The following is a 121307-nucleotide window of genomic DNA, read 5'->3' as shown; positions in this document are numbered from 1 at the left end:
GAAGTGAGGAAATATTAGAAGAATAGTAATTTTAGTGATACTGTGAGTCAAGAGAAACATCCATATAACAGACAATTGCAATGACCCAGTGTAACCATCACTTTCCTTTGCTCCCCTTTCAAGGGCATTTAAAAAAAAAGTTCACAAAATTCTGAAACTAGCTGTGTTTAATAACACTAACTTGCATTTCTTGATGGGTGGCTCAGAGCACAGCACTTCTACATTGAATTAAAATGCACAGTGTGCTGATTAAAAGTATATTACATCTAGTAATCACAATTAGAGATTATTGAAAAGTCAGCAGGGGAATGAGAATGGCATAGGTAGATGTATCCTCACTTTGTGATATTACTGGTGAGAGCTTCTGCAGGACAGAGTACTCTATAATGTCAGAAATTTTGGATATAAATACTAAGCCCTGGTCTACACTGGGTGGGGGGGATCGTTCTAAGTTGCGCAACTTTGGCTACGTGAATAACGTAGCTGAAGTCGATGTACTTAGATCTACTTACCGCGGTGTCTTCACTACGGTGAGTCGACTGCTGCTGCTCCCCCATCGACTCTTCCTGTGCCTCTTGCCAAGCTGGAGTGCAGGAGTCAATGGGAGAGTGCTTGGGGATCTATTTATTGTGTCTAGACTAGATGCGATAAATCGATCCCCACTGGATCGATCGCTGCCCGCTGATCTGGCCGGTTGTGAAGACATACCTTTAGATACTTTTGATTCTTTATTAACAGTGAAGTTGAGATTTTGAAACAGGCTAACGGATGTTCAGTAGGATTTGGGTGCCTTATTCACTTAGGCTCTCAAAATATCCGCACCTGAGTCTACTAAAGTGGTTATCTTCAACCATATGTCATGTTTTGGAATGGCACTGGAGAGTTGTTTAGTAGTCTTTTATATTATTAACAGTGCCAATATTACTCAGATATTTCTGTCTTCAGGCCCAATTCAGTACTCTGGTGGAAGGTTTTCTTCCCACTAAATTCAGTAGCACATGTGCAAGCTCTTTTGCTTACTATGGTCAAGAGGAATTGAATCTGGACTTGCATTCTTATCTCATGACCAGTGCACTTGAAGGTCAAAAAGTTTTAAAACAAGGGATGTTTTGCCAATGTCATACAAAGGAGCTTGGACCCAGAGTGAGCTTCCTGCAAGATATCTTCAGAGAAGCAGAATTACAAGGGAATTTTCCTTTCTTTGAGGGCTGGTCTCTTTAGGTATTCATTGTGTATGTGCAAGTGTTCTGTGTGTCTGGGACTGGAAATTCTTAAATAGCACTGTTCATTGGTCCATCCCTGCACCTTCTCGTGCTCTCAGCCAAGAATATAAAAGTGGCATGGACTGACCACCTCTTCAGTTTCCTTTCTGTCATTTGCAGCCTGGGATGGAGCCTCGTGTGTCCATTTCCACTCTTCAGTATTCTGCTACATCAAATCTGTAAATATTGTAAAAAGTACTTTGTTAGTTTAGCTTTTAGTGCTAGTTAGTTAGTTGGTGGGAGTGTTTGGGGGTGGAGAGAACCCCCCCCCATTTCAGGCAGTTGTTTTGCCAAAAGTCCAAGGTTTTAAGCCTTGCTTGGTCTGCCCCCGGTCTTCCTGGTGAGCAGCCCACATTAGACCTGCCTATATTGCCTCAGGGGAGTATATATTGCCTTGAAGTGCGGCATCTGCTGTGCTTTCCCTGCACATAACAGGCAATCTCACGAATTCAGGCTCCAGAGGTACTTCATAGAGCTCTCCATGAGCCCTGTTCACATCCTGAGTCCTGCTTCCCTTCCACCCATCCAGAGCCACTGGACGGCACCCCACCGGCATCCAGTACTGGAGATTCGGAGTTTTCCACGAAACACAGGGACTCTGTAAATTGGAAACACAAGGAAGACCAGGAGAAACACCCACGCAAGAAGAGTGACAAATCTCCATCTAAAAGAAACCCTCTTTGCACCTTCCTTTAGCACCGCCAAGACTTCACATCTTAGAATGGGTGCACTTAGAGCTTGCACGGAAAAGAGGGTGTCAATGGCACCAGGAGCTCCCAGTGTTGTGAAACCACACACTGAAAGGACAGTAACAATGCCTGTGTCACCTAAGGACAGAAGGGGTCTGCCCATGCACAGATCCTTCACATCCAAGATGGCATCAGTGGCCCAGGCCAAGCCTGAGACACCTGGCAATTCACCTCTAGTGGGACCTTGATACAGTCTCCTGGAGAACCTAGGTATCTTGCAGACCTGGAGTCCCCAATTTTCTTGTAGCCTGTCCTGCTGTGGGAAGTGTCCCCATGGCAGTACCAGAGCCCAGCCAGGAACTGGAGGCTCAGCCTCAATCTCTCTGTGCTGCCCATCTACTCCCACTCCCAGTTGCCCAGGATCAGATCCCACAGCACCTCGGGCCCTGCGATTGGAGCATGAGGAATCCCTTTTCACTAGACAAGAACTAGCTAGTACCGACAGTCCCTCCTGCTACCTGGTGAAGAATTGTCAGTCCAGAGGGGGCTTCCCGATCCATTATCTTGCTATCACGTCCTTGCCAACAGCAATTCTGGTCCAGGGACCAATGGTATCCACCATTGGGTCCACATATTTACTCCTAAAATCCATCTCATCAACCTTATTGGGATCCCTGGGACCCATATTTCTGGGCACCTGAGTATGAGGACCTGCATTCTGCACCCAAAAGCAGTCACCACCTGATGGTGAACCACAGTCTCTCTTCAGGAGCAATTGATGAAGGAGGAATAGCCAGCACTGCTGCTACTGCTGGATCTCCCTTCATCTTCTCTAGATGAGGCAGTATCACCAGTCTCTTCCTCATTTCAAGATGATTTTAAGCAGTATCAGTACCTTCTCAGAAGAACTGTGGAGACTCTTCAGATTCCACTAGATGAGGTGTAGAATCAGATCCACAGATTCCTGGGCATTCTCCAGGCTGTGACTCTCTGAAGTGGCACTCCTGATTAATGAGGCCATTGTGGAGCCTGCCAAAGTGGTTTGGCACATACCTGATACCTGTGCCCCAACCCAAAAGAGGGCTGAGATGTTTTTGGTTCTCCCCAAGCAAGTGGAATTTTTATTTTCCCACTTGAAACCCAATTCCCTGGTTATGTAGGAACCCACAGAAAGAAGCTGGCTGCACCACCCAAGTTGACTCCATCAAACAAAAATGCCCGAGCAACTAGAGTTCTGCAGAAGACTTTGGCTAGTTTAGCATTCCAGATAGTGAATTACCAAGCTTTGGTGTTGAAATCTGACGTCTTGAATTACAACAAGCCATAGGTGCCGACTTTGTGGGTGCTCTGGGCTGGAGCACCCATGGGGAAAAATTAGTGGGTGCTCTTCACCCACCAGAAGCCAAGCCTCTCCTCTCCCCTCACTCCACCTGCTCCTCCCCTCTTGAGCATGCCATGTCCCTCCTCCTCTGCCTACCTCCCAGCGTTTCCCGCCTGGCCACCACCAAACAGCTGTTTGGCAGCATTATCACGCTCCGGGAGGGGGGGAGGAGCAGGAACGTGGTGTGTTCGGGGGAGGAGGTGGGGCCAGGGTGGGGATTTGGGGAAGGAGTTGGAATATTGGCAGGCGGCAGAGTTGGGGTGGGGACTTTGGGGAAGGGGTGGGAAGAGGCGGGGCAGGGGTGGGGCCTCATGGAAGAAGTGGAGTGGGACCAACATGGTAGACAACCTGCACCACCATCCTCCACTCTGCAATCTCCACCACATCTCAGAAAGTCTTCTGGACATGATGCCCAGCAGTCAATAGCCAGTCTCCACATTGCCTGCTACCACCCATATTGGTGGCTGCCTGGCCTGTTTTCTGACAATGTGCTGAGCTATCACAATGGACAAAATGGATCCTGGACACTATATCAAATAAATACACACTAGAATTGCTTCTGCCCTCCCCATTCCCCTTCAGGGATCCGTCCCATGAGAGGATTCTCAAACAAGAGGCAAATTCTCCAGCTGGGGGCAGCGGAGTCTGTGCCATCCCTTACTTAGGGAAGGGCTTTTACTCAAGGTACTTCCTCACCCCTACAAAGGGGGGCTGGAGACGCATTCTGGACTTTGGAAAGCTGAATGTCTTCATATGGCACTCAAAGTTCAGAATGACTGCTCTGGCCACTGTAATACCTTCCCTCCACTCAGGTGACTGGTTTGTGGCCCTCAGTTTGAAAGATGCATATTTTCATTTGGACATTCATCCCCTTTCACAGCATTTTCTGCACTTCATAGTCGGCCCAGAGCACTTTCAACACAGTCCCCCTCGTGCCCCGGCTCCTCTAGTACTTGTGGTGGTGACTGCATACCTTCGCGGACAAGGAAGACTGATATCTCCTTACCTGGATGATTGGCTGCTTGTGGGTCAGTCATGCCAGGAGGTATGAGCAACAGCCACCACTGCGCTTCAACTCTTTCATTCCCAAGGACTCCAAGTCAATTTAGACAAGCCCACTCTGACACCTACACAATCATAGAATTCATTGGGACGGACCTGAACTAATTAACAGCAAGGACCTATGTACTTCAGGTCAGATTCCTTGCCTTGAGGGCTTTTATTAGCCAGCTTTGGTTCAGATTTCAGCCCAATCCTGCCTGGTCTTGTTGGGCCACATGGCAGTGTGTACTTATGTCATACCCTTTGCACTACTGTACCTATGATGCCTTCAGATCTGGTTATGGACAATCTATGCCTTGAACAGTGACTTCTTGGACAAAAATGATTTTCTTCCATGGGATGCGCAGACATTGCTCACATGGTGGGAGAACAAAGACACAGTATGTCTGTGGGTCCCCTTTGTTCATGCACCACCTACAAAGACACTCATCACTCGAATGGTGACCAGACAGCCAAAGGCTCCTGGTCCCTGCAGGAATCCAGACCACATATCAACCTACCTAAACTTCAAATAGTTCACAAGGCATGCAAGTTGTTTCTACCCATTGTTCAGTCCACCGATGTCTAGGTCAGGTCAGACCATATGACCACCATTTATTATGGAAACAAGCACGGCGGAACAAGATCCACCCCACACTACAGAAGAATGGTCTAGCTCTAAAACTGATACATCAAGGACAGAATCATCCTCTGAGCAGTTCACAACCCAGGGGTAGTGAATTCCCTGTCAGACAGTATCAGCAGGCATTTCCGCATGGACCACTGGTGGGAAGTACACTGTGGATAGCACTGTGATGTTATCTGATTAAAATATGACCATATAGATCAATCACTGTCATATATGTGCAACAAATTTTGTACAAAATGTGGCATGTAAGATTGTAGAACTGGAAGGGACCTCGAGAGATCATCTAGTCCAGTCCCTTGCACTCATTGCAGGGCTAATTATCTAGACCATTCTTCACAGGTGTTTAACCTGCTCTTAAAAATCTCCAATGATGGAGATTCCGCAACCTCCTTAGACAATTTATTCCAGTGCTTAACCACCCCAACAGTAAGTTTTTTCCTAATGTCCAACCTAAACCTCCCTTGCTGCAACTTAAGCCCAGGTCTTCTTGTCCTATCCTCAGAGGTTAAGAAAAACAATTTTTCTTCCTCCTTCTTGTAACAACCTTTTACATACTTGAAAACTGTTATGTCCCCTCTGTCTTCTCTTTTCCAGGCTAAACAAACCCAATTTTTCAATCTTCCCTCATTGGTCATGTTTTCTAGACCTTTAATCATTTTTATTTCTCTTCTCTGGACTCTCTCCAATTTGTCCACATCCTTCTTGAAATATGGTGCCCAGAACTGGACATAATACTCCAGTTGAGGCCTAATCAGAGCAGAATAGAGCAGCAGAATTACTTCTCTTGACTTGTTTACAGCACTCCTGCTAATATATCCCAGATGTTCGCTTTTTTTGCAACAGCGTTACACTGTTGACTCCTCTTTAGCTTGTGGTCCACTATAACCACCAGATCTCTTTACACAGTACTCCTTCCTAGGCAGTCATTTCCCATTTTGTATGTGTGCAACTGATTGTTCCTTCCAAAACGAGTACTTTGCATTTGTTCTTACTGAATTTCATCCTATTTACAGATGCTCTCCGACTTATGCAAGCGTTCCATTCCGGAACGCCTTGCGTAACTCAAATTTTGCGTAAGTCAGAAACGTGTACCTGACCATTACGCAAAAAAAACCCCAAAAACTATTTCTAGCTCACAGAACTTTTTCCGTAAGTGCGGATTTGCGTAAGTCAGGGTTTGTGTAACCCGGAGGGAGCTTGTACTTCATACCATTTCTCCAGTTTGTCCAGATCATTTTGAATTTTAATCCTATCCTCCAAATCACTTGCAACCCCTCCCAGCTTGGTATTGTCTGCAAACTTTATGTGTACTTTATATGCCATCAGAATCATTGATGAAGATATAGCAAGTTGTTGATGGAAAGGTCATAGTTTGCTGAATGATTTATTTGTATTGCATGTATCATTTTTATATTTAAAGTTGAGTATTGGCTCTAACTTGTATTTCAAATGTTTGCTTCTGGGGTAACACCCACAATATATTTAGCCTGCACATCTTAAAGGGACTATTCAAATTAAGTGGCTCATCAAGGAGCACTTAACTCACAATGGTCCATGGGGGACACCTATCTACAGATAATGGACTTTCCTGCCATAACTAAGTGAAATTATGCAGGGACACGTGACTCCAAACTCACAAATTTACCTGTAATTTTCCACTAATTGCGCTGAGGGCTTTGTTTGAAACAATGGGTTTCCCTCCACATGGCAGAAGCTATAAAAGGCCCTGGAAACACCTCAATTTTGTTTTTTTCCTGCTCAAACCTCTGGACTATAGACTTATACTGTGGAGCATTCTTACCAAGGGACTGAGGTCCTTCCAATAATTTGGAAGCAACCAGAGACTTATCAAGCCAGCAGTTTATTCCATCACTGCTACAAGCCTGAACCAAGATCTTTGCAATTACTGTATGTATTTGATTCCTTTAACCAATTTTAACTCTCACCTTTCTTTCTTTAGATTTTAGATGCCAAAGAATTGGCAGCAGCGTAATTTTTGGGTAAAATCTTAGTTGTATATTGACCGGGGTATGTGGTTGGTCCTTTGGGATCAGAAAAACCTGTTGTTTGATTTAAATTGGTTTAAAAAATCACTTATCTAGAAGTCTGATGTGTTTGGTGGTGATACAAGGACTGGAATGCTTAAGGAAACTGCTGTCCTGACTTCTTGTTAGCCAGTGTGGTGAAATAGAAGTTTACTTTTGTTCCTGGTGTGGTGTATCTCATGTGGGAGAATAACCTCCAGCTTTGGGGTGTATCCGCCCTATTTCTCAGCAGTTTGCCCTGAATTTGGTATTCTAAGTGGTGACCAATGAAGGCACGGTTACAAGCATAAAGCATATCTTTCAACAATGGCGAATCCCATCTTGAGACTCCTTTGCAACCCAATTAAAAAAGAAGTGCCTGGTACTCAGCTCTCGTGATGTCCAAAGCCTCAGCTCCGCAGGGAATGCCCTTCTGGTGCAGTGTTCAGAACCACTGACGTATTCCTTCCCTCCCATTCCATGTGTTCTCAGGAAGATCAAACTTGATAGAGTGACAGTGATCCTGATCGTGCCTTGCTGACCAAGGCAATTCTTGTTCACCACTGTATTACAGCTAGTCTTCGGCCGGCGCATCAGCTACAATTCCTGAGCCTGGTGTCCGAGAACAAGGGCAAAGTGAACACCCCAACCCACCGTCCCTACACCTGGCAGTGTGATTTTTGGGTGGATAACAAATAGAGAGCATGCTCTGAGTTTAGTCCATCCTGAATAACAGCAGGAGACACTCCGTGGAAACGTTACTCCACTAAGTGGAAATGTTTCTCCCTTTGGTTCCCAGCAGCATTGCTTACCTGCTAAGGGATTGGGAATCCCCCTCATGCTGGAGCAGCAAAGAATCCTGTGGCACCTTATAGACTAACAGACGTAAGGTGCCACAGGATTCTTTGCTGCTTTTACAGATCCAGACTAACACGGCTACCCCTCTGATACTTGATCTCATGCTGGAGTACAGTATATTCTCTCGCTGAAGATGTCTGGCTTATCTCTCAGATCTCTCTGGGTACATTTGGCAGCTGTCAATGCTTTCCATCCCCCAGGGGAGGTCTGCTCAGTCTTTATTCATCTCACTTCTGCAAAATTCCTGAAGGACATCATAAAGTTATTCTCTCCAATTTCAAAACCAGTCCTCTTGGGACCAGCATCATCCTTTCTACTGTTATGAGATCACTGTTTGAACTTTTAGCCTCCTTCCTGCACCTGTTTTTGAAAATTGCCTTCTTGATGGCAATTACTTCTGCTAGCCGGGTTGGGGAGCTTGGCGCTCTTACAGCAGATCCAACTTGTACAGTGTTCCACAAAGACAAGGCTTTGTTGCGACATTGTGCTAAGTTCAGACCTAACATACTTTGAGTTTCATCTTAACAAGACTGTTCACCTTCTGGTGTTTTACCCTAAGCCTCACCAAAGCATAGAGACAAGACTTCGTTCCCTGGATGCATGCAGAGCTCTAGCCTTCTACAGGCACAGAACGGCACCCTTCCAGAAATCTCCAGTGAATGTGCATAGAGACCAGCACTTGGAGAAGAAAAGAAGGTTACTTACCATACAGTAACTGGAGTTCTTCGAGGTGTGGTCCCTGTGTGTATTCACAACCTGCCCTGCTTCACCTCCACTAGGGTCATCTTGTGATTCACAATAGTCAGAACTGAAGAGGTGGTTAGTCTGTACTGCCCTTGATGCCCTCAGTTGGGAGCACAAGAAGGCACAGGGCGCTGGTGCAGACCAATGGATGTTGCTACTGTAGAATTTGGTCCCAGGCACATGGATTGTATGTGCATATGTGAATACCCATAGGGGACCACACATCTCAAAGAACTGCCTTTACTTACTATATTGCTTTAAAATAGTTGCTGTGCCAACCATATTTTACAAAATAGGATTTGTAGGAGAGAGAATAAGATCGGCGAGCATTCTCCAAAGGTCCATGGCTGGCATTAGTTTTATCCACAGAACAGAACTTTGTCCACAGGCAGTGACAGTCTTCCAGTGTTCTCACACAGCCCCTCTTATTGTGTCAAACCCCTGAGCTAGACAGACCAAAATGAGGGATGATCATTCAGTGCTTGGTCACTTACCTGATTCTTCCAACCAGGTGTCAGTACCAACTCTGGTGGTTTGGCGAAGTGGACATTTCCACTATACATTAATTTAAATAACCTTTTTGATGCCACTACCTTTTGCTGTTATTAGAAGGGCCTATGTTTCACCAAGATGCTCACATGACCCTGTGATATCTCAGCAAAGGGGCGGGGGTTCTAAATGACCCAGACCATAGTTTTATTGGGGAGATTTTCCTTAGTAAATATTTTCCTCTCTTGGCAACTGTAGTTCTGTGGTCACAGCACATGAGCAATCTGGGTGTCCAGTTTTTTTTTGTAGGCATCATGGAAAAGGAGAGTTTGAAGAATGATGATGAGTTAGCGTTTCAGATGTTTACAGGGAGCTCCTGCAAAGTGTGAAGGGCAGCGTAGTAGAAAGCATGAAGGTACTTGTTTGAAAGTTTAACAAGTGGGTGATGGGGGAAGTCATCATAGGCTGATCAAAGGGCAGGGATTGACCTTTTGATAGTGAATGAGATGATAGGGTGGGGATAGGTCATAAAGGGCCTTGAAAGTGAAGACATAATGTTTAATGAAACAAAGAAGGGGGAGCCAGTGGAGGAATGCAAAGGGAGGAGTTTCTTGGTCAAAGCAATGGGCTTTGATCATTGCAGCAGCAACCTGAGTGGTACAAGTGAGGCAAGGTTGCATTTGTCAAGGCCAAAGAAAAGGATGTGGTGGTAATCAAAACATGAGATGATGAGAGCCTTGATGAGAGTTTTATGATGAAAAGGAAAGGCTGTATCAGAGAGGTGATGCCGGGCTGCCAATGGAGGGGGGTGTGTGCAAAAGAGGCAGCGACATTAAAGCTCTGCTGCAGCGAAGGACCCTGCTTAAAGCGCTGCCACAGCAGCACTTTAACGTCGTTACCCCTCTTGCCCCCTCCCCCCTCAGCCGCTGATGTGGGTGGGAGGCAATTTAAAAGGGCAGTGGCCGGAGCCCCAGGCCCTTTAAATTGCTACTGGAGTCCCGGGCAGCGCGGGCCAGGCAGTGTGGAAGGGCTGGCTGGGAGATGCTGACCCCCAGCCCTGCCCCTTCCAGGGGCTGGGGCCGGCCCCCGTACTGGTAAGTCTTTGACTTTACTTTCATCACTGCCAAGGTGATGTGCTGGGGATATGACTGTACACCATAGGCTGTCAGCAAGATTCTATGATGGGGTAAGATGCTGACCCTAACCACCTCTTTTTAAGTGATTAAAAATGTAAGTGCTTAATGGACCCTGCTACAAGATGGCTTCTTTCTGCTCTGCCAACATTTTAGGCAGGTGAATAGGAAGAGTTCCTATACCCCTACCTGGAGACTTAAGTCTTCTAACATCTTCCCAGAAGAACTGACCTAACTCTCCTACATTGTCAAAAACATTTACACTGGTGTTATTTTAACGTTCATCTCTTCTCATGTCTTGGCTAAGTTGACATTTTGAAATGTAGGTAATTTTTAAATACATTTGTGAAGTTTGTAAATTGCAGAATGACAACAGACTCGAGTACACGTGAAAACAAGCACAATTTATATGTGATCAACTGAAAACAGTGAAAGGCAGCTCACTTTTTCTCTTGTAGTGCTTGAGCCATAGACATTAATAATGAGATTTAGGATATTTAATTTCCAGGATATGATGGGCTAAAAATAATTAAGAAGTTACATGAAAACTGAATGCCAAGGAAATACTAAGATAATGGGAGTTGATCCAGATTTCCATGAAAAAGATACCCAGAGGAAAGAGATGATATTTTGCTTCATTCTAGTTAAAAGGGGATTGAAGTTTTGGCTTGTCTTGGGAAACAAGATTCCACCCTAACTGTAGAGAAGCATATGTCCCCATAATTTAAATATTTTGCTCTTTATTATATTCACACCTCCACTTAACTGACACACTTTTTTCATGGGCATTATAATCAAAACTTGAATCCAACAGATAATCTACATTACTTACATTAGTGTTCTTTTTGAATGAATCTAAGCAAATGGAAAAATATGAAGGGATAGATACATAGAGTTTAAGGCCACAAGAGACTCACAAATCATCTAGTTTGACTTCTGGTACAGTATATGACAAGCTATTAAATTTCACCCAGTTACTTCTGCATTGCGCCCAATAATTTGTGTTCCAGTAATGCATATTTACCAGAAAGGCATCTCGTCTTGATCTGAAGATATCAACAGATGGAGAATCCATCCCTTCCCTTGGTAGATTGTTCCAATGGATAATCACCCTCACTGTTTTTTAAAAAAAAAATAATTAATTTCTCATTTGAATTTGTTTGGCTTCAGCTTCCAGCTGTGGGTTCTTGTTCTTTCTAGATTAAAGAGCCCTTTACTACCTTATATCGTCTCTCCGTGAAGGTACTTAAGCACTGTAATCAAGTCACTTCTCAATCTTCTTTTTGATAAAATAATCAGATTGAGCTCTCAAGTCTATCACTATAAGGCATTTTTCCAGACCTCACATCATTTTTATAGCTCTTTTGCACCCTCTCCAATTTTTCAAAAGCTTTTTAAAAATGTGAACACTAGAACTCGACATAGTATTCCATTATCATTGAAAGGACTTGTAATAATACTCCAACTGGATAGATAGTCTCATGTGGAAGGGCATTACAGTACAAGAAGTTTATGATCTGAAAAGATGCATGAAGGGTGCTGAAGGTAACTTGGCAAGTGGACACCACACGTAGTCATTCTAGAGTGGTGATATAATAGCTATGTGGTCATCAGTTGGCAAATGGAAATATACTCCTTCCCCATTAATTAAATTAATTGTCTTTTAATTTAAACAAACTCCTGTGGCCTTCATTAGGATTTTATTTTCTACATGATTGTAAGAAATATTTATTAAACCTGGCAAATTTTTACTATAAGAGTTCAAAGTTCACCAAGTAGAATTTATGCAAGTTGTTACTTATAAACCAGAAATATTCCTAACTATAAGAAATTAATTCATACTTATGAAGTGGTGTTGTTATGCAGCTGCACCCTATCCTCCACTAGTATTAAACACCATTCTATTGTTTTTCACCAACATCTCTTTAATCAGTAATCTTTCTAGTGGAAAATAGGGCTGGCTTTCTAAAATATTATTTTAGGAAATAATCGTAAAAAAAAAATATCAGGCGAGTGTAAATGGCATAAAAGGATGATTTGTAAGTAATCCTGCCTAAGGAAATTATGGCATTTTAACCAAATAGTGTTTTATGTACATCTTATTGAGGGAACTCATTTGGAGGTACTAAAATAAATAATAAATTACTATGCTAATCTTGGCATTGTCAAACTAATCCTTTCCCAGGAAAGTAATAGGGTGTAATAAGAGGGCTTTTTTCCAGTTATGCGCTCAGCACAGGGTGCACGCTTATTTATTTTGTGCAACCTTGCATTGGCAAAACATGTCCTGGTGACATGAGGTTTGATCATTCATGTCTTTAACATGGATTTTAGCAGAATTTCTCTCTTCCTTGTAACTGTACAGCATGCGGCAGCATATTTCTTCACAGATTTAAGCAACTATTATGTCTACCCTGTATTTTTTTATACGGTCTGAATTTAAGTTGGTGGTGCTGCTTTTAAAACTTGGAATGGTGTATGCCCTGCTTATATTTGAGACTTTCTGACTGATATCTGCACTCAGAAATCCCAGCACTTCCTTCCTTGGCTGCAGCCCTGGAAACCTGCCCTTCCACTTGTTAGCAACTGCGGAATAATGTCAACTTTTTGCTGGCAACCAAGGGATTGCTAATAAACAGAATCTACTGTATATGCAAAAGGAAAGGAAATACACATTTTTCATTGTGATTTTTGAAAGTCACATTTGAAAATTGTAGAAATAATTTTTACAATTTTATGTCTTTCATCTTAGGATCTCATAGTTTAGGAATCATGAATTTCATAGTGTCAATAAAACTTAATGCTGGCACAAATGTTTTTGCATTCTCTGTAGCTGCTTATCATTAGGGAGCCTAGAAACCCATTTGCCACAGAAAAATGCAAAATTTGCATTTTTGCAGAGAATCTTTAGTTTTTACATGGGGGGTGGTGGGGGGAATATATTAACTATTAACTAAATTTTACTGAAAGAACCAGTGTCACTTATTCAGTGTGTGCAACCCCTCCCTCTTGTGGTTGATTTTTGAATGTGCTTTAAATTACAAAGCTCAACACACTCCAATAAACTGCTTCTGGCATGTAGAGGCTACTCAACGGGGCATAGGGATTCATGTTTTAATGCACCTACAATTTCATTTCAGTGTAAGTTTGAAGACAGGCAGTTGTAGAACACATGGAAAGTGCTAAACATAAACCAAATGAATGGGTAATAAATGTGCCACCTTTTCTCCATGGAGAAACTCTTAAAGGATTTGGCTCTAGTGGATGTACCAATTAATGCGTCAATGTATCATTGTCTTTTTTTTTTAAATGTTGTATTTATGTAGGTTTCCCACTGCTGTTGGGTGCCCAAGGGCGAGGCTGATGTTTCAAATCGCTACTTGATTCATCTATCAATCAATATGCCTCGAAGCATAGTTATGTCATTTGTAATGGTCACCTTGCATTATTAACTTAACTGACACCACCAATTTATTTCAGATAAACTATTGAGCAACCAGCAGATGTTAATGATGTTTGATCATTGCTTTCAAGATGATGACCTTGAAGTGTATATCATCATCTTACTAGTCTCCTGAGCTATCCAGCCTCTTGCTGTCTTCAATACTGTGCTACTGTGTTATTTCTTTCCTTAGTAATCTAGCAAATTAACACCAAGATAAAAACCTGTTGTTAGTTGCTGGTTGTGTGTGTATGTGTGTGTTTTCTTTCTGTGTGCTGTCCCACCTCTGCACAGATAGGCAACACAGCAGATCTCGATTGAACTGCCCACAAAGATCTCAGACCTGTTTCAGTAGCAAAGGCCTCCGGCCAGGTTTATTGTCAACAAAGCACGGTCCTAGCATTCTGTAGATTCTACAGGACCACGAACACGTGTATACCCATTACAATGGACTAGGTCAGTGAATGGCAGGACGTTCAATTCCCACCTCAGCTGGACAAAAGACCCTCCACCACCCCCCCGAGACACCTGTTTAGATACATCTATGCAAACAAGTTAGGTATTGCTCTTCTGACCTGGTTACTTAGCATCCTATACCTTATCTGTTGCTTTTGTCTGCATACCAAATGGATTGCAGGTGTGCCCTTGATTGCTACAGTTAACTGTTTTTGGGTAACTCATGTTAATATATCAGTTTTAGGTGTTAAATTGCTCATTCTCGGTTTTTCACTTTGAAATTATTTTTTATTTGTATTGCCTACTTAATTGTCCATATATAGTAGACTGAGGTGTAGTTGATCAGTCTGTTGTTTATAAAGCACTTCATTTTTCGTTTCTTGACGCTTGGGGGGTTAGTCCCTGTGTAACTATTTTTTCTGAAGAAAAGGACCTGGGGATTAGAGTGGATGAGAAGCTGGATATGAGTCAACACTCTGCCAAGCACTTCTAAGATCTGGTCTACACTGGGGGTGGGGGTGGAGGGAGGGAGGATCGATCTAAGTTATGCAACTTACGTGAATAATGTAGCTGAAGTCCCCCATCGACTCTGCCTGCGCCTCTCGTGGCACTGGAGTGCAGGAGTCGACAGGAGAGTGCTCAGGGATCAATTTAACATGTCTAGACTAGACGTGATAAATCGATCCCTGCTGGATTGATCACTGCCTGCCTATTTGGCCAGCAGTGAAGACATACCCTTAGGGATGTTTGTGTTTTTGCAGTACCAGCCCTGTTCTTGCCAGGTTTTGTGAACTTACAAGTAGGCATGTTTTGTAACAGGGCTTGACTTCTGCCCACAGCCTGACTTTGCTTTGTATCACCAGGGCCTGACTGCTTTAATTAAGGCCATAGGCCTCTCATATCAGGCCTGGTGCCTCAGGCTCTCTCTTTCTGCTACATTCTCCCACTTTCTGACTTTTTATGGAAAGGATGGTTTACCCATCATCCTGGAAAAGCATAATGCCTGGACTGAAGATCACCTAGTGGGCTAAACACTGTTATATGGTCACCTTATTTTATTATCCACACATTCATGCCCCATCTCTCCCTTATTTTGCACATTCCTTCGTATGACTGGTGGACAGATTTTGTTTTCCAATTTATTTTTTTTATTCCTTATGGTGGGCCTGGGAATGTTAGGTCTGGGACTTTGAGGAATGTATTTTTATGACTGAGCCTTGAGGGCACTCCCAAATAATATATATGGATAATATGAATGTGGTATTTGTAGTGTATATGTGTACATATAACTCCACCTCATATCCAAGCATAACAATCCTTTTCCAATCTAGTGTTGCAGTCTGGCCCTTTTACTTTGCTACTTAGGAACACACTTCTATTAGGCAATTACAGTTACCACCTGTATCATCATTAGTAGTGGGATGAGTGTTTTGAAATACTGGGATAGGCATTATCACAGTGTGTCCCACAGTACTATGTATATGAGAAGTAAAACAGAAATTTGCAGTAGTGACATTACAAATGAGGCTTTTCATATATGTATCTATAGATATGGATAGATATATATTTCTTATAATTAGTACTGTCTATCCATGTTATAGGTTACTCTTACTGCTGGTTGTCACCCTCTGGAAAGCTTTGCTGGGCAGGAAACGGGAATGGCTAGCTTCTCTGTTCCATTTGTTGCTTTGTTCTGTGATATACCAGTAGTTGATATAGATCCAGTTGTTTCTTACAGATGCTATGTTTCAAATAACCTACTGAATGGACAGTAACCAATTTATCAAATATTGCTGTGTCGGGATTCAATATTGTTAACTAGACACTGAACAAGATTGTTTAGAATAACGTGCCTCGGTAAGAATTCAGTATCACTGACCCAGATTATGACTGGTACTAACAAGGAATTTGTTTACACAATTTGTAGTTACTAGGTACCTTAATAATTTCTTTACCAATTTGTTTTTTCCTTGCCTGCATGTTATTTGCTGCTATAATTTAATTTTTACTTCTGTGCTGATGAAACAGTTGAGCAATGTTATGCACATTGTGTATGATGCCCATTGTATGTGGTGTACACTTCTTAAGAGTATTAGCAACAGAGCCTGACTTTGCTTTATGTTAAAATCTTGACTTTTTTGTTCTCCTGACTTTTGACTGCATCTAAAACAATAAGAATCTAAATGCTCTTTTCTGCATTTTTGCATACATTTCCTCTAGTAGAAATTTCCTTGCTATTCCATTGTTGGACACTGACAGGAGTGTGAATTTACAGTTGGGTTCCACTCTGTAAAGTGGTTGCAAAAGTGACATTGCAGGATTGCATCTTAATATTATCTCAACAATTTCCACATCAGATTTGCTCAGTTTGCTAGTAAAAAAAATTCTTCCTAATTGCTAGCTTTGAAAAATCACCATAGGAGCTGAAAATTAAGCTAGGCTCTCAATTTATGCATCATCACTAGTTTAAAAAAAATTACTACTACACTAAGCAAATATTTCTTTGCGTATTTACAGGGATCAGGCATGTTGTTAAGGTGTCTTATTGACAGTCATGGTTCACAGCAGAGCCACCCATTAAATGCAGTTTCATTAGTTTAAAAAAATCCTCACTTATTTGCAGTGTAGTGTCCGGGAAGTGGATCTCTTGTGTGGACTGGTCCAGGCTAAGGTTGACGGTGGGGTGTAAATTGTTGAAATCCAAGTGGAATTCTTCAAGGGCCTTGTAGTGCAGCTTTGTCGTGGTTCAACCCTCAGCGGGGCTGCGGGGTATCCCACCGCCTCGCTCTAGTTCGCCGGCCGATGGCTCTGTGGTTGTGGGGAATAACACACGCTCAGGCCCTTGGAGCGGGGGCTGAGTCAATAGTCAGTTAGCAGCCCAGGTCCTAGGTCAGGGCAGGGCAGCAAGCAACCCGTCAGACTCAGGCCCTTAGGCAGGGGCTGAGTCAGCAGTTCAATAGCAGCCCGGGCCCTCGGTCAGGTTGGGGCAGCAAGCAAATAGTCAGAGACTGAGGCCTTTAAGCAGGGACTGAGTCAATAGTCAGCAGGAGGTCCTAGCCTCTCCAGGCCAGGGAAAAGGGGGAGTCTGCCACCCAAGGAGTGGGTGACGGGGAACGGAGGCCCTCCCACTCCACTGCGTCCCAGCTCGGGGCCTAGCAGCAGCAGAAATTCACTGCTGTCAGTGGGGATCCTGGCTGCAACACACTGACATAGGCTCTGGCAGTGTTGCAGCCAGACTGGGCTCGGCTGCCCCCAGGCCACTTCCACACTCCCCCTCGTAGGGTACCTGGGTCGTGCTAGCGTCCTCGGCTGTCTTGAACACCATTGACTCCTCTGGATACGCAGTGAAGGGCAGGCTCGGCTCCTCTTCGGGGTAGCTGGCACGGGGCAGGCTTGGCGAGTCCTCCTCGGGGTAGCTGGCACGGGCCAGGCTCAGCTGGCCGGGTGCGGGCTCAGGCTGGCTGCAGGCTGCTGCTGTTTCCCAAGAGGGAGCTCAGCTGCAGACGTCAGGTCTCTGCGGTGGCTGGTTCTCAACTGAGCTCTGCAGGGGAGCTTTTATATTTCTAGGTCTGCGCCGCGACCTCTGAGGGGCGGGCGCAGGACCCAGTGGCTCTGCCCACGTTGGTGTCGGGAGGTCCGTCCCTCAGCGGGGCTGTGGGGTATCCCACCGCCTCGCTACAGGCCTCCTTCCCCTCAGTCCAAGGACATCATCAATGTAGTGCAAGTAGAGGAGGGTGCTAGGGGACGAGAGCTGGGGAAGCGTTGTTCTAAATCAGCCATAAAAACATTGTCATACTGTGGGGCCATGTGGGTACCCATAGCAGTGCCGCTGATTTGAAGGTATAAGTTGTCCCCAAATTTGAAATTGTTATGAGTGAGGACAACGTTATAAAGCTCAGCCACCAGGTGTGCCATGGCCTCATCAGAGATACTGTTCCTGACAGCTTGTAGTCCATTCTCATGTGGAATATTAGTATAAAGAGCTTCTACATCCAGGGTGGCCAGGATGGTGTTTTCAGGAAGATCATCAATGCATTGTAGTTTTGTCAATAAGTCGGTGGTGTCTTGAAGATAGCTAGGAGTGCTGGGAGTGTAGGGTCTGAGAAGAGAGTCCAAATAGCCAGATAATCCTGCTGTAAGAGTGCCGATGCCTGAGATGATGGGGTGCCCAGGATTTCCAGGTTTATGGATCTTGGTTAGCAGATAGAATACTCCAGGTTGGGGCTCTAGGGCACTGTCTGTGTAGATTTGTTCCCGTGCTGTAGTAGGGAGTTTGTTTTTTCTGCTCCATAGCCAGGAGGCAGAAAGAGAAGGAATATGTGTCTACTGATAGTAGAGTATTGAGTCTAAGGAACATCTAGAAATTCTCTGGAGTTTTTCTGCGTCAGAGGATGCACTTTGTATCGTGAGCCCCAGTGTAACTATTCAGGTTTCTATTCAGAATATCAAAAGGCAGGAATTTGGGTCATCTGTCCTGAGGATACAGAGATCATTTATTTCCTTTACATTCTAACTCCTTAGCGTGAACATTTCATATAAATAAATAAGAACATAAGAACAACCTCCTGGCTTAGATCAATGGTCCATCTAGCCCAGTATCCTGTCTTCCAACAGTAGCCAATGCCAGGTGCTTCAGAGAGAATGAGCAGAACAGGACAATTATTGAGTGATCCATCACCTGTCATCCACTCCCAGCATCAAGCAGTCAGAGGCTTATTCATTTTGGCTAATAGCCATTGATGGACTGATCCTCCATGAACTTACCTAATTATTTTTTAACCTAGTTATACTTTGGCCTTCACAGCATCCCCTCGCAACTAGCTCCGCAGGTTGACTGTGCATTGTATGTAAAGAAATACTTCCTTTTGTTTGTTTTAAACCTGCTGCCTGTTAATTTCATTGGATGACTCCTGGTTCTTGTATTATGTGAAGGTGTAAATAATACTTACTACTTCACTTTCTCCACACCATTCCTGATTTTATAGACATCTATCATATCCCCCTTTACTCATCTCTTTTCCAAGCTCAAAAGTCAGTCTTTTTAATGTCTTCTCATATGGAAGCTGTTTCATACACTTAATCGTTTTTGTTGCCCTCTTCTGTACATTTTCCAATTCCAAGATATCTTTTTTGAAATGGGGTGACCAGAATTGCATGCAGTATTTGAGGTGTGAACACACCATGGGTTTATAGTGTAACCTTAATTTTATTTAATGTTAATTAAACTTTAGTGGGTTCAGCTGTGGTAGCTACAGTCTAAAGTTCAACAGAGTTATTGATGTTTGTTTTGGATGCAGAGTCTATAGGTACACATGAAACCATAGACAAACCACACACACAGTTACAAGAGCATCTATCTTTTAGTATCAGAGGGTAGCCGTGTTAGTCTGGATCTGTGAATACCCACTTCATGCATCTGAGGAAGTGGGTATTCACCCACGAAAGCTCATGCTCCAAAACGTCTGTTAGTCTATAAGGTGCCACAGGATTCTTTGCTGCTTTTATCTTTTAGTAGTTTTATTAAAGTTACCAACAAAGTTATAAATGTTACAATTCAATCTTTCCAGCTATACTTCTGCAATATTACCACTTGGTACCTCTTTTCCTATAATCTCTTTGGTTATTTCTCTGTTGTTGACTTATGCCATCATTTCTTGTTTCCAAGGTCTAAAATAGCTAAGCTAAAATTTTGCAGGCCTCAGCCCACAGGCTCTTGCATTTCAGCTTGTCTTACTCATGTCTACTACCTAGTTCCTCTAAATTAGGGTGACCAGACAGCATAGCAAGTGATTGGTCAAAGGTATAACGCACCCATGTGTCCTTAGAAAATTTACTCCCAATAAATTGCAGTTTTTGTTTTGTTTTTTCCAAATTTGCTAGTGCAAATACATGTGTTAAGTCCCCTATTTTTATCACCACTGGTTTTGATAACACCTCTGTGATCTGGTTACTTGCAAATGTTGCTAACACCCTGGGTTGTCCTGATGAGAGAGGGGATAATTCTGGATTTTTATCACTGATTATGCTGATTGAGGCTCCAGTATCAACAATAAATTGAAAATGGCGGCCCCTCATCCTTGCTGATACTGTGGGTCTCCCATTTACATCTCTTCCTAAAGAGGCTACAACTGCATGGAGTCTTTTGGCGTCACACATCGTGAAGTGATGATTAGATAATAAGAGCCCAGTCACATACATATGACAGTAATGATTAATACAATAGCACATAACAAATCTAATTGATATAATGTTTAAATCTTATTTGTAACTTAAATCTGCGTCTAAAGATTATATATAAACTTAACTCTATCTGCATGTCATTCTTTTATATTATCAGGGATTGGTTCTTTCTCTAGAGACTCTTAACTGGTGGAGCACTTACTTCTGTGCATTGTGGTGTGTAGTTATAATAATATGAAGCTTCTGGAACTTGATATGGATTTATACTCTGCATTTCTTCATCAGTATTAACATCCTCATACCCTTCTTTCATATTACTTCTGCCTGCTGCTGACAATAAGGGAAAAGAAACAGGCTGAATCATATGCCGCAGGGAGTTAACCCTTTTTGTACATATTGCTCTAAGTTTTTCTCCCATGTGACATAGGGCAAGGATGGTAAACATAGTAAGGATACTGTAGCCAATAATCCATCCTTTTAATCCAATTCCCATTTTTTTAGGTGTACTGTTTTGTGAACTGCCACTATCTAAAATTTTAACTATTGCTTGATTTGCTTTATCCGTGTTATTACTAATTTCAATTAAATGTGATTTTTTTCTAGTAATTGTTTTAGCTGTAAGGTTAGTGGTGGTATATATGCATGAAAAACTGGAGTACTTTTTTTTAGTCAAGTCCTGATCATCGGGGTTAACTCAGAATAATAGTTTCATTTAAAAAAATGGGTATTGGAGATATTGTTATATGACCAATTGTTGTAGGCACTTGTAGTTTAAAACAAAAATGTGGATTTTTTTTTGACCATACATCTATTTTTACCATGATAGAATTGTGATTGGTTACTACGAAATACTGTCCTTTTTCTGCATAGGCTATTTGCTCCATAGGATATTTCTATTTAGTTAGTTGTACTGGACATATTATTTGTGCTGCATTCAAATCTCATTGGTACCTGTCTGGCTGACCACATAGTGGAGTTATTACTTTAAATACGTTACACCTACAGATTCGTTCATGCCCCTTTTGAGAGCAACAAGCCATGTGCGGGCCTTTCCCTGTTTGGGTATCGTGATGATACACTATTAGCAGAGGTACTTGTATTCATTCCTTGTAAATATAATTTTTTAGGTGGCCTACGGACTGGACAGTAGCCAATTGGTCAAACACATCTTTATCTGGGTTGAACATGGGTAGCAAGGGAGTGAACGAAACACACAAAGTTTGTGACGTGTCACAAGCTTTTCTTAAATAACATGTATCATGATTTGGATGTGGTGTCACAGATTCCAAGTTTCAAATAGCCCCGAATGATATTTTCTTACATTTCATTTGGCATTCAGCTTTCTCTCCTTTACACTTTTGAATACACTGTGGGCAATACAAACTCAAAATTTGCTGGTCTCTAAGTCTGGTACCTTTTTCAGTTATAAAAAATGTGAGGTATTCTCAATGGTGTTGATTATATATGTCTCCATATGCTGAACAAATATTTTTTTTTCCCAAGGTGATTTCTGTTTTGATCATTATTATACTTTAGCAGTTGATTGGTTTTTCTCTTCAGTTTTATTAAACAATTTAGTCATTTCGTGCATATTATACACCATAAATGATTTATCCGTTGGTAAACCATAAATTCCTTTTAACTTAATCACTTGAATAGCTTCTTCCTGGATTACATAAATTTTGATTATTACAACATTCACCTTATTCCAAATTTCAGAGGGGGTAGTCGTGTTAGTCTGGATCTGTAAAAGCAGCAAAGAATCCTGTGGCACCTTATAGACTAACAGATGTTTTGGAGCATGAGCTTTCGTGGGTGAACACCCACTTCGTCGGATGCATGTAGTGGAAATTTCCAGGGGCAGGTATATATATGCAAGCAAGCTAGAGATAAAGAGTTTAGTTCAATCAGGGAGGATGAGGCCCTGTTCTAGCAGTTGAGGTGTGAAAACCAAGAGAGGAGAAACTGGTTTTGTAGTTGGCAAGCCATTCACAGTCTTTGTTTAATCCTGAGCTGATAGTGTCAAATTTGCAGATGAACTGAAGCTCAGCAGTTTCTCTTTGGAGTCTGGTCCTGAAGTTTTTTTGCTGCAGGATGGCCACCTGCTGGATGGGTTTTTTTGCTGCAGGATGGCCTTGGGTGGCAGGCCAGTCCTCGCCCACAGACAATCTGCCAACCTGAAACATATTCTCATCAGTAACTGCACACCGCATCATAGTAACTAGCTCAGGAACCAATCCATGCAACAAACCTCGATGCCAACTCTGCCCACATATATACACCAGCGACACCCTCACAGGACCTAACCAGATCAGCCACACCATCACCGGTTCATTCACCTGCACATCCACCAATGTAATATACGCCATCATATGCCAGCAATGCCCCTCTCCTATGTACGTCGGCCAAACTGGACAGTTTCTACGGAAAAGGATAAATGGACACAAATCAGATATTAGGAATGGCAATATACAAAAACCTGTAGGAGAACACTTCAACCTCCCCGGCCACACTATAGCAGACCTTAAGGTGGCCATCCTGTAGCAAAAAAACTTCAGTCTATAAGGTGCCACAGGATTCTTTGCTGCTTATTCCAAACTGCATTCCTGTACCAACCAATCCTGTAATACTATTTAGAATTAGCAAAAGCATCAACATGCTTAGTTACTAATGTCTGCACATCACCTTTCCCTTCTACAATGTTTTTTGGGTATGCATTCCTGGTATTGTTACAGTTGAAACAATGTCGCAAATGGAAATGACAACAGGTTGATTGTCTAATGCCGGTGCTGTAGTTATGCATAGCAAGTGATTGGTCAAAGGTATAATGCACCCATGTGTCCTTACAAAATTTGCTCCCAATAAATTGGAGTTTTTGTTTTGTTTTTTTCAAATTTGCTAGTGGAAATACATATGTTAAATCCCCTATTTTTATCACCACTGGTTTTGATAACACCTCTGTGATCTGGTTACTTGCAAATGTTGCTAACACCCTGGGTTGTCCTGATGAGAGAGGGGATAATTCTGGATTTTTATCACTGATTATGTTGATTGAGGCTCCAGTATCAATAATAAATTGAAAATGGCGGCTCCTCATCATTGCTGATATTGTGGGTCTCCCATTTACATCTCTTCCTAAAGAGGCTACAATTGCATGGAGTCTTTTGGCCTCACACATTCTATTCTTCTGAGTCTATATTTTCCTTCACTTCCTGGTTTTTATACTCCATGCATGGAGTTGAAATCCAGGATGCCAGTTCAGTTGCTATTACAATGGGTTGAGGTGGGGCATGTTGGCTGTCTAACATTATGGAATTCATTGGCCGCTGTATTTCTTGCCTTCCATGCTTTTGAGAATCTAGTGTTCCCTCTATTTGCTAAAGTTCTTTAATCATCATGTTCATTATAGGACTAGGAGGTCGATAGATCAGGCTTCTTGGACGAGAGTGGTAATGATTCATGTCAGGCATGAATTGTTTTCTACTTGTGGTTGGTGAAGATGGTAAGGAGCATGTCCCTATCCCTTCATTCATGTTTCTAGGGTTATAGAATCTGGGATTTTGAATTTGGGGAAGTCGTGGTATGGCCCCCCCTTGGGTCTGATCTGATTTTAATATTATTATCCTACCCTTTTGGACCAGGTGATTGTCCCTGTGTCACTGTTTGTGGGGCCATCTACTTTAATTACTGGTTTACCCGAGGCTCCTTGAACAGTTACTATAGGAGGGTGAGTTCTCTTGGAATCTTTCTGTTGGGTTTGAATATAACTATAGCTTTAGACAATATGTCCAACACTTCTGGAAGAGTGCTCCTGAGGTTGACATGCATCCTTACTTTACCCTGAACTGCTGGTAAAGAATTGTTAACAAGAAAATTAATATATTGTGGTTCTGTTTCCTTTCTAGGCATTTTATTAGATATCCAAGCTGCAGAAAGTTTATTATGAAATTCACGCGGTGACTTGCCTTCCCATTGTTTCATGTTAGCTACCAAATAACTCCTGCCTAACCTAGGTGCATATATCTTTCTAACAGCTGCAGTGTCCCTGAATGATTTTTCTCCTTCTCAAAATTCTGGTGGCAACATATTCCATAAGGCGAGTCTGTTTACAGTTAACTGTAAAATCTTAGCCAAATCCTCTTCATCTTACTGGAACAACTTCTCTACTGTTTTTAAATATACTGCGTGGTCAGCCACTGGATCTCCTTTTTTTCATTGGCCCTACCATTTTTGCAATGGCTTCTAAGGTTTTTACATTTGTCACCAGGGCTATTGGAGAGACATGACTACTGGATTTTACTGGTTCCACATTAGAAATACAGTCTTTCTCCTCTTTCATGGTTATACTGAGGAGTCTGGCTTCCTCTTTCTCTAGAGGGACTGGTATCTCCCAAGTTTGGTCAACTTTAGCAGTAGACAATTTAGGTGTAGAGTTTTGCCGTAATCCTTTATATTTTCTTTTGGCTGGGGTAGGTGCCTGTAATTTAGGAAGATTTGGCACTGGCATGGGTTTCTGTGGAGATTCTGATTTTGGCTCTAAAGTGGCTTGGAGTTAAGTGGATATATCAGATTCAAAATGAAATATGCATGCCACTTGTCCTTTTCATTATTTATTCTACCTTAATTGACTTAATCATCTTTGTCCCTCTTTTTCCTCACTCTCACAACAGCTACTAATTGCTGTTTGTTCCATTTCTTGCTTTAAAACTCTAATATTTAATTTCTTATCAAAACTTCCATTACAGTTGTTTACTTGACAATGAGATGCTGTTTCAGGAAGAAGCATTGCTAAGCAGAGATGGGGTCCACCTGTGGAGGAAGGGGAAGAGCATATTTGGATACAGACTGGCTAACCTAGTGAGGAAGGCTTTAAACTACATTCGAAAGGGGCAGGTGACCAAAGCCCACAGGTAAGTGAAAAACATGGAGACCTGGGAGACAGACCGGAATTTGGGGGGAGCATGAGCAGGGATAAGGGAGAGACAAGACAGAACGGGGGGAGGAGGAGGAATTCAAATCAGTATCTTAGATGTCTGTATACTAATACAAGAAATATGGGGAATAAGCAGGAAGAACTTGAAATACTAGTAAATAAACACAACTATGACAAGTTGGCAACACAGAGACTTGGTGAGATAATAGGCGTGACTGGAATATTGGTATAGAAGGGTACAGCTTGCTCAGGAAGGACAGGCAGGGAAAAAAGGAAGGAGGTGTTGCCTTATATATTAAAAACATATACACTTGGACTGAGGTTGAGATGGAAATAGGAGACAGGCTTGTTGGAACTAGAGTCTATAGGAACATATGAAACTATAGGCAAATAACACATACAAGTACAAAAGCATCTATCTTTTGGTAGTTTTATTAAAGTTACCAACAAAGTTATAAATGTTACAGCATATACAATTCCTAAAGATAAGTACAATGTACCAGTTATGCCTACAGACATACTCACAACCTCCTAGATGATGATAGTCTGTTGGCTCTCTCATGGATTGATAATCAATATGGGAGTGGCTCCTCCTGGAGTCTCCCATAGGAAGCTCAATTTTCCTGCTCTAGGCACCCTTTCTTATAATGTGAGTCTGTCTATACCTACGTTCTGCACATGTACACGAAAGTGTTAACACTTTCTTTCTTATTGGTCTGTGTCCCCTAAAAATATAAAGGATACTGAATTCTATAGGTTATGTAGGTTCTTGTTAATATTGACGTGCCACCTTTATCTTGTGGTTAAGGCATGTGTTAGAGACAATATTTGTTGTTACAGCACTTTATAATTTAAATTCAGTCTTCTCAGCCTTACTTTTGCAATATTACCAATTGGTACCTCTTTTCCTATAATCTTTTGGGTTATTTCTCTGTTGTTGACTTACGCCATCATTTCTTGTTTCCAAGGTCAAAAATAGCTAAGCTAAAGTCTTGCAGGCCTCAGCCCACAGGCTCTTGTATTTCAGCTTGTCTTACTCATATCTACTACCTAGTTCCTCTAAATACTGATCAATCTTATACTTTTATAATCCTACGAATCAACTCTGATTAACATACAGTGAATATATGTCATATTACATATTGATTAATCATAACATCACACAATAAATGGATACTAAACTAAAATCATTGGCTACAATACAGTGGCATTATATCATCTACTGTCTTATTATTTATACCTTTCCTAATGGTTCCTAACATTGTTACTTTTTTTTTTTGACTGCTGCTGCACACTGAGCAGATGTTTTGAGAGAACTGCCCACAGTGATTTCAAGATCTCTTTCTTGAGTGGTAACAACTAATTTAGACCCCATCATTTTTTATGTATCATTGGGATTATGTTTTCCAATATGCATTACTTTGCATTTGTCAACAATGAATTTCATCTGTAATTTTTGTTGCCCGGTCACTCAGTGTTGTGAGATCCCTTTGTAACTCTTTGCACTCAGCTTTGGACTTAGCTATCTTGAGCAATTTTGTATCATCTGCAAACTTTGCCACCTCACTGTTTACCCCCTTTTCCAGATCACGTATGGGTATGTTTAACAGAATTGCTTCCACTATACATCCTTAGAGGACCCTGCTATTTATCTCTCTCCATTCTGAAAATGGACCATTTATTCCTACCCTTTGCTTCTTGTCTTCAACCAGTTACTGATCCATGAAAGAGCCTTCCCTCTTATCCCATGACACCTTACTTTGCTTAAGAGGCTTTGGTGTGGGACCTTGTCAAAGGCTTTCTGAAAGTCCAAGTACACTATACTTGTACAATATACACTATATCCAATGGATCACCCTTGGAGGAGCAGAAGCTGTGAGGGCACCACCAACCTGCAGGCTCTGAGTTGAACCCCAAAGGGGCCTGCAGCCTGCAAAGAGGGCAGTGTGTGTTGTGATGGTGGCTGCAGCCCCTGAGGGGCATCTAGCAAAGCAGGGCAGAGTGGGTGAGGTGGGCATGAATCCTCCAGGGCAGGAGAATGATGTGAGGCACCCACAACACCAGAACACTGTTTATAGGAGGGGTGTTGAAAGCCATTGAACAAACCTGTAAACACTGTACATGATGGAAGCCAGGCATTCAGTTGCTAATATTACTTCAGTCAAGCAGGCACATGGCAAGCAGCAAGCACAAAACAGACAGGCAGACAATAAACTCACCCCTAGGGTCATATAGTTACTTCCTCTCTCTTGGAGAACTGTCTCGCAAAACCTCCATTTGCTGCTCCTGTTGGCTAGCTCGAACATCTGATACATGAGCATGTAAGTTACGATATTCTGCAAGCATCTTGTGTGTGATTGATTAAGTATATCGTAAAATTCAATAAAAGTGCAGACAAGTTTGTAATGACCTAAGAATATAAGAATTCGATCAGTAATCATTTTTGCATCAGAGTAGAAGTCTACACTTATCCCAAGTGACAAGTATAAATGACCATTAGATTTTTCTGAAATAGCTGGGAAATTACTCTCTGAATCAAAGTTTAATTTCTATGGAAATCACTGACCTGTGACACACTCATACCCACTTTCACTTTTCCTCACAATAAGGAATTGGTTTTGATTTCTTGCAAATGACAAACTTCTTGCATCATCCCAAGTTACACATCCCTGCATGATATGAGAAGTGGCCTCTTCCACACCTATCATTTATTTTTGCAGAAAAAGCTACAACGGATGACATTTCTACCCCATTTCCATTTTCCAAATCTACTTGAATATTTACGGGGCTTTGACTTCTTCTAAGTGACAAAATATCTTTCAGGTCACCTCAAATTACATGTCTGTGTCATTAGATCATTCTAAAGATTCTGCAGTGAAGTCTATGACTATTAATAAGGCACCTTCTTGACATGTGTGATCCTAGTAAGTAAATAGAGAAATATCTGCTTAGTTTAGTAATAATCTTTATTACTAGTCTTCTTGTAGGAAAAAGTGAGAACCTAGTTTATTTTTCAGATTCTGTGGTGATTTTTTCCAGAGCTAGCAATTAAGTAAACTGAACAAATCTGATGTGGGAATTCTTGAGACAATATTAAGATGCAATGCCATTTTTGGTCTCTTTACAATTAGATCCCTGCTGTAAATTGACACTATCCTCTAGTGTCTAAAAATGGAATAGCAAGAAAATGTCTACAATATGAAATATACAGTATTATAAAAAATGTAGAAAACAGCAGAGAGTTTCCTATTGCTTTAAATGCAGTCTAGATTTAGGAGAGTGATAAAGCACAAAATTTTACGGGCAATAATGGAAGCTTATTTTATCTGGTGTTAATTTTCCAGATGTTAATACCCTACTATGTGTTTGCTAAAATGACAATTAACTCCAGAAGGCCTAAAAAGATGTTTGTTGAAGAACTAAAAATCCAACATATTTCTGAGCTTTCTCTGTTCATTTCAGGGTTATTTGCCAGGCTAGATTTTTTTCCCAGGTCGTCATCAATTAATTTTGGCAGATTTAATTTATCCAACTAATGTTGTGCTACTGAGGTAGACTGTAAATAATATAATTTGGAAGAGGGAAGAAAAGGGTTTTGTTTTTTTAAAAACTTTTTGGAAGTTGTAACTTTTCCAGAGTCCTTTATTTGACACATTTTTATATATCTCCTCCCCAAAATAAAATTCTAATTAGTATTCAATATTTCCATTGTGCATGTTCACAGTAGTTTGTTGTAGCCTAATATTGTGCATGTTCAAATGTAACATATTAACAATATCACACTTCTCAGTTTTGTATAGGTAATCAGCCAAACACTCAAGACTGGCCAATTTGTGCTTGATACAGATTTGTGTTTTTATGTGAAGAGTGGAGAATGCAAGTGCAGCTTGGTCCTCTGAAGACTACTTCGCAGCTGCCAGTAACCCCAAAGATCACTTTGGCAACTGGGAATCATGTGGATGCAGCAGCATCCTGTCCATGTCCCCTTCCTCCAGCCACACCACCTACATCTTGGACCAAGAGCCTGGGACTTGTAGAAACTTTTGTGTCAGCTTTGTGGTAAATGTTTCTTAGGAGGCTAAAATTGGACCCTTATTCCCAGTTCCTTATCCAAAGGCTATTTAAAAAAAAAATTGCTTTCTCCAGAAATGCTGCCACATTATACAACCCCATTTTCGATTTTGCAGCTGTTCCTAGAATCTGTAATTAGCTTTGACTTCCTGAACATGACAAACTATTTTTGACAGTCCTTTATATAGAAATGAAGCTTAGGGTCATGGAGTGTCAGGTTCCAGCTATTTCAGAAAGGTCTAACAGAAGTGATGTGTCACTTGGGATGGCCAGAGAGGTAGTCTGCAATTTTACACATCCTTAAATGTCACTCATTCAAATTATGAGGCAATGACAGTGGGTGAGATGGGGTCTTCGTTGTGTCTCAAAAAAGTATATTCTTAATATATTAAAAGGCATACATTTGTTTTCATGAACCGTGAATATTTAAATTTATATTAATGAGGTTTCTCCCCCCCAAGTTGGCTTTTTAATAAGGAGAAGGGAACGAGGAATGAGGGACCAAGTTTGGTTTTGTGGATACCTCCAGCCTGGGGAAATCCTCATCTGAGTCATTTTAATTTTTTTAAACTTTGTTTCAAGTTAATCGGCTTGCTTTCCGCCCCCCACCCCCATGATCCCGGGAACTGGGCGTCTGCTAGAGGTGCCAGTCCCAGCAGATGCCCTGCCCGCTCAAATGCCTTTTCTGCAGCTGCCTGGGCCGCTGACAGGATCCGCGTTCATACTCCCCGCGTCTCGCCGCTGGCGCCTCGGGCAGGGTCTCAAAGGCCGAGCACACGGGCGGGGCCGCTGCCCTTAGCAGGGGGCAGCAGAGTCTCCTTAGGGACAACAGACCCATGCGCTGGCTCCGCCCGCTGGTTGGGGGGCTGGGCCGGGCCCGTGGACCGAGGGGACCTTGTCACTGACCAGTTTGGGGGGGCAGGGGGGCAGTACCGCCCCCAAGCCCCGGTGTGTGGGTCTGTCTCCCCAGGAGTCCCAGCTGGGGGGAGGGGGGGGACGTCCGAGCCTTCACGCCCCAGGACCACTCGACCCCCGCGCCGGCCCCGGCATGGCTACGTCTGCCCCCGCCCCTCTCTTCGAGGCCCCGCCTGTGGGGCGGGCGCTCCGGGAAGGGGCGGTGCCGGGAGCCGGCCGGTCCCCGCATGGCCTTGACGCGCGGGAGTTAGCGGGTCTCGTTGTGGCCGGGATGGAGGCAGGGCCGCCCTCGGCTGGCGGGTTCCCCCTGGGCAGAGCCCTCTCCTGCACCCCGCGCCCGGCCTGCCCGCAGCGCTCGGGCTCCCTGGAGCTCGGGGGCGGCTGCAGGGCACCGGTGCAGGTGCGGGTGCTGGTGATCAACACGGGCGGCACCATCGGGATGGTGGAGGAGGAAAAAGGTGAGGGGAGCGCCTGGCGGGGCAGAGGGGCTGGTGTGGGGGGGAGCGCCTGGCGGGGCAGAGGGGCTGGTGTGGGGGCGAGCGCCTGGCGGGGCAGAGGGGCTGGTGTGGGGGCGAGCGCCTGGCGGGGCAGAGGGGCTGGTGTGGGGGCGAGCGCCTGGCGGGGCAGAGGGGCTGGTGTGGGGGCGAGCGCCTGGCGGGGCAGAGGGGCTGGTGTTGAGCAGGAGCTGCGAGGGCACCACCAGCCCGCAGGCTCTGGGTCGATGGTGGCTGCAGTCCCTGAGGGACACCTAGCAAAGCGGGGGAGGGGAGGGGGGAAGGTGGACATGAGAGTGGTGTGAGGCACCAGAACACTGGTGATAGGCGGGGTGCTGAAAGTCATCGCACAAACATGTAAACACAGCACATGATGGAAGCCAGATATTTAGTTGCTATTATTGCATAAAGCTTGGAGTGCTGCTGCTCTCCTAGTTCCAGAACCCCTGGACTAGTTCCAGGGGTACCCATCTGTCTCGGCGATTGAAGAGTGGGCATTAATCCCTTGGGGGTGCACAGCAAGATGCGGGAGGGATTGGGTGTGAGCTCCCAAGAGGAATCCAGAAATAACTAGCTCCTTTTTAAACCTAGGTAGGAGGCCCTAAATGGCTGTTTGATTCAGATATCACTAAAATGATGCTTGTAGGGTGGGGAAAGCAATTTGAAAACATAGCCGGGACTGTCTCTCCCTATCATTGAGGGTGTGTGGCCGCAGTTAGTTACATCATCAGTAATAGTCAGGACTAGAACTAATTGGGAATTTTCTAACAAAACAGGTTTTTGCTGGAAAATGCCAATTTTATCAAAACCTAAGTGGTGATGTGAACAATTTGGTTTTAACCAACTTTCTTCGAAATGCAGGCGGGGTTCTGTCAGAAGCTGCCTAGTTTCCTGCCCGTCTATCTGAACTTCCAGAGTCCCCAGCAGTGAGATAGCCCTACCATGTGGACTGCCAGGAACCCCAGAGTTTCCAGGGTTAGCAGCCCTGCCATGCTGAGTGCCCTGGAGGCAGGGCTTCCAGGGTCCCTGCCATGGAGCCAGGGGACTAGGTGCTCTGGGAGCTCCAACTCTAGGAGGGGCACTCAACATATATCTACAATGCAATTAAAAACCCACGTCTGGCTCATGCCAGGTGAGTTGAGGCTTGGGCTAAGGGGCTGTTTAATTGCAGTGTAGATGTCTGGGCTCAGGCCCAGGCTCTGTGACCCTGTGAGGTGGGAGGGTCCCAAAGGTTGGTTCCAGCACAAGCCCGAACATCTGTACTGCAGTTAAACAGCCCCTTTGCTCAAGTCCTGTGAGCCTGAGGCTACATCTACACTACAGGATAAATTCGAATTAGCTTAAACCGATTTTATAAAACGGATATTATAAAGTCGATTGTGCGCGTCCACACTAGGCACATTAATTCGGTGGTGTGCGTCCATGATCCGAGGCTAGCATCGATTTCTGGAGCGGTGCACTGTGTGTAGCTACTGTAAAATAATGAGGCCAATAACGTCAATTTGCGTCCACACTAACCCTAATCCGATATAGTAATATCAATTTTAGCGTTACTCCTCTTGTTTTGTAGGAGTACAGAAATCGATTTAAAGAGCAGTGTAGTGTGGACGGGTGCAGCGTTAAATCGATTTAACGCTGTTAAAATCGGTTTAACAGCATAGTGTAGACTAGGCCTGAGTCAGCTGGCACAGGCCAGTCACAATTTTTCACTTCAGCGTAGACATACCCTGGGGCTTCTAGCTCCTCACTCTGACTTTCTGGGCATACTAGAAAATCCATCTATTGGCTTCAGCTTGTGGAGAGAGACGAGATGCTTATGGGTTGGTTTGTTTATGAGGGAGAGGGAAGGTAGGACATTAATATGGTCAGTAAGATTAATTCTGGCTGATCAATCTTGGTGACAGTGAGTGAAGATACATTGTTAGTTTTGTTTTCTATTGATTGTCGATTTTAAGAATCTGCCAAGTGTGGAATTTTTTTCTTGTTTAAACAAAGATATTTTAAGGTAAGAGCTTTCCATTTTAATTTTGGGTATTTTCTTCTGTCTTGTTTTAATCACATCCCTCTAACACTGAAGAATAATCTTGTATCCACTGGTGTCAGGAGAGCTGTCTTCCTGAATCCAGTGTCTTATAGCCTCCCTGACTTTAGTGAAAACAAACTTATTCAGTGTTAAAGGAATGTGGTTAAAAGAATTGTTTAGTCTGTTTTTGTGTTTTGCTCTGGCTAGGGTAAATCATTAATGAATCACATTTTGCTTGATTAAACTTTCACTTTCCTTTTACGCTCTTTACAATGATACTGGCTTCATACTGACTACACAAAATTCTCAACGTGTCTCAACACATAACAGAAGATTTTCTGGTTCATCTCTTTCAGGGTGTTCAGGTGTCTTAATAAGTAAAGTCTCCACAGTTTGCTTTAAATACAAGCCTTCCTTTATATACATTAATTTCACCTCGTTCTCCTCGAACTTGAGTCAGTGACTAGAAACTGCCGTGAGTGTACTGTGTGTTAATAGCCCTGCATAAAAAGGCATAATTTATTCAAAGGTAAAGTAAACAAGCTTAATGCATCTGAGGCAGATGAATCATCACAGAGTAAGACTAGGTCCTCCCACAGTAGCAGCTGGTTACGTTTAGAGGAGCATGTACTCCAGTCATCGCACATCAGGTATTGGACTCTATTCCTCCCACACGCACACACACGAGGTTTCCCCACTTCTGCAGTCAAACAAGACACCACAGTTGGTGCTTCTGAATTACTCTTCCCTGAGGTGTGGCTTATTAACATAAATTTATCTTAAAGCCTTCTGCTCCAATCCATTATGCCCTGCTTAAGTGATTTGCTCCTGCTCCTCGCTGCAGGTAGCTCCAGCCAACCTTTCCCTTTGGCTGGTATGGAGAGGTTCATCGCCAGGCTTTTCTAACTCTGGATCCCTTCTGGGTTTTCTGCAAATCTCTTTACCTTTGTATCAGCCTTGGGCTATCACCACATCATGCTTGGTCATCTGACACAACCACTGGACCAAGCCCAAACCCCTCACGAGGGGTGTGTGGTAGATACTATGTCCAGTGAAACTGTGGGGCTAAACTAGAACTGGTTGGAAAATTTCTAATGAAACAGAATTTCATTGGAATTTTTCACAAAATCAAGTTGGGTTTGACACACTTATGCCAAATCACAGGCAGGGTTCCACTGGTTCCCTGCCAATTCACCTAATGAGCTACTGAGAAGCCCTGCCAGCTGGACAGCTCCAGGATGGAAGATTTCAGGCTTTCAGCTTCTATAGTGGTAGGACAGCCCTGGGACTAAGAACACTGGGCTTCCAGGGTCCACAGCTCTGGGGCAACCCTTCCATGCCAGTGCCTTCAGGCTCCCTATCATGGAACCAGGCAGTCTTGCAAGTCTTGCGAGATCCAGCTTTAGCCAGGGGTCTCAGTCTAGGCCCCCAGCTCTGCAGCAGGGAGCCTGGAAACCCTGGAGGCTCACTCGGGCAGAGCTGGGAGCCTGGAGGTACTGGGATAGATTCTAGGGCCCACGGCTCTGTAGCAGCCCCACTATTTGGACAGCCCCAGGGCCAGAAACCCCAGGGTATCCGGACTCCTGGGCCTGCTGGTTCCCCATATGTTTGAGTCCTGAGCCCTGGGGGACTGCAATTCCTAGAGTCCCTGGCAGTCTGCATGGTGGGGCTGCCCCAGATCCTGGGATCTCTGACAGCCACTGACTGAATTTGACATTAATAGTAGTAAAATTGAGAAGAATGTCAATTTCAATCAGTCAGTCACGGGTCTGTGGAGTGTATGTTTCAGAAATACCATGTGTCAGGCTTTCCAATGTGTAATTGGTTTTGGTTTTCCAGTTCCCAAGAAATTTTGAAATATTTGGTTTTCTTCCAGTTGGAACAAAACCAGATTCTGGATCATAGAATCATAGAATATTAGGGTTGGAAGAGACCTTGGGAGGTCATCTAGTCCAACCCCCTGCTCAAAGCAGGACCAACACCAACTAAATCATCCCAGCCAAGGCTTTGTCAAGTTGGGCCTTAAAAACCTCTAAGGAAGGAGATTCCATCACCTCCCTAGGTAACCCATTCCAGTGCTTCACCACCCTCCTGGTGAAATAATGTTTCCTAATATCCAACCTCCCGGACTGCAGCTTGAGACCATTGCTTCTTGTTCTGTCATCTGCCACCACTGAGAACAGCTGAGCTCCATCCTCTTTGGAACCCCCCTTCAGGTAGTTGAAGGCTGCTATCAACCCCCCTCCCCTCACTCTTCTCTTCTGAAGACTAAATAACTCCAGTTCCCTCAGCCTCTCCTTGTAAGTCCTGTGCTCCAGTCCCCTAATCATTTTTGTTGCCCTCTGCTGGACTCTCTCCAATTTGTCCACATCCCTTCTGTAGTGGGGGGGGACCAAAACCGGACATAATACTCCGGGGGTGGCCTCACGAGTGTTGAACAGAGAGAAATAATCACTTCCCTCGATCTGCTAGCAATGTTCCTACTAATACAGCCCAATATGCTGTTGGTGTTGGCAGTGAGGGCACACTGCTGACTCATATCCAGCTTCTCATCCACTGTAATCTCCAGGTTTTTTTCTGCAGAACTGCTGCATAGCCAGTTGGTCCCCAGCCTGTAGCGGTGCATGGGATTCTTTCTTCTTAAGTGAAGTATTGACATTTCTCATGAATCAGATATTATTGAGTTTCAGCCTTCTTTACTCAACTCCCCTTAAAGGACCAGCCCATCCTGTGACAAAGCATATTCTGGGAAGCCTATTTAGTTCCATTTAACATAGTGAATCATAGATTATTAGGGTTGGAAGGGACCTCAGGAGATCATCTAGTCCAACCCTCTGCTCAAAGCAGGACCAATCCCCAAATCCCTAAATGGCCCCCTCAAGGATTGAGCTCACAACCCTGGGTTTAGCAGGCCGATGCTCAAATCACTGAGCTATTCCTCCCCCCAATCATGAATGCTTGGAGCTACTTTATAAACCAGGGGTTTCCCCTTTTTTTCAGGTTGAGGGCCAAACACAGTATTTCACAAAGATCAAGTTGCCACATGCAGTACTTGGGAGCAGATGCTCTATTCTGTTCCTCTTCCTTTATTCCACTCATATGGCACAGCGGGAGGTGAAACCACACACTAGTCCCTTGTTGGAGATTCTCTCAACATAGTTGTTCCCAGTGGTCATAGAGTTGATGTAGCCAGATCCTATGCCTTCCTCCCCACAGTTCCTAGCATAGGAGACATATTACAGATGGAGACAATGTGGGATGTCTGTCAGGAGCACACTATGCTCTAGCTTCTGCACCTGGAATATGGTCCCTAGGGGACTGTTGCCAACTCATTCAAGTTAGAGGAGCTCCTGGACTTTAATTGGGGCTGGAACAGAGAGTGAGGGATCTATGAGAGAGTTGTTCTCTCAGCTTCTCCTCACTTTCCTCTCTCCTGTGCTGTGTGTGAGGGGTGTCTCTCTTTTGCTAGCTGCTATGCTAGGCTCAGACAGAGCCATTTGAGTTCCTGTCTTTCTGGGGTCCATATAATTCAGCAGCTGAGCAGCCAGAGCTAATCTTTCTTCCCTTTGTGATCATAGGTGCTGAAACTGGGGGTGCTGCAGCACCCACTGGCTTGGAGTGCTTTCCATTATATACAGGTTCAATGGCTCTCAGCATTCCCACTATATAAATTGTTCCAGCACCCTTGCTTGTGGTGCAGCAGGGGAGCTGCTAAGTAGCTGCAGTAGGGAAAGGGCTGCTGTTGTGTTCAGAGTGGTCAGAGCTGCCACACTGGAAGTGGTGGGAGGCAGCACCTGTCTCTTCCCTGTAGTGATGGGCTGATTCATACACTTCAGTTTGAAAAACAGAGTTTGGCTCAGGGACCGCAGTTTTGATTTAGAATTAGATATCCACTTTCTTAACCCAGATATGCTCAAAGGGCCCCCTTTTAGTGCTTCAAGGGCCACAGGGCAGAAACCACTGTGATAAACAGGTGTGTGTGGTGGTAGGGGGCAGGCTGTTTCAATGCTAAGTGGATCAGCTCTGATGCTTCTATAGAATTAAGCCTAGCAAAAAGACAGTTACTTAAATTTGGTGCAAGCTCTTGCTGTGTAATTTGGGACATACTACAAAGATGAGTCAGCCAGAAGTCCATTTAATATTCTCAGGTCCTTTGCTAGTCTGTCTTGCTTTTAATGTATCTCTGTTGTCCAGGTCCCACTACAGATATCTGGGGTAAACTGACCACAAGTCTGGATTTAGCTAGATATCTGTGAAATTAAAATCAGCAAATGGAAGCCCAAAACACTTGAAAGTGTGGCTGTGCTTCTAAAGTGGAACGATTCTATGCAACAGCACTGCAGCAGAAGTGGCCATTTGTGATGAAGTTAGGAGCAGTATCTCCTTCACAGGAGGAGAGATTCTAATGGAACAAGTGAAATGTCTGAAGCTTGAAAGCATGTTAAGTATATTGTGTAAACCAAAGTACTCTGGCAATAGTCCAGACAAGTCCAGTTAAATGCTATTGCTGTCTTGTGAGAAAGTTGGCCATGAAAAGGCCTGCTATTTAATTTAAGGCAAAGCGAAGAAAGAGATTAGCAAGTGTCTAAAATCAGTCTTTCCATTAGTTTGGAAAGTGCATAAACCCCCAAGCTAAGTGGGCATAGCTTGGCATTACCTAGTATGCACACAGTTTCTCTGCTCATTTGGGCATTTAAATAACAATAAAAGAGACTTTGGTATTGAATCTGAAAAACAGGGAAATGGTAGATGCTGGCTCAAATAATATGATTAGGCCAGACAAACTGGGAGAGCTAGGAAGTGGCGAATCAAAGAAAATGAGTGAGCACCAAACTGGCACTAACAATAGTCCAAAAACTGGGTTGAGAATTTGATTTCTGCAGTCCGAGAATGAGTTCTGGGAAGCTGAAATAGGTTTACTCATGTTAAGTTTGAATTGAATTGGATAATGATGCCAATAAAGAGAGTTAAATTTAATTTAAAAAAAAGTGTTCCAGATGAAATGTGTCATAAGCAGTAAGACATACATTTTTTCTAAAGTTTTGAACAGACTTTGGACTTCAGGTGTGGGACTCTAGAATTATGATTTCTGTCTTGCTTAAAATTGGACTTCCATATCCAAGTTCATGACTCAAATTGGGAAAAATCTAAATGCACACAACTGAAAGTATCCTGGATCTCAGATCACTAACAGCCACTGAAATTCCTGCGTGACACTGTGGGTTGATAAAAACCAATCCCTTCCTATTCCTCTCATATAAACTCTTTGGCTACAATTTAAAGGTCTTGTCAGTTCAAAGTAAACTCTGCCAACTGCAGTCAATAGGAGCTGCAGGAGCAGTGCCTGTGGGCAGCGGCATGCAGAGTCCCCTTTCCCCTCCCCCTCCCGCCTAGGAGCTGCTGCCGGAGGGGTGTGCGGATCGCTTTCAGGAGCTGCCTGAAGTGAGCACCACACCCCAACCCCCTGCCCCAGCCCAGCCTCCAGTGCCCACCCCCCACGCCCCTTCCCACACCCAACCCTTGCCCCAGCCCAGAGCCCGCACCTTAACTCCTCCCAGGGCCCATCCCCAACCTCCTGCCCCACCCCAGAGCCCACTGCCTGCACCCAAACACCTGCACCCACTCCTTCACCCCAACCCCCTGCCCCACCCCAGAGCCTGCATCCAAATGCCCTCCCAGAGCTCAAATCCTCACCCCTCCCACACCCAAACTCCCTCCCAGAGCCTTAGGCAGGTGGGGAGGGGAGCAGGACTTGGACCTGTTCTGGGCATCACCAAAAATTATACAGACTTGCCACCCCTGGAGCAAGGGGCAGTGCGGGTGGACTTCCTTTGCCCCTACCCCTTCGGGGGAGCAAAAGGCGGCTGCTTTTCCCATTAACCCGTTTCTGACACCCGCTTCCCCGGAGCCAAGCCACCTGGAACTGATGCAGAAGCTGGGCCAGTCTCGGTCAGGGGGGTGAGGGGGTACAGTAGTGGGGACTTGGCTGTAGGCGCGGAGGGAGGCTGAAGATGCCGTGCCTAGGAGTGCATAAGGTAAATCCAACCCTGATTATGGTATTTATTCTCCATCGAGATCTGGAATTAAAGGAAAATTAGGGACAATCCAATCTCCTCCAACCCAGCATGTTTTTATAGATGGTCCGTTCAGAATGGACCTTGGATAATTACAACCTCTAGACTGCAAGATACTAAACCTCCAAAATATAACAATTATAGGTAGAGAGGAAATTCTTCTTAGGAATTACTGAAGAAAATAAACTATGTTTTCATTTACAAGCCTTTATATTGAGTGCCTCCTAGCGGCTGGGTATGGTTCTTGCCCCTGGTGTGTTTTCAGTGGCTCGGCCCCCTGGCCAATCACAAAGTCCAATAACTAACAGTCTGTTTGCCCTCACCAGGGTCTTGAGCCCAAGCTCTGGGCTCTTTACATCTGGCTCTTTGTTCGGGCTCTAAAATAAGGCCTATCACTTGGGGTTAATGCCACTTTACCTGGGGAGGAATCTGGGCCCACCCACTACTCCAGGTTCCAACCCAGGGACACTATACACAGCAGCCACATACTGCTTATTCCAGTCCATCACTGCTATTTCCCTGGGTCTCTTCCTGCTTGGCCCTTTTAGCTTCACCTTATCTCAAGGTTCAAGTTCTTAGATCCTCTCTCCCTGCAAGCCCAGCTAAGCAAAATTCAGCCAGAAACAAACTCTGGCAATCCTTCAAGCACCTGTGGCCGGAGAGGAGCCCCCTTCCTTGCCCTTCTGCTTCCAGTCAGGAACTAACCTGCTAAGGCCCTGCAACTCCTTTTGTCTAAGTCTGGTAGGTTCTGATTGGCTGCTTTTGAGAGGCTTCTCTAGGCAGGTCTGGAGTACCCATTTTTGCTGCTCCTTTTCTGTCCATTCGCTGCTTCCTGGGGCATGGTGTAGGAGGACCGTGGAGCCTTCTGTAGGGAACCACACAAGCCAGGTGCACCCCCTCACACTGAGACTAATCTGTTATTGCTTGTTACACAGATGGATGCTTTCCAGCTTCCATCCGTAAGAAAAAAATGTGTTCATGTATCTGTGTCAAGCCAGCAAGACATTGCTGCAGATCATTTGAAGCTAATAGTACAGAGCCCATATGCATCTTCTAGTGGACCACTGTCTCATTCATGCTTTGTATAATGTTTTGTACTACTCTATTTTACAGATACTGTCATTTAAAACATCTTCAATGTCAGCTTGTGGAGTCTGGGAGATGAGAAATCCAGGCCTGATAATCATGGTCGTTTGTGACTCAGACCCTAAATCTGTATGGTCTGGACCATGTTAGTTCAGTATAATCAATTTGGCTGTGCAGCACAGAAGGAGCCTAACTTTTTTAAAATGTGTTTTGAGACTATACTACAGACTGGAGGTAAATTTTTCAAAATGCCTAAGTGACTTAGGAGCACAAGTCCCATTTTCATGAGTGATATCGGCACTTTGGAGACTAAGTATCATTGAAAGTCAGTAGGAATTAAACTCTTACGTCCCTTAGACATTTTAGAAAATATTACTGTATTCTTCTGGGCCCCTGACATTTGGGAACCAAGGGAGGATTGAAGGGGATTTTGAGTGGCAAGGAGAGTGTTGTGCAGAACCTCATACTTCCAGAGATGCATAGTTCTCCTTTGCTAGTGGCCTTGACATTAACTTCTGGAAGTCTAGTCCTTCACTTTCCTCCCTAATTTGGATCTCTAGGTGGAAGGGGAAGGTATTTATTTTCCTCTGGCTCTGACAGTTAGGGTTGTCAGATCTCTGTTTTTTGACCAGAACGCCCAGTTGAAAAGGGACCCTGGTGGCTCTGGTTGGCACTGTCAACCAGGCCATTAAAAGTCCAGTTGGTGGCACAGCAGGGATCTGGGGCTAAAGAGGGCTCCCTGCCTGCCCTAGCTCCACACAGCTCCCGAAAGCAGCGGGCATGTCCCTGTGGTCCTAGGTGCTGGGGTGGCCAGGGAGGCTCTGTGCGCTGCCCCCAGCACCGGCTCCGCAGCTGCCATTGGCCAGGAGCCACGACCAATGGGAACTGCAGGGTGCAGCCCTTGCAGGTGTGAAGGCAGCGTGCACTGTGCAGAGCTGCCTGGCCGCCCTTGTGCCTAGAGGCTGCAGGGACCTGGCAACCGTTTCCTTGGAGCCGCAATAAGTGCCGCTGGGACAATCCCCTCCCCCCCCCGAGTCCCCTCCTGCATCCCAAACCCCTCGTCCCCTGTCCAACCCCCAGCCTGGTGAAAGTGAGTGAGGGTGGGGAAGAGAGAGGGATGAAGCTTCAGAGAAGGAGCAGGGCAGGGGTGTTTGGTTTTGTGTGATTAGAAAGTTGACAACCCTGCTGACAGTGTCAAGCCTCTGAGTGGTGAAACACAGACTGCTATCTAACCTTGTCCCTTTAGACCAGGAAATGCAGTCAGGAGTTGGAGGTTTCTAAAATATATAACATTTTAAACTTAGACTCTAAGTGGGTTTAGACTTTGAAAGCTCCATTCACATTTAAAAATTGAGGTTCCATGTTTTAAGAGGCTGAGCATGTCAGAGGTGCATGTCTGAGAATAAAGATTAGGGCTGCCTATAATGCAATACCCGCCTTGCCTACTGGATTCCTCCTCTGAGCAAGAGAGGAAGAAAATTTAAAATGAAAAATTCCTAGGATGCATGGGTTTTTTCAGAACCCAACTCCTGCTTGTCTATTACAGGTAGCTTGGCAAGAAAGTTGTCTTTGGAGAACAGGTGGCAAGGAGTCAGTGGTGGGGGTGGAGAGAGCACACAGAGTTTTAAATGATTTCTGAAATGGCTTTGACACCATCTGAGTTCTTCATAGTCTGTCATTTTAGTTAAATTCCCAGTTGCACAAAAAGCTAATGGATTAATGTCATTGGTGGCCGAGGGTCTTATAATATGGATAAAGAATCAAAGTTCGATGTGTAGGAAGGAGGTAACATTATTGTTGTTTTTAACTAAATAAAGAGTTCTCTTGTTTTCCTGATCCTGGTATGTGTCAGGGAAATATTACAGATAATTTGTTTACAATTGCTCAGATTTGTTGACAATCTCTAAACCTGCTGGTAACTGATTTAAAACTGATCTGGAAGAGTATGCATTATAAACAGGATGTTTTCTCCTTTCTGATCATGTTAAGGTTTAAGCAATGATAGCAGTTACTTTTAATCTTTCTAACCATATCTATTTAATATTGAGTGTTCTTTTTGGACTAGATATGCTGGGTTTGTCTGTGCTGGAAAATTCATGGAATGTCAATGCAGGGGAGCAGAAGAAGCCAAAGAAAAATCAGCGAGAGGGAAAAGAGAAAAATGAATGTTTCATCGGTAGTTTTTTCCCCCTTTATTTTCTAGGACTTGCTCCTGAACCTAATAGGTTAGTAAAGGCTCTGAAAAAAATGCCGATGCTGCATGATGAGGTATATGCGAAAGAAAACAAACACTGTGATTGCTTCAAGTTTCCTGATAACACCTTGGTGCTTCCGTAAGTAATTGAAAAAACATCTCTTCACTCATTTTGAGAAATTTTTGTAAAGTGCTCTGACGTCTTAACATGAAGACTCCAATGTTCTTCTTGTGAAATTAATTTAACATAGTTTAAAATAAGATAACTTATTTTATGAGTGCTAAATTGTTATGCTTTGCAGGGTCATTAATCATGACCTTTTTAACTTGTAGAAGGCAAAATAATACCCTTCTTGATCAAATTGTTGAGACAGTCTAAAATAAGTCATTATTTGGTAAATTCTGGGATTTCAAGTAGATAATCCTCTGGATATGAATGTTTTTTAATGGCTAAATAGTTCTTAGGCTTTTTCTTGGCCAGAGGGGAATATCAAGAGAGAATGTGTGGAAAATAAAATCTGTTCAGGTACTATCTTAGCTAGTGGAGTTACCTTTCATCCATGTTAAAAAGTTCCTAACTGTCAGGGTAGTTAAACACTGGAATAAATTGCCTAGGGAGGTTGTGGAATCTCCATCTCTGGAGATATTTAAGAGTAGGTTAGATAAATGTCTATTAGGGATGGTCTAGACAGTATTTGGTCCTGCCATGAGGGCAGGGGACTGGACTCGATGACCTCTCGAGGTCCCTTCCAGTCCTAGAGTCTATGGGTCTATGTTCTAACAGCTGATGTGTTAAGACCACAAGATAAATCACGGTAGAGTTAGCAAAAATATTTATATTACATTACTTTAAAATCAGAATGCTGAACATATTAGTTAACCATAGTATGTACTTATTTTGATCCACATAGTGCCTCATACAATCTCTGCTAGTTGCCAAACACAATTATGTTACAAAATAATTATCAAGACCTAAGAAACACTCTTCAAGTCAACCATCTCACAGTCAATGTATGTCATGAAGCTTAAACCTTTCCCCCCAAATATACAGTTTATCTATCCATGGGCGCTTATTTGCCATGGTACTATCACATAAATAAACAGTGGTTACTATGAATACTGTATAGAGCACTATATGAATTATCTCCAATATATGTCTGAAGAAGTAGCAGCAGCAGCAGCTAATTAATACAGCTTTGAACTGGCTTCATGCTTTAATTCTACAGTCCTTGCTGCTGTTTAGAATCCATAAAAGCCAAGTGTCTCTTTCTGCCCCAAGTTTATGCAACATCATGGCAATTAGATATAGCCTTTATAATTAATCTGCATGGCTTTTTAACTGTTGGGCAATGATTAACTGGTTTATAGGTTTTATTTAGAGGACCATATGCTAATTTTGTGTCTTCCCCAGCTGTGACGAATGACTGAATCCCTGTAAACAAGTTACATTACACATAGATTGCAGGAGTATATTTTACAAAATATTTGAAAAGTTAAATAGAATTATGGCTGTTTTGCTATAAGGAGTGGCGATTGAGGTTGATTATGGAAAATCATCTCTTTGAGGGGAAAATTAGGAGACACATAAGCCAAGAAATAAAGTAATTTTTTTTTTAGTTCAAACCTCAATAAATTGAAGCACTTAAAATAAAGAAATTAGGACAAAGGAAAGTCCAAAGGGGACAGTACTAACACGAGTTTATGATATACTTGATCTTGTTAAATAAAAAGTTATCTATGAGTAAGAAAACATATTTTTCTTAAAATAACCAAAATATTTAAGTGCTTATGTTTGAATAATTTGTTAGACATTTTGAAAGGAATTGAAAGATAGTGGAACTCTACTGGTGTGCCCTTTTTGTGTCCGAAGTGCATTTCATGTGAAGTGTACAGACAGGGAAAAAACAAATGTATAAATACATAAAGTATAAAAAATATGTTTCAGGTGAAGGACTGGCAAATACAAATCCTGTTTGTTCTTTAGTATTATTGATCACTATTTCGCAAAGGTTAGTGTGGCAAAATTTTGTTTGCCATTGTAGTTTTTATATTTCAGTGATTGCTTAGTGATATTTTAACTAGACAATTGAGAAATATTGTAAGTTTTGAGGGAAGAAAATGTGAATGTTTAGTGGACTTTGTAGATCAGTCTGATAATTCTAATGTAATGAAATGGAACATTCTGTTGACTTAATGATTTGTTTTTGTGGAGGTGTCTCCACCACAGTAAAAGAGTTGACTGACCATACTGTCATATGTCTCCTTTTTAAACAGCGCTAGTGCAGAGGATCCCTTTTCACTACTGTTTCTTGACTTCCTTTCTAGTTATTTTAAAACCTTGCTCTCATACAGAGTCTTTTTTGTGTGCATAATGGTTAACGTTAAAGGCAAAATCCTGTATAAAACCTACATTTCTTAGTTACAGTATGTCAGTTATAGAAGATTGAAAACAGAAAGTTTGTTTGAATGTTCATGCTATAAACTATTCAAATATGCAGACCCACTTCTGCCATGATACCTATAAAAAATTAGCCAATTAATGATGGATTTATGGCAGCTGGGGATAATTGACTCCTGTTTTGGCATATTTTCTATTGGTTTATAAATAGTGTATATAAGAAATGTATAAATCTGATTTTTCTTCTCTCCCACCATTTATATGTTTCTTGTGAGCTGCTCAGAGCAGAGTCTCATAGTTTTTGTACAGCACCTAGCACATGGGGATCCTTATCCCTATTGGAGCTTGTAAGTGCTGCTGCAGTATAAATGTTAATAATAAAAGATTTTTAAAAACAAAATATAGTAACTCCCCTCTATTCCATAATAAGCATCAGGATGTACTTAATACTTAATCCTCAGATTCATAGGTTCATAGATTTTAAGGCAGGAGGGACCATTAGTCTGACTTCCTTCATGACACAGGGCAAAGAACCTTGCCTGGTAATTTCTGTATCAAGCTCATAGTCCAAATGACCATTCACCTTAATTACATCTGTATTCCAAGGAAACCCTGGACATACCTGCTCAGAAGAGAAAATATCAAAAGCTGATTTTTGCCTTCAGATATTTTTTTATTTCAGCTAGCTTCTTGTGTGCCAGTAGCTTGCCATTTAGGAAGCTAATTGAAATGGAAAATATGAACAGTGCACTGCCATGTTTTCAAATGTTTGGATTTATTGCCAGTTTAGTTTAACTTTGTGACTGAATTTTAAGAGTTTTTACAGTATGTACTCTCAACCTTAAATTCACCTTAACAAATTTCTCTGCTTACCTGCCTTCTGGTGTGAGAATCTCCTGTTAAAAAAAACAAATAAACGCATGCTCACGCGCACGCACCCCCACCCCCAATGAGGACTAGGGGAGAGAAAGGAGTCTTACATGGTGGGTATTCCATCTTATTTCCTGAAGTCTGCAGTGAGCAGTATCCCACTTTTGGGGGGTAATTAAGATCTGAAGGAGAAGAGATTTGTTTTTGAAGCCTTATGAGGAAGTTGTGAGGGGAGCACACAGGGGTGCATTGCTCTCTCCTTTAACATGGACCTTATGAGGGCCACAAGAGACCCATTGAGGGGAGGCTTAAGGGGTGAACTGCTTCACCTGCGATAAGTGCTTCAGCCCCGTGGCAAGCATTAGAAGGCTTTTCAAAGCTGACCCAATTTCTCTGTGTACTCCAGAGGCAATGGGAGGCTTGTGGATCTCCTTGACCAGCCTTTGGAGTTAGTTTAAAATGTTACTAATTTTCTGAAGTAGAGTTTAATAAACTAACTTTTAATCTTAGGCACTAGAGCTTGGTAAGGTGACTCCAGTAAACTAGGTTTTGTTTTTCCCTGCCTTCCTACTTTTTGGCACTTTACAGCAAAAAGCAAAAGTTAGGATTTTTTAAACCCTTTATATTTAGGGTGTTGTAATTCAGGAGCTCATGGTTCAGTGCATTTCTACCTCGATAGAAGAATTCTACCATGGCCCCAGGCTTAACCTACCAAACTTGATGTCAGTATTCCATTGCGTATTTTTACACATGTGAACAAAAACAGGCTTACCGTGGATCATTCATTCAGTTAAAGGTTAAAAAATTATGAGCACACAATAGTTCATAGCCTAAAACTTTTTCATATTCTTGTCCTTTTCAGCCTCTCTGAACAAAAGAAAAGAATTGTTTATACAATTCTGGAACTTTCACCACTGCTTGATTCTTCCAACATGACGACAGATGATTGGGCTAAAATTGCCAGGAATATTCAGGTACCGTAAGTGTGAATAGCCTTGATCATTTTTCAGGTGATATGCTGCAGTTTAATTATTTTAATCTTCTGATAAAATAATTCACTTGTACTCTGCTCATATCATTTATGTACTTATTAAGAGTACAATACTATTCAGTATTTTACGCAGCACACTAGATTGCTGATGACTTGTTCACTTTTGTATGCTTATAAAAATCGGTGAAAAGATACATAGTAAATAAGTTTTGCAAATAAGAGCCAGAGAGAGATGCTTTGTGAAAATGTCAGATTTATTAGAAATGTTTGAGCATTTAGCTATCATTGAAATAATTGTATATAATTGATAGTTATCTTATGCGATTTATTTTATTTTTACAAAATTATGTCAATTATAATTGCAAGAAGATAATATATCTGAGGCTCTGTAGTACTAGTCGCATGGATGATGAAAACTGTGAAGAATGGATTAGTTTTTTTCTGTGTCCCTTGTCTTGGACACTGAAACTAGACTGCTTAGGTTCATTAGTCAGTAGAACAATATTATTGTGAATGGATTACCTACACTTGGAGAAATGTCTATTTGCACAAAAATAACTGACATTTATGAAAACAAGCTTATGAAATCCTTGAATTTTGTATGGTTTAACAAAAATTGTCCTCATCCCCCAATCTAAATCACTTTAGGAAATAGATCTGTTGTGGCAAAACACTGGGAAACATGAAGATGTAGTTGATAATGTGCAATCTTTTAGGAAATTATATGTGACTTCTTGCAAAATTAATCGTTATGATTTTGGTTGTAAAAAACACTATGCTGCCCTGGTTCTGTTCACCCTGCATGTTGGTTATGACATTTCTACTGGGCTTGTGTACAGTGACTCTTTTTTCCCTCCACCACTGGAGTAGCACCAATGCAGTTCCACCAGCACTAGCAACTCTGGAGCACTGCTGAAGACCAGCTGCCGGTGTTGTTCCTCTAACTCTAATTGAAGCAGGTCTAGTGACATCACTGTCCTGCCGCTTCCACTCTTGCTGCTGCCACTGGAGCTTCACTGGTGCTGCAGCCATGAGGGGAGACTCAGACAGCCATCTCTGTAGATTCAGCCAAGATGAACATATGCAGCCTTCAACTCGCATTGAAATGACCTCAGTGGCTTATGTTTGACTTTAAAAAAAAAATATTGATCTTTTAAAATACTAAATTGTTTATGAAGGCAGTTGCTCACGTAACCCACTGATGAATGGATGTTAATAGGTCTCCCTCTATTCCTGAGCCACAGAGGGTTGGAGACTGTTATAGCCCCTAACTAAAGAGCTTTGGCTTTTTAGCTCAAGATGTACCCCTCTTGTGCTTTTAGTTCTGAAGATCCCTGGTTCAGTCCTGTATGTCACACTGCAGAAAAAAAAATAAACAAACAAAGAGGCTTGCAGAGTTACAGTCAGCAAACTTCATCTCAAAGAGCCACTTTTCTGCAAATAGGTGACTGTTTGTGAAGGATATTTGCACTCTGATTTTCACTTCTGCATGTTGGCCTCTCCCAACAGCAGTTCCAGTACAGAAGAGAGCTCAATACGACTGTATTTCTTAAAAATTGCATATTAGCTTTATTTTAGCTTCAGCTCACAACAAAATGTCCTTTTTCATATGAGCTTCCCTGCTTGCTTATTCTGTCAAGGAACTCTTTCCTCTCTGTTAATCTGTAGCTCTCATTTCAATTTTCCTGCTTAAGTGCATGCTACCACAAGGTGGAGACACGTAATTTATCTTGAACAGTTACAGAGCGTAATGGTGGCATGCTGATGACTAATAAATATGCATTTTGATTGTTTTCTATTGTTTTGGAGCATGAGAAGGAAATCAAAATACATATTTTGATCAGTGTGCTACTCTTAGTTTCTGTATCATCTTATTGGAAAACTGCCTGGAAGGAGGTGGCTAGTGGTGGTGGATTTGATCTCGGTCTGTGGGGTACATCATCAAATGATGTAAATCTGCATAGCTCCATTGAAGTCAATGGAACTACACCAGTTCATACCAGATAAACATCTGGTCCTTAATGTGAAGCTAAATTAAATTTCCATCCATGTGTTACTAACACTTAGCAGTAAAGTACAAATAAAATAGGACTCTTGTAGTCTGGGTTCCATGCTGAAAAATAACTCTGTAAAAATGGAATTGTGAAGTTTCACGTTTGTGAATCAATGATCTTCAGATCAAATCTGCTCAGGTTCCAAATTAAAAGATGTTTTTTCTAATTGCCAGCTCTTCAAACTCAGAATTTAAGTCAAGCTATGTTCTTTTTGGCTGATACATCATTCTCAATAAAGATTCTGCCACTGAAACATCAGTTAACTATATGTTGATGATGCACAGGCCAGAAACAAATCCCGCTCACTCTCACATAGCTGCAGTAGTATTACAGTGCTTAGGGGAATATTAAATAATAAAATTTACTTTTGTAGTGTAAGCAAATGAGACTCTGAAAAAACACAGGGAGCATATTGGTTGAGTAAGAAGGGACACATGATCATTTTTCTGGCCATAGCTGCAGTTTAAGCTTGATTGCCTTGAACAGTCTTATCATGACACACCACCACAGTATCATGTCATAACTTAAGTGTGGACTTTAGCATGTTACAATTTGGCATCATGACATCGTGATTTGTCCCCAAAGAGATTTTTGAATCCTTTTATTTCCTGCATATTTAGCTTGCAGAACTGAGCCCCATCAAATTCTGAGGTGGCAATAGTACCCATTTGAGTATCTGTAGGCAAGTACAGAGGTAGAAATCAGCATGTGGTAGAGGAGGCGATATTATCAGATAAAATAGTAGTGCAAAACTTAAACTAATGCTTGCTTATTCTGGCAAGTAACATCATTAAAAAAATATTCCATTTCATGAAAACAAACAAACATGCTTGTGCTGACTTCCATGCTGTTGCTGGCACATGCTCAACTGAAAATCAAAGGTAAAATAGTAGTTAAAAAAATGAAGACAGCAGAATTACACTAGGAAATGTCTTGTCTGAACAGCTTATTAAATAGTGAGAGGTTTTGGCCTTCCTCTTCCCCCTTCCAAAATCTAGCAGATGTCTTCATTCCAACAGAATCTGCTGTGAATTGCATGCCTTTGTACTATTACAGCCCAGAATATTATGAGGCCTTCACATTCCTTACTTTTAAAATGTGTTCATGTCTTGAATAGTTCATATTAACAATAGCAGAGGTCCTTTTTTCTGAGAGCTCTTTCAGTTTGTTACTTAGCATGGACCTACAGTAGTGACAGTTTCATACTTATTCATCTGCCTTTGTTAGAGAATCCAGATTCACAGTAACATGACCAATGAAAAGTTAAACATCATATAATAGTTACTTCAGTGTTAACTTCTGAACGGAAGAGGGCACTCTTATGCTGGCAATTTGCCTTTCTGCCAATTGGATTAAATGGGCTGTTTTTGGTGTGGTACGATAGTACTGGTTTGCCTAATCTGTTCTTGTAAATGGTGTAATCTCCAGAGTAAAAGCAGCTACAAGAAATCAGACTGTGCGACAGATTTACATATGTTAACATTCCTGTTTAAAGCCATTGCTAAACTTTTGTTAATTAGCAGTCTTCTGGTTTAAAAATGCTGTATTAATATGTATACATAGACGAATCTGTCTTTGACTCTTCCATAATTAGTTAGAAGAACCAGATTTTATGTTGATTTGCCTTATTAACTCTTAATTATGTTAAACTGAAAACCTGGACTTCTCTAGGAGGGAACATATTTTATTTATAAAATATAGTACTCTTAATGTATAGCAGTTAAAATGATCACCCTGCAGTAGTAGAAGTAAAGCAATATTTGTCTGATTTGTGTCAGCTCCAGCACAGCATTATTCTAATTCTGTTTAACGTGAAAAAATGTCTTTCCATCTCCAGAAATATTATGAACAATACGATGGTTTTGTGATCCTTCATGGCACGGACACAATGGCATATACTGCTTCGGCTTTATCCTTCATGTGTGAGAACCTGGGTAAAACCATTGTTCTGACAGGATCTCAGGTAAACCTTAATTTTAGGCTGAGGTCAAATGCATTTTTATTTTAGTGTGTCTGTATGTAAATTGCATAGTATCCTGATTGACACTATATGCTTTAGACTTGCAGGGGCAGATTCTCAGCTGGTATGAATTGTCGGTTGTCATTGATTTCAACAGAGCCATGGAAGCTCACACCAGCAGAGGATCTGTTCACAGGTTTTTTTATTGTTAGTGATTCTGGAAATATAAGAACTGCCATATTAAATCAGACCAGTAGTGGTCCTAGTCCAGCTGCCACTAGTGGCCAGTACTGGATGCTTCTGAGGAAGGTGCGACAAATCCTGTAGCGGGCTATTGTGTAATAACCTCTTGATATAGGAAACATCTGCCTAAAACCAGGCTGTTAGTGGTTTGTTTAAGCCCAGGAGCATGGAGGCTTATATTCCTTTATAAATTGTTATCCTGTCCTGGACTGTTGCGTGTGGATTATTTTTGTATCTGAGTGTAGCAATTGCCCATCTTTTTGTTGTGGGAGACAATTAACTTAATTTTTTCAATACTCTTTGTCTCTATTTTTAACACTTTTATGATTGCCAGGACGGGATGCATGTGCTTCTTTGGCCACGGTGTGTCTAACATGATATAGGAGTGGGATGCGTTATGCCCAATTTCACAGTTGGCATGCTTCCTTTAATTTATTCATCTCCATCACCCTGGTGATTGGGCCTTACCATGTTGTGTCTGAAGCTGACTTTTTATTTTGCACCAGTGTGCATTTTACACCTGCTGTTTTACCAGAGTGGCCTCTGCTGTTTGTTTAAACATAAAAGTGCAACTCTAGTCTTAAAAATGACTAGAAAAATGGTATTGTGAGATTTCATCTTTTATCTTCCAGTAACTTCCACATCAAACATGGTCTGTTGCAAATAAAAATATTTGTTTATTGCTAGCTCTGAAAAATTAACTTGAGATCTGAGAAACATTCATTTCCCCCAGTAATAAAGGTCCAGGTCATATTATGCTTTTATTGACACAATAGGTAAGCAGGCAGTAAGTTATTATTACCACTCCTGATTGACTAAGAATTATGCACATCCTATTACTTTGTTTCCTTGCCTTCTCAACCTGCTTGTTGGTTTCATCCATCTGTTATGGTTTTGTTTTGCTTTTTTAGACTGTAAGATCTTTGGGTCAGGGGCTGCCTTCCTCTTTATGTACAGTGCCTAGCACAATTGGACCCCAGCCTGATTGGCATCTAGGCACTATCACAATTTAATTAAATAACAATAATTGTGTATTCCTATTGTTGTCTCTGGGTTTGTGCAGGAGAAGCAGTGTAATCTAGTGTCTAAAGCACTGGACTGGAACTCTGAAGACTTGGATTTTATTCCCAGCTTTGCTACTGATCTACTAGGTGACCTTGGTCAAATCATGTCATCTCTGTGCCTCAGTTTCTCCATCTGTAAAAAGAGGAGGAGGATACTTACCTTCTTCGTAAAGCACTTTGAGAGCTTCTGATGAAATGTGCTATATAAGATCTGAGTGTTGTTATTTATTACATGACTGAGTTTGTACTTGGGACTTAGTAAAGAATTTGGATGATGAAGGAATAGAATGCAGGTCACTGCCTCTAAATTGTGGTGGGTCTGTAGGGTTAGCTGTACTGTTTACTTCATTAAAAAAATTAAGGATTTTACTTTCATTTTTTGCTGTATTATCTAAAGATCTGCCTGGCACATGAACCAACAGCAGAGCATTCAGTCTTAACTTTTGCGTTGTTTAAAGGAGCTCAGACATTAGGGATGATTTTTCTAATAAAGATTCATTCTAAAAAGGCTTAGAAGTCATCATCCTTTAAGTAACCACACGAAGTCTCTACATTTAGTCTTGTCCTAGTCTGTCAATAACAAAGTATCTGTTCACCTTTTATTTCCAGCCAGGAAGGGTAGGGCAAATTATATCCTCAGATGATGCTATGGGTAACTCTGAATGAAGTGAGGCTGTTGCTCATCTTACTCTGTGTACATTTTTCTCCCTCATGCTTCCTCACTGAAGAACTGAGTACACACATTTTCTGTTCTTGATATTGTTGCTAACCTGACTTTCACTTCTGAAAGAAAATATGCAGTTGCTTAATAAAACCAGAATAATTTCTTTAATGAGGTGTTTTTTAAATAAAGCTATTACAATAAGAGGAAAATATGAAAAAGCCAATGATATATTTTATGAAAAAAAATCTGTTTTACATTCAGAGGGAGAAATTCCACTGTCTGCTTCTGTCTAAAATAGTTTGGATGAAGAAGTAAATCTTATTCACCGTAAATGATATAACGGGAGATTGCCTTGATTGATACATAAATTATTCATGTATTTATACTGGATTTGTATTGCATGAACTGGAATCTCTTCTTCTGTTTATATATAAGAAATGGGGTGTAATTTCAGTCCCTTCTGTTTAGGTGCCTATATATGAATTGCGGAATGATGGTCGAGCTAACCTACTAGGGGCACTGCTGATCGCTGGACAGTTTGTAATTCCTGAGGTCTGTTTCCCTAGCATCAGAATTTGCTTTCCTGAATCTAGTAAAACCAAATGTTTACACTTTTAAAATATATCTGTTAACCAACAAGGAATGTGCATTGATCTTTAAAGGAACCATGTCAATGCTAACAGACCCCCATCTGACACAGTGCGCACACTGTTGTTAGGCTTAACTTACCAGTATGTTCCTAATATATTGTATAGACTTGTCATGCCTCTGACATACTGGCACAGTAGACTTGACATCAGAGATTTTCATTTGCACACTGTGCTTGGGACTCAAAACAAGTAGTGGAGTGGTGGTGGGAATAGTTAAAATTGAAGAGAAGTTTAGTGCTGGTGAAATGTAGAGAATTTCTGCCTCTGTAGAGATTGTATGCCTGTTATATTAATAAAGGACATCACACTCAGCAACTGTGGAAGCTTCCCCGCACTGCCTCACTAATATGCTTGAAATCTGACCAGCAGCATCCACCCAACAAGCAGAGAGAGACAGTAGTTCAGTTTTCACCCTCATTCAGTCTGTCTCTGTTCTGACAGTGCCAGTTTGATGTGGGTTAAGACCAGCAGCTTACTGACCAAGATTTTCCAAAGTGACTAGTAATTTTAAGGTTTCAGAGTGGTAGCCATGTCAGCATAAAGAGTGAGGAGCCCTTGTGACACCTTAGAGACTAACAAATTTATTTGGGCATAAGCTTTCGTGGGCTAGAGCCGACTTCATCAGATGCATGGAGTAAAATACAGGAGCAGGTTTAAATACATGAAAAGATGGGAGTTGCCTTACCAAGTGTGAGGTTAGTCTAACGAGACAATTCAATTAACAGTAGGATACCAAGTGAGGAAAAATAACTTTTGTAGTGGTAATGAGAGTGGCCCATTGCAAACAGTTGACAAGAAAGTGTGAGTAACAATAGGGAGAAATTAGTATGGGGGAAATTAGGTTTAGGTCAGGGGTCTCAAACACACGGCCCGGGGGGCTATTTCCTGTGGCCAACCAAGCGGCCTGCGCCTGCCCCCCCCAGCCTACCTCCAGGCGAGGGGTGGGCAAACTACACCTGCAGGATTGCCCCCCTCAAGCCCCATGCTGCTCCCTGAAGCGGCTGGCATCATATCCCTGCAGCTGGGGGGTGGGAGGGAAGAAGCAGAGGGTTCTGTCTCTGTGTTGCCCTGGCTTCTAGGCACCTCCCCCGCCCCCACAGCTCCCACTGGCCGGGAATGGGGAACCGCAGCCAATGGGAGCTTCAGGGGAAGTACCTGGAGGCACAGCAAGCAGCGCGGAGCCCTGCATCTCCCTCCCCCAGGGGCCGCAGGGACATGGTTCCAGCTACTTCCTGGAGCGGGGCCAGGGCCAAGGCAGGCTGCCAGTCCTAGCCCTGGCCCCGGCCCCGGTCCTGGCATGTGCCACTGCCACGCCAGAGCTCGAAGACCTCCTGCACCCCGCCCCCCAACTCCCTGCCCTGAGCCCCCTGCCTGAACCTCAACCTCCTCCTGTACCCCAACTCCCTGTCCTGAGCCACTTGCTGCACCCCACACCTCAACCCCATGCCCTGAGCCTCCTGCTGCATCCCACACCCCTTCTGCACCCCAATCCCCTGCTTTGAGCCCCCTTTCTGAACCCCAATCCCCTGCTGCACCCAAACTCCCTGCCCAGAGCCCCCTGCCTGAACCTCAACCCTCTCCTGAACTCAACCCCCTGCCCTGAGCCCCCTGCTGCATCCCATACCCCTCCTGCAGCCCAGCTCCATGGCAGTGATGCAACACTCGGGCCAATGAACTAGCCCTCATGTGGCCCTCATGGTCATTTGAGTTTAAGACCCCTGGTTTAGGTTTTGTAATGACTCAACCACTCACAGTCTTTATTCAGGCCTAATTTGATGATGTCCAGTTTGCAACTCCCATATTTTCATGTATTTATACCTGCTCCTGTATTTTCCGCTCCATGCATCTGATGAAGTGGGTTCTAGCCCAAGGCAGCTTATGTCCAAATAAATTTGTTAGTTTGTAAGGTGCCACAAAGACGACTCATAGTTTTTAGTAATTTTCAGTGCCATAATTTTTGTGGAGTTTATCTTGAAGGGGACTGACTTTTCACTAAGCATGGAGTCGCCTGATGCCTTTCAGGCATCTTAAATTGGGCACCCAAAAATGAATGTATCCAAAATCACTAGTCCCTTTGGAAAACCTTGACCATTTTGTGTAAGCCACCAAAAAGCAATTGTACTTTGATTTTCAGATGCTCATAACAGCTCTTTAAAAGTCTTCTCTTTTCTTCTCACCTACCTCAACTTAAACTTGACCAAAAAACGCCAAAGAAACAGCCTTCGCTGTCTTTCCTAGACTTTGCCTGCTCTTGTAAGGGAATTATGTAACTAGTTAATGTTTAACTTTTTAAGAGTTAAAGAACAATCCGTAATGTGACAGGCATTCCACTTTAAAAAAAAAAAAGTGTCAGGGTTGTAAATCTGCCAACCTCTAAGTAATTCTCATTAGTTTAAAGATTTAGAAAACATTTTAAAAGGGGCAGACAACAGTATTTATTTATATCTTTAATTATTGGCTTCTACACAGACGTGTTTCTTTATTTTTCTTGTAGGTGTGCCTGTATTTTTATCATAAACTGTACAGGGGAAATAGGGTGACTAAGGTGGATGCTGGGAGTTTCAATGCGTTTTCCTCACCTAACCTGCCTCCACTTGCAAATGCTGAGGTTGATATTACAGGTAAGCAATTTCATCGTTTAAGCCCTGTAATTTATAACACATGCAAAAGCACACTACTTTCCTCAAGAGCTGTTTCAGGATTTGATCAGTACTTAAACAGTTGAGACACACATTTTCTTAAGTATGGATGTGATTTAAAAGCATTGTGTTATGCCATTTGTGTCTTGACACCACTCCATGTGCCCTAGAAGCTGTTAAAATGATAGTTGTATAAGATACAAGAATCAGCGATTAAACTGCAGGTAGATTTTGTACAGTTCCCTATTATACATAGATATGACTGGATTGATTCTTACCAAATATTCAGACTCTTGGGAGGGAAGCATTTGGGGAATATGCCCTTCTGCCACAAAAATGCTTGGTCTGGGGATAAAATAAGGTAGGGAAAAATGAAAGAACAAAGTGGTTTCATCTCTTTAATGATTACACTGGATCCCTGAAATAAGGCACAGCAGGTGGGACAGCATCTGTACAGTTTTTGACAGATTGTTCGTGTCTGCAGTTTGGTTCATAGTCATTTGGTAAGGTGCTTTATTAGGTGCTTAAGAAACTAAGATCCTTTTAAATCAGAGAGACACTGTTAATGTTTAAATTGCCTAGGGAGGTTGTGGAATCTCCATCTCTGGAGATATTTAAGAGTAGGTTAGATAAATGTCTGTTAGGGATGGTCTAGACAGTATTTGGTCCTGCCATGAGGGCAGGGGACTGGACTCGATGACCTCTCGAGGTCCCTTCCAGTCCTAGAGTCTATGAGTGTGTGTTGGTAGGTCTAAAATTTAGTCTTTCTTCCTCATTTATTTAGACATTAGGCAATCTGGATGTATGTTCCTTTTCTTTTTTTTTAATTATTAAAAAAATACATAAGGATTTCAGTACGCAAAATTAATGTCACAAGTGATTATGCATATGTGATGGATGAAGTTCCTTTTTGGTGAAGAAACTTATTTAAAACATCAAGGTATCAAGGGGTTGCTACAAACCTTGACCAAGATAATTTTCAGAAGTATGAAATATATCTTTTTGTGCCGGTGTCCAGTTAATTTAAAAAATATATCTGGGGCTAAAAGTGGTACAGGGAATGGATGCACTAATCTTTCACTTCCTTCCCTCATCTCTAGTCCCTAGTGGATGTCTACCTAACTCTCCTGTTAGTGTTGTTGTAAAGACTGGTACTGTGGCTAAAACATTAGATTAGGATTTGGAAGCTCTGAGTTCTATTCCTGGCTGTGTCACAGGCTTCCTGTGTAACCTTAAGAAGTCACTTAACTTTTCTGTCCCTCAGTTTTCCACAGTGAAAAATTAAGTTAATAATACTTCCCTATCTCAGAATGCTCGTGTAAGGATAATTCCATTAAAGTTTATACAGATAATATGATGATGAGCACAGTTAAAAAAAAAAAAAAAAAAAAAACCAAAACCAACTATAATTTTTTTGTTTTAAATTTCAAGTAAATTGACAGTCCATTCAGCCACATTCCAAGATTGGAATAGTAGGCTTGTACTTCTCAGAACTGAGGTGCATTTTGTGAGAGTCCCCACAATAACTGCCTTCAGAACATCTAGGAGATAAAGGGAATCTCTTTCTTATTGTTGCTATCACAATTTAGTTAAAATTAACTCAGGCAAATAAATGACTTCTGTAGTTAAGGAAAAAATACAGCTATTTAATATATTAGGTTAACCAGAACGCTTCCCTTTGTACTATTTCTGAATACTGGGATGGGTTGTCTTGAATTTTTCCTTTGAATTTTTATAAACTGGGATAAATGACATTATAAATATTCGGTTTTCTTAATGATCAATAATGAAATCAAATTTTATGTAAATTCTTTCTTGGTTTCAAATGATCTGCTTTATGAGTACCTGTTTTTTGTAGTAGAAAAGCAATAAAGCTATCTGTTACTTTTTCCTGGCCATAATGTCCCATTAAGTTGTAAGCAGAACTCCCCCATTGAAATCAATGGGGAGTTTTGCTTAAAACCTAATGACTTGAATTGCCCCATTATTACTGTTTGTTTCAATTGATTGCATTGTTAGTATAGTGTCACTTGTCCAAAGTGGAAGTGTCAGTACTGAATGATTGTTTCATTTTGGAAAACCATAGTTCACAGAATACAGACAGTACCTATAACTAGTGCACCTTTACTCTGTCTAAAATAAATTTTTTGAAACATGGTTATTTTCCCTGAACGCACTCCTAGAATCCTCCTGAGAAGCTCTTGTGGAGAAAAGCAACCATTTGGGGCTTTTAAAAACACACCAAACCAACCCAGCTATTTTTAACCTTTTAAATTGCTTGTGTACATTGTCTTCCTTCACTTTTTTCAGACAAGTCCATTTCCTTTGCTGCTTCCAGGGCCGGCTCCAGGCACCAGCACAGCAAGCTGGTGCTTGGCGTGGCCCATGGAAAGGGGTGGCACGGCTGGGTCTTTGGCGGCAAGTCCCTCAGTCCCTCTCAGAGGGAAGGACTGGCCACCAAATTGCTGCCAATCGCAGCTTTTTTTTTTTTTTCTCCTCTCTCTTCACTGGTTGGGTCAGCAAAAAAGCTGGAGCCGTCCCTGGCTGCTTCAGTCTGCTTCCAATCTGCTGTCAGTTCCAGAAGGAGATATAGGCAGTCTACAGAAACTTTCCACTGAGAATCCAGCTCCACAGGTCTACAAACTGGAAGACAGGCTGGGCTTGGGAGGTGTGAGAGAGAGATTAGGAGGAGCTGATTATCTGTTTCCAGCAAGAGAATGGAAGGTGGGAGTATAATGGGACCAGAGCCCACTATGACTGATTCATTGGTGCAGAAGGGCAAGGTGGAGAGATACTGCTGGCAGTTAGAGAGCTATGCTGTGCTGTATCTGTCTCAGAACCAAAGAGTGAGGCAGAATAGAGAAGGTTAATCTGCGTTCTGTGCATCTGCAGCAACCTCTTCACCTCCAGTTGCTCTTCTCATTTTTTTCCCCATTGATCCATGCTCCCACTGATCAGTCCTTGTGGTTGGTTTCAGACCTCATCAATCCTCTTTTCCTTTAATGTCCCTGGTCAATATTTAGAAGTTTCCTGTGGCTTTGGCAGCACCTTCCTTCAGTCCCATTGTCCATCTGTGGACCCTCTGGCTGTATCAACTTCCCCAAAATTTTGGATCTGGTGAGCTTGATTCTTGTAGGCACCAGTGAAAAGATTCCAGAGTTCTGTTCATGTGAATACGCCTCAGGAAGCACCCATGAAATACTTACTCTAAGCTCCTGATGCAGCATAGCACAAAAAGCATTGGAATACATTAAAAAAATATATTTGTAGTATCGTCAGTGATCAAGAATAGACCTTGATTCCAGTGATGCCTTACAGATTTGAATGGGGCAGACAAACAAGAAGCCCAGGCTAATTACTAACTACAGTGTATCAGGACAGTCTCAGTGCATTTCATAACTTATTTCTCACTTCAGTTACTCTTTATTCATAGAATCATAGAATAGCAGGGTTAGAAGGGACCTCAGGAGGTCATCTAGTCCAACCCCTTGCTCAAAGCAGGATCAATCCCCAACTAAATCATCCGAAAGTATTTTATTGCCTGAAAGTATCAAACTAAAATCTGCTTCTTTATTCTACCTAGTTTTTCTCCATCACACATGCATATGGTTTGTTAGCATATGGATTTTGAGTGCTGAGGTTGTCATCATTGTGGTTTTGTTTGTTTGAAAGATTTATGCAGGAAAAATCAAGTACATAAAAAAAATTGCTTGGACTTTGCAGATAGATATAACAGGGAAAGTTGAGAGAATGCACACTATCAACCTTAGTAGCATCACTAATGTAAAAGACAGAGGATGGTTAGTTATCAGGTTACTGTGTTTTGCTTGGCAGTATTAGGCAGTTCCGGTTGTACATAGTAAAAAGTCCAAGTCATTTGTTTATTTATATTATCAAGGTAAATGCCAGCTCTGTACATTGAGGTATTTTTTTTCTTACAAATACAGACATGTTTGTTGTTGGAATGAATATTTAGTTGGGATAGACTCATTTCAAAAGGCGTGTATCAATTATGACAAATTATTACCAGAAAAAGGCGGCTGTATTTTTTTGTCTTGCTTTCCACCTTGAAGAACCATCCATACGTTGGTTTGTGCTCTCCACCCATTGGCTGAATTCTAATGAACACTGGTGTAGCTTATATAATGGTACGACGTGCCTGTCACTTTGCAGAGGAGGGTGAGAAGAAGGTGCTGCTGTTTGACTGGAGCTTTGCAATCATTAAAAGCTGTATTTCTTGTTTGATTTCATAACTTTGAGTTCATTCACCACTCCTTAGGGAGGTGTCACTTTTAGAGCTATTGTACTCCTATAATGAATGGGTTCAAACCTGTATTGTGGTGTTTGTGTATGTGTTGCCTAACAAAAGTTTGCTGCTTTCTAGAATGTGTTGTATTAGTTTGATTTCTTTCCCTCTGTCCTGATGTATGGTCATGTCTTTATTAGATTCTCTTCTGTAAAGGGAAAACATTTTCACTTACCTTCCAGGACCTATGACCCTGGAACCTTCCACATTCTTACTCCTTTCTATTCAGTATTCTAAACGTTTCAAGTGAACAACATCCTCAGTACACACATTCTGACATTCTGTCATGGATATCGTAGATATTACAACTTGTGGGATATAAAACACAAATTTAAAATCTTAAAAAGTCTGCACAATATACTAAACCAACCTCTTCATACTTCAACTGGATTGTATGGTATCAATGGTGTCACAGTCTTGTTCATGCTGATGCTTAACAGTGGAACAGAAGCTAGCCAGACTTCTGGACACCACCACACCTTCTGCCCCCCAATCCCTCTGCCAGAAATGGTTTAGCATACAGTTATGTATGAAGGTCAAAACTTCAAACTTGACTGCTTAAAGTTAGACTCCTCAGAAAGTGGCCTGATTATCTCAGAGGGGTCTGAAATCAAAGGGAATTGTGAACGCTTGGCACATTTGAAAATCACACCACATTTGTAGGTGTCTAATTTTAGGCACCCAATTTTGAAAACCTTTAAGGTTTTAAATTTTTGTTTTTGTATCTCATACTCTTTGGCCTGTTTGCCTTCCTGCCCCAGGCCGTGCTGGACATTCAATGCACTAAAATATAATTACCTAACTTTTAAAATAGTGTACATCCTCTTTAGGGGCTTGCCTGTTTCTGAGGAAGATGAGTAATGTGCTTATCTTTGTTCCTAAAATAATCAGCTTTGTACTCACATTTACATAATGCAGAGGAGTATGTGTGCTACATCAGTTAAAAGCTTTTTTTTTTACAAGCATAGCCCATCCAAGTTGGAACAAGTTGCTCGTTATCTGTTGCAATGTGCCAAAAGCTCAATGAATAACTTCTCTAGTTAGCCAGTTCATCATATAGGATTCCATAAGGCACTATTCTTAACACAAAAAGGTAGAAATTCTCATACTTCATCTGCCTATCCATAAGCTTCCTTACTTCATATTGGCAGTTCTTAAGATTATTTTCATTAAACAATCCACACAACCTAATGTAGCTGCAGAAGTTGTGGGATAGCGTGTTCATCCAACAGAATGACATAAATTGTGCACAAATTGAGCTATGACATGGAAAATTTCTCCATTTCTTGGGTATTGTGTATGGTAACACAAACAGTGCAAAAGAATTACTGAATGAGTTTGTGTACGGCTCTCTGCATGATTTGAAATGGGTCAGAACAAGCCTTAGCTGGACATGGAAGGATTTACACTTTAGTTTGTTTGAGAACTAATCCAGCTCAGCTGGATTCATTAAGTTGGAAGCCAGAGCAGAATGTACCAGTGGTGTTAATTGCAGGATGGAAAAATGTTATTTATAAAGATAACTGCTACTCTTATCCCTGAAGTCATGATCTGCATTAAGCAGATCGGCAATACTCTTGGTGTGGGGAATGATGCTAACTAGAGGAAAGTTTTCTGGCTATATTAATTTTGTTTAAAATAGACCTCTCTTCTGGGATAAGTTACTTTCCTCCATAATGCTGTAGCATTTCGAACACAGAGCATTATTCAGTAGAGTGCATTTTCAAACATAGGTTCAGAAAATATACGGTAAACATTAGACCTGTCCTGGTTATCTCAGCTTTAGTCTTCTTATCTTGGCATGGATCTCTAATGAGAGATGGTTTAATCTTATTTTGGCAAAGTTAACCAGGTTAGGTCTAATTCACTCTTTAGATTTTTTAAGAAAACATTAAGTGCACTGATAGTTTCTGAGATAGGTAACATACATTCTGAAGAATGTTTCAGCAAAGTCTAATCTTTGACTGAGGATAGAAGAAAAAAAGCTTTTGTGTCCTTTAGGTGGCACTGGCTTTGAGTGTAGATGAGACAGCTTTAAAAAACATCCCTTGTTGCAGGGGAAAAATAGAACTGGGGATTCTTGGCATCATAGTAAATACTGCTGCTGCTCTCTCTCCTCCCACCTATGGTTATGATGAACAGGGCTCAAAAATTTCTTTAACACTCACTTACCTGAACAGCCTCCTGGCCTGGGTGAGAGAACTATCACATCTTCAACCCTCTACCAGTAATTTTGCCCCAGTAAATTCTTCCTTGCTAAATAGAATCAAGAGGTTGGAATCAAACTATTGGAGACTTGAATGGTAGAGATATACAAGTCTAGTTAATGATGTTTCGGTACAGTTCATTACAGGCACATATGAGAGTTTCCCTTGACACAATCCCAGAAAGAAGCTTTTGTTTGGGATATGAGTTATAACAACTTCCAGATGCTTTCTTTTGTTGCAGCTTCTTATTGTAAACATTGTAGGACACTTTTTCCTCTGTTTTATTTAAACCTAAGAGGACTTCAGCTATTCTGTGTGTGAAGAGGAAGCCATGCTGGATGCAGGAAGGGGAGCAGTTGAAACATGGTGGGAGACAGAATCTTAAACCAGTGTAAAATGATATAAAAGTGAGGAGAATAAGTGATGTTTGCTATTCTCATCAAATACTGATTTCCTGCAGTAGAGTTGATCCATCTTCAAAGGTTGGGTATCATAGTCTGTAGGACTGTTGTGGTGGAGTGCTTTTTGCAGCTGATTTAGGATCCTGCTTTGCTGTTGAAGTTTTATCAAACACAGCGTTTTTTCAGATTATAGAAAGCATTTGCACGTTACATGATTAAACATATAGCTATGATTCATTTGAGCCATTAGGACTTGATTAATGTTGAGCAACTGAGCATACATCCAGTGCCTTCTGAGCATACATCCAGTGCCTTCTGTATTTCTGCTGTTAATTTTATTTTAATCCATGGACCTTTCCCTTGTCCTGCTGCAGGAATTAAATTTCCTATGCTAGGAATGGCATTGTAAGACGGGGTGTAGAAGCTGTCAGTTTCTGTAGGAAAGGCAGCAAATATGGGGCTGAAGGAGCAGAGCTTGAAACCATGAGCCATCTCATGCATAGTCAGTTCTTTTGTTGCTGTTTTATATACTCCTCTTTGTGAGAGTGTTTAGGTAATATAACAAAAGCTTCCTCTAGCTCTAGAGTAAGACACAGGCTTTCTGCTTTTCCAGTACTCACTCACCTTCACCATAACTTCTCAGAAATCATTACGCTCGTGGCCAATTGGGTCTTCTCTGGATGTCTGTTTCCTTGGTCTATATTACCCCAGACTTAAACTTTTCTACTAGCTCTGCACTTAGCAACTGTAATGCATTAAACATGTTACTGCATAGTAATATGCAATAATTCATAATATTATGTATAGTATATAGCTGGAACCATTTCAACCCTAGGCTTAGTGGGCCTCCAGGTTCCTCCTCTGCCATATGGTGTAACAAGGCAAGAGAGTTGCCTTTTTAGAACATCACTTTATACGTTATCATCACTTGTCAAACTACTTGGACCCATTCTGCCTCTCTTGACGGTATGTTGCAGGCTATGGTGTATTTTCCTGCAAAAATAAAAATGGTCATGCAGAATTGCATAGTCCACTTTAGGCACTGAGGAAGCATTGGTCAAACAGGAAAAGCATTTAGTCCAGTAGTAAATCCAGCTGTGTGATCTCCTGAATTTAGCTGGTCAACTTCCCAGAAATTTTGTAGCTGTACGTGTTCAGGTTGAATCTGCACATACCCGCTGCTCTCTCTCATCATCAGCACAGTGGGGTTCCATTTGCTCATGAGTGGATGATTCTTTCACCATCAAGAATATCACTTTAAATGTGTTTCACAATTTATAAGTAAAACATTTATCCATATAATCTCCTGTTTGTTTTTTCTGTAAGCACTGTCCTGAGACCCTTGTGACATATCTGCTGTCTTGCTTGCCAGGGATGGGACAGTGTTGGGAAGTTCATAATAACTTTATGCTGATAGATTATATATATATAGAGAGAGAGAGCTTGTCTTGATTGTTAGAAATTGGCTTGTCCTGGCATCCATGAGAGGAAAATTGTTTTACTGGGGTTTGGAGGGAGGCTTTTAAATATATATTGGATATTCTTGAAAGCAGCTGTGACTTTAGATTGCAAGAAATCAGGATATAGCTGAATGTTTTCAAGAGTGATTAATTCCTTAGGAGACACAGGGCAGGTCTATAATATGTATCCTAATTTTTTATCTGTCCTTGCAGCCCAGGGGCTTCTCCAGAAGTGAAAAGAAACAGCTTGTTTTCCATTGTGAGCTAAGTTTTACAGCATGATATGTGCTTGATATGGTACTTAAAGCCATGGGTTGTCATATGCAGTGTACTTCTGGTGGAATTCTGTGCCACTGCGCATGCACAGAATTCATGTCCCCTGCAGATTTCTTTGCTTTCCCGCAGAAAATGCCTTTCTGACAGGGAAGCCATAAGAGCAGTCGTGTGACCTTCCCCAGCAGTATGTTTTGGGTGCCTAGGGCAGCCAGCAGAGAGGTAAATCACTGTAGGGCAGGAGGTGGGACTGGGGAAGACCTGGCTGGTGGCTCCTACCCTGCGCTGGGTTCAGCTTTTAGTCCCGACTGGGTTAGGGATGACGGGACTTCCTCTTCCCCTGCACGGCATCCAGGGCAAATTTCTCCCTAGGCTGCAAGAAGCTCTGCAAACTCCCTACTTATAGCTCCTCAGCTGCAGGGGGGAGGGATCATGATATGAGGAGCTGCTCCTCCATCTGCTCAACCCCCATGCACCCAGACCCTCCCCATACACAGACCCTCCTGCTGAGCCTCACCCCCCCAATCCAGATCCCCCTCTCCCCTCCAAGAACCACTCTCTCTGCACCACCCCAAAGAGCCACCAGCACCTGGATCCCCACTCTACAGAGCCTCAGCCAGCTGAGCCTGGATCCCCACCCCAAAGAGCCACCAGCACCTGGATCCCCACTCTACAGAGCCTCAACCAGCTGAACCTGGATCCCCACCCCACTGAGCCCCACTCCCCCAGCATCTGGACCCCCCAACTGAACCCTCCCACACCCCGACACCCCTGCCAAACTCTATCCCCACACGCACATAGACCCTGCCCTGCTGAACCCCAACCCCTTCACCTGGACCCCCCCTGCAGAGTCCCATTACCATTGCACCCAGAACCGCCCAACAAGCCCCTGTGCATCCAGCTCATGCCTGCACCCAGATTGCCCCACACAGAATCCTCTCAACTCATACCTGGATCCCCCCCACAGTAAGCCCCACACTTGGATCCTGCTGAGCCTGCCTGACTGCATCTGGTGCACCTGGCAGGGGGAGTAGGGCCCTAGGGTGTTTCTAGGGCAGACTTGGTCCTTGCACTCTGTCAGGGTTGGGTGCAGCCTCACTGCTGAGCCATGTCCTGGGCGGGTGGGGAAGAGCTGCAGAGTGATCTCCCACCTCTGTGCAGCCAGTGGCCTGTACTTCCCAAGGCCATTTTGACAAATTAAATGTGCAGAATTTTAAAATATTGTGTGCAGATTTTTTTTTGGTGCAGAATTTTTAATTTTTTGATGCAGAATGCCCTCAGGAGTAATGCCAAAGCCCCTCCTACAAGTTGTCAGTTACTGACATTTCTGTCTTGCATTGGAATAGTAAACTTTTTGGAATCTATAATGCATGATGTGGCTTTTAACAATGGAACACAAATAGACTATTAAACAGCTGGCATCTGGCTTTAAATATATAATTTAAGTTAAGTAAGTGTCAGAGGGGTAGCCGTGTTAGTCTGGATCTGTAAAAGCAGCAAAGAATCCTGTGGCACGTTATAGACTAACAGACATTTTGGAGCATGAGCTTTCGTGGGTGAATACGCACTTCGTCAGATGCATGTAGTGAAAATTTCCAGGGGCAGGTATATATATGCAAGCAAGCTAGAGATAATGAGGTTAGTTCAATCAGGGAGGATGAGGCCCTGTTCTAGCAGTTGAGGTGTGAAAACCAAGGGAGGAGAAACTGGTTTTGCCAAGATGTGGAAAAATTGGATAGGGTCCAGAGAAGAGCAACAAGAATAATTAAAGGTCTTGAGAACATGACCTATGAAGGAAGGCTGAAAGAATTGGGTTTATTTAGTTTGGAAAAGAGAAGACTGAGGGGACCTGATAGCGGTTTTCAGGTATCTAAAAGGGTGTCATCAGGAGGAGGGAGAAAACTTGTTCACCTTAGCCTCTAATGATAGAACAAGAACCAATGGGCTTAAACTGCAGCAAGGGAGATTTAGGTTGGACATTAGGAAAAAGTTCCTAACTGTCAGGGTAGTTAAACACTGGAATAAATTGCCTAGGGAGGTTGTGGAATCTCCATCTCTGGAGATATTTAAGAGTAGGTTAGATAAATGTCTATCAGGGATGGTCTAGACAGTATTTGGTCCTGCCTTGAGGGCAGGGGACTGGACTCGATGACCTCTCGAGGTCCTTTCCAGTCCTAGAGTCTATGAATCTATGAACTACAAAACCAGTTTCTCCTCCCTTGGTTTTCACACCTCATCTGCTAGAACAGGGCCTCATCCTCCCTGATTGAACTAACCTCATTATCTCTAGCTTGCTTGTATATATATACCTGCCCCTGGAAATTTTCACTACATGCATCTGACGAAGTGGGTATTCACCCACGAAAGCTCATGCTCCAAAACGTCTGTTAGTCTATAAGGTGCCACAGGATTCTTTGCTGCTTTTACAGTTAATTAAATCCATGCTATTTTATTTAATCATTAGTAACTACATTATAAGGTCTGGAGATGATTAGTGGCAGTAGTAACAACATCTGTCTTTAATATGACTTTTGGAATTTGTGTCACATCTTTCATAGTTGAGAAGATGTATTTTGTCTGACTTGGAGTACTTGTTGATATAGTTCCAATTACAAAATAATGAAGTCCCGATTAAAATGTGTAAAAAGTAAATGTTTAATTTACTTTAGACCTTCTTCATACCATTCTGTTGCCCCCAAACTTTCCGAGTATTCTAAACAGGTGAAGGTAGAAAGAGGGTAGTTTATAACAGGGGAGAGTAATGATGGTATAGGTGTAAGTGGATTATCAGTCAAGGACTTTGCACAATCACTGAATTACTTTACATTTTCAGAAGATTATGTTAGAATGTAGTTTCAACTTTTTTTAACAGCAGATCATGCTGTTCTCTAGTAAGGACCAAACAGATACACTTGCATTTAATATTTATTGTCTTAAATTAGTATTTTATAACTGAGCTGCTGTATTATATAAATACATACATAGGGGAATAATAATGTGGAAACTTTTCTGCTGAATAATATTGATTTTTTTTCTGGAGATCTAAATTATTTGTAATTTTTAAGATTTAAAATAGAGCACAATGAGGCCTGACCTAATGGTTCCTTTGGACACTATTGAAATATAGGATCATAATAAAGATCAGCTATTGTGATTGCCACTCTTGATTATTCCTTTTCTTCTCCTTTTTAACTTTTTTTGTATGAAGGTCATATTAACGAATTATAGTACAGATTTTAAAAATAAGGAAGTATGAAGTACTACAAATACACTTGATATAATGTTATGAAGCTTAATTAAATGAGCAGTGAGATTTCTCTTTCTTTAGAGTGTTCTATTTCTCTTTAACAGTTAATTGGGAAACAGTGTGGAGAGCTAACACCACAAAGAAGTTTAAGGTCCACACTAACATGAACAGGAATGTTGGGCTGCTGCGAATCTTCCCAGGAATTAATGCTGCCACTGTAAGTATTCTGTTTTTAATTGTTGAAATAGTAGAAGGAGTATCCAAACATGTGGCTGCTTGGCCTAACAGAGCTGCAATGATGCAATACCTGTTGTTATAGATGAAAAATTGAGCAGATCTTTTTGTAAAGGGAAATCATGCCTCACGAATCTACTAGAATTCTTTGAGAGGGTCAACAAGCATGTGGAAAAGGGTGATCCAGTGGATATAGTGTACTTAGATTTTCAGAAAGCCTTTGACAAAGTCCCTCCCCAAAGGCTCTTAAGCAAAGTAACCTGTCATGGAATAAAAGGGAAGGTCCTCTTGTGGATCAATAACTGGTTAAAGGGTAGGAATAAATGGTCAGTTTTCAGAATGGAGAGAGGTAAATAGTGGGTATCCCCCAGGATCTGTACTGGAACCAGTACTGTTCAACATAATCATAAATGATGTGGAAAAAGAGGTAAACAGTGAGGTGGCAAAACTTTCAAATGATACAAAACTACTCAAGATAGTTAAGTCAAAAGCAGACCGTGAAGAGTTACAAAGGGCTCTCACAAAACTGGGCAAGAATGGGCAAGAAAATGGCAGATGAAATTCAGTGTTGATAAATGCAAAGTAATGCACATTGGAAAATGTAATCCCAACTGTACATAAAAAAATGAGGAGGTGTAAATTATCTGTTACCACTCAAGAAAAAGATCTTGATGTTGTTGTGGATAATTCTCTGTAAACATCCACTCAATGTGCAGGAGCAGTCAAAAAAGCAAACAATGTTGGGAATCATTAGGAAAGATATAGATAAGACAGAAAATGTCATATTGCTTCTAAATAAATCCATGATATGCCCACATCTTGAATACTGTGTGCAGTATTCACCCCATCTCAAAAAAAGATGATTTGGAAAAGGTACAGAAAAGGGCAACAAAATGATTAGGGGTATGGAACAGTTTCCATATGAGGAGAGATTAATAAGACTGGGACTTTTCAGCTTGGAAAACATGACTGAGAGGGGATATGGACGAGGTCTGTAAAGTCATGAGTGGTGTTGAGAAAGTAAATAAAAGAGTGTTATTTACTCTTTTTTCCAGAGGATGTGAAGGCCAAGACTATAACAGGGTTCAAAAAAAGATCTAGAGAAGTTCATGGAGCATAGGTCCATCAGTGTCTATTAGTCAGGATGGACAGGGGTGCTGTCCTTAGCCTCTGTTTGCCAGAAGCTGGGAATGGGCAACAGGGGCATGGATCACTGGATGATTACCTGTTCTGTTTATTTCCTCTGAAGCACCTGCGATTGGCCACTGTTGGAAGACAGGTTTCAGAATGGTAGCTGTGTTTAATCAGTATCAGCAAAAACAACAAGGAGTACTTGTGGCACCTTAGAGACTAACACATTTATTTCCCCATATTAATTTCCCCCTACTGTTACTCATACCTTCTTGTCAGCTATTTGAAATGGGCCACCCTGATTACCACTACAAAAGTGATTTTTTCTCCTGGTGATAATAGCCCACTTTAATTGAATTGTCTTGTTAGAATTGGTACTATGTATATATATCTTCCTACTCTTTTTTCTACTCCATGCATCTGATGAAGTGGGTTTTAACCCACAAAAGCTTATGCTCAAATAAATTTGTTAGTCTCTAAAGTGCCACAAGTACTTCTCATTGTTTTTGTTGGAAGACAGGATACTGGGCTAGATGGACCATTGGTCTGACTCAGTATGATCTTTCTTATGTTCTTAAGATGTTTAATTGTTTTAGTAAACAGCATTAAGCAGTGTACCCCAATTGTGTTGGGAAACATTCCTAGTAGTAATATGACTGAACAGTCCTACCATGGAAAACTATTTATGAAGGTTTTAAAAGTACAATTAACCTGAATCACATGGGCTTTGGAATTGAAAATATATCACTTCCATGTGTCTGGAAGATGCATTTGAACTCTTGACAAGCACGTGCAAGCTATAATGACCAGAAGTGTCTGTTTGCTATGCAGTCAAGCGTGTGTGTATAATATACACTTTGCCAAAGGTATGCATGCATATACAATATGGGGAAATGGAGTGAGGAAATTGTGCCTTTTCCTACAATTCGTGTTTCTTCCTGCAACTGGTTTAAGGATTCAGGGCTCTGATCCTGTTCTATGATATGCTAATGTGAACCCCTGTAGCCTTGTGAAAACCTGGAGCCCTATTGATAACAATGGACTCCACAGAGGCCAGTTCTAGGAGGTTGCTTTGCAGAATTGAGGTATGGTATGGGCTAGATTCGGGTTCAGGTCCACTGAACCCTGTAGGTGCCTAAAGTCCCTAGGCACCTAAGATTCCACCTTAAAGTTCCCTACCTGCCTAAATGTCTGCTGATGGGCGTACATAAAGCCACCTAAGTCCTGATGCCACTGTGCAGCTTTGTGCTTAACTCACCTCTAGGCCCTGGCAGGATTCACAAACTAGGCATTTCCCCAGCCTATCTCGCTTGTGGGGCCAAATCCAGCTGGCGTATAGAGAGGCCACCTAAAAGCACCTTACCAGATCAGGCCCTGCACAAAATGTGTTGAAGTGGTGCCCCCTCCTGCCTTATATACTCAATAGCCCAGTGGTTAGAACACTCATCCAGGATACGGAGCATGGGAGTTAAAATCCCTCCTCCCAGGGCCGGCGCTTCCATTTAGGCGGCCTAGACAATCGCCTAGGGCGCCAGGATTATTGGTGGGCGGCGTTTTGCCTGCGGACGGTCGGCTGCTCCGGTGTACCTCTCACAGGCACGACTGCGGCAGCTCCACCAGAGCCACGGGAGCAGCCGACCGTCCGCAGCCACGACTGCAGCAGCTCCACTGGAGCCGCGGGACCAGCGCGCGGGGCGGTGAAATTGCCGTGCGCCTAGGGTGCTAAAACCCCTAATGCCGGTCCTGCCTCCTCCTCCTGATTTTAGACCAGGGTCTTGAACCCAGGTCTTCCACCTCTCAGGTGAGTGCCCCAACCCTGACTAGCCACTAGTCAGAGGGTATTTTGGGATAGGTCTGTCTCTCCTTTCTGAAGCTCTGTCACTTTGCATGAAATGTGTACGGCTTGTCTATACAGAGAGTTAGTGCGTGGCAAACCGAGGTGTAAATCTATGAGCGTTCTGGTGTGCCATGCACAAACTGGTCGTGTGGATCTTGCAGCTGCATACTAAAAATTCCGTAGTGTATTTTGACCCACTGATGTGTCCACTAAGCAGAAGGGTGCCAGAAAGTTAAGGGTTGCAAAGTTCAGTATTGAAGCGCCGGTGTGTCTGTTTTTGAAGTTCCACCAACCTGAGTTATCTTTCTCGTGGCCACTGTCAGCTTAAATTGCATCTAGTAGTTTAAGCAGAAATTCCTCAATTATACTAGTCTTTTTTTTTTTAGGTGAATCTGAACAGATGGAAATACAGTCGGGTGGTAGATTTGTAATAAAACTCCAACTGTGTAGTTAGCCTCATAGGCAACTGTAGTGTATTGCAAGTAGTTTATGTGATCAACAAAGAAATATCTAAGCTGTTTAAAATAATTTCACTAGATAACTACTTACATTGATGAGATACCTTAGCTGTGTGGTTACCAATTGGCCCATAGAAAACTACTTCTCCCTCCCCTCCTCTTGACTCTTCAATTAAATGAACCGTCTCTTGAATTTAAATTAATTCCTGCAGGCTGCATTATGATTTTGTTTTCTAATGGTTGGAAGGCATATATACTAAACATGGTAGATTTTATCATATTGGTTCAAATGTATCAAGTAAGAATTCTGTGAATGTGTTGTTCCATTTATGAATATTTTCTACATTTACAAGTAATACATTTACATTTATCAAATAGTGTTCGGTCATCATGCAAGTGCATAGCTTATGTAAGAGAGATAAGATGGGTGAGGGTAATGGCTTTTATTGAATCAACTTCTATTGGTGAAAGAAACAAGCTTTTGAGCTCACACAGAGCTTGAAAGCTTGTCTCTTTCCCTAGCGGAAGTTGATCCAGTAAAATATATTACCCTCACTCACCTTGTCTCTCTAATATCCTGGCACCAACATGGCTACAATACTGCAAATAGCCTATATAATGGATTTAAACAATCACTTGCCATCCGTTTCTCCCTAAGGTCATTTTAATCAGCCCTTCTTATAGAAAATTGCCATTATTTTAAAATCTATCCCTTTGGGATTTTCACAGGAGTCAAAAGAAGTTGTTTCCCAACTCCCATAGCCTTCCTTTTGAAAATCCCAGCCTTATTTTTAAAAAATGATCACCACAAATGGCCAGTGTAGATGAAGGACTTATTATTTTTAAGACTCTGATTCCTGCTTGTGACATAATGGCATTTTAATTAAACACTTTTTTATGCACTTCTTATTGAGGCAACATGTTTGTAAGTACCATGTGATTATTAGTAATCATGGCATCACTTTTTGACAGTGCCCTTGCCGTGGAAAGCCATATGTCAGAAGTGGTATGAAAATAGTTTTTCCAGTTGTGCAATTTGTAAAGGCCGCACCCTTATTTATTAGTTGACAACCTCACAAGTGTAAAACATGCCCTTGTGATCATGAGGTTTAATTTTTGCAATTCATTTCTGCGTAGGGGTCCAAAGAGAGTTCTCTCTCTCTCTCTCTCTCTCTCTCTCTCTCTCTCTCTCTCTCTCTCTCTCACTCTCACTCACTCACACACACACACACAGAATTCAGAATTCAACTGCATATTTCCTCACTGGCTTGAGAAGCTCTAATCAAATTAAGTGTTTACCCTGTAAATTTTTTTATACTGACTCCTGTTTTGTGGTAGATTGACTTTAAATTGACGCTGTTGGTTTTTAATATCCTCAATGGTGTAGGCCCTTGTTAATTCCAGCTTTAGTCTACACTGACACTGCGTAACCTTTCAGGGGTCCCATATTCTTATTTGTGCTCTGATGTCATGTAAAATTTGGAACTTGTTTCCCACTGAAGTCCATCTTGGTTCATCCTTTCGCATACTTAAACTTATTTTTTTCCCTCAAAGATGCCACTACTGCCTCTATATTTGTAAGCGTCTACCAACCTGTCTTGAACCCTCCCTTCCAATTTGTTTTTCCATGTACTTTGGTATTGGATTAGTCATATACAGATATAAAGCTCTGAACATGGTTAATATGTTTGTGCTACTGTATGGTACCTCGGTGGCGATACTCTCTATAAATACTGTCAATCATGGTAGCAAGAAGTTTATTTCCTTTTTTTTTTTTTTTTTTTTTTTGGCTCGTGAGTGCCATTCACTGCTTTTGTAAGATCTTTTGAAAAACGTTTATGGAGGAGAAAGGAGTTGCTAATCGAATTATATAGCATTAAAGACATGGCATTGTAATACTTTGACACCTTATTTTAAATAGGTGAAGGCATTTCTTCAGCCTCCAATGGAGGGCATTGTACTTGAAACTTACGGAACTGGTAATGCACCAAATAATCGACAAGATTTGCTAGACGAACTGAAGAAAGCAACAGATCGAAAAGTAGTGATTCTGAATTGTACCCAGTGCTTACGAGGGAGTGTTGCTGCAGTCTATGCAACTGGACAGGTGAGAGAAATACAGCAATTTCTGATTGCAACATTATGTAAAAGATATATTTCACTTATGTGATTGGCTATATGTTTAATATGCTAGAAAACAAACATCTAGCTACAGGAAGATATCGTCTATAAAAACAACCATATTCAATTAGCTTTTAAATGGTTCAAGCTGATCTGCAAACAAGATTTTAAAAAAGCCTTTTATTTTAGACTGAATTTTGTAATTGGCTAGATCTGATCTCAGTTTACTGATTGTTGGCTTCTACTGTGTGTGAGACACCCCAGCATCCGTCTGCAAAATACGGTTGATGTCAATCCCAGAAGAACTCCAGTGAGTGTGGTGCTGGCTCACAGGGCAGACAAGTCAAGTAATACCTTTTCAGGTTTGCAGTTATTTTAATAGTTACAAAATAAAAACATTCAGTAAGGTGGCAAACTTCTGAAATATTCCAAACATCATCACTTACTTGACTTTCAAGACTCCCTTTAGGCTATCTGAATGTGCCAATGAGTTCAGCAGTATAGTATGTATTGGGATGTCCCTCTGAATGGAGGCCAGTAGTCTGTGACTTCTGGAGATCTGAAAGCAGGTGTAGGCTACTTTAAAGCAAATTTATATGCAGATACTGACACTCTTGGTATTCAGGGTATTCATCACATTTTAATAGTTTTCCTAACCTTATTTGCAGTTCAGAACCTTTTTGGTTAGTCAAGATATTGGTAGGACTAATGAGCCTTACAGATGCCACCAGTGTTCATAATCTGTGTGAGAATTCTCAATTGTGGGAGGAAAGTTCATTTGTCTTGCTTAACTTTCCTCCTATTCGCTAGCCTACACCTGTTTTCAGATCTCCATTGACCATTCAATGGCTAACCTTTTTATAGTATGCCTTGCGTTTATAAATGTCACTTAGTTCAGTCCTACTCGAGAGAGATTGTTTCTTATGCATAAAATATTTTGTTGCAGCTTCATTTTTTGTTTCAACAACTTTCTTATAACCTAATATATAACTGAGGAAAACAGGAAACGTGAATTGTGACATTACCCAGGGTACAATCTGGACTGTTAAACAGCTGTGTTCCCTCAAGTCTCCAAATGGGATTTTATACCGGCCTTTTACACTGCTTCACTGTGGGACCAACCATTCCTGGTCTTCTCTCACACAGCCTCCAGCATGTAAATTACTCCCAGCTATACAACAAGAGTGTTATAGCCAGCCACTCTTAATTACAGTGTAGAGCAATACCAGCAAACTCCCAGTCCCAGACTGTCCCCAGAAATGTGTATCTTGGACTGCCCAGCCCTCTCCTGGACAACACAAGCTCATATAAAGTCCATAATTTTATTAATAGAAAATGATATGCTTAAATCGTGTTATCTCAAATGAAGTGTCCCAAACACTTCACTTCAATCCAAGCACGCCAGTTTAGATAAAACAATAAAATAAATTTAACACTACAGAAAGATAGATTTTACATGATTACAAGTAAAGAGGCATAAAAGTCACAATTGGTTACAAGGGAAAAACAAGTAAAATGCATCTAATATCTAACTTAACAAGCTAAGTGAATCAAAGCAAAAGTCCTCCTTCACCACATGTGTTAGCAGTCTTACTGGCTGAACTACTTTCAGACAAGTATCAGGGGGTAGCCGTGTTAGTCTGGATCTGTAAAAAGCGGCCAAGAATCCTGTGGCACCTTATAACCTAACAGAAGTATTGGCGCATGAGCTTTCATGGGTGAATACCCACTTAGTCTTAAAAAGTGGGTATTCACCCATGAAAGCTCATGCTCCCATACTTCTGTTAGGTGTCACAGGACTCTTTGCTGCTTTTCGTTTTCAGACAGGATCTCTCCGTCAATCCAAAGCTGTTTCTTTGTTGCTCAGGTGTAGTGGCTGCTGTGGGTAGAGAGAAATAAGGAAGGAATAACTTGGGGTGGCTATTCTCCATTCTTACACTTTTCCTCTTCTTTGAGAGTCATCGCCAACTGGAGCTCAGGAGACAGAAAGTCTGTGGGGATGGGAACCTCCAGCTGTTTCTTTGCAAAGATGTAAATATCTCGCTCACATCCTTTTTCCTGCCAAAGAATGGCCACTTAACTAGGTGATAGTTAATTTGATTTCATTGACATCTGGCTAAGGTGTCAGCTTGCCTTTCGTCTCCAAGGAACTGGTTTGTGGCTCCTTTTTCAAACTCAGAATATGTCTCAGTAATGTCATTACAGTAGAATGTTATAACTTTACATATGATGTTGCCACAAATATTTTACCAAGACAGTAATGATTAGTAAATTATGAGTTTTCAAATAATACTTCACAAGGCATACTTTGTACAAAATTTATCATAGTCTTGTAAAAGGGGTGAACATAGGGGTACAGACTATCTCAAATGTCAAAACAGCAGGCGTCACAAGATTTGAACTTGAGACTTTCTGAAACATAAGGTCAGACCTTTTACTGAGTAGGCTATAAAGTTTTGGGCTAACATAAATGGGGAATTTAGAAAGATTACTTTGACCATCATGGAGCTCCCATACATGTTGGTTAATGCAAAATATACGGAGAATGAAAAAAGCAATAAATAAACAACTGAACGTAAAAATTGAAACAATGTAAAGTTTGTTCCCAAGATACCTGAAACTGCAAAATTTCATGAGAACAAAATCTAATTTACTATATGACATTCTGCTTCAACAAAAATGTAGCAATTTTTTCCCTATATTTTGGCTAAAAAATTCTCCATAAGTAAAGCACCTCTGAAAATGACTTCTTGTGTTTGATCCAAAGTGCTGTTTTTCTACTTTAATTTTATTAAACCTTTACAGGATTATTTAGCCACTTTCAGTCACTTGTTAATTCCTGGGCCCCAGCTTTTCAGCGTGGTGCATGTATTATGTGGCTTCACCAACTTCCACTGATGGAGGCTAAACCCTGTTTATAGTGGTATCTGTACAGGAGAACATTGCCAACGTGAACAGAGCCATGGTGTCTTCTGGCTGAATTCTACAGAATTTATTTAATGGCGGTTTTTCACTGCCCTTCCCTTTTCAAGAGTAACAGCTCTGTGGAGGAAACATGTTGCCTGAGTTCTGGAAATTTACTATAATATTAGTTTGTTTAAAAAAAATTGTATTAAATTTTTTATATTTAAAAAAAAGTACATAACATTTTGTGTAGCTGGTAATAACATGTTACCTTCACTACATGTGGCTTCATGCTGTCATTTGTACATATTTTAGCTAGTCAGGTGATTTAGTGATTAAATAATCAGGGATTCATAGACTGTAGGACTGGAAAGAACCTCGAGAGGTCATCGATTCCAGTCCCCTGCCCTCATGGCAGGACCAAATACTGTCTAGACCATCCCTGACAGACATTTATCTAACCTACTCTTAAATATCTCCAGAGATGGAGATTGCACAACCAACCTAAGCAGTTTATTCAGTTTATTCATGGTTCATCTCAAACTCTTTTAATTACAGTAACTGAATATCGGGGCTCTGATCCACCTCCCCAGAACAGATTATAATTGAGGGGTCTATGTGGTGATAGGAAGTGAGGGAAATCACTTCCCCTCCTATCCATCCCCTGATGGATGGTTTTTTTGGCTGAAAACACTGTGTAACTTTCCAGCACAGAAGGAAGTTTTAAATGGGACATGAAGATCTTAAGGAAACCTCCTTTGTCTTCATTCCATGGTTGGTATGCTCTGTAAGTGTACATACTGAAGATAGGTCAATTTGGTTCTGCTTTTGCATTGGTTCAATCATTAGTTAATTGCTGAATTGTATAAGGGAAGCAATCTGTCTATAGCAAGCACTATTTGGTTTTTGCCAGAACTGTAATTATGCAGTCTAGTCTCATATCCTAAATCATACACAGGTAATGCATTTTAGAATGGTCTGAAAACACCCATATTGGTAGCACACTGCAGTACTGGAATTCATCCAGGGTAATACCCCATAATAAATTGGTCAATATGTTTGTGGGAAAATGACATATTTGGCAATTTTAAAAACACACTGATTTTAAAAGCTAGTAATTGCAGCTTTATAATAAGGGCTAACCTAACAACTGTTTATGTAGTTAATACACACCTATAACCTTTTCCTTTTAGGATAAAAAAATGGTCATTCTGGGTCTCTAGTAATCCCATATGCATCAATATTGTATAGAAGTGTTTCTGAATACTACGCTAATTAAGTCAAAGTTTCTTTTCGTTAACAAAGTCCTGTGGCACCTTATAGACTAACAGACGTATTGGATACATGCATCCAAAGTGGGTATTCACCCATGAAAGCTCATGCTCCAATACGTCTGTTAGTCTATAAGGTGCCACAAGACTCTTTGCTGCTTTTACAGATCCAGACTAACACGGCTACTTCTCTGATACTTTTCATTCACAGACTCTCACTGCTGTAGGAGTAATACCAGGGGGTGATATGACACCAGAAGCAGCCCTAGCTAAACTCTCATACACACTGAGCAAAAGCCATCTTAGCTGGGAGGAGAAGAAAGAGGTAAATATTTCACTATTAGTTTAGTATACTTTTAATAGTGGTTGGTTTTCAAAATCTAATTTTTCAATATTTACTACATTGACTTCTGTCACGTAAAATTATTTGACCTTTTATATTAATTTATGAGCATTCGCTTCCACTATTTAATGTGAAAACCTAACACCCTCTTACTTTATGCAAAATAATGTTGTTATAGGACTGTGAAAATAGGTAGATTTGAGGGGGGAAGAAAATCCTCAGACCTCTGCACAGAGGTAAGTTGAAAACCAGCATTGATATTTAAAACTTCTGCTTTTAAATTCAGCAGTGGATCTGTCCTGCAGCTTCAGCCAGAGGTGGCTCCAGGCCCCAGAATGCCAAGCGCGTGTATGGGGCGGCAAGCTGTGGGGGGCGCTCTGCCGGCTCCACGAGGGCGGCAGGCAGGCTGTCCTCGGCTGCTTGCCTGCAAAGGGTTCACTGGTCCCGCGGGGCTTCGGTGGACCGTCCGCAGGCAAGCCGTGGAAGGCAGTCTGCCTTCCGTGCTTGGAGCGGCAGAATTCCTAGAGCCACTCCTGGCTTCAGCACAGACTCCAAATAAATAATGTGCAAACTGAAACAGAACTGAGGTGAAATCCTGGCTCCATTGAAGTCAGTGAAAATTTTGTCACTGATTTCAGTGGAGCCTGGATTTCACCCAGGGTTTATATTTAAGTCTTCATGTAGTAACTGGTGCATCTTGTTATTCTTGTCACTTTATTTGAAGTCTGTGAGTCTTGAATGTCAATGTTATAATTTTGTTAAGATGAAAAGATTTGAAATGAGTGTGTTCTTCAAACACAGACCATTTCTCTGTGTCCCTGACTTTCAAGTGTTTATTAATTTGCTATATATTTATAATTACTTGTTAATGACAGATTTGTTTTGGTTAGTTAATGTCTTAGGTGTTGGGAAATAGATAGAGTTAATACAACACGTACAAATATATAGCTCTCTGTTAAACATTCTCTTTTCGGTGGTGGAATGCTAGCACACATTTAAAAAGTTTTAGTGTATATGTGGTAAAGTCATAGTCTTGATGGAGTAAAGTTGTTATCCTGATTTTTGGATGATATCTACATGAGTCATTCTCTAGATTTAACCTATCAAACTAATGATTTTCCCCTCCATTGGATGTGCTAGGTAAAAAAATAAATAAATAAATCTGATCAGTTGTGAAAAAAAATCTATTTCCAAGTCAATACCTTCAAATAATGGCTGTAAAAAAGAAAATCCTATAGAATATTTATCTATGGGGATGGAGGGTGGTGGCTTTTCCTTTCTTTCCAGCTTTAAATTTAAGTAGTCTTATAAACTTTGTAAGAGATTTACTAGCTGTCTGAATATGAAATTTTAATATATTTATAACTATCAACCTTGTCTTTTTCTTACCACTATCTAATTTAGTAATTTCTTATATTTTAAACATTTTCTGTGTGTGTAACTTAACAAAATCTTTGTCCTGGAAAGGAAGAGATCTCTTTGCTGTGGGAGGAGCAACTCTGCACAACATACTTTATGCAGGAACACATTCAACAAAGGGTGTAGTAGAGAACATGGCTTATCGGTATAGCGCTGCCTAAGAAGCAGTGGTAGTCCATATGTGACCCCACAGCAATGAATGTATAATTTCTACTTTGCCTTTTTTTTAAAACCTATTTTTTTTAATGAAAGCTCTTCAATAGTGTATTTTAGCAGGTGGACCAATCTAAATTATGTCAGCCTGTCAGATCTGGAAATTTCCATGCACCCAATCAGTACATAACTTCCACTGATATACATGTAATGGGACTCTTCCAGCAGACAGGTACAATATTGTAACTGTTTAGGACTGTTTTTTTAATAAAGGGCATGTCTAGACACAGGTAAATCTGGGGCACTCTTTCTTCCCACATCACACCTTGCTTTCTTGTAAACTTGCACGGTCCTGCTTCTTAAAATTCTAATTGAGACAAAAAGAACGAGGAGTACTTGTGGCACCTTAGAGACTAACAAATTTATTTGGGCATAAGCTTTCATGGGCTAAAGCCCACTTTATCAGATGCATGCAAGAAAGTGTGAGTAACAGTAGGGGGGGGAATTATCATGGGGAAATAGTTTTTACTTTGTATAATGACCCATCTATTGGAGAAACTGCAGAACTGGAATTAATTTGCAAACTGGTCACCATTAACTTGGGCTTAAATAAGGATTGGGAGTTGTCAGCTGTTTGAAATGGCCCATCCTGATTATCACTATAAAAGTTTTTTTTTCTCCTGCTGGTAATAGCCCACTTTAATTAATTAGTCTCGTTAGAGTTAGTATGGCAACACCCATTTTTCATGTTGTGTGTGTGTGTGTTCACTGCATACATCTGATGAAGTGGGCTTTAGCCCACAAAAGTTTATGGCCAAATAAATTTGTTAGTCTCTAAGGTGCCACAAGTACTCCTTGTTCTTTTTGCTGATACAGACTAACACAGCTACCACTCTGAAACCTGTCACCATGCAAGGTAATTAAGGGAACTTACTGTTAATACTTATGGTGGCATCTTGACAAGAGAGAGCCAGAATATTAAATCAACAAAACAGTGGATTTGTTAATATTCATGATGTTCAGATTTGTTCCCTCTTTCCTCCAGCTTTTATGGAATCTTATTTCTAGGTTTAAGAGTGTCTCTATTTAGGGGTGCTGGAACAATTTGTATTGTGGGGGTGCTGAGAGCCATTGAAGCATTCTGTAAACCATGTGTATAATGGAGTCCACTTCAAGCCAGGGGGTGCAGCAGCACCCCTAGTTTCGGCATCTATGTCTCTGTTCTTCTCCAGTCTTGTTTCAGAGGCTGCTTCTGAGCAGAGAGTCTCTCATTGATGCTTGATCCTGATTAGTACTAAGGCCCTCATCCTGCAAATACTGAATACGTTTAATGTTGAAACACTGAAGTCAACGGGGCTACACGCATGCTTAAAGTTAAGCATGTGCCTAAGGGTTTACACAATCAGGGCCAAAGGGCCTGATTCAAAGCCTATTAAAATCGGTATGAACCTTTCCATTGACATCATTGGGCTTTTGATTGAGTGATAAGCGTACAGTCAGTGCAAGACATACTAGTTAAACATTGCCTTGCTTCGTTACTCTAAAACACTGGACAAAGGCAGGATCTCAGAAGGCCCAGTGCTTTTCCTAAAGTCACCATTGATCTCCTAGTTTTATTTTCTCATTCAGTGTTTTAACTTGCTGTTCGTTTAAATAGGATGCTACTTAACATGCTGGGAAATCTTGACTACTTAAACCAAACCGTTCTTGCACACACCCACACCCCAAACAACTTTCTCCATCTTCTGGATTTTCGAGTATCTTCTGACATTTCTCTCTCTTTTAGGTTATAAACTCTTTGGAATGATAACTGTTTTTACCTTTGTGTCTTTTCCAGTGCCACTTCCACTTCCACTGTTCTAAGCAAATAAATAATAACTCATAGAAAATTTTAAGTAATTTCAATTGTGTTCTTATTCTATGGGGCAAGACTAATTTTTACAGTAAATTGCATTCATTTGCATTTTCTGTAACTTTCTAGCTTAGGCTAATAAAAATTAACAGCATCAACCCTTTTTTCTCTTGTTTTTTATGATGATTTGTTTGTTTGCCCATTTTTCAGATGCTGAGTGAGAATCTGAGAGGAGAAATGACTGTAGTACCCACAGGAGCCAAGATCTCTCTTACAGATAGCAAGTTTATTCAAGTTATTGCCAAATCTCTAAGTGTCAGCTGCAAGGAGGTACCTACTTTAAATATTTAAAGTGAACTCATGTATAGCAGAAAATTAACTTAAACAAGCATATCTTAAAGGTGAAATACAGTGCAACATTGAAAACGAAACACAGATTTCCTTGCTAAGTGTCCCAGCTAACCAGGCCATGGGGGGGAGGCATTTGGTACAGCAATAAGTTAAACCTTGAATTTCTTTTCTGTGTCTGTAAAATTCTCTTCATTTCTTCTTGGTTCACTGATGATCTGTGCTATCACAAATACTACATAGGTCATTGTCATGCATGGTACTTATGGTGTGAAAGAAAATACTAAATTATTTTGAATTTTCTACATATTTTGACAGTATGGAACAATTGAAGCATAGAAGGAAAATACTGTAATACGCAAAATTATAAATGACTAGTACAGTGAGACATTCTGCATGTATCTGTTAATGTGGAGTCAATATTAGTCACTGTTGATTGCACAGCAAATGTTCTATGGAGAACATTGCAAGACATAATTATCATGGTCTTCTCTTGGCTTGTTTTCAAGGAAGGTTTAATTGAATACCCAGTCTAGAGTGCATGGGAGTAGGAGAGAAGGAAAAAAAGGGTGTGGGACTGGGGTCACATGGAGTGAGTTAAACATAAAAGAAGTTGAAGACTAGGTTTAGAAGGTTACACGCTCTCCTGCTCATTGAACTCATGGAATTGGGATCATTCTGTGGTTGAGACAGAACAAACAAAACAAACAAAAATAACCCCCCACTTATAGCACAGACAGAGTGTTCCAGATTTTCTGGGGTCATTCGATTAGTGTCAGCGGAACTTGCTGCTGCTGTTCTTTGAATTGTGGGTCACTAAGCTCTTTACCATGCTTTATGAGACAAGATCTCGCTAGTGACCCATTGGGGAGGCTTGGAATGACCCCAAATAAGACTCCAGGGCTTGTGTAAATACAGTTTTTGTACTGCTTTAACTTTATCATTTATAAGCTATATAGTTCAATCAGTACAAACCTCTACTGTGGACACAATTATACCAGTATAAAGATTCCTTATAGTGGTTTGTCTTTCTGGTAGGGGGTTGTACAAACTTAACTATTTTGGTTAAAAAAAAAAATCACACAACTACTCAAAACAACTAATTTGGTACAAAAACTGCATGGATTAGGTCTAAGGAAGGGTACAAAGCAAAGCCATTGGACTCTTCGGCTCTTTTCATCTTTATGAAGTTGGTGTCTCATAATAAAATGTCTCTTCATGGTCCTATCAGAGATGAGTCAGAGCTTTATCGGCCACACTCATTCTAACATATGGGTGAGAGTGAAGTAGGAATGGTATGAAACTTGCAGGGGTGAGGTACATATCAAAAATATTTCTCTCTCTCTCTCTCTCTCTGCTTTACATAATACACAGGAAAATCAGAAGTATCTTTATGCTGCATTTTTTGTTGGCTTTTGTGAATCATAGATTCAACTTGTGTTCCCAGAGGCTGAGATCTGAGAGAATTTTGATAGAAAAGCACTAGTCCTGTGCCGTACTTCTGGGAGATGCTGCATTTTGCTCCTGTTTTGATTTTAGGACTGGAGCTGAGACAGCATCTTTGTTAATCTGCAGGTCAAATGGGTGAATCTGCAGACATTGGGAAATAGCTTGTTTGACCTGGATAACAGCTGCTAGGCTGATAAATGCTTTATTGTGGAACAGCTACATCATTTCTAATCTCACGCACCTCAGGTCAATAAATAAATCTTTGGTACAGTTGGACTGGATCAACACAGAGGAGGGGAGAATACATGTATTGTTTGCTTTTGGTAAACTCTGACCCAGGTGGTCTGAGCAGATGGAAGGCAGACAAGGAGCTTAAGGACCCAAAAGCGTGGTCCACTTGGGCTAAATGTAGCCTCAGGACTTGAAGCAGAAATTTGACCATGTTAACCCAATGCATGTGCCACTGAGCAGAGTAGTACAATGATAGGTTAAAATTAGGAAATAGGGAGAGCCCTAAGAGCAGGGCCGGCTCCAGGCCCCAGTGCTCCAAGCGGTTGCTGGGAGGGCAGCAGGCATCCCTGCGGAGGGTCTGCTGGTCCTGCGGCTCCGCCTGCGGGAGGTCCAGCGGAGCTGCTGGACTGGCAAGTGGCAGAGCGCCCCCCATGGCTTGCCGCCGTGCTTGGGGCGGCGAAATGGCTAGAGCCGGCCCTGCCTAAAAGACAACAGTGTGTTCCAGTACATATAAGGGTCTTGCACAGAGGTTCTCAAACTGGGGGTCAGGACCCCGAGGGGGTCGCGAGGTTATTACGTGCGTGGTTGCAAGCTGTCAACCTCCACCCCAAATCCCACTTTGCCTCCTGCGTTTATAATGGTGTTAAATATATAAAAAAGTGTTTTTAATTTATAAGGGAGGTCAAATTCAGAGGCTTGCTATGTGAAAGGGGTCACCAGTACCAAAGTTTGAGAGCCACTGGTCTAGCATAATGTGTGTTAATGTTGAAGGCCTGGGTGGCTGCCTATGGAGTGTTGAGTGCATCAGAAGTTTGTTGATGCTCAACCCTTCTTGCGAGTAGAGTTGGGCAATGTTTTTTACAACACATTGGTTTTTTGTTGAAAACTGCATTTTGGGGGGGCCTGAAACCATTTGCCAAATTTAGGTCAAATTCCATGAATACCTTTGGTTGGAAAAAACAGCCTTTTAATTTCAAATGTGGCCAATAAAAAAGGTGAAGAACAGCCATATTGAAACAAAAAACTCGAGGGGGGAGGGGAACAAAAAGCAAAATTTGTTTTGAGTGGACCAAAACGTTTTGGTTGATACAAAATGATTTTTTTTGTTTTTGATTAGAAGAAAAAATGTTTTGGTATGAATCGAACCAGATTTTTTATCTGATTTTTTTTTTTCAGTTTGGCCCTGTACCAAAAAAATTCATTATTTGCGCAGGTCAAATAGTGAATGAGTAACATATGTTAGTATCATAGATCTATCTTTTGGAGTTTATGCAGTATATTCTTCCACTATGAAAAGCATTTCCAAGCAGAATGATAAAAAAAAAAAAATTAGCAAGTGTTGCTATCCTTTATTCAAAACATCAGTAGAAACTTCTCAGCATAGTATGTATCAGCAAATAATGTTATATGTATACTTTAAATGGACTTCAGTATTGTTCTCATAGTATGTTTGTTAGCTTAAAATCTCAAAAATGGCAGTGATTCTTGGATTGTTCCTATGTTTAGGTGCCCCATTTAATACAACTTATAGAGGTCTTACTTTCAAAGCCTGGGTGATCTTTTGAAACTCAGACTCCTTTTTAAATTGCCTCAGGTTGGGTTCCCAAAAATGGAGACACCCATAGTTGTTAGTCCCTTTTGAAAATTAAGGCCTTGATCTCTTTAATCAGCATGAGTTTTCTAAGAGCCTTATGATGGTGGATCCATGATATGTCCATCATATTTATGTATTTTACCCTTCAGTCTGACCAACTACCACAAAAAGACAAAATATTGTAAATTTGTATGTGACTGAATCAGAGCAGGTCTTAAAATTTAAGAATCTTTAACAAATGTGGTTTAAAAAGGTCACACCTTATCGATATTAGGATGTGCCATATTTTGCAGGATCCTACTTAGCTATGGGGCTTGTGAATACTGAAAAAGGTTGGTTATTAAATAGCTGTTAGAATCAGCATAGTCAGAGTAGGACTCAGAAGTATCTTAACTCCATATTGACTTCAGGAAACTGATATCTGTAGCTAGTAAGGAAGTGGTATGTTGGGTAATAATACAGTTTTCAGGCATTTAATTTATTATCTTGATCACTTCTTTATTGATTTTTATATAAAGTGGGAGATTGTTTTAAAATTAATTATCAAACTTTAAAGATGACTGCTTAGGGGCTTTTTCATTGCCACTTGCACTAGAAGAACCGACATGCTCATTGTTCAGGAAAATAGACATTTTAAAATATGCTATTCCAGTTGCATATTGATTATTGGCTAAACCAGAAATAGTTTCCAAAAAACTAACATTGGTTTGACATGAGCACATATTGATAATAGGATGGAGTTTTGCTGTGTAGAATTCACGTGTGGACACAGGGATGTCATTTGGGGGATCTGAAAAAAACTGTAATTAGCATGCATCCGACGAAGTGGGTATTCACCCACGAAAGCTCATGCTCCATTACATCTGTTAGTCTATAAGGTGCCACAGGACTCTTTGCTGTAATTAGCATGTGCGTCTGAAATAGCATAGTTCAGAAATCGTCTTAATTTAATTCCAGTGTAACTAGGAAGTGAGAAAAGTCCAAGTAACTATGGAAACAGGGTTTTATGAACTTGGGGGAGAGTATACATGTAACTTCTTTTCCCTCAAAGAATGTGAACAAAATTGTTTTTACTGACTGGTATCCTCATTTATTATATTTGGTTACTCTAGAAGTAAGCGTGGGTGCAATAATGTTCTTCTTATGTAAATATCCGTAGTTCTAAGGGCACAAATGGTAAATAAAAAGATATGTATGTTACTAAAACTTTTACATTTAATTTTTGTTTCCCAGGAGCTGGAAGCCATTAGAGATGCATTAATTCCTTCTTTGGCCTGTGCTGCAGCTAGAACAGGTGACACAGATGCACTAAAAGCCATAGGAGAAATGGTAAAAAATTAAACTTTTTACAAATCTTTTATTTATAGCTTAATACAAAATGCATTGGTAAGAAACTGGAAGCAAGCAATATGTCTGTATAATAGAGTATGGTAGTAACACCAAAAAAAATCTACATTTTTAAGTTACACTTTCACAACAAAGAGATTGCACTACAGTACTTGTATGAGGTGAACTGAAAAATACTATTTCTTTTGCTTATCATTTTTACAGTGCAAGTATTTGTAATAAGCAGTACTCATTTTGATTTCAGTTACAACACAGAATACTATATGAAAATGTAGAAAAACATCCAAAATATTTAATAAATTTCCATTGGTATTCTATTGTTTAACAGTGTGATTAAAACTGGGATTAATTTTTTTAATCGCGATTAATTTTTTTGAGTTAATCGCATGAGTTAACTGCAATTAATTGACTGCCCTGGCAATAATTCTTTCCTTGCTATTTTTAAATATGCAGGTTCTTTCTGGTTGTATTTAATATATGTATGCATATTTATGTGTGCGTCTATGAGTGGTGCACATTCTTAGATTTGAATATTCATTCTTTATGACGAGTGGTCAGGCATTGTGGTAGATTTGATGTGGCGTTCGGACCTGTATTTTTCCATTCACAGATTGTTCAAAGTATTGGAACTGGAGAATTCACCAAATAATTTCTTGATGTGGTAGAGTATCTTTAGCCTTTTGTGAAGGTTCCAGAGCTGAAGGAGGTGCCAAGGATGGTCTTGATATACAAAACTACTGTTTGTTACATCCATTGGTCTATGCATCTCAAAGTATACACGTTTACCCGTGACTACTAGACACCATTATGGGCTTGACTAACCAATTAGTTTCATATAAGCTTTTGAGAAACAGTTGCATGCAGGGGCAGCTCTAGACATTTCGCCATCCCAAGCACGGCAGCATGCCGCAGGGGGCGCTCTGCCTGCTGCCTTCCCAGCGACCGGCAGAGTGCCCCCCATGGCATGCCACTCCACGCACACGCTTTGCATCCTGGGGCCTGGAGCCGCCCCTGGTTGCATGTTTAACGATTTTTGGTCATTGGATTCGAACTCCAGCCCTGGAGTAAGTATCATTATGTGACTGAGCCTCTGAACCAACCAACCTCCGATAGACTCATAGACTCTAGGACTGGAAGGGACCTCGAGAGGTCATCGAGTCCAGTCCCCTGCCCTCATGGCAGGACCAAATACTGTCTAGATGTACCTCTTTCCTTAGGAGTTTGTGTGTTTATGTTGTAGGGTGGAAACTTGAGCTGTGAAGATTATGATGGTCGAACTCCACTTCATATTGCATCAAGTGAAGGAAATTTACAACTAGTTGAGTATTTACTGAAGTATGGAACAACTGTTTACGCTAAAGACATGTTTGGTGCTACCCCACTGAAGTATGCAGTCCAATTCAGGTATTAAAAAAATACATTTTACACACAGATCTATGAGAACGCTAACCCCATCTCATTTCAAATGTACATCACTTTCAATTACTGGGTTTTGGTCAGCAATCTGCAATAGTGGAAAGCTGTGATCAATTCTGTGACAGCAAATTCTGTAGTTTTAAAGGATGTGTTAAATGGGTTGGCTATTTAGGACATTGTAGCTGAAGAAAACAGCCTTGCTGATGCCAAATCCCAGAACTAAATAAATCAAGATTCTTCTTCGAGTGCTTGCTCATATCCATTCCAGTTAGGCGTGCGCGCGCCGCGTGCCTGCTCGTCGGAGACTTTTTACCCTAGCAACACTCGCTGGGCCAGCAGGTCACCCCCTGGAGTGGCGCCTGCATGGCGCTTGATACATACCCCTGCTGGCCCGCCCGCTCCTCAGTTCCTTCTTACCGCCCGTGTCGGTCGTTGGAACTGTGGAGCACACCTAGCCGTTCTCCACCTCCCTAGCGTTTCACTCTTCTGTAGTCTAGTGTATATAGTTCAGTTATTATAGTGTTAGTTGTAGTTATAAAGTTAAGTAAGTATAGTTGTAAATAGTTATACTGAGGATCGGGGGTTCGCCCCTTTTTCCTCCCCGCGGTGCCGGGGCCCATGCCCGGTTCACCCGGCTTTAAGCCTTGTGCGGCCTGTCATCGGCCGATGCCAACAGGAGACCCGCTCCGGCACCGGGACCAAGTGTCGCCTCCGCTCCGGACCGCCCGGCGCCGGCGAGGGCTCCAACTTCCCGCTCGGCACCAGCCCGGCACCCTAGCCGGCACCGCTCCCTCTCCCCGAGGAGCAAAAAGCACAGGGCTCCTGCGGTGCCTGCAACTGCACCACAGTCAGAGTGTGCCTCGAAATCTGACCGCCCGGCACCGTCATCTGCCGCGGCACCGAGCATCGCCGCACCGTCTACTCCGGCCCCTCAGAGACCGTTGAGTCCGGTGCCATTCAGCTCCCCGGTGAGGACAGGGGTCGAGCTCGTCGCGCCCTCCACACCGGAGACCTTCTCAGCGGCACGTGACATCATCGCATTGACAGAGCCCGAGCTGCCCCAACCCCCGGCACTGCCGGTGCGGGTTATACAATTGCTGGGCAAGCCCGCCATTGTACGGCCGCATTCGCCAGGCACTACCGAGCAGTGGTCCCGATCTAAATCGAGGGACCACTCACAGCGTCGCCGCTCCAGATCTAGACGCCGCTCGCAGTCCCGGGACCGCTACCTGCGACACCGGTCGTACTCGCGGCACCATTCGAGATCCCGGTCGCCGTCGTACTACTCTCGGCACCGGTCTAGATCGCGGCACCGACGTTCATACCGCAGCCGATCCGGCACGGCAGTGGACGGCACCGGTCGACCTCCCGGCACCAAGCCAGTAGCAGGTCCCGGTCTAGATCACGGTACCGCCATGACTCCCGGTACCGTTCACCGGCACCGCGCAGCGACGTCGGGATGCGCAGAGGCCTGCCACAGTCATCGGCAGCTCCTCCCTGGCCTTCGAGGCACTCGTCCGCTTCGTCCCATATGGACAGCGCCTCTTACGGGGGTTCAGATGTGCACGCCCGCACGGACCAGGGTCCACCTCAATGGTCCTTTTGGACGCCCTGGGCATACCACCAAGCCCAGGGCGAACCTTCGGGACAAGCTCGCTCCAACCCATCGGAGCGTCGTGCACCAGAGGCCACAATCAGTCGCCCCTCCCCTCAGGTACGGAGGAAGACCCCACGGATACCATGGGGCAGCAGGATTCCCGGGAAACGGAGGCCCCTCTGGACGAGGCTTCAGTGCAAGAACCGCTTCTCCCTGGGGTGTCTTCGTCCTCGTCCCCGGATGAGGCGGTAGCGGGCACATCTTCATCAGGGCCCCTGCCGATCGATCTCCGGGCACATCAGGACCTGTTGAGGCGAGTGGCCCAAAACATAAACCTTCCTGTAGAGGAAGTCCCGGAAGTAGAGGACCCGGTAGTAAGCATCGTCTCGGCGGAGGCACCGACCAGGGTAGCTCTCCCCTTCATTAAGTGGATCCAGGCAAAGGCGAACACCATCTGGCAGTCTCCGGCCTCCATTCCACCCACTGCCCGCGGCGTGGAAAGGAAGTATATGGTACCATCCAAGGGGTATGAGTACCTCTACGTACACCCCGCTCCCTGCTCCTTGGTGGTACAGTCAGTCAATGACCGGGAACGCCACGGCCAACAGGCTCCTGCTCCAAAATCCAGGGAAGCCAGGCGCATGGACTTGCTGGGATGTAAAATTGATTCTGCTGGAGGCCTTCAGCTCCGTGTGGCGAACCAGCAGGCCCTCCTGAGCCGTTACAGCCACAACACCTGGGAGGCTGTCGGCAAATTTGCAGAGCTGCTCCCTCTGGACTCATGACAGGAATTTTCATCTCTCCTGGAAGAGGGCAGGAGGGTCGTCAGAACCTCGCTACAGGCGTCCTTAGATGCTGCAGATTCAGCAGTGAGGACTCTGGCGTCGGGCGTAACCATGCGCCGTATATTGTGGCTGCAGTCTTCCGGACTACCGCCGGAGCTGCAATACACGATCCAGGACCTGCCATTCGACCAGCAGGGCCTCTTCTCTGAAAAGATGGATCCCAGGCTACAGAGCCTAAAGGATAACCGGGTCATCATGCGTTCTCTGGGAATGCACACGCCCCAGACTCAGAGAAGGCCGTTCCGCCCCTACCATCAGCGCACTTACCCCCCGCCTCGCCCCAGACAAGACTTCAACCGGAGGCGAGGCCGGCCAAATCGCAGACAACAGTCAGGTCCTCAAAGGGGTAACACTTCCGGGTCCGAAAAGCCACCGCAGGGACCCAAGGCGAACTTTTGAAGGTGCGCCCGAGAGCAGCGTACCAATCCCCTCTCTGGATCCACTCCATTTCCTCAACCGCCTCCGCCACTTCCTACCGTCATGGTCCCAGCTGACTTCGGATCGTTGGGTCCTGAGCATGGTGCAGTTTGGTTACCATCTTCAGTTTGTTTCTCCACCCCCCTCCCATCCTCCCTCCTCGTCCCTCTTCAGGGACCCCTCTCACGAGCAACTTATCGTCCAGGAGGTTCACAAGCTCCTGTCCATTGGGGCTATAGAGGAGGTGCCAAGGGAGCTAAGGGGCAAGGGGTTTTATTCCCAGTACTTCTTAATCCCCAAGTCAAAAGGGGGCCTACGACACATCCTGGACCTGCGAGGCCTGAACAAATTCATCAAAAAGTTCAAGTTCCGCATGGTAACATTAGGAACCATCATTCCTTCCCTGGATTCCGGAGATTGGTACGCCGCTCTCAACATGAAGGATGCGTACTTCCACATTGCGATCTTCCCCCCGCACAGACGGTATCTCCGCTTTCTGGTGAATCAGGACCACTACCAGTTCACGGTCCTCCCCTTTGGGCTCTCCTCGGCCCCCCGGGTATTCACCAAATGTATGGCGGTCGTCGCTGCTGCCCTGCGACGTCGTCGTATCCATGTCTTCCCTTACCTCGACGACTGGCTCATCCGAGGCACTTCGGAAGAGCAGGTGACCTGACACATCGCCATCATTACGGAGCTGTTTGCGAGCCTAGGCCTGACCATCAATCCAGACAAGTCCACTCTGGTGCCTACGCGGAGCATAGAATTCATAGGGGCAGTGCTGGACTCGAACCTCGCGACGGCCAGCCTCCCCCGGCACCGATTCCAAGCCATAGTGTCCATGGTCACAAGCCTGCAGGCCTTCCCGACCACATCTGCTCGAACGTGCCTCGCTCTCCTGGGGCACATGGCCGCATGCACCTTCGTCACCAGACACGCAAGACTCCGCATGCGCCCGTTGCAGACCTGGCTCGCGTCGGTCTATCGACCACACAGGGATGCCATAGACACAATCGTAATGATTCCACCGAATGTTCTAGGCTCCCTAGGCTGGTGGACAACGCCCTCCCAAGTGTGTGCGCGCCTACCGTTTCACGCCCCACAGCCATCAGCGTCCCTGACAACGGACGCATCATCGCTGGGCTGGGGGGCGCACCTGGGGACCCTGCGTACACAGGGCCTGTGGTCACAGAGAGAGTTGACTCTTCACATCAATGTGCGGGAGCTACGGGCCGTTCGCCTAGCATGCCAGACATTCCAACGCCATTTGCACGGTCGTTGTGTTGCGGTATTCACGGACAACACAACGGCCATGTATTACATCAACAAGCAAGGCGGGACCCGGTCCTCCCCGCTGTGTCAGGAAGCAATACATCTGTGGGACTTTTGCATAGCCCACTCTATTCATCTAGTGGCCTCCTTTCTCCCGGGAGTGCGGAACACCCTGGCGGATCACCTGAGCAGATCCTTCCTGTCCCACGAATGGTCCATCCGTCCGGACGTCCTCTATGTCATTTTCCAGAGGTGGGGGTTTCCCCAGATAGACCTGTTCGCCTCTAGATCGAACAGGAAATGCCAGGTGTTCTGCTCTCTGCAGGGTCGCTCCCCGGGCTCCCTGTCAGACGCGTTTCTCATACCGTGGACGGGTCGCCTTTGCTACGCCTTCCCACCCTTCCCTCTCGTCCATCGAGTCCTGATCAAGGTCCGGAGAGACAAGGCCTGCCTCATCCTGATCGCTCCGGCGTGGCCGCGGCAGCCTTGGTACACCATGCTGCTCGATCTGTCCCTGGCGAATCCGATTGCCCTACCTCTTTGGCCGGACCTGATCACGCAGGACTTCGGCAGGATGCGCCATCCGGATCTACAGTCCCTCCATCTGTCTGCATGGCTCCTGGCTGGTTAAGCCAATCCGAGTTGCGCTGTTCCGATGCAGTACAACAAGTGTTGTTGGGCAGCAGGATGCCTTCCACGCGTTCAGCCTACCTAGCGAAATGGAAACGCTTCTGCTGCTGGTGCAGTCAGCACAGCCACGATCCACTCGTCGTACTAGTCCCCACCATCTTGGACTACGTGTGGTCTCTCAAGCAGCACGGCTTGGCGATCTCCTCCCTATGCGTCCACCTCGCAGCTATATCCACCTTCCACCCAGGCGAGGCTGGCAAGTCCGTCTTTTCTCACCCAATGGTGTCAAGATTTATCAAGGGCCTGGAGCAGCTCTACCCCCAGGTCAAACGGCCTACCCCTACTTGGGACCTGAACCTGGTTCTAACCAGGCTCATGGCGCCCCCCTTCGAGCCCTTAGCCACATGCTCACTGCTGTACCTATCCTGGAAGGTGGCCTTCCTAGTCGCTATTACATCGGCCCGGCGAGTCTCGGAGCTTTGGGCTCTGACCGTGGACCCTCCGTACACGGTGTTCCATAAGGACAAGGTACAGCTGCGACCGCACCCGGCGTTCCTCCGTAAGGTCGTTTCCGCCTTCCATATTAACCAAGACGTCTTCCTGTCAGTCTTTTACCCAAAGCCGCATTCATCCCGAAGAGAGCAACAGCTCCACTCCTTGGACGTCCGAAGAGCTCTCGCGTTCTACATTGAGAGAACAAAACCCTTCCGCCGTTCACCACAATTGTTTGTGGCAGTAGCAGAACACATGAGAGGCATGGCAATCTCCTCCCAGCGTATCGCATCCTGGATCACGTCCTGCATCAGGACATATTACGACTTGGCCAGTGTGCCAACGGGACCCCTGACCGCTCATTCTACCAGGGCTCAGGCTTCCTCGCCCGCGTTTTTGGCTCATGTCCCCATACAGGAAATCTGCCGTGCGGCCACATGGTCTTCTGTGCACACCTTCGCATCACACTATGCGCTGGTACAGCAAGCTAGAGACGATGCCGCTTTTGGCGCAGCGGTTTTGCAGTCTGCAACGTCTCACTCTGACCCCACCACCTAGGTAAGGCTTGGGAATCACCTAACTGGAATGGATATGAGCAAGCACTTGAAGAAGAAAAGATGGTTACTCACCTTTATAACTGTTGTTCTTCGAGATGTGTTGCTCATATCCATTCCACACCCGCCCTCCTTCCCCACTGTCGGAGTAGCCGGCAAGAAGGAACTGAGGAGCGGGCGGGCCAGCAGGGGTATATATCAGGCGCCATGCTGGCGCCACTCCAGGTGGCGACCTGCTGGCCCACCGAGTGTTGCTAGGGTAAAAAGTCTCCGACGAGCGTGCACGTGGCGCGCGCACACCTAACTGGAATGGATATGAGCAACACATCTCGAAGAACAACAGTTACAAAGGTGAGTAACCGTCTTTTCTGTTTTTTTATCCCTACTCCAAGACTCCATTATTTGTGGTGAGATTTCTTTATAAAAGAAAAATTTGACTTATTGTTAATTTTGTTTTTGAAGAAGGGAGAGTTCAGGAACTAGAGCAATACGGGAGAGGGGGCTGTCTCTTTTTACCTTCCCTTCCTCATCAGGAACGGAGAGTTTTAAAATAAAACAGGCTACTCCAGTAGGCTGAAGGGTTTTGTACCCACTCTCTCTTTCTGGGTCACCATGTTTCTGATTTCTCTCCCACATACTCCACACATTTATCAGCAGAGACATGCACAATAGGCATGTGCTAGCAATCCCCTTCAGTGATTCTCTCTCCGTGTTGGCAGTGACACCAATAATCATAGAATCATAGAATATCAGGGTTGGAAGGGACCTCAAGAGGTCATCTAGTTCAACCCCCTGCTCAAAGCAGGACCAATTCCCAAATAAATCATCCCAGCCAGGGCTTTGTCAAGCCTGACCTTAAAAACCTCTAAAGAAAGAGATCCTACTACTTACTTAGGTAACCCATTCCAGTGCTTCACCACTCTCCTAGTGAAAAAGTTTTTCCTAATATCCAACCTAAACCTCCCCCTCTGCAACTTGAGACCATTACTCCTTCTTCTGTCATCTGGTACCACTAAGAACAGTCTAGATCCATCCTCTTTGGAACCCCCTTTCAGGTAGTTGAAAGCAGCTATCAAAACCCCCCTCATTCTTCTCTTCTGAAGACTAAACAATCCCAGTTCCCTCAGCCTCTCCTCATAAGTCATGTGCTCCAGCCCCCTAATCATTTTTGTTGCCCTCTGCTGGACTCTTTCCAATTTTTCCACATCCTTCTTGTACTGTGGGGCCCCAAACTGGACATAGTACTCCAGATGAGGCCTCACCAATGTCGAATAGAGGGGAATGATCATGTCCCTCGATCTGCTGGCAATGCCCCTACTTATACAACCCAAAATGCCATTAGCCTTCCTGGCAACAAGGGCACACTGTCGACTCATATCCAGCTTCTCGTCCACTGTAACCGCTAGCTCCTTTTCTGCAGAACTGATGCCTAGCCATTCGGTTCCTAGTCTGCAGCAGGGCATGAGATTCTTCCATCATAAGTGCAGGACTCTGCAGTTGTCCTTGTTGAACCTCATCAGATTTCTTTTGGCCCAATCCTCTAATTTATCTAGGTCCCTCTGTATCCTATCCCTACCCTCCAGCGTATCTACCACTCCTCCCAGTTTAATGTCATCTGCAAACTTTCTAAGAGTGCAGTCCACGCCATCCTCCAGATCATTAATGAAGATATTGAACAAAACCAGCCCCAGGACCAACCCTTAGGGTACTCCACTTGAAACCAGCTCTCAACTAGACATGGAGCCATTGATCACTGAACTCGATGATCTAGCCAATCCTTGAAGTTGGTCTCCTAGGCGGTGGTGATCTGTAGGCCAGTCATTCTGCTGGTCTTTATCCTATTGTGTAGGTTTATAGTGCCACAATTTATCAGAATATAAAAAGATGTCAATCACTGAAGCTGAAATTAAGACTTGTAGTTTGGAGATTTACAACCTTATTGGTCCTCCCACCCACTTGAAGGTACAGATTGACTCTGTTTCTCACTTACCTATGCTTTCCCTGTTTATTCACCCTATCCTTTAGGCCATTTGTCTCTATTTTTGAGGGACAGTGCCCATTTTTTACTTAACAAAATATTTATCCTTTTTCACTCTGTGCCTCCAAAAGATCCCTCAAGTCTAGTGCATGTCCTGGTCTTTCTCTCCAAATGTCTCTGTTATAGCTTTCAAATGTTGGCAGGTTCACCTGTTTGTGTGGGCTGGATCTGGCTCCCTGTGGAGTCTGACTGCTCTGTTTATGTAACAACTGAAGAAATCGCTGCAAAAGGATGTAAGGTTTTTCCCCTCCACAGGAGCTCAGAAGCTGGCTTAGCACTGATCCCAGTTTCTGCTAACCCAGGACTCTCAAAACTCTGGATGGCTGCACATTGTGCTACTGCTAGACCATTGTGTGCCCCTTACATCTTTATAGTTGTCACTGTCATTATCTTATAACTATCCAAGCCTTTTTTATATAAGAAATATTTATAAAAGTTGTACACACACATACACACACACCCACCCACCCCAGGAACCAGCTAAAAGCAAATCAAACAAACTTGCAGTTGAACAGAGGTGCCCCTAGTCCAGTGTGAGAAAGCACTGCATCACTATTAGATGTTCCTGCAAATCAGATACCTGCATTTATTTTACCACACCCAACTACTGCCTGAGGAATTTCACATGAGTTTGTTGTTTGGATTCCTTTTCATTGCCACTCCTATATTCGACTCCTACTATGCCTCTTTAAACCTGTACACCCATTCTGAAATGGGGAGTGGTAAAAGAAACACAAATCCTAACTATTTTTAGTTTTTGTTTGTTTGTGCCCTTATCAGAATGAGAGGAAAAGCTAAATAAATATGTCATTTTATTGTCTATAAAAATAGCTTCAGGCCTGTACTGCTAAGATACAAAACTTTATATTGAAGCTGAAGTGGTTCTGGACATTAGAAATCTTGAGAGCTACTTTACCTCTGATGTAGATGGGGGTGTATGAAATCAAATATGTGCTAAAAAGATGTGATTACTACAAAATATATTTGAATTGCATTCATAAAAACACTGCCTGTTGAAGCTGAAGAGAAACAATATTGGTGTTAAACTTTTGTATTTTATATTAAGCAACAAAGGGGGGGGAATGCATGTTTTAAAAATTAATACTAATAAATATTCTGTACTTTATATCATGGTCAGAATTGCAAAATATAAAATTGTGCTTTTTAAAACCATCTAAGAAATAGCCTTAACTTCACAGACCTTTGCATCAATTGATTCTGTTTTCTGGATATTAATATTTTAGTTGAATTGGAATATAATCACTGATTTATTCTGTACAGTGTCTACTCTCAAAAGCTTTGTTTTAATGTGTGTGTCACTGCTCAATGATTTGGGTTTTTTAGCTACTCATGTACATCAGAAAAATGACTGGTGATTTCTCTCTTCACTTACCATTAGTATAAATGGTCACAATTTGTGTTTCTGCCAAAAAGCATCTTAACAGAGCACTGTCAACCTGTAGGCAAACAAAATGGCCTATATCAACAGTGGTCTCATGTTTAATCTCTTATAGCTCTCCTTAATTTTTAAAAATTAACTTGATATTTTCATTGCTGTTAAAATTGGAGTTCTTTTAAAAACTATAGTAATCTGCTGCATGTCCATCTTCTCTCCCATAATACATGTACTCATCCTCTTTATTACTGTGTATGTACACATTCTCTTTATTATAGGGCACCTCACACAATATCTCACACCCAGGAGATAATGTAGGTCCGTTGTTTGGACCAATCAAAGTTAGCTACATCCCTTTGACTGCCATTTTCCCAGTGCCTTAATAGTGTGTTAATTTTCAAAACTGTAAAATAAATACTTTTATAAAGTAAACTTTTCTAAGCATGAAACAGATGTCTCAGATCAAAATTTCATATATTTTATTTATTATAACCTTTTCCTTCTACTTTAAACTTAAGGACTAAAATGGCTGCAATGAACAAGTTGTATACAGTGTGTGTTGCACACTGCTGTGAGAACATCGGAGACTATTGTTGGTAAAGTCACTTCCCACGTAAACATGCATTGTAATACTTGAAATCTGCAAGGTTAGGGTTACTTTATTTTAGTACTTCTGGGAGAGAGGGAAAATCTACACCTCATGCTGGCTCTTTTAAATCACATTGTAATCTGTCTGATATTATACAGTTTCAGAGTCTGAAATTCGTAGTGGTTCGACATTGTGAAAGTTGAATGAGAAAAACTGAACCAATCCTGTCATAGCCATTTTAGCTGCTAGAGAAGCAAGGATCAAAAAGAATAAAGCTAATCAAGTTTAAACGTACGTTATACCTGCATTTCTTTAAATGGCTGGTAGAAAGTATAGCCCAAAGTCCTGAGTCTCTTACACACGGGCTTAGTTTTGTGCACTCACGGTACATAAACTGTTGCTCAGAAGTCCTTGCAGTATCAGTGTCTTAGGTACTTTTCTAAGGATAATGAAATAACTCTGATAACTCAGATTACCACCTATGGTGAATATTGACTTTTTAATGGTGACCATGGTATGTACGAGTTTTTAGGGATCCCAAAAGACTGAGGGCTAGATCATTCTTCTTGATTTTAGCTGTAGAGGAAGAGACAACAGGTGAAAAGAACCCATGCAAATGGCCAAAAAATTGTCAGAGGAAGGGAAATTTGAGCACAAGTAGCAGGAGCCCATTTATGGCTTTTGGGGAACTACTTTCTGCTGGCAAATGTATGTGGGAAATACTCACACAACTTAATTCTAAACCTGTCAGCACAGATTCCCAACCTGCACCTTCATACCTCCACATGGAATGAGAAGCATGGTTTTGTGGTTCAGACATGATTGTAATGCAAGGAGAGCCTGGTTCCTGAACTGTGTTGTGTTACCAGTTAGAGTAAGGAGCCATGGGGACTAGCGGAGAAGGTCCGGCCCTCTATCGGGGCCCTGAGATTGGAAGGATTTGTGTATGGATTTAAGGTCATCTGTGGAGCAGTAGGGCTGCACCTCCTACCACCTCTAAAGATCTCCAAATTCTATCTTCTAGACGAGGAGCTGTTGCAGTGGAAACAATGGGCTCAAGACCATTAAGGTTTCAGTTTATATTTTAAAAAGAAAGTCTTGCCCACACACACTTCTGTCATCCCTGTCAACTCTGTTCAATATATTTATTTAATGCTGCCAAAAAATGCCACAATGAAGCAATGGTCTTTTTAGGAGTGTTAGAAATGCCGAGTACTCCAGGACAGACCACTACCAAGGTAGCCGATACAGACACTGTTTTAATATAGTCCTGTACAAAATACAAATTTGTGAGTAAATGTAAAAGCTTTTCTGCTATAATCTGTTATAGTTTTATTTTTCAAATGAGTAGTAAACTGCTTGATACGTTGTGGTTAAATCATACTCTTATGAGTTGTATTATGTAAAGAAAAATAAATACAGCACTAGTTCCTACTTGCTGTCTCCAGGAGACTCTTACTGACAGACAGCCATGTCTCAAGGGACTCTTCTGATGAAATATTTAAGATAACTAGACCAACTTACAATATGTGCAGTTGCAGTAACTGATCATGCTTACTTTGCTGCAGAGAAACAAAGAAATGAAGATTTAAGTTTCACTCTGGGCAAAAAATTGGCCACATGATTTAAATGCTAAAATTCCATTGAGCAACTGAAAGAATTTAATTTTTGAAAAAGCAAAATTTTAAAAACCTTGTCATAAAGTTATTACCAGAATAGCTTATAAGGAAATGCGGATCTTGTATCAAATTTAAAATTTTATATTTTAATTGGGCTTCAAATCATGATAAGCTTCAAGGTAACTTCTCTTTGTCAAGATGAAGATTTTGGAACACAAGCTGTTTGACCTACAGTCCAGTTTCAAAATGGGAGGATATTATAGTCTTCAAGAAGACTAAGAAATGTGGAATAAACTGAACATACATTTTAACTTATTTTTGTATTTGTTGATGAATTAATATTGAGTGACTGGTTTGTTTCTAAGGTATTGAATCCAGCCATAGATTGTTGATTTGGTTAATGAACAGCCTTGTACTTTTCACTTTAAAATGTTCCTATAGCCCCCTCGAAACAAAGTCACAATAGATGTGGTTATACTTGAAATAGACATTTTGGAGCAGTTATGTTTTTGGTTGGGTTAAATTCTGCCTTTGAGTTTGGGAATTAGGCAGCACAATCAGGGCCAGTGCAACCATTTAGGCACCTAAAAGTCCCCTCAGGCGAGGAGGTGGAGTGGAGGTGAGCTGGGGGGTGTGCGAGGGGTGTGCACGAGGAGGGCTGCCCGCAGTAATGGGGGTGGGGTGCACACAGGGGAACAGCTCCCCGCCCCAGCTTACCTCCACTCTGCCTCCTCCACTGAGCACACGGCCCAGCTCTAAGTCTCCTCCAATTAGCGCCGCAAGCCTGGGTGGGGAGGAGAATTAGAGCAGCGCCAGTGTGCTCAGTGGAGGAGGCGGAGCTGAGGTGGGCTACCCAGACAGGGTTAGCTTCTGTGAGGGGAGTTTCCCCAGGCAGAATTAGCTGACGTGGCGGGGAGGGAGAAGAGGGAAGTTTCCCCAGGCAGGGTTAGCTGCCGTGGCGGGGTGGGGGGGAAAGGGGTTAGCTGTCGCGGTGGGGGGGTAGCTGCTGCAAGGGGGCTCCCTGGGTGGGGGGCTGAGTTACCTGCCGTGGGGGGGGACGGACAGGGTTAGCTGTGTGGGGGGTGTAAAATGGAAGTTTCGCCTAGGGCGCGAAACTTCCTTGCACTGGCCCTGAGCACAATAAATTAACATATTTTCTTCTCTTGAGACCTGGGTCCAAATCCCACAGGGCATTAGGTCAAGTTCTCCAACTATCATATTTTGGCTGATCATTTTCCCACAACTCGATATAGTGCCTCTTTATTATTACCCTTTTGGGTAATATATGCTCTATTGTCAAATTTTGCGTACGTTCCACAGCATTGTAATCCAAACAACAAAGTTTTAAGGAGTCATTGCAGTGGCCTCAAGAGTTCTGTGACTGAGGAATGGGAGCTGGGCTGGTCATGTAGATCCTATCATACCTATCAGGCAGAAGAATGCACTCATGGGAGAGGGCCAGCCAAAGAATGACCATGGGTGGGATTAGTAGGCCATGAAGAAGACTGTATCCAGTTGGGAAGAAACTTTGCAGAGGGGTATTTTGTGGGAGATTCTCCCAAAGGTCAATAACAATCTAAATTTATGGGTGCTTATATCATCCATGAAGTCATAGGAACTTTGGCATCTCTCATTTTAACCCACAAGGTTTCATTGCTAACATTTAAAAACAACAGAAATCTTACTTTGGAGAGAACCAAAATGCCTGCCTAATCTATCCCTTTATGTGGAAAATACACACAGAAATACTGTTACTCTGTGAATGCCTTCATTGTCTATCTGCATTTCAGTGCTTGAATTAACAGGAGCTAGAAATGGAGACAGTCAGGGGACAAATAAATAGATTCATATTTGAAAGGTAGTTATGTTCCTTTCTCTTTGTTTTGGATTCAGCAATTGAGAATGTAGCATTTTTGTTAATTCAGTGTGCCACGGTAGTTAAATGATGTGATAAGCCTTTGCCTCTTCCTTGCCCTACATCAGTGCAGAGGAAACTGGGTGGGGTTTAGTGGCCTCTGATGTGAAGGAGGTTAGAGATTATCTGTTGATCTCTCGTCTCTTTAAACTCAGGCTCCTTGAATGGAGAACATACTCATCAGTGTCTCTTTTTTTTTTCTTCTTTTTTCTTTTTTTCTTGGAGGGGAGGGGTAAACGGGACATACCAATCTGAAAAATGGTGAGAACTAGTGTATAAAATCTGTGTTTATGGAATACTTGTTTTGATCTGTAGATGTTTTTTTCCCCAGGATATTTAATTGTTAAAAATAACTTTTTCTTATTATCAATTTTTTTCATAAAGGCACATAGAAGTGATTCAGTTACTGCGTGAAACTGGAGCTCACCTTTCCAGCCAAGAGCTAGAGAACATAGGAACAGAACTTTGCAGGTAAAGATGACCTAAGTTTAGATATTGCATTGTAGCATGATCCAAGTGTCAGAAGCCCAGCTAGCTCTCAGCCAGGTAGCTAGACAACACAGCAAGCTCAGCTGGGCTCAGTGAGCCTTCTCCAGATGTGTGTGTTCCTGATGGGGCAGGAGAGCCAGCAGCCTGCTACTTAATCCTTGCAGCAGCAGTAGCACAGCAGCTGCTCAGCTCATACCATGCCCACAGCTGTACCTGCCCTGCCTTGGCTTCCACTTCTTGCTCCAACTCTTGTTCTGCCTTGACTCATGTTGGCTTCAGTCTAGTCCTGGTCTCCCTGCCCTTTTCAAACTCAGACTCTGATCTATGGCTCGGCTTCCTGATTGTGACTTTGGCTTACCCTTTGGCTTGGTGTTCCCAATTCTGATTCTGGTTCTGACCTTTTGGCTTGGTCCCTCAATCTTGACTCTGGCTTCATCCTTGGATTGGTACCTGACTCCTGGGTCTATGCTCGCCATTACTCTGGACTGCCTCCACAACCACCAGGTAAGGTCCTGCTGCAACCACTAGGTAGGCCTCCCATGCCCTGGCATCTTACACCAAGTCAGCTATGCTAATATGCAGTAGTTACAGTTATGTCATCATCATCCTGTTATCTCTATTTTCAGGGGTAAATGATTGAGTTATTAATATGCCCAGGACTTACTTTGAAATGGGAAACAAACAGGGGCTTTATTATTGAAGCAAACCTATGTAGTTGAGTATAAATTACCGGAGTGATACAATAATACATTAGTGCAAACTAGGGATCCACACAAGGGGGAGTTACAGCACAGCATTATGGTGTGCACTACAGTTCACACCTCCATAGTCTGAGCTGTGGTGCTGTCATAAACAGATTAAGGGTTAATGTCTCTTGTACCTGTAAAGGGTTACAAGCAGGGAACTGGACACCTGACCAGAAGACCAATCAGAAGACAAGATACTTTTAAATTTGGGCGGAGGGAAGCTTTTGTGTGTATTCTTTGTCCGTTGTGGGTTCTTCTCTCGGAGGGTCTGAGAGAGACCAGACATTACTACAGGCTCTCTAAGTTTCTTTTCTAATAGTAAGTAAAAACAGGCAGTTTAGGTTTTTTAATTGTTTTACTCTATTTGCAATTGTGGATCTGGCTGGTTAACTTTTATATGTGTAGTTGCTGGGAATATTTTGATTGTATTGGTACTGGGGGGAAAGTCTCTTTCTGGTGTCTGTAAGCTATAGGACCCTGTAATATTTACATCTTGAAGTTACAGAGATAACTATTTACTTTTTCCTTTCTTTTATTAAAAGATTTCTTTTTTAGAGAGCCTGATTGATTTTTTTTCCTCTTGTTTCCCTTGTGTTATTCCAGGGGATTGGGATAACTCACCAGAACAGGTGGGGGGAGACGGGAGGGGGAGAGATAGAATCTCTCTTTGTTTTCCTTGAATCTGTTTGCCTCTTGGTGGAAGGGAAGGGAGATGCTGCTCTGTATGGTGATTTAAGAGGTTGGATCAGTATCTCTCAGGATAGCCCAGGGAGGGAAATTCTGGGAGGGGGAAAGGTGGGGGAATGGTTTATTTCTCCTTTTTTTAAGAATCCAAGGGATCTGGGTTCTTGGAGTCCCCAGGGAAGGTTGGGGAGGTCAGAGTGCCCCAAAACACTATATTTTTGGGTGGTGGCAGTGCTATGAAATCTAAGCTGGTAATTAAGCTTAGAGGATGCAGATGCTAGTATCTCATTTTCTGAACTCTAAGGTTCAGATCTGAGAAGGAATGCTATGATAGGTGCAGTGTAGCAAGGCCCTATGGGTTGTAATCTTGGGTTGTAATCTTGATTCTGACACTGGGTTACTCTGTCTGTAAAATGGTGATTTTGACAGTAACCTGTTTCAAATGATGTGAGAACTGTTTCTCAAATCCTTTCAAGATGGAAAGCACTATATAAGTAATTATTATATATGCCAGGGACCACTGGGTACCTGGCATATACTATTTTGGGGCTAGAATTAATAACTAAAATGCAAGTAAAGGGACAAAATTTACTATTGACTGTGTGACATATCGGAAGTAGTATAGCAGAACTCCACAAGTGAAATGGAGAGCATTATGGAAAATATGTAAGTGGATTTGAAGCAAGTCTGTCCTTCTTCCTGATGGATTTTTATACATTTTTTTATTACTTTTGGGTTGTAGGGAACTTGTGTTTTTGGTGTCTAGATCTTGAGATTAGAGCACCAGGGACAATTTATACTGAAACAAGGGAGTGGTTTTATTCAAAAAGAATAAATACCTGTACTATGGAGGAATACTTCAACCTTAACTGTAGAGCGAGAATAGCTTCTGCCTCAATAAGAATAACAAGAAAATCTCATAAATATGGGTTCAGACCTGCAAATTAGTGAGAACTCTAGCCCCAGTTCACCATGCCACTTAAGTACATTCTTAACTTTAAGCAGATACGTAGTCTTATTGACGTCAACATTTTCCATACACTGCTTTTCCATGTTAATTTTTCATTAATAAAAAATTGCAATATTTCATCAACTTAAAAGAAAATCATGTGGCTTATTTTCAGAGGTGCTAGTGACTCAATCACCTGCAGTTCCCACTGAAAATTGTGTAAGCAGATTCTACAATTCTTAAAGTAACAGGCCTTTCTTTCTTTCTTTCTTTTTTTCTTTCTCATTCCCCCAACAATAAATTAAATACTAGTCCTCTCACCCAGACAGAATACTGAGCAAAATACATTGTACCATATCTTCAAGGGCTACTGCTCTGCTACCCCCACAGAAGGTATGGATTCCACAGTTGAGGGCCCTCTACTAATAACACCTTGCTACCAGCTCTTGGACATCTAAATATAGGGACTCTAAATATAGTGCCTCCACTGTTATGACAATACGCAGAAGAGAGATCTTTGGCACATAGCCTGCGCCCAAACCATATAGAGCTATACTACATATTTCCCAGAACATTGCAGGTGATGGAAACAATGGAAAGACTTTTCAGATTAAGAATTTGCTAACTCTGATCCACCTGTCAGAAGTATTAGGGGAACAGCTCAGAAAATTACATTCTTTCACAAATAAATTGACCCCATACATAGCCCCTTCTGCCCTCTGCAGAACCTGTTTAACTGGCTAGCCTGATAGTAGTACTACAAAAATGAGAGCATGTAGCTTTAAACAAAAAGAGAATGTGATGCAATTTGTTGTAGTACATTCAGGGAATATTGTATAGACTGGATCTGTATTGTGTGATCTCTTGTATTTTGAATGAAGGGGTAATGAACTCCTAAGGCTTTTGAGGCATTTTAAATTGGTTTTTAATGGTATTAAGTTAACAGGACAAAGAGAAAACATTTGTTTTAAAACTATCTCCTGTGCCGAGAGTAGAATATACATACATGGAGAGGAGAATGAGTGGGCTTTGTGCATGGAATGAGTGCATGAATTTCCTTGTCTTGAGACTTTCCACCACATAAAAATGAACAGAGCATGAACCAGCTCTTTCACAGCCACCCCACCCACAGACAAGAATAGTGGCCTCACACCTATAGGGAACCCGGGACTACTGCATCAGCGTAAATCCTGTGGCCATGTCCCTTTCACAGATCTACACAGAGCTGATGTGGAGTCCAGTTCCACAGTGCACATGGTATTGAGAGAGACACTGAACTTTGACTTTTCAGCAGGGCACTTCTGCACAAGGGAACCACTTCACTTATACTGCTCTAGACGGCCTTCGGTGTCCCTTTACAGAGGGGTGAATTTGCTCCAGAGTGTATGAGCCAAAATGCTAAAGTGTTTGTAGTTAATATCGTTTTGTTGCAGATGTTCTGTCCTTCCAAGGTGCTAGGAATACTCACTTTGGGATATCATAGAATCATAGACTTTAAGGTCAGAAGGGACCATTATGATTGTCTAGTCTGATCTCCTGCACAATGCAGGCCTCAGAATCTCATCTACTCACTCCTGTATCAAACACCTAGCCTATGTCAGAGCAACTGAAGTCCTCAAATCGTGGTTTAAAGACTTCAAGGTGCAGAGAATCCACCAGCAACTGACCCGTGCCCCACGCTACAAAGGAAGGCGAAAACCCCACAGGGCCTCTGTCAATCTGCCTTGGAGGAAAATTCCTTCCCGACCCCAAATATGGCAATCAGTTAAACCCTGAGCATGTGGGCAAGACTCCTGATGGCCAGTTTATATCCATTTGTTCTTGTGTCCACATTGGTACTGAGCTTAAATAATTACTCTCCCTCCCTGGTATTAATTCCTCTGATATATTTATAGAGAGCAATCATATCTCGCCTCAGCCTTCTTTTGGTTAGGCTAAACAAGCCAAACTCTTTCAGTCTCCTTTCATAAGACAGGTTTTCCATTCCTCAGATCATCCTAGTAGCCCTTCTCTGTACCTGTTCCAGTTTGAATTCATCCTTCTTAAACATGGGAGACCAGAACTGCACACAGTATTCCAGATGAGACCTCACCAGTGCCTTGTATAACGGTACTAACACCTCCTTATCTCTACTGGAAATACCTCGCCTGATGCATCCCAAGACTGCATTAGCTTTTTTCACGGCCATATCACATTGGCGGCTCATACTCATCCTGTGATCAACCAATACTCCAAGGTCCTTCTCCTCCTCTGTTACTTCCAACTGATAGTCCCCAGCTTGTAAGAAAAATTCTTGTTGTTAATCCCTAAATGCATGACCTTGCACTTTTCACTATTAAATTTCATCCTATTACTATTACTCCAGTTTACAAGGTCATCCAGATCTTCCTGTACGATATCCCGGTTCTTCTCTGTATTGGCAATACCTCTCAGCTTTGTATCATCTGCAGACTTTATTAGCACACTCCTATTTTTTGTGCCAAGGTCAGTAATAAAAATATTAAATAAGATTGGTCCCAAAACTGATCCCTGAGGAACTCCACTAGTAACCTCCCTCCAGCCTGACAGTTCACCTTTCAGTATGATCAGTTGTAATCTCCCCTTTAACCAGTTCCTTATCAGTCTTTCAATTTTCATATCGATCTCCATCTTTTCCAATTTAGCTAATAATTCCCCGTGTGGAACCGTATCAAATGCCTTACTGAAATCGAGGTAAATTAGATCCACTGCATTTCCTTTGTCTAAAAAATCCGTTATCTTCTCAAAGAAGATCAGGTTGGTTTGGCACGATCTACCTTTTGTAAAACCATGTTGGATTTTGTCCTAATTACCATTGACCTCAATGTCCTTAACTACTTTCTCCTTCAAAAATTTTCCCAAGACCTTACATACTACAGATGTCAAACTAACAGGCCTGTAGTTACCCGGATCACCTTTTTTTCCTTCTTAAAAATAGGAACTATGTTAACAATTCTCCAGTCATATGGTACAACCCCTGAGTTTACAGATTCATGAAAAATTCTTGCTAATAGGCTTGCAATTTCATGTGCTAGCTTTTAGATGCTTTGAGCAAAACTCAGTGATTTATTCTTCCAGGTTATTCAGTTTCATTTTATTGACCACTCCTGCACCATCTTCCTAAGGAGTTTTCTCATACTAGGTATTGGCATATTGGTGAGGCTGTTGCATGTGTTCAGCCTGGTTAGAGTTGCCTTTGGAACAGATAGATGTTTTACTCCTCCTCCTGTCTAATTTACGTGACCGACATCATGGCAATAGGCCCAGCCCCCAGAGTGTGTGGAGAGCCAAAGCTGACTTGTTCCTAAGTAGCATTCAAGGACTGGTCTAGCTAATTTTGGAATTGTCAGGAGTCATCTTGTATTGTTCTCTACCTGAATTAAGATCCAAAAGCCAGTTTTTCTCACCGCTTCTCTATTGTCAAAATAATTTGGTTTTATTCTGTATTCATTCATCTCCATGGCCAGTGCTTTTGCTGTTCTAACGCTAGCCCTTAATTTCCTTATCTTTAGACATAAAATGATTTAGGATTTAGAAATTGAAGTGGTCGGTTTAGTACATCAACTTAGGACCTCAGCTAATTACTGTAAAATGTCAGTTGGAATTCTTTCTAGTGCATCTAGTGTAGGAAATTTATTTGCAAACAAGACGCGATCGCGTTATCCAGTCTTTTAGCTGCCCCTTTTAAGAGTTAATTCATCCTGTTGTTTTTAGAAAATGAGATGAGGAATTTGCATTTTTAAGATGTTTAGTTCTTTGATCTCACGTTTCCATTTTGTCGAGATGAAAACTAAGTTTTCTTACCAGTCATCCCTTAGAATCTTCCAAATCTGTTTTCCTGCTGCAGGAGTATTGCTGTCTTTATGCAAAACAAAACTGTGACAACTCCAAGGCACATAATGGTGACTCCCCAAATTTGTTCAGAAAGCTACTCCACTAGATCCAGTTTAGCCGCAAATTTGGTTTATACTGACTGGTTTTCTGACTGTCAATTAAGTGAATGTCACCTGGTCTGAACAGTCTGTGCTCAACAATGCTGAAGTAAGGGCAGGGAGGAGCAACCACTCATATCACTCACTCATATCCTCAGACGTTAAAATATCAGTTTATGAAATCCAAGGATGCTCCTTTTCAAACCTGTTATCAGGATAACATAACTTTTTAAGTCTGATCACAGCTGTTGGGATAAATTATAGTTCTGAAGGTACTGGGACCATGCTTCTAATACCTGGTTAACTTTCTGAAGAAATAAAATATGAAGCATGCTTTTATAATCTTAATCTCCCATCTCTCCTTGCAGTTATGAAACATGAACAAAAAGGCCTGGGGACACTGGATAGTATGAACTGTATCCTTGAGTGCACTCTTGATAGAATTATTTTAGTCCCTCACAGAATCACTACCTTGCATATCAAGAATCTTCACCAGCAGAGAAACCTAATTTCTCTACTGTCTGGGTGATGCTGCAGCTACAAATATCTCACCATTTCCCAGTGGCTTTAGTTACACATTGAACAAGCAGGATTCCCACATGGAGCTGTGTGTAAGACTCCCCGAGAAAGATGAGGTCTATCCTGAGCTCACCAAGAGAAAGGAACTTAGCCTCCCCACCCTTTGCAAAATCCCACAAATGAGTCAGCAGTACCTCATGGTAAACAATATCAGTAGCCGCTAAGAAACTTGTAATTTCTTCTGAGCCAGTTAAAATGTTACCAACTTTTTATTCTTATTTTGCTGTCACTGCAATGTGTATTTTAAAAGTCATGAAGCACTGAGGATTCACAGCCTTCGTAACAGTTTTTATGCTTGTAATCTAGTGCAACCTGCACAAAGTAGCTAATATTATTACATTTATCACTTTTCCACCGTCTTGACTCTTCTACAATCAAGTCATTCTGCCCATAGTGGAAATTCCTGTATTATGTAACTGTTCTATAATCATCCTTCCCAAACATTAAAAATGCAATGGTAGTCTCATCTATGCTTCCTGCCTACTATGTGGTATGCCAAGCGGCACAAGAGCTTTGCAGTGTGTTGTTTTTCTCTCTCAACCAGTGTTGAAGAGTTATTTGTTTTGTAGGGTGGGATTTCCTTTTTTAAAATAAAAATACAAGAAGCCTTGAACGTTTGAAACTGGGATAGTATTGAAACATGCTCTGCACCAGACACACTCCCATTTTTCTACAAAGCTTTTCTCCATGTGTGCAAGAAGGAAGCTCCTGTCTTGCAAACTTCGGGATCACCTCAAAAGCTTCCTTGGGTATGTCTACAATGCATTTGGGAGCAAGTCTTCCCGCTCGAGTCCAAAGACGCATGCTAGCATGGTAAAAATAGCTCTGTAGATTTCACTTTGATGTTGCAACTTGGGCTGGAGTGTGGGCTTTCATGGAGTTGGCATCCTAAGACCAAATGTCAAAGCCCCGTCTACTCACCTAGCACAAGCCCCACTAGCACAAGTCTGTGAACCTGGCCAGAAGGCTCTCTCCCAGATGTGGTGTAGACATACCCACGTGAGACATTTAGGAAGGTAGCTCTTCTGTTGTAAATTAGGGGAGTCTGTAGTAGCAGGGCTTCTCTCTTGTGCTCCTTCCAAGGCATGCCAGTGGCTCTCCTCTGGAGTTGCTCTCCTCTGTTGCCAACGTGTTAGGTGCACAGGAGGCTTCTGGCTGTGGGTAGGAGGCCCTGCAAACCTCAGAAGGTAAGTAGCAGTGAAGTTCCTGTTAGGCAGACCTAAAGAGATTTCCTTTTTGGCACACCTCTGAAATTGGATTAAAGTTATTTAGAATCAGCATAATGTCTGTGAGATGCAAGATGACCAAGCTACTTGCATTCTTCAAGCATATCAAATTGATTGACCCTTTTCAATTTAAAAATCTCATCTAGGTCTTTACCAAAACCATTCCCCTGAAGCAGTAAACCTCAAAGGATGCCCTGGCCCTATTTGGCTTTGATATCCTGGAGGGGAAATGTAAATTGGCTATGAATTAATCAACAGGATAGAATAAAGGTCACATAGTGACAGCAGTGAAAACAAGTAATAAACATTTATTTCACTGGTTTTGCTCTTGGTTAGGATACAGTGGTACTAAATTATCTGTTTGTTCATTACCCATTTGAGCAATTGTGACTTGATAACCTGCCGTTCCTAGTTTTTGTTGTTAAATCTATGATGATGTCAGCAAATTTGGACAAATCCAGACACAGAGATTGCATGTGTGCCACTACAGTCTTGAAGGTCAGCACCCTTTATTTGGCCTTGAATTAAAGCCAAAGCCAAACCCAAAAACTATTTTTTTCCACTTCAAATTCTGTCATCCCACAAATTTCAAATAAGCATCTGAATTGTGGATGTGCATTACATAGTCAGTCACCAAATTGAAGCAGAGGAATTTTTTTGCTAATCCTTAGGTGAAATGCAGGGTAATCAGCTAAATCTGTTTTATTTTTGGCTGGATAGTTATTCAGCAATAGTTTAAGTTAACAAACTTCTGATGTGATTTTTTTAGATTTGCAACAGCCATTCATTGTTACAAGAAATCCTGATCAGTGAAAAGTATTATTTTTGTTTGTTTGTTACTGACTTAGAAGCAGCTTCACAGTTTCAACCTCTGTGACAATTTTAACTCCGATTGCCCTCTCTGAACAAGAGCTTTTGGATGGGCAGCGTGCAAGTAACTGAAGCAATTTTGTTTGTGGTGCTAACTGTGATACCATCTGAATTACCTGGGTTTGTTTGGTAACACAGTGTTTTTTAATGTGCTCTTCTTTGGGCATAGTGATTTTTTGATTTGCACGGTGGGTGGATGATAGACCCCTTTTTGGCAGCTCAGCACTTTCCTGTCCAGACTTTGAGAAGCTCTTGATTCTCATCATCTGGCTTTGATTTTTATAGCCAGAGAATCTCACCTTGCCTGTAGCAAAAGATGAATCTTCTGAAACAAATAAACTTTCATTTGTTGAGTAGCCACTGCTGTGACTTACTCATTTCCCTATTTTTCTAATACTCTTGCTGCCTTGTGCAATTTATAAGGGCTCTTCCCTTTTAACTCACTATTAAACTCCTCCCTTTGATCTGTTGTCAGTGGGAAATAACCTTTTTGCAACAACATTACTTTCCATTAGTGCTTCCTCAACATTTCGTCTCTTACCTATGCCTGCTCCCACTATTAAATTTCTCATACAAAACAAAGACCCTAACTCCTCTCCGTCTGCCCCATCCCATATCCCTTCACTCCATCTCAACAGCCAAAGGCACAGCCTTTGTTTTCTTCCCACCCTGTCAGGCTTCTGCAAGGAAAGACCTTGAAAAAGCTTTCTTCTCACCCACCCTCAGGCTGCTGCAGTTAGAGGTTTCCACTCCCCTTTACAGATTTTTTTTTAAGTACCTAAAAATAATTATCAACAGTTGAGAAGTGGCTTCAGACTAGCAGGGAATAACAAATTTTGCAGACTTGACTGCAGAATGACCCTTCTACAAGCTGTCCTGGCTGCCTGCTGCTGAGATCTCACATGCCTTTACTGCACACACACACACACACCCCCTTCCCCAGCAGTCAAGTCTGCTCAGCCAGTCTACCACACTCAGGAGCCTTTCACCTTCCTCCTTACCCATTGCCTGCTGTTCTCAGTACTGCTTTCCTTCAGAAAGAGAGCGACATTCAGGGCAGCAAGTCATATGCCACAGACTAAACAAACAGGCCTCTAAACTAACAGGCCTTTTCCATCCTTCACTTCAGTGAGATCCAACCTCACTGGAGAATCACCGGGCTATTTCTGTTCAGATATTCATCAAGTAGTCAATATTAATCTTTAAAGGCCTTACGGCTCCAGAGCTAACATCCTCTTGAGATGACTGGGGGTAGCCCCAGTTCTGAAAGTGGGTCAGGTTGCAGATCTGGGAAACAACCTTTCTAAGAAGCCAGCCAAGTTGCTGAGGGATACACATTTTTCGTACAGCTGGGGGGCAGGGACTCTGATTGATTGCTTTTCCCAGGGCTGCTGTCGCAAGCAGGCTGAGCTCTCCACTCCATCCCCAAGCAGCCTGCACTACTCTTGCAGGGGATGGGGAGGAAGCAGAAAGAGTCCAGCGGCTCATGATGGCTCTGCTCTCCTGCCCTCCTGTGAGCAATGGAACAGCTCCTCTGCTCCTCCCATCCTTGCATCCTGGGAAAGCAGAGAGGAGACCCCAGTGCAGCTCCGCAGACTTTTGAGGTGGGGTGAAGCACCCCTAGAGCTGTAGGAGGAGCAGAGGTGAGGCTGAAAGGGGCAGAATTGATATGTGGATTGAGGGGCAGGATTGATTTGGGGTCAGAAGTAATTGCTGGGGGGACAGGCAGACAGATGGTGGAGTGATGGTGAGACCCACCCACTTTTTCCTGACTACATGCTGTTCTATTGTTTCAGCTTGTCTGCAGGTGACGTTGCATTGGGGCACATCCAGGTGTTTTTCACACCACAGAGCTAAAAACACATTTTTTTAATGAATGATTAAGTTCTGCAGATACTAGTGGGGCTGCCAGCAGGCCTGCAAGAAACTGCCTGTGGTGTCACACCGCAGATTCAAAATCCACATGTCTTGATTCACTTTGATACTGTATAATGTTTGTCATCTAGAACTGATGGGCTTAGACCACCCTTAGCAGACTTTTTTCCTCACTATGTGTAAAATGGCTGTTTGTTGGCACTGAGTTTTATAAATTGCCCTTAATTTAACATCCAAATACTGTAGCATCATTACAATTATCCGAATGGCACCACAGAAACCGCTGATAATGACTATTAACATTAATGCTAGAGGCAATATTGTATCAGATATATTTATACAACTTTTGGAGTTTGTTTTTAAGTGCAATATTTTGGTAGCATGTCTGCTGTCAATCTCTGTATAGTAAAGTTTATTGAAAATGCAAAACTCTGCAACTCAAATGTGGGATAGCTCCCCCCCCAGTCCCCTTTAAACGGCATTTCACAGGATAAATATTGTGTTGTGAAATATGAAACTACGTATCTTTTTTCCCTTTTAGTCATAGTCACACCCACTGAGTGAAACTAGCCTGTTGTAAGTTGCTTATAATACAACCCTGTTAATTTAGGAACTGATTCATCAAGCCGTGTTGCTGGCTCAGCTGTTCAAAGCTTTTGTAAACTTATCCCTCCCTTGCTTGTCACCTCCGCCCCCCCTCCTCTGCCCTGGCAGTCATGCTAAGATTGTTGTTGGTTTAGTGTTCACATTAGTTTCTCTGATAGTTAAGAGAACATGGTATTACAGTGAGTTTCCCTTACAGATTTAGAAAAAGTAAACTGTTCTTAATTGTTCTTTTTCCAGCCTTGCTGCTAATGGCGATGTGGAAGGGTTGTATGCCTGGTATCTAGCTGGTGTAAACCTGGAACAAACTGGGTATGATGGCAGAACTCCCTTACAAATAGTAAGTGTGACTGTTGCTTTACTGCATGTGGAGCTCTGTTAATCATGTGTGTTCTGGCATATCTGTTTTGACATGTCAGATGGTATTAGGTTGGGCAAATTAAATGCCACTTTGGTTCCGACCATTTTGATTAAAAAAAAGTCTTTACTTCAAATTAATGATACTTCCAGAACTTGTCAAATAATAAGTCATTCAAAGCCATCATTCTCCCAACTCTCCACAAGTAATTAGACATTTCAGTCAGGCTTTAAGCAGTTTTGCATGCATGTGTATATGCAGACAAGACATGGCAGTACTCTTTATATTTCTGTTTACAGGCAGCGGCTACAGGGCATGTGGAGTTCCTAGACTTTCTTAATCAACTGAAGATAAAGCAGGTAATGGTTATTTTAAAAGTTCTTGTTTGTTGAAATGAGCCTGGGTTGTCTTTTTTGTTGCTGCTGCTGTCATAGGATGGTTTTGTAGTTAAAGGCCCTGGACTGGGCTTGGAGAATTCTGAGTCCAGTTCCTGGCTCTGCCACAAACTTCTCTGTGACCTTGAGCAAGACCTTTAACCTCTCTGTGCCTCAGTTCCCCATTTATAAAATGGGGATATAATCTAAATTGCCTTGTCTGTTTAGATTATAAACTCTTTGGGGCAGGGACTGTGTCTACACAGGACCTATACAGCACCTAGTACTATGAGATCCTCAATTTCATCTAAGTGTTACTGTAATGGAAAAGAGAGAGAATTTACAAAGTAAAGAATACATTAGTGAGTTTCTTCTCTGCAGGTCTGACAACCAATGGTACATCAATTTAAATTTACTTAAGTAAACCCAAATCAGGAATATTTCTAGTCAGAATCAAAACAGACAGACAAACTACAACCATGCAAATACTTCAAAGTTTACATATTTCATTCAAAAGGAAAATGTCATTTTTTGTAATGTGTGCAAATAGATTATGCTTATAGCAACCAAGAAAATACATTAAGTGAATTAAACATTCCCCAAAACAAGTACCTTGATACTTAAACCGACAAGTTCCTTTCATGTAACTGTATGAATCTGTTTTCATTGGATGTGACTTAGGAGTCATTGGGCAGAGGATGAGTTTAATTAGCTAAACAATCTAATAACAGCACTAGAGAACACAGCATCTTTGGGAAATATGTATTGTGCCTTCACCAGAAACTTAAAAAATCGATTTCAGAGTGGTAGTCATGTTAGTCTGGCAACTCCCATCTTTTCATGTACTGCTATATATATCTTCCTGCTGTATTTTCCACTCCATGCATCTCATTAAGTGGATTTTAGCCCACGAAAGCTTATGCCCAAATAAATTTGTTAGACTCTAAGGTGCCACAAGTACTTCTTGTTGTTTTTAAAGAACAGAGTGACACTTCAGCTCTGGTTACAACTGTTTTTTGGGGTATGTCTACACTGCAATTAAAAACTCGCGGCTGGCCTGTGCCAGCTGACTCGGGCTTGCATGGCTTGGGCTGTGGGGCTGTTTCATTGCAGTGTAGACTTCCAACCATTTCCATGTCAAGATTAAAAGACAAGATGGGTTCATTTGCCAGAACAACAACTTGGGATCACTTCATATCATCCCACTCCTTTCTCATCTCATCCTTGGCATGTTTTGATGGCATATTCATCTGTCTTGTCTGTATTAGATTGTAAATTCCTCTGAGTAGCACCCTTGCCTCAGATGAACACCTATGGCACTACATAAATGATAACACACACTCTGGCTCACTGGCTAGAGGACAGACTGTATTGTAGTTAGCCAGCACTGAAACCCAAGTGGCGCAGATCTTCAGCTAGACTGAATTCACCAAGGACAATTTAACCAGTAGAGCATTTGCCCCCGGCTATCCTAACTCAGGATTTTGTTCCTAGTAATGTAATTTAGACAATCTTAATTTTAAAAAAAGAGAGAGAGAGAGAGAGAGACCTGACTAAGCACATGTTAGGAATTATTGACAATAGAAGACTTGAGTTTAAAAGGCCTCACAGATTCACCCTGCCATTGTAGATTCTGAATCAGGACAGTAGGAGAGATCAGGAATTTCAGAGATTGTCTGAATTCTAAATTATTTGCACTGAATGTAAAAATTAACAGTATTGACGTATATCTTCTCCAGCCAACAGTCAAATGAAACTGGGAGAACAGTCAACCAAATCTTAAATGATGCGTGAATCTTTGGAGAAGATTTACCACTGAACTTGCCACTATAACTAGAGGAATTTTAAACACTTCCTTTTTTTTCTCAAAATTCTACTCTGATGCAATCCTCTCACGTTGGAGATTAGATATCTCTTTTCCAGTGTACTGGAAAATCTAAGATATTGGAGAGGTTAAAAAAAAACAACCCTCAGGATGTTTAAACACTTTGGGTTGGATTCTCCACTGCTATGCACCTTGGGTAGTCATTTACACCTGTACAAAATGGATGTAAAACATTCCCATTGGTGTATGTGAGTGGGGAATTCTCATTGGTAGCATTCTATACCCACTACACTCTGATTTAGTGTTTCAGTAAGATTCAAAGATTTGTGGTGCCTTTACATTCACCTCAATATGATATCAGACTGAGAAGCATGTCACTTTAAATCTGTAACTCTCATATGGGCCATCTCTTGATCCTTTTTTTTTTTTTAATCTTCCCTACCTATAGGAAAGACAATCTGAAGGCATTCCTGAGTGTTGGATTAGAGTTTACTCAGGAGGCTACAATGTAGCTCTTCTTGGAAAGCCTTCAGGCAAATTTGAAGTGGTCCACACTGCATGTCTTAAAGCTAATTGTTTCTTTATATGATTTCTCCATAGGTTATGGAAAATGAACATTCCTGGAAAAAAGCCAATTTTGAACAATTAAACAATACCGGGCAATAATTTAAAAAAAGAATTAAAAAAGGAAGGTGGAGATGATCGCAATTGCTACTAGAGTATATTGGGAACCTAGAATTAATTTAGAAATATATTTACTTTTTTCTTATCTTTTAAGATTATTTTCTTATGGCTGATATTTTAAATTTATTTTAAAAAATGAAAACCTGTTACACTAGCATGTCACATCTCAGTTTAAGTCCTTTTTCAGTGCCAAGTGTCTGAGCATATAGCTGTAATCAAATGAGACTAGAATGTCATGAGATAGTGTCTCTTACTGTATAAATATTTTATTTTATTTTTCTACAACTAGTATGCTGAATTTTTTATTTTCTATAATTGGGACACTGAGGTTTTATCTGGTAAATCGATGGGGGAAATGCTGCATGCAACCTGCAGCATTTCTGTTATGGGGAACTTATATTTGTGGGGGAGGGAATTTAAAGTTGATTATATATGCATGGATTTACATTAATAAAATCTCTGGAAATAAACATTTGTTTCACTTCACTGGTTTTTTGCAATAGTTTAGATTGTGTCAGTAATAATAATTACAACAACTGTGTGTGTGTCAGCGCAAATAATTGCATCAATCAAGAGCATCTGCCTGCAGTTCTGTGCTAATATTCACCGATGTGTCATTTAAACTGCACTTTTTAAATGTATTATAAGGCTGACACCTTAAACACAGGGCTTGTTTGCACTGTGCCACAGTCCAGACTACAGGCTTCAGAATTGTGTGCCAAAATGTTGCTCGCTGCTCTGTGTGGATGTTTCAGGAGGTGTGTACTAAAAGGTACCCAGTTCGCATTAACATGAACTATAGTAAGAGACACTTTGGTGCACTCTGCAACTTGAATCCCCATAGTTCGCACTGTGGCACAGTATAGACATAGTCACATTCGTTGATGGGACTCTTTAACTAAACTAAGTTTCTGTAACAATGATTTTACCTACCTTCTGAACAGGACGTAATCAGAATAGCTATGTTTGACATCAGATTGGATCTTGAGTGGCTAAAGAATTAATAGATTTCTGGTTAAAGCAATAATGCTTCTAGTTATGAAAGCCTAGAATTTACAAATATAGAGAGAATACTTATGGGAGATGCACAGATAGGGGATACAACTTTTGATTTACAACTATTATTTCTGATGTTATGTCTTCCTCAAACAAATGGCACCTTTGCTGAAGCATGGAGGAGTTCCTCCCCCTTTCCATAGCTACCCTTTCCATGCAGCCAATGCTCCATTGAGCCTTTCGGAGCCTTCCCAGGCCAAGTTACAGACCAGATTTCCCCAGGAATATGGAGTGAACACTATGCACATGATTGGAAGGAACCCCACTTTCTCTGCCAAACACAACTGTTCTCTTATGGAATAGACTGTAGACGTGTGACCCAATTTTCACACCTAGAAATACATGATCTTGTTTTATGCTAACATACATTTGGTGCATCCATTCACATTGGAGCATTCCTCTAGTCTTAAAAAATATCTTAATGCATGTACAAAAATACTGTCTCTCATTTCTACTATGTGAGCCTAATCCAGTATGAGTGACTAAACACTATTGTTGTATTAGGAACTTCTCTTACTAAGCTAACATCCTGACCCATTGCATTAATAAAATTTATTAGATGGCTAGCATTACATAGCAAGTAAATTATAGCTCTCACATTAATATGGATCAAGCTAATAAAATCCAAAGATAATGATTAAATAAACTTCAAAAGGAACAATGTCAAGACGTTTTAGGCCACAATTTTAACATATCCTTCAACTGGTAAATTATAGGCAGACTTAACAGTTTAAAAGCTGTGCACATATATTATCCTGATCATAATGCACGGGAATAGCTTTATTTGTATAAGACCTAGACCGAGTGACATCTTAAGAATCAATCCTGCAATGGTAAACTTTCTAAAAATTGCTGGAACAGGAAATCCTTCACTAATAGTAATATGTCGCTTGAAGATAAATTAAATTTGGTACTGAAATGGTGGAATTTGGGGGGCGTGGAGGGCTTTAAACTGATTCTGGGAGACAAAAATCAATTCATCCATGGCATCCATTCTTAGTGACCCAGCAGAATTATTATTGCAATGCAATGCAGTATACAAGAGCACTTATTGAGAAACCCTCTAAGGACCGACATACACTGTGGATACTATTCTGTCTTTAGAAGAGAACATAAAAAAAGCATGTAAGCTAAAATAGAAAAACTGGTGATCACATCTTTAAAGTGTACAGCATATCTTTCTATACCACACTTCCTGTACAAGCATCTTAAAGTGACTTAAAAAAAAGTACTAGCCTTCTGCATTAAAACTATGAAAAAGGTAAGTCACTGACTTTTTTCTGCACATAAACCAGGTGAACAAATTCTGATTTTTTAAAACACTTGGGGCCAAGTTTTCAGTCATAGTGTAAGCAAACTCTGCTCCATTGAAATCAGTGGTGTGTTCAGCATTCCTGGTTAAGTTTGGGCAAAAGTTTAGAAATGTGATATACTAAGAAAAGGGTTTATTTCCAAGAACTTAACAAAACCTGAGAACTAGAATGCAATACTCAAGTCACATATGTGGAATGAACAGTTGCCTGCTATGGCTAGGAAAATTATAATAATGCTTTATAACTGAAGAGAAATATGTCAAATCCAACTAAAATACAATGATAAGCCTTTAACTCTGATGTAATACGCTGTTCGCATTCTGCATAAGGTAGCAAGCAATGTGAAAAGTTCCAGATAAATTGCTCCTGGCAAAGTAAACAGTCCAGAAGGTATGCAGAGAATGAGTTTTTAAATTATGTAGCTGAGGTATATTAAAAGCATGAAAGAAAGACTAAGCATTTACCTGCGACAGTAAATAGTAGTAACCTTTTTATATGCTAAATGATTGTAAAGGATTCATGATGTAATTAAAATGGCAAGCAAAAGCTATCACAGGAAGGGAACAAAGCAGGGTTCTGAACCTTTGTAGCAGGCTATTGATACTCCCATTAAAGGGAACTGAAAAGAATGAAGCTATAGTGGAAGCTCAGAGTTACAAACACCTCGGGAATGAAGGTGGTTCGTAATTCTGAAATGTTCGTTCCTCTGAACAAAACATTAGGGTTGTTCCTTCAAAAGTTAACAACTGACTTAATACAGCTTTGAAACTTTATTATGCAGAAGAAAAATGCTGGTTTTAGCCATCTTAATTTAAATGAAACAAGCACAGAAAGTTTCCTTACCTTGTCAAATCTTTTTTTTAATTTTCCCTTTATTTTTTTAGTAATTTACATTTAACACAGTACAGTATTTGCTTTTTTGAGGGGTGGAGGGGATTGGGGGGGCGATTACGTTGCATACTTCCAGTTCCAAATGATGTGTGTAGTTGACCAGTCAGTTTGTAACTCTGGTGTTCGTAGCTTTCAGGTTCTACTGTATTCAAAAAGTAGCAGGGACCACCTTCAATCAGCTGTGGTGTTTGCTCAGACTTTGGCTGAAAGTTACTTTAGAGTTAGATCCTAACTAAACCAAGAGTTGTTCTCCTGTAGTCAACTGAATGGGGAGAGGAGTAAACGTGTCTTGTGAGTGTCACCATGATAATTATGCCTTTGAATCATAGCACCCATGTGAAATATATATAGTACAAACAGTACAGCATGGTCCAAGGGCTCTGCCCTGTGAGACCTCAGAGTGCAGGCAAATCACTTTAAAACATAATTGAGCTTCAATCATTGAAGCAGCAATCCATGGAATTGGAGTTTTCCCAAGGCCTCCTTTTACTTGGTTCCCCAAGAACTCTGACTCCAGGCTCACTCAAGTTCCTTTATTTGGCATATAGCAAAGCTACGCTGAGTTGGTCAGACTCAAGCATAGGGGCTGGATATAGGGCGTATTACACATCCAAAATTACACAGCAAAACGTGTATACATTTTTACTAATGCTAGTAATACGTACGTTTTTAAATACACATTGCCTTATATGCTTCCTGATTGGCTTGGTTACTTTTTGGAAACCAATCCCTATACAGCATGATCTGTCCATGTGCTGTTCCTGTATAACTTGACTTTTACATTCCAGGTTTATTTTGTCCACTGTTTGTAGCACCAAGGTGTTCCTGCTTACCTTAGCTACTACAGACATCCTGACTCCAGCCTACTACTGCTTGTTAAGCCCCTATTTAACCTTCAATTCACCTTCCCAATCATGCACACTAAGAAATGAGGTCTGTCTTACGATGTTACTACCCAAGCCAACACATGGTCAATGGGTTAAGTGAAGCAGTATGATCCAATATTATATTTGCTCAAACCACTAGTAAATACTAAGAAGGTTGGTCTCTATAAAGAAAGAAAGCCTGAACCTTGTCAGACTTCTCAGCAAGGTCATTAGTTTGGAGGAAATGATCTAATTAGGTTGCCACAACTTTTTCAGCCTCTCTTGTCCAGAAACGTCAGCTGTCAACATTGCTAGGACACAATAATGTCTATGAATGCTAAAATTACCCAGGATTAATTAACTAAATCTAGCATCACCTCTAAAAGTTGATGATAAATTTTTTAGCTAGATCGGGTGGGCAAACTACGGCCCAAGGGCCGGATCTGGCCCATGAGCCTTTTTAAGCTGGCCCTCAAGCTCCCGCTGGGGAGTGGAGTCTGGGGCTGCCCCACTCTGGCACCATGTGGCTCCCGGAAGCCTCCGGCACTCCAATGGGAGCTGGAGGGGTGGTTCCTGTGGATGGGCAGCATGCAGAGCTGCCTGGCTGTGCTTCCGCATAGGAGCTGGAGAAGGGACATGCTACTGCTTCCAGGAGCTGCTTGAGGTAAGTGCCGCTCAGCGCCTGCACCCCTGAGCCCCAACCCCCTGCCCTAGCCCTGATCCCTCTCCTGCTGTCCAAACTCCTCAGTCCCAGCCCAGAGCACCCTCCTGCACCCCAAACCTCGCAGCCCCAGCCTGAACCTGCACCCCTGCCCAAGGCCTAATCTCCCTCCCACCCACTGAACCCCTCGGTCCCAGCCCAGAGCACCCACTTACACCCCAAACTCCTCATCCCTAGCCCCACCCCAGAGCTTGCACTCCCAACCAGCGTC

General features: G+C 42.1%; 1 protein-coding gene across 2 annotated transcripts; it reads left to right on the top strand.

Annotated features, from left to right (window-relative positions):
• The first annotated feature begins 30505 nt into the window (after positions 1-30505).
• Positions 30506-116345, top strand: ASPG (asparaginase). 2 transcript variants are annotated; one of them, XM_030562279.1, is made up of 16 exons: positions 30506-30725; positions 42148-42277; positions 46269-46380; positions 50289-50414; positions 52851-52934; positions 55527-55653; positions 67670-67782; positions 73147-73332; positions 77733-77846; positions 81499-81618; positions 86144-86239; positions 87498-87661; positions 101422-101508; positions 113249-113348; positions 113666-113725; positions 116166-116345. In XM_030562279.1, exons 1-16 carry the CDS (start codon positions 30539-30541, stop codon positions 116229-116231), a joined length of 1872 nt encoding a protein of 623 aa, XP_030418139.1. In that variant the 5' UTR covers positions 30506-30538; the 3' UTR covers positions 116232-116345. The 2 variants fall into 2 exon arrangements, with proteins under 2 accessions (XP_030418139.1, XP_030418140.1); XM_030562280.1 differs by lacking the exon at positions 52851-52934.
• The last annotated feature ends 4962 nt before the right edge of the window (positions 116346-121307 follow it).

The sequence above is a fragment of the Gopherus evgoodei genome, chromosome 4 (genome assembly GCF_007399415.2).
Source record: "Gopherus evgoodei ecotype Sinaloan lineage chromosome 4, rGopEvg1_v1.p, whole genome shotgun sequence".
Taxonomy (NCBI): domain Eukaryota; kingdom Metazoa; phylum Chordata; order Testudines; family Testudinidae; genus Gopherus; species Gopherus evgoodei.
This window is presented reverse-complemented; position numbering and strand designations above follow the sequence as displayed.

Bases quoted from the DNA above. Each gene is read 5' to 3' on its own strand.
- ASPG (XM_030562279.1), top strand. From the start codon at position 30,539: ATGGAGGCAGGGCCGCCCTCGGCTGGCGGGTTCCCCCTGGGCAGAGCC. The intron at 42,278-46,268 runs GTAAGTAATTGA...TGTCCTTTTCAG, and splicing joins GATAACACCTTGGTGCTTCC to CCTCTCTGAACAAAAGAAAA. The intron at 101,509-113,248 runs GTAAAGATGACC...TTCTTTTTCCAG, and splicing joins ATAGGAACAGAACTTTGCAG to CCTTGCTGCTAATGGCGATG.